The 130,416-nt window shown below is 46.6% G+C and overlaps 2 protein-coding genes and 1 long non-coding RNA gene across 4 annotated transcripts in view; all 3 read right to left on the bottom strand.

Moving 5' to 3' along the window:
• Positions 1 to 14,475: 14,475 nt before the first annotated feature.
• LOC135529998 (uncharacterized) lies at positions 14,476 to 76,144 on the bottom strand. Its single transcript, XR_010453783.1, has 3 exons — positions 75,809 to 76,144; positions 20,175 to 20,250; positions 14,476 to 14,655 (listed from the first exon to the last, which is right to left on the bottom strand). It is a non-coding gene; the product is annotated as an uncharacterized LOC135529998 (long non-coding RNA).
• Positions 76,145 to 88,202: 12,058 nt separating this feature from the next.
• Positions 88,203 to 99,324, bottom strand: LOC135530000 (charged multivesicular body protein 6-like). 2 transcript variants are annotated; one of them, XM_064958391.1, is made up of 8 exons: positions 99,062 to 99,324; positions 98,508 to 98,617; positions 96,967 to 97,054; positions 95,788 to 95,874; positions 95,140 to 95,205; positions 94,910 to 94,990; positions 88,691 to 88,772; positions 88,203 to 88,292 (listed from the first exon to the last, which is right to left on the bottom strand). In XM_064958391.1, the coding sequence occupies exons 1-8, from the start codon at positions 99,125 to 99,127 to the stop codon at positions 88,243 to 88,245; spliced, it is 630 nt and encodes a 209-aa protein (XP_064814463.1). In that variant the 5' UTR covers positions 99,128 to 99,324; the 3' UTR covers positions 88,203 to 88,242. The 2 variants fall into 2 exon arrangements, with proteins under 2 accessions (XP_064814463.1, XP_064814464.1); XM_064958392.1 differs by having other exon boundaries at positions 88,206 to 88,292; positions 88,697 to 88,772.
• Positions 99,325 to 100,621: 1,297 nt separating this feature from the next.
• LOC135529999 (protein tweety homolog 2-like) overlaps positions 100,622 to 130,416 on the bottom strand; it is an 84,727-nt gene continuing 54,932 nt past the window's right edge. Inside the window, 11 exon segments of the mRNA XM_064958390.1 lie at positions 100,622 to 102,958; positions 109,060 to 109,138; positions 110,165 to 110,350; positions 111,866 to 112,008; positions 112,246 to 112,338; positions 113,188 to 113,280; positions 114,199 to 114,254; positions 115,224 to 115,293; positions 127,836 to 127,908; positions 130,097 to 130,133; positions 130,136 to 130,191. Coding sequence (XP_064814462.1) covers positions 102,875 to 102,958; positions 109,060 to 109,138; positions 110,165 to 110,350; positions 111,866 to 112,008; positions 112,246 to 112,338; positions 113,188 to 113,280; positions 114,199 to 114,254; positions 115,224 to 115,293; positions 127,836 to 127,908; positions 130,097 to 130,133; positions 130,136 to 130,191 — 970 coding nt within the window. The 3' untranslated portion in view covers positions 100,622 to 102,874.

The following is a 130,416-nucleotide window of genomic DNA, read 5'->3' as shown; positions in this document are numbered from 1 at the left end:
GCAGACTGGAGCTGGCCTAGTCCCCCGCAGACTGGAGCGGCCCAGTCCCCGCAGACTGGAGCTGGCCTAGTCCCCGCAGACTGGAGCTGGCCTGGTCCCCGCAGACTGGAGCTGGCCTGGTCCCCGCAGACTGGAGCTGGCCTAGTCCCCGCAGACTGGAGCTGGCCCTAGTCCCCCGCAGGACTGGGCTGGCTGGTCCCCCGCAGACTGGAGCTGGCCTAGTCCCCGCAGACTGGAGCTGGCCCTGGTCCCCACCAGACTGGAGCTGGCCTAGTCCCCCGCAGACTGGAGCTGGCCTAGTCCCCGCAGACTGGAGCTGGCCTGAGTCCCGCGACTAGAGCTGGCCTGGTCCCCGCAGACTGGATGGCCTAGTCCCCCGCAGACTGGAGCTGGCCTAGTCCCCGCTGAGACCTGCGCAGACTGGCCTGGTCCCCGCAGACTGGAGCTGGCCTGGTCCCCCGCAGACTGGAGCTGGCCTGGTCCCCGCGCAGGACCGGAGCTGGCCCTGGTCCCCCGCGGACGCTGAGCTGGCCTGGTCCCCGCAGACTGGAGCTGGCCTAGTCCCCCGCGCAGACTGTGAGCCTGGCCCTGGTCCCCGCGAGACTGGAGCTGGCCTGGTCCCCGCAGACTGGAGCTGGCCCTGGTCCCCGCGGACTGGAGCTGGCCTGGTCCCCGCGGGCCGTGGCTGGCCTGGTCCCCGCCAGACTGTAGCTGGCCTAGTCCCCCGCGGACTGTAGCTGGCCTAGTCCCCCGCAGACTGTAGCTGGCCTAGTCCCCCCGCAGACTGTAGCTGGCCTAGTCCCCGCAGACTGTAGCTGGCCTAGTCCCCCGCCAGACTGTAGCTGGTCTGGTCCCCGCCCTGTAGCTGGCCTGGTCCCCCGCAGACTGTAGCTGGTCTAGTCCCCCGCAGACTGTAGCTGGTCTAGTCCCCCGCAGACTGTAGCTGGTCTAGTCCCCGCAGACTATAGCTGGCCTAGTCCCCCGCAGACTGTAGCTGGCCTAGTCCCCCGCAGACTGTAGCTGGCCTAGTCCCCCGCAGACTGTAGCTGGCTAGTCCCCCGCAGACTGTAGCTGGCCTAGTCCCCCGCAGACTGTAGCTGGCCTAGTCCCCCGCAGACTGTAGCTGGCCTAGTCCCCCGCAGACTGTAGCTGGCTGTCCCCCACAGACTGTAGCTGGCCTAGTCCCCCACAGACTGTAGCTGGCCTAGTCTCGTGAGATCAGAATTGGTCTAGCCCCCAGACTGTAGCTGGCCTAGTCCCCCGCACTGTAGCTGGCCTAGTCCCCCGCAGACTGTAGCTGGCCTAGTCCCCGCCCAGACTGTAGCTGGCCTAGTCCCCCGCGGCTGTTGGCCTAGTCCCCCGCAGACTGTAGCTGGCCTAGTCCCCACAGACTGTAGCTGGCCTAGTCCCCCGCAGACTGTAGCTGGCCTAGTCCCCGCAGACTGTAGCTGGCCTAGTCCCCCAGACTGAGCTGGCCCTGGTCCCCCCGCAACTGTAGCTGGCCCTGTCCCCGCAGACTGTAGCTGGCCTAGTCCCCCCGCAGACTGTAGCTGGCCTAGTCCCCGCAGACTGTAGCTGGCTAGTCCCCACGCAGACTGTAGCTGGCCTAGTCCCCCGCAGACTGTAGCTGGCCTAGTCCCCCGCAGACTGTAGCTGGCCTAGTCCCCCGCAGACTGTAGCTGGCCTAGTCCCCGCAGACTGTAGCTGGCCTAGTCCCCCGCAGACTGTAGCTGGCCTAGTCCCCCGCAGACTGTAGCTGGCCTAGTCCCCCGCAGACTGTAGCTGGCCCTAGTCCCCCGCAGACTGTAGCTGGCCTAGTCCCCCGCAGACTGTAGCTGGTCTAGTCCCCCACTGTAGCTGGCCCAGTCCCCCGCAGACTGTGGCTGGCCTAGTCCCCGCAGACTGTAGCTGGCCTAGTCCCCCGCAGACTGTAGCTGGCCTAGTCCCCCGCAGACTGTAGCTGGCCTAGTCCCCCGCAGACTGTAGCTGGCCTAGTCCCCGCAGACTGTAGCTGGCCTAGTCCCCCGCAGACTGTAGATGGCCTAGTCCCCCTGCAGACTGTAGCTGGCCTAGTCCCCCGCAGACTGTAGCTGGCCTAGTCTGCGGGCTAGTCCCCCGCAGACTGTAGCTGGCCTAGTCCCCGCAGACTGTAGCTGGCCTAATCCCCCCTGCAGACTGTAGCTGGCCTAGTCCCCCGCAGACTGTAGCTGGCCTAGTCCCCCGCAGACTGTAGCTGGTCTAGTCCCCCGCAGACTGTAGCTGGCCTAGTCCCCCGCAGACTGTAGCTGGCCTAGTCCCCCGCAGACTGTAGCTGGCCTAGTCCCCGCAGACTGTAGCTGGCCCTAGTCCCCCTGCAGACTGTAGCTGGTCTAGTCCCCCGCAGACTGTAGCTGGCCTAGTCCCCCGCAGACTGTAGCTGGCCTAGTCCCCCGCAGACCCCGCAGACTGTAGCTGGCCTAGTCCCCCGCAGACTGTAGCTGGCTAGTCCCCGCAGACTGTAGCTGGCCTAGTCCCCGCAGACTGGCTGGCCTGGTCCCCGCAGACTCCCTGGTCCCCGCAGACTGTAGCTGGCCTAGTCCCCCGCAGACTGTAGTCCCCGCAGACTGGCCTAGTCCCCCGCAGACTGTAGCTGGTCTAGTCCCCCGCAGACTGTAGATGGCCTAGTCCCCCTGCAGACTGTGGCTGGCCTAGTCCCCCTGCAGACTGTAGCTGGCCTAGTCCCCCGCAGACTGTAGCTGGCCTAGTCCCCGCAGACTGTAGCTGGCCTAGTCCCCCGCAGACTGTAGCTGGCCCCTCCCCCGCAGACTGTAGCTGGCCTAGTGGCCCCGCAGGACTGTACTGGTCTAGTCCCCCGCAGACTGTAAAGGACCTAGTCCCCCGCAGACTGTAGCTGACCCAGTCCCCCGCAGACTGTAGCTGGCCTAGTCCCCCCCGCAGACTGTAGCTATCCCTCTAGCGGTGTGTGTGTAGCGTCTTTCAAATCCTTCATTAAACCTAACTTTATTAAAAGACCAGTGCAGTTCATTTATTTGAGTTTTCCTGTGCTTTATATATATTTCCACACAGGTTGGAAAATACTGTGAAATTGTTAAAATAATTATAATGCTCTTTTAGCACAAGAGCCTTTTGAAAAGATCACCTGAAAAATCAGCCTGTTTGGTGGGAGGGAGTTTTGGCCTTCCATGGTGACATCACTATGGGGTAAATGAGTTAATAGACCAATAAGAAAAGACAGTTCAAAACCTCAGCCAATAACAGTTAGTTTTCCCACCCACAACTCAAAACACTCCCACACAGCCCGAGCAAAATTCTTGCTTGTGAAATTGCTCTTTGCTAAGAAGCTATTAAATACTTAATTGTTACCCAGAAATGATTAGACATCGAGATTAAAACATCTGCATTGGATCTTCAAACCAAATGGATGAGATCAAACTTCCATTGTCGGCATTTAAAAGGGCTCAATGTAGGGGGTGAACCCCATAGAAATAGCATTATTAGAACAGGTACCCTCAACTGAGCGGCTAATTACCCAATCTAGTAATTATATTTGTATGGTTAATCCTGTGTGTCTCATAGCTTCAGAATGTAGTGAAACCGAGGCTAACCATGTAGGGCAGCTGGCAGGGCCGAGAGACGAGCCCAGAGCAGAGAAGAGCTTTGAACTCTTCACCTGAGCATGGGGGATATACTGTAGAAATGGAGCTCAGCATTTCACTGAGCATCATAAATTACACACATTGTGTCCCAAATGACACCCTATACCCTATATAGTACACTACTTTCAACCTGAGCCCTCTGGCACCCTATGGGCCCTGGTTAAAAGTAGGGCACTGTATAGGGAATAGGGTGTTATCTGAGACATAACCACAGGCTCTGTGCTGGCTTCTAAAGTCTAATAAATAAAACTAAAACATGGAGTGTCACTTTAGTTGATAATGAATAACAGCAGACCTCGTCAAAGAGCACCTTGAATAATCCCACGGCATTTTTCATGAACTTGACTGTTTCCCCTCCTCTTACTAGCTCTGACTCGGCTGAAAGCTACTTTACTGAGGAACAGTGTATTTACTATGACTGAGATATGTGGATGGAAATGCCACCATTGTAATAAGTGTCTGTGGAAGCATATTCTTATCCTTCTACAGAGGAGGGAGTTGGGGGGAGGAGGAGGAGAGGAAGACATGGATGGAAGAGGGATGGAAGGGGTTGGGGAGGAGAGGAAGACATGGATGGAAGGGGATTGGGGAGGAGAGGAAGACATGGATGGAAGGGGTTGGGGAGGGAGAGGAAGACATGGATGGAAGAGGGATGGAAGGGGTGGGGGAGGAGAGGGAAGACATGGATGGAAGAGGGATGGAAGGGGTGGGGAGGAGAGGAAGACATGGATGGAAGAGGATGGAAGGGTTGGGGAGGAGAGGAAGACATGGATGGAAGAGGGATGGAAGGGGTGGGGAGGAGGGGAAGACATGGATGGAAGGGGTTGGGGAGGAGGGAAGACATGGATGGAAGAGGGATGGAAGGGGTTGGGGAGGAGAGAGGAAGACATGGATGGAAGGGGTTGGGGGAGGAGAGGAAGACATGGATGGAAGAGGGATGGAAGGAGTTGGGGAGGAGAGGAAGACATGGATGGAAGAGGGATGGAAGGGGTGGGGGAGGAGAGGAAGACATGGATGGAAGAGGGATGGAAGGGGTGGGGAGGAGAGGAAGACATGGATGGAAGAGGGATGGAAGGGGTTGGGGAGGAGAGGAAGACATGGATGGAAGAGGGATGGAAGGGTGGGGAGGAAGACATGGATGGAAGAGGGATGGAAGGAGGAGAAAAAATGGGAGAGAAGGGGGTGTGGGACAGAGAGAACTTGGAGAGGGAAATGAGAAGAGGGATGGAAGTGAGGAAGAAGAGGGAGAAGAGAGAGAGAAGAGAGGGAGAGAAGAGGGAGAGAAGATGAGGGAGAAGAGGGAGAAGAGGAGAAGAGGAGAAGGGAGAGAAGACAGAGGAAGAGGGATGAAGAGAGAGAAGAGAGAAGAGAGAAGAGGAGAGAAGACATGGATGGAGAACCTGGGGAGGAGGAGAAGAGAGAGGAGGGAGAGAAGAATGGGAAGAGAAGAGGGAGAACCTGGGTATGAGGAGAAGAGAGGAGGGATGGAAGGGGTGGGGAGAAGGGAGAGAAGAGGGAGAACCTGGGGATATGAGGAGAAGAGAGGAGGAGGAAGAGGGAGAGAAGAGGGAGGAACCTGGGTATGAGGAAGAAGATGAGGGAGGGAGAGAAGAGGGAGAGAAGAGGGAGAACCTGGGTATGAGGAGAAGAGAGGAGGGAGGGAGAGAAGAGGAGAGGAGAACCTGAGGAGGAGGGGTGGGGGAGAAGAAGCCAGGGGAGGGAGAGAGAAGAAGAAAGAAGATATGTGGGGGAGCGAGCGCAGGAGAGAGTTGGGAGGAGGGAAAGAAAGAAGAGAGAAAGAGATGGAGTGTGAGGCGTGTGTGAGTGGGAGGGAAGGGATGGAGAGTGACGGGATGATTAGACCAAGCCGAGGAGGGGAATGAGTGTGTGGGGGTGGAGGAACCACAGTCTCCTTTGGCACAGGGAATACACACACGAACGTCTCACACACTATATAGTCACACACACACACACACACACCAGTCAAAGTCACATTATTCTATGATTTATCATATATTTATTTTTTAGCTGAGGACTATAGTTTATATGATGATATAATGTTAATGTAATGAAACCTGTACGGAATCAACCTGTGGAATATCTGATGTTCTGATAAAATGGCATGACAGAACATCATCTCAAAGACAAATACACGCTTTAAGCATAATGACAGAACATTATCTCAAAGACAAATACACGCTTTAAGCATAATGACAGAACATTATCTCTGAAAGCAGTTTAAGTACACCATTCAAGCATAATGAGAGACAGAGAGAGAGACAGAGAGAGAGAGACAGAGAGAGAGACAGAGAGAGAGAGAGACACAGAGAGACACACAGAGAGACGGAGACACGGAGACACAGAGACACAGAGACACAGAGACACAGAGACACAGAGACACAGAGACACAGAGACACAGAGACACAGAGACAGAGAGACAGAGAGACAGAGAGACAGAGACACAGAGAGACAGAGACACAGAGACGGAACACAGAGACACAGAGACACAGAGACACAGAGACACAGAGACAGAGAGACAGAGAGACAGAGAGACAGAGAGAGACAGAGAGACAGAGAGACACAGAGACACAGAGACACAGAGACAGAGAGACAGAGAGACAGAGAGACAGAGAGACACAGAGACACAGAGAGACAGAGAGACAGAGACACAGAGACGGAGACACAGAGACGGAGACACAGAGACACAGAGACAGAGAGACACAGAGACACAGAGACAGAGAGACAGAGAGACAGAGAGACAGAGAGACAGAGAGAGAGAAAAGAAAGGATGACAGTAAAAGCTGCCTCGTCTCAGATGTGTAGGTGGAACCATTTACAGTCAGTCTCATAATGAACCCAACGGCTTTAACAGACTAACAGCCACTAAACACACACTGAAAAATACAGATCACCCCCAGGCAGTCGACGTACCACAGCGTAACACACATACACACCTGGACACACACCAGACACTGACACTCCAGAGAGAGTGAAGAACAAACATGCTGTTACAGGCCTTGTTGATGCTCCCCTGTAGCAGTGGAACAGGAAACACCTAGCATGAGGAGCCTCACCTCTGACTGTGGGCGTCTCCCTAGAGAGAAAGAGCTCCAACAACAGGGGAAAGTGGGTGTGGTCTACCTAGAGAGATAGCTCCAACGACAGGAGAAAGTGGGTGTGGTCTACCTAGAGAGAGAGCTCCAACGACAGGAGAAAGTGGGTGTGGTCTACCTGGAGAGGGAGGGAGAGACACAGCTACAGGGGAAAGTGGGTGTGGTCTACCTAGAGAGAGGGAGGTGAGGGAGAGCTACAGCTACAGGGGAAAGTGGGTGTGGTCTACCTAGAGAGAGCTACAACTACAGGAGAAAGTGGGTGTGGTCTACCTAAAGAGAGCTACAACTACAGGAGAACGTGGGTGTGGTCTATCTAGAGAGGGAGGGAGAAATACAACTACAAGAGAAAGTGGGTGTGGTCTACCTAGAGAGAGCTACAACTACAGAAGAAAATATGGTCTACCTCGAGAGGGAGAAATTCAACTACAGGAGAAAGTGGGTATGGTGTACCTAGAGAGGGAGAACTACAGGGGAAAGCTAGTGGGTGCGGTCTACCTGGAGGGGAGAGCTACAACTACAGGAGAAAGTGGGTGTGGTCTACCTAGAGAGGGAGAACTACAGGGGAAAGTGGGTGTGGTCTACCTAGAGAGAGCTACATCTACAGGGGAAAGTGGGTGTGGTCTACCTAGAGAGAGAGCTAGAACTACAAGAGAAAGTGGGTGTGGTCTACCTAAAGAGAGCTTCAACTACAGGGGGAAGTGGGTGTGGTCTACCTAAAGAGAGCTACAACTACAGGAGAACGTGGGTGTGGTCTATCTAGAGGAGGGACGGCAGGGTAGCCTAGTGGTTAGAGCGTTGGACTAGTAACCGGAAGGTTGCAAGTTCAAACCCCCGAGGTACAAATCTGTCGTTCTGCCCTGAACATGTAGTTAACCCACTGTTCCCAGGCCGTCATTGAAAATAAGAATTTGTTCTTAACTGACTTGCCTGGTTAAATAGAGATAAAAAAATAAGGGAGGGAGAGAGAGCTACAACTACAGAAGAAAATTTGGTCTACCTCGAGAGGGAGAGATTCAACTACAGGGAGAAAGTGGGTATGGTGTACCTAGAGAGGGAGAACTACAACTACAGGAGAAAGTGGGTATGGTGTACCTAGAGAGGGGAGAACTACAACTACAGGAGAAAGTGGGTGTGGTCTACCTAGAGAGAGGGAGAGATTAAACAACAAGAGAAAGTGGGTGTGGTCTACCTAAAGAGAGAGAATAACAACGACAGGAGAAAGTGGGTGTGGTCTACCTAAAGAGAGAGAATAACAACGACAGGAGAAAGTGGGTGTGGTGTACCTAAAGAGAGAGAATAACAACTACAGGGGGAAGTGGGTGTGGTCTACCTAAAGAGAGAGAATAACAACGACAGGGGAAAATGGGTGTGGTCTACCTAAAGAGAGAGAATAACAACGACAGGGGAAAGTGGGTGTGGTCTACCTAAAGAGAGAGAATAACAACTACAGGGGAAAGTGGGTGTGGTCTACCTAAAGAGAGAGAGAATAACAACGACAGGGGAAAATGGGTGTGGTCTACCTAAAGAGAGAGAATAACAACGACAGGGGAAAGTGGGTGTGGTCTACCTAAAGAGAGAGAATAACAACGACAGGGGAAAGTGGGTGTGGTCTACCTAAAGAGAGAGAATAACAACGACAGGGGAAAGTGGGTGTGTCTACCTAAAGAGAGAGAATAACAACGACAGGGGAAAGTGGGTGGTCTACCTAAAGAGAGAGAATAACAACGACAGGGGAAAGTGGGTGTGGTCTACCTAAAGAGAGAGAATAACAACGACAGGGGGAAAGTGGGTGTGGTCTACCTAAAGAGAGAGAATAACAACTACAGGGGAAAGTGGGTGTGGTCTACCTAAAGAGAGAGAATAACAACTGACAGGGGAAAGTGGGTGTGGTCTACACGTAGTATGGAAGAGTAGAAATTGGAACAACAGTTACGTAGTGTTATTATCAAAAACATGTTGATGTGTTGGAATTGTTCACACTGATTTCGCACGCACACACACGCACGCACGTACGCACAGGAATGAATAATTTCAAATATATAGTTTAATCTGTTGAGAAAACCTATGGAGAAGAGGGGGATGGGTTTGACACACATAGCTATCCTGGAGACAGACACACACTCTATGGGACAGACACACCTCTATGGGACAGACACACCTCTATGGGACAGACACACCTCTATGGGACATGTGTTCCTGTAGAGGGTCTGAGCTGGGTAAATGGTATGAGATATGGTCTGATTCCCACACATGTTAACACCTTGAAATCAATGGGAAACCTCTCAGGGCTCAGGGCTGTGTGTGTGTGGTGTGAAAATCCCACAGCACCCCCCCCTCCCTCCTTACCCTCCCCCACAAAAACATACCTTTCATGAACTAACACTCCCACTTTCCCCCACTAGAGCTGACTGTACTGATAGCTACTGAGGGAGATGTACTTACTATGACAGATATGTGGTTGTCTCACCTCGCCCTCTCCAGAAGATGAACTAACTGTACGTCTCTCTGGATAAGAGCGTCTGCTAAATGACTAACGTGTAAATGTAAAATGAAAAGCGCTTTTTACTGAATAAAACATCCACACATCACTTTCATGTCTTCCCCTCTGGCTGACTGATTAGCTCAGGGAAGCCCCAACTACGCTGCACTACACCTTACAGAACACCCCCCCCAGCTGTCCTACTACAGAACACCCCCCCAGCTGTCCTACTACAGAACACCCCCCAGCTGTCCTACTATAGAACCCCCCCAGCTGTCCTACTACAGAACACCACCCGCCCCCAGCTGTCCTACTACAGAACACCCCCCAGCTGTCCTACTACAGAACCCCCCCAGCTGTCCAACTACAGAACACCCCCCCCCCGCAGCTGTCCTACTACAGAACACCCCCCCCAGCTGTCCTACTACAGAACACCCCCAGCTGTCCTACTACAGAACACCCCCCAGCTGTCCTACTACAGAACACCCCCCAGCTGTCCTACTGCCCACCCCCCAGCTGTCCTACTACAGAACATCCCCCCCCAGCTGTCCTACTACAGAACCCCCACAGCTGTCCTACTACAGAACACCCCCCACAGCTGTCCTACTACAGAACACCCCCACAGCTGTCCTACTACAGAACACCCCCACAGCTGTCCTACTACAGAACACCCCCACAGCTGTCCTACTACAGAACACCCCCACAGCTGTCCTACTACAGAACACCCCCCACAGCTGTCCTACTACACCCCGAGAGCAGAGCCATGAAAACCTGTCAGAATAAACAGCTTGTTGTTCATGGATCAAGGAGAGGAGAATCCTATCACAGAGACTGATGTCTTCACAGACACTGATGTCCCCAGAGTGGAGATAAACATCAGGACCGCCAGCTGTTGCCACGGCAACTATTGTATCTGAGCAGCTCCTGTCAACTTGTGGATTTGTAGACCTTTATAAATGGACCAGGACACAAGGAAGGACACACACACACACACACACACACACCTATACATCCCCTCTGAGCTGAAACCAATCCACTTTTAAGTGGAACTGAATCAAATCCACCAAGCTGCTGTCTGTCACAAAATGAAATGACTTTTTGAAATCTAATTTGCAGAAGACGTCGCCTCGTTCTGTCTCTCTCTCCTTTCTCTGCATCTCTTCTATATCCTCATCATACATCGCTCTCCTCCACGTTGACAAGGTGCGAGTTGAAAATGGCACCTCATTACCCATAGGGCCCTGGTCAACAGTGACATCCTATGTCCAGTTAAGGGTTTCTGCTTGTATTAGAGGTCGGCTGATTCATCTGAATGGACGATTAATTAGGGTCGATTTCAAGTTCATAACAATCAGTAATCTGAATTTTGGACGCCGATTACATTGCCCTCCACGAGGAGACTGCGTGGCAGGCTGACCACCTGTTACATGAGTGCAGCCCTCCACGAGGAGACAGCATGGCAGGCTGACTACCTGTTACATGAGTGCAGCCCTCCACGAGGAGACAGCATGGCAGGCTGACTACCTGTTACATGAGTGCAGCCCTCCACGAGGAGACTGCGTGGCAGGCTGACTACCTGTTACATGAGTGCAGCCCTCCACGAGGAGACTGCGTGGCAGGCTGACTACCTGTTACATGAGTGCAGCCCTCCACGAGGAGACTGCGTGGCAGGCTGACTACCTGTTACATGAGTGCAGCCCTCCACGAGGAGACTGCGTGGCAGGCTGACTACCTGTTACATGAGTGCAGCCCTCCACGAGGAGACTGCGTGGCAGGGCTGACCACCTGTTACATGAGTGTAGCAGTCCACGAGGCAGACTGCGTGGCAGGCTGAGGAGACTACCTGTTACATGAGTGTAGCAAGGAGACAAGGTCAGGTGCTACGAGCTGCATGGCAGGCTGACTAAATGTATCTTATAAAAAAAACTCTTATTAACATAATCACTAGTTAACTACACATGGTTGATGATATTACTAGTTTATCTAGCTTGTCCTGCGTTGCATATAATCGATGCAGTGCCTGGTAATTTATCATCGAATCACAGCCTACTTCGCCAAACGGGTGATGATTTAATAAGCGCATTCTCGAAAAAAGAACGGTCATTAAACCAATGTACCTAACCATTAACATCAATGACTTTCTTAAAATCAACACAAGTATATATTTTAAACCTGCATATTTAGTTACAAGAAATGCATGTTAGCAGGCAATATTAAACTAGGGAAATTGTGTCACTTCTCTTGCGTTCAGTGCAAGGAGAGTCAGGGTATATGCAACAGTTTGGGCCGCCTGGCTCGTTGCGTTCAGTGCAAGGAGAGTCAGGGTATATGCAACAGTTTGGGCAGCCTGGCTCGTTGCGTTCAGTGCAAGGAGAGTCAGGGTATATGCAACAGTTTGTGCCACCTGGCTCGTTGCGTTCAGTGCAAGGAGAGTCAGGGTATATGCAACAGTTTGGGCAGCCTGGCTCGTTGCTTCAGTGCAAGGAGAGTCAGGGTATATGCAACAGTTTGGGCAGCCTGGCTCGTTGCGAACTGTGTTTCTTCCTAACTAAGAGCGTCATTAATTTGCCAGAATTGTACATAATTATGACATAATTGAAGTTTGTGTAATGTAACAGCAATATTTAGACTTATCGATGCCACCCGTTAGATAAAATACGGAACGGTTCTGTATTTCACTGAAAAAATAAACATTTGTTTTCGAAATGATAGCTTCCGGATTTGACCATATTAATGACCAAAAGCTAAATCTGTGCGTTTATTATAATTACGTCTATGATTTGATAGAGCAGTCTGACTGAGTGGTGGTAGGCAGCAGCAGGCTCGTAAGCATTCACTCAAACAGTACTTTACTGCGTTTGCCAGCAGCTCTTCGCTGTGCTTCAAGCATTAAGCTGTTTATGACTTCAAGCCTATCAACTCCCGAGATTAGGCTGGCAATACTATAGTGCCTATAAGAACATCCAATAGTCAAAGGTATATAAAATACAAATGGTATAGAGAGAAATAGTCCTATAAATACTAAATTAACTACAACCTAAAACTTCTTACCTGGGAATATTGATGTTAAAAGGAACCACCAGCTTCTATATGTTTTCATGTTCTGAGCAAGGAACTGAAATGTAAGCTATTTTTACATGGCACATATTGCACTTTTACTTTCTTCTCCAACACATTGTTTTTGCATTATTTAAAACAAATTGAACATGTTTCATTATTTATTTGAGCCTAAATTGATTTTATCTATTATATTAAGTTAAAATAAAAGTGTTAATTCAGTATTGTTGTTATTGTCATTATTACAAATATATATATATATATATATTAATAATAAATAAAACGCCTGATTCACCGGTATTGGCATTTTTTTGGTCCTCCAATAATCAGTATCTGCTTTGAAAAATCACAAATCGGTCGACCTCCAGCTCTGATCTATATTGATATTATTTTATGATGATATCATCTATCATTCCATATTTGTCAAATGACTGCGTCGGTTTCTCCCTGGTCGGCACTTTCTCCCTGCGTCGGTCGGGCACTTTCTCCCTGCGTCGGTCGGGCACTTTCTCCCTGCTTCGGTCGGGCACTTTCTCCCTGCGTCGGTCGGGCACTTTCTCCCTGCGTCGGTCGGGCACTTTCTCCCTGCGTTGGTCGGGCACTTTCTCCCTGCGTTGGTCGGGCACTTTCTCCCTGTGTTGGTCACTTTCTCCCTTTTTAAAATTCTTTATAATCAGAATATGGACTAAATTCAATGGATGTTAATCAACAAAGAAATAAGAAGATGTTGAAGGCTGTAGGTGCAGATGACTGAACGGCCCATGTGTCTGTAGGAGTACTGACGAGAAGGCACACAAAGGTATGTACAATTGGTATTGGTTTGTCACAATGTAATGCAGATCACATGTAGGTTATCATTACATTTGTATGAATGGTTTCTCTAAAACCTTCTAGCAGCAGTCCTCTTCCTCCTCTCTGACCTCTTCAACGAAGATCCCAGAGGTTTCTACGTTACGGACAAGATGTGTGTATGAAAACCAGTCAAAAGTGAACAATGTTTTCATTCACATTTACCACAAATAACAAGGTTTGAATACTGTCATGTGGCAGGGTAGCCAAGTGGTCAGAGCGTTGGACTAGTAGCGAAAGGTTGCAAGTTCAAATCCCCGAGCTGACAAGTTACACATCCGTCGTTCTGCCCCTGAACAGGCAGTTAACCCGCTGTTCCTAGGCTGTCATTGAAAATAAGAATTTGTTCTTAACTGACTTGCCTAGTAAAATAAAGGTTAAAAAAAAATGTGCACGTTTTGTTACTGTATAATTCATATTTTTGTTTTCACAGACTGAACCCTCCCTACACCGCTGATGAATAGACATGGAAACCTGTTCCATCATCATGCACTGAAAAATCATTCTGGCTGTGGAGACAAAGGACATCAGAGGACACCAGAGGATAAACTGAATGAACTTGGAGCTCTGCTGGGAGTTTACCTCATATTTAAAACATTTAATTCTGCTTTTACACTAAAATCATAAAACACTAAAATATTCTGTTATTGCTATTATGCATATTAATAATAATAGTGGTGGGTAAAGAAAAAATTAAGGGGGGTTCAACATTAAGGGGGTTCTTTGAGGAACCATTAAGGGGGGTTCTTTGAGGAACCATTAAGGGGGTTCTTTGAGGAACCATTAAGGGGGTTCTTTGAGGAACCATTAAGGGGGGGTTCTTTGAGGAACCATTAAGGGGCTTCTATGAGGAACCATTAAGGGGGTTCTTTGAGGAACCATTAAGGGGTTCTTTGAGGAACCATTAAGGGGTTCTTTGAGGAACCATTAAGGGGGTTCTATGAGGAACCATTAAGGGGGTTCTTTGAGGAACCATTAAGGGGTTCTTCTTTGAGGAACCATTAAGGGGGTTCTTTGAGGAACCATTAAGGGGGTTCTTTGAAGAACTGAGAGGTTCCCCACAGTTCAATTTGAAGAACCCCTAAAATATCTTCCAGGAAGCTTTTCTTTTTAGAGTGTAGGAGTGACACCACAACGCTGCCTGGGGCTTCTTTGTGGAAAACAAAGACTGGGTCATCTCTCTACAGACCTGACATTACTGTGACACAAACACAGGAAGTGACTGTGTGTGTGTTGGCCAGCAGGAGAGCCCAGTTAACCTCCCCTTTAGGTCCAGAGAGAGGGAAAGAGATATGTAGCAGCTGATAGACACGGACACACGGACTTACAGTACAAACACTAAGACAAGCATTGGCCAGCACTGAATACCCCTTTAGGTACACAACATCCTGACAGCTGATTGGCTACTACTCACCCATGTCCTTGGATCCCTGGCTCTCACTGGCTAGCTCTCCCATCCTCACCAGGGCATCAAAGTAGCCCTTAGCAGCAAACGTCACATCTGGGGACAGAGGAAGAACAGCATGAGATCAGGGTCAGAGGTAGAGAGGTCGAGGCAACTCCGTGGCCTATAAAGACGCACACACAGAAGTGTTAGCACACATCCTCACGTCGAGAGAGAAGACGATGCTACAGTAGTAATGGTGTGTCTCATGGAGAGAGAGGTGTGTTTCATGGGAGACGATGCTATAGAGAGTAATGGTGTGTTTCATGTGGAGAGAGAGAGAGAGGACGATGCTATAGAGAGTAATGGTGTGTTTCCTGTGGAGAGAGAGAGAGAGAGAGAGAGTAATGGTGTGTTTCGATACTACAGTAACACGTTGTTCAGGATCTAGCTAGCTACTGTAACGCTACAGAACAATGTGTTATTATGGGCTGTGTAGTGCAGCTAGCTGGATCCTGAACAACATGTTATTATGGGCTGTGTAGTGCAGCTAGCTGGATCCTGAACAAGGTGTTATTATGGGCTGTCTAGTGCAGCTAGCTGGATCCTGAACAATGTGTTATTATGGGCTGTCTAGTGCAGCTAGCTGGATCCTGAACAAGGTGTTATTATGGGCTGTGTAGTGCAGCTAGCTGGATCCTGAACAATGTGTTATTATGGGCTGTCTAGTGCAGCTAGCTGGATCCTGAACAACGTGTTATTATGGGCTGTGTAGTGCAGCTAGCTGGATCCTGAACAAGGTGTTATTATGGGCTGTCTAGTGCAGCTAGCTGGATCCTGAACAAGGTGTTATTATGGGCTGTGTAGTGCAGCTAGCTGGATCCTGAACAAGGTGTTATTATGGGCTGTGTAGTGCAGCTAGCTGGATCCTGAACAAGGTGTTATTATGGGCTGTGTAGTGCAGCTAGCTGGATCCTGAACAAGGTGTTATTATGGGCTGTGTAGTGCAGCTAGCTGGATCCTGAACAAGGTGTTATTATGGGCTGTGTAGTGCAGCTAGCTGGATCCAACCTAGACCAGACCTCTGCTGTGGCTGTCAACACACACAGGGGACTGACAGGCTGTGAGAAGTGAGAACCAGACTGGGCCCAAGTCAGACCTCCACTGTTGCCTGGCAACCTGCTGCTCCCCAAACAGGCTGACAGAAGCAGTGGCCAACTCTGGCCCGAGTCTGACTGAACATGAACCAGCCCACTATCCATCATCACTGAGAGTGGACAAGTAGACTGACTGAACATGAACAAACCAGCCCACTATCCATCATCACTGACAGTGGACAAGTAGACTGACTGTACATGAACCAACCAGCCCACTATCCATCATCACTGACAGTGGACAAGTAGACTGACTGTACATGAACCAACCAGCCCTCTATCCATCATCTGTATTGATTGACAGTTACAAGTTACAGCCTGCCTTGTGGAAGGGCTGGAGCACTGGTTGGTATTAGCTGTACTAAATGTCAATATATATTTGACAGACAGGACCAACGTAATGTAGAGGGACAGACAGGACCACCGTAATGTAGAGGTACAGACAGGACCAACGTAATGTAGAGGTACAGACAGGACCAACGTAATGTAGAGGGACAGACAGGACCAACGTAATGTAGACGGACAGACAGGACCCACGTAATGTAGAGGGACAGACAGGACCCACGTAATGTAGAGGGACAGACAGGACCAACGTAATGTAGAGGGACAGACAGGACCAACGTAATGTAGAGGGACAGACAGGACCAACGTAATGTAGAGGTACAGACAGGACCAACGTAATGTAGAGGGACAGACAGGACCAACGTAATGTAGACGGACAGACAGGACCCACATAATGTAGAGGGACAGACAGGACCCACGTAATGTAGAGGGACAGACAGGACCAACGTAATGTAGAGGGACAGACAGAACCCACGTAATGTAGAGGGACAGACAGGACCCACGTAATGTAGAGGGACAGACAGGACCAACGTAATGTAGAGGGACAGACAGGACCAACGTAATGTAGAGGGACAGACAGGACCAACGTAATGTAGAGGGACAGACAGGACCAACATAATGTAGAGGGACAGACAGGACCAACGTAATGTAGAGGGACAGACAGGACCAACGTAATGAAGAGGGACAGAGCAGAGGATTAGGGTCTATAACTGGGCCGCAGACAGTGGGTGGGGAGAGAAGGGCCCCAGCCCCAGTCCCAGTCCCCAGCCCCAGCCCCCAGTCCCCAGCCCCAGTCCCAGTCCCCAGCCCCAGCCCCCAGTCCCCAGCCCCAGCCCCAGTCCCCAGCCCCAGTCCCCATCCCCCAGTCCCCAGCCCCAGTCCCCATCCCCCAGTCCCAAGTCCCAGCCCCAAGTCCCCCAGTCCCCAGTCCCAGCCAACAGAAGAGTCCTGTCCAGGGGGTGAACTTGTACATCAAGCTGCCTCACATTACAAAAAAAAGACAGGCTCCTGCCCTATGGACCGTTGAGGCTCAGACTAAAGCTTAGTTACTTACTAACACGACCATATGGATTTACAGCATATGTCCACCCACGCCCCCTCCTCTTCACTCGCCTCTTAATGGCCTAATTGGCCTGGGCCAATCCTCCAGGTCTCCCCATTAGACCTGCCCAGCCTACCAGGAACAGATAAACTGGCCTGGGCCAATCCTCCAGGTCTCCCCATTAGACCTGCCCAGCCTACCAGGAACAGATAAACTGGCCTGGGCCAATCCTCCAGGTCTCCCCATTAGACCTGCCCAGCCTACCAGGAACAGATAAACTGGCCTGGGCCAATCCTCCAGGTCTCCCCATTAGACCTGCCCAGCCTACCAGGAACAGATAAACTGGCCTGGGCCAATCCTCCAGGTCTCCCCATTAGACCTGCCCAGCCTACCAGGAACAGATAAACTGGCCTGGGCCAATCCTCCAGGTCTCCCCATTAGACCTGCCCAGCCTACCAGGAACAGATAAACTGGCCTGGGCCAATCCTCCAGGTCTCCCCATTAGACCTGCCCAGCCTACCAGGAACAGATAAACTGGCCTGGGCCAATCCTCCAGGTCTCCCCATTAGACCTGCCCAGCCTACCAGGAACAGATAAACTGGCCTGGGCCAATCCTCCAGGTCTCCCCATTAGACCTGCCCAGCCTACCAGGAACAGATAAACTGGCCTGGGCCAATCCTCCAGGTCTCCCCATTAGACCTGCCCAGCCTACCAGGAACAGATAAACTGGCCTGGGCCAATCCTCCAGGTCTCCCCATTAGACCTGCCCAGCCTACCAGGAACAGATAAACTGGCCTGGGCCAATCCTCCAGGTCTCCCCATTAGACCTGCCCAGCCTACCAGGAACAGATAAACTGGCCTGGGCCAATCCTCCAGGTCTCCCCATTAGACCTGCCCAGCCTACCAGGAACAGATAAACTGGCATGGGGTGAAGGGGGGGGTCAGAGTGGTTAGAGCGTTGGACTAGTAACCGAAAGGTTGCAAGTTCGAATCCCGAGCTGACAAGGTACAAATCTGTTGTTCTGCCCCTGAACAAGGCAGTTAACCCACTGTTCCCAGGCCGTCATTGAAAATAAGAATTTGTTCTTAACTGACTTGTTTAGTTAAATAAAGGTAAAACAAACAACAAGAGACCAGCCAGTCAGAGGAGGAGCTCCTTCCCCCTGACCCACTGCAGAGGGCAGACTCCTTCATGGGTCATTATCCCACTGCAGAGGGCAGACTCCTTCATGGGTCATTATCCCACTGCAGAGGGCAGACTCCTTCATGGGTCATTATCCCACTGCAGAGGGAAGACTCCTTCATGGGTCATTATCCCACTGCAGAGGGAAGACTCCTTCATGGGTCATTATCCCACTGCAGAGGGCAGACTCCTTCATGGGTCATTATCCCACTGCAGAGGGCAGACTCATGGGTCATTATCCCACTCATGGGTCATTATCCCACTGCAGAGGGCAGACTCCTTCATGGGTCATTATCCCACTGCAGAGGGCAGACTCCTTCATGGGTCATTATCCCACTGCAGAGGGCAGACTCCTTCATGGGTCATTATCCCACTGCAGAGGGCAGACTCCTTCATGGGTCATTATCCCACTGCAGAGGGCAGACTCCTTCATGGGTTTTTATTATCCCACTGCAGAGGGCAGACTCCTTCATGGGTCATTATCCCACTGCAGAGGGCAGACTCCTTCATGGGTCATTATCCCACTGCAGAGGGCAGACTCCTTCATGGGTCATTATCCCACTGCAGAGGGCAGACTCCTTCATGGGTCATTATCCCACTGCAGAGGGCAGACTCCTTCATGGGTCATTATCCCACCAAGTTATCTGGATATATTCAGTGTTGAGGAGACAGTGATAGACTCTTCTGTCAGCTAATGTGTTCTTGTGTCAGTGGTGTGTATTGGGGTGTTGACTGGCGACCTGACCTACGGTACAAAGTGAGAGATATCTGAGCCAGTTAGGTTCAACTACACTCTGTCCTCTGTGTGATAAGTCCATCTGTACTCGTCTGCTCTCCTAAACCTCTTTAGTAAAACCAAAGAGTGAGCAAACACACACACACACACACTTCCATTGTCTATCAGATATTTTATAGTGAACTGTCTATCACTCCACCAGAGGTACACAGTGCTCCATCTCTGCTCTGATTAGGACCCAGCTGTCGATTGTACTGCTGCTCTGCAACACACCTCTCTGTCTGAGTCCCAAACAACACCCTATTCCCTCTGGTCTAAAGTAGTGCACTATGTAGGGAACAGGATAGCATTTGGGAAACATCCTCACTCCCGAGGGTGTGCTAGTGGGGTTGCAGACAAGATGATAAGACTGGCTGTGTGACTACTATGGTGTCAGGATGAGAAATATCATCTCTTTCTTTAAATGAGACGGCACAAAGGAGACTGGGAGCAGGAGGCTGGTGACTGGCTGCCTAGACCTGGAGAGGAGAGGGAGAGGAGTGGGAGGAGAGGAGAGAGTGAGAGCAGGAGGCTGGTGACTGGCTGCCTAGACCTGGAGAGGAGAGGGAGAGGAGGGGAGGAGAGGAGAGAGTGAGAGCAGGAGGCTGGTGACTGGCTGCCTAGACCTGGAGAGGAGAGGGAGAGGAGTGGGAGGAGAGGAGAGAGTGAGAGCAGGAGGCTGGTGACTGGCTGCCTAGACCTGGAGAGGAGAGGGAGAGGAGTGGGAGGAGAGGAGAGAGGAGAGGAGGAGACTGGTGACTGGCTGCCTAGACCTGGAGAGGAGAGGGAGAGGAGTGGGAGGAGAGGAGAGAGTGAGAGCAGGAGGCTGGTGACTGGCTGCCTAGACCTGGAGAGGAGAGGGAGAGGAGTGGGAGGAGAGGAGAGAGTGAGGAGGAGGAGACTGGTGACTGGCTGCCTAGACCTGGAGAGGAGAGGGAGAGGAGTGGGAGGAGAGGAGAGAGTGAGAGAAGGAGGCTGGTGACTGGCTGCCTAGACCTGGAGAGGAGAGGGAGAGGAGTGGGAGGAGAGGAGAGAGTGAGAGCAGGAGAAAGAGAGAGCGAGGTGAGGAACAGACAGCAAACAGGAGAGAAGAACAGGCCATAGAACCCGATTAGAGGAGAGGAAGAATAGAACACTCACTGGATAGGGCCTTCTCATAGCTCTTCCCCATGGCAACGAAGTTCCGCAAGCAGGGGTTGAACTGTTCCATGATGGACTGAAAGAGAGAGAAGGGAGGGGAGTTTGTTAGAGGAGAAACAGACAATGACAGTAGAACAAGCTGGCATACTACTAGAGTGGCCATACACACACACACACACACACACACACACACACACACACACACACACACACACACACTTGCCCACTTGCTTGCCTACACACACACACACACACACTTGCCCACTTGTGTACACACACACACACACTTGCCCACACACATAATAAACAATCGTAGGGACACAGCACTTCTCAATTCCTAGAATAACCCTGTTGAATCAATAGTCCACCTATAGCTTTTCAACATGTTCTGTTATCAATGACTGTAGCAGGGGAGGAGAGGAATATGGAGGAGAGGGAGGACCATTGATTATGTAGGTGGAATGAGAGAGAGAGAGAGACTGAAATAATGCCGTGGTCTTTCTGCATAGTATTACATGGAAAGCACAGTGGAGGCTGCTAAGAGGAGGACAGCTGGAACGGAGTAAATGGGTTGGCATCAAACAAACGGAATACCATCCCCTCATTCATCTCCAGCCTTTACAACGAGCCCCTCCTCCCCAAGGAATAACAATGTCCACTATGTATACACAGAATAACATAACCAGTCTTCTCTCTACAATGACAATGCAACCATTACTACAAACATGGAACAGGCTTGACATCTCCCATCCACATCCACACCTCCCTCTCTCCCCCTCCCCTCCCCCTCTCCCTCCTCCCTCCCCTCCCCTCTCCCTCCCTCTCCCTCCCCTCCCTCCCTCTCCCTCTCCCCCCTCCCTCCCTCCCTCCTCCCTCCCCTCTCTCCCTCCCTCCCTCCCTCCCTCCCTCTCCCTCCCTCCCTCCCTCCCTCCAGGGTTTCTTCCAATTAGTCCAGTCCCAGTCTGACAGGTGTGTAAAGGCAGCTACTCCAAGCAGTCCCCCTGCTTCCTCAGTCCCTGTCCATACTGCTGGCAGGTCCATTGTACTTTACCTTACTCTGCTGTACTTCTCCAATTATAATACCCTGCAATGGTACCAATGTGTTCCAGGGTGGAAAATCCTTCAGTATCTGCACACCATAATGTGTAAACCACTACAGTTTGGCAAGTCATTCGTGATTCCCTACATCCCTGTGTGGCCTGTTAAACCAAGGTCGGTGCAGTCGCTCTTCAGGTCCACTAACTCCCTCCCTGGACACTGATTGGCTGACACCAGTTTCCTGGACACTGATTGGCTGACACCAGAGGTCACCTTCCTGGTTCTGCCAAACTTTCTGAACGTTCAGTAAAACTGGGTCTGGGGGAACAGACTGGAGGAGAAACTTATCGGGACGGAGCAAAACAGTGCACAGGGCCAGGAGTGGTGGCTCAGCGTTATCAGCATCTGCAGCAGACAGACACTCACGCATGCAGACAGGTGCACACACACTCACACACACACACACACACACACACACACACACACACACACACACACACACAGGTGCGCACACACACACTAGAGGTCGACCGATTAATCAGAATGGCCGATTAATTAGGGCCGATTTCAAGTTTTCATAACAATCGGAAATCGGGATTTTGGGCGCAATTTTTTTTACCCATTTATTTAACGAGGCAAGTCAAAGAACACATTCTTATTTTCAATGACGGCCTAGGAACAGTGGGCTAACTGCCTTGGTCAGGGGCAGAACGACAGATTTTCACCTTGTCAGCTCAGGGGATCCATTCTTGCAACCTTACAGTTAACTCGTCCAACGCAATAACGACCTTCCTCTCTCATTGCACTCCACAAGGAGACTGACTGCCTGTTACGCGAATGCAGTAAGCCAAGGTAAGTTACTAGCTAGTATTAAACTTCTCTTATAAAAACAATCAATCATAATCACAAGCTAACTACACATGGTTGATGATATTACTAGATATTATCTAGCGTGTCCTGTGTTGCATATAATCTGACTGAGCATACAAGTATCTAAGTATCTGACTGAGCGGTGGTAGGCAGAAGCAGGCGTGTAAACATTCATTCAAACAGCACTTTTGTGCGTTTTGCCAGCAGCTCTTCGTTGTGTGTCAAGCATTGCCCTGTTGATGACTTCAAGCATATCAACTCCCGAGATGAGGCTGGTGTAACCGAAGTGAAATGGCTAGCTAGTTAGCGCGAGCTAAAGTGTTTCAAACGTCACTCGCTCAGGGCCTTCTAGTAGTTGTTCCACTTGCTCTGCATGGGTAACGCTGCTTCGATGGTGGCTGTTGTTGTGTTGCTGGTTCGAGCCCAGGGAAGAGCGAGGAGAGGGACGGAAGCTATACTGTTACACTGGCAATACTATAGTGCCTATAAGAACATCCAATAGTCAAAGGTTAATGAAACACAAATTGTATAGAGGGAAATAGTCCTACAATTCCTATAATAACTACAACCTAAAACTTCTTACCTGGTAATATTGAAGACTCATGTTTAAAGGAACCACCAGCTTTCATATGTTCTCATGTTCTGAGCTTAAAGGAACTTAAACGTTAGCTTTCTTACACGATAAGAGCGTCTGCTAAATGACTTAAATGTAAATGTAATGGCACATATTGCACTTTTACTTTCTAACCCTAACATTTTGTTTTTGCATTATTTAAACCAAATTGAACATGTTTCATTCATTACTTCAGGCTAAATAGATTTTATTGATGTATTATATTAAGTTAAAATAAGTGTTAATTCAGTATTGTTATAATTGTCATTATTACAAATTAAAAAAATACAAAAATTGGCCGATTAAATCGGTATCGGCTTTTTTTGGTCCTCCAATAATTGGTATCGGTGTTGAAAAATCATAATCGGTCGACCTCTAACACACACACACGCACACACACAGGCGCACACACACAGGCGCACACACATGCACACAGACAGAGAGCGTCAGAGTGAGTATCAATCTAATTGATTTTATAATGCCCTTTTTCACAAAGTGCTTATAACAGAACACATGAAGTAGAATAGATAGAAAGATAACGACTGCTGCTGCTGAAACACAGCCCTGCCTGAGAGCACTAGATCTAACAGTACGGCAAACAGACATCTTCACAGGCAGATGAAGGTTGATGTATTCAATGAAAAGGAGAGCCAGAGGCAGGCTTAGATGGGTTCCATGCAGAAAACAGATGCTCAGGAAAGAGAGTGGGGACCATCTTACAGGGAATGATCATCGTCTCAGGTAGACCGAGACATCGAGATGTTACAGTAAGGTGAAGGATCCTCCTCACAGGGAGATCAAGGTTGATAGTATATATTATTATTCCATGCAAGCAGGAATAATGGGCGGCAGGGTAGCCTAGTGGTTAGAGCGTTGGACTAGTAACCGAAAGGTTGCAAGTTCGAATCCCGAGCAGACAAGGTACAAATCTGTCATTCTGCCCCTGAACAGGCAGTTAACCCACTGTTCCCAGGCGGTCATTGAAAATAAGAATTTGTTCTTAACTGACTTGCCTAGTAAAATAAAGGTAAAATAAAAAAATAAAAATCTTGCAGGTAGAACACAGATGGAATTATAATCCTACAGGTAGAACACAGATGGAATTATAATCCTGCAGGTAGAACACAGATGGAATTATAACGCTGCAGGTAGAACACAGATGGAATTATAACGCTGCAGGTAGAACACACAGATGGAATTATAACGCTGCAGGTAGAACACAGATGGAATTATAATCCTACAGGTAGAACACAGATGGAATTATAATACTGCAGGCAGAACACAGATGGAATTATAATGCTGCAGGTAGAACACAGATGGAATTATAACACTGCAGGTAGAACACAGATGTATGTCTGTTTTATGTCAGAGACACACCATTATACTAATTGGTTTAGAGTCTTACTCAAAGTCCCCGGGGAGCAGCGGTCTACAGAGGTAACCAGCCATAATTCCATCTCTGTGTGTGTAAATGAGACATCTTTACTGTTCAACTATACAGTTGTCGACAATAAGGGGCACACACAGATGTAATGACATGAAACACAGAGACTAAACTCAGCAAAAAACGAAAAGTCCCTTTTTCAGGACCCTGTCTTTCAAAGTTAATTTGTAAAAATCAAATAACTTCACAGATCTTCATTGTAAAGGGTTTAAACACTGTTTCTCATGCTTGTTCAATGAAACGTAAACAATTAATGAACATGCACCTGTGGAACGGTCGTTAAGACACTAACAGCTTACAGATGGTAGGCAATTAAGGTCACAGTTATGAAAACTTAGGACACTAAAGAGGTCTTTCTACTGACTCTGAAAGACACCAAAAGAAAGATGCCCAGGGTCCCTGCTCACCTGCGTGAACGTGCCTTAGGCATGCTGCAAGGAGGCATGAGGACTGCAGATGTGGCCAGGGGAAAGAAATTGCAATGTCTGTACTATGAGTCATCTAAGACAGCGCTACAGGGAGACAGCTGATCGTCCTCGCAGTGGCAGACCACGTGTAACCACACCTGCACAAGATCGGTAGATCCGAACATCACACCTGCGGGACAGGTACAGGATGGCAACAACAACAGCCCGAGTTACACCAGGAACGTACAATCCCTCCATCAGTGCTCAGACTGTCCGTAATAGGCTGAGAGAGGCTGGACTGAGTGCTTGTAGGCCTGTTGTAAGGCAGGTCCTCACCAGACATCACCGGCAACAACGTCACGTATGGGCACAAACCCACTGTCACTGGACCAGACAGGACTGGCAAAAAGTGCTCTTCACTGACGAGTCGCGGTTGTGTCTCACCAGGGGTTATGGTCAGATTCGTGTTTATCGTCAAAGGAATGAGCGTTACACAGAGGCCTGGAGCGGGATCGATATGGAGGTGGAGGGTCCGTCATGGTCTGGGGCGGTGTGTCACAGTATCATCGGACTGAGCTTGTTGTCATTGCAGGCAATCTCAACGCTGTGTGTTACAGGGAAGACATCCTCCTCCCTCATGTGGTACCCTTCCTGCAGGCTCATCCTGACATGACCCTCCAGCATGACAATGCCACCAGCCATACTGCTCATTCTGTGTGTGATTTCCTGCAAGACAAGAATGTCAGTGTTCTGCCATGGCCAGTGAAGAGCCCAGATCTCAATCCCATTGAGCACGTCTGGGACCTGTTGGATCAGAGGGTGAGGGCTAAGGCCATTTCCCCCAGAAATGTCCGGGAACTTGCAGGTGCCTTGGTGGAGGAGTGAGGTAACATCTAACGGCAAGAACTGGCAAATCTGGTGCAGTCCATGAAGAGGAGATGCACTGCAGTACTTAATGCAGCTGGTGGCCACACCAGATACTGACGGTTACTTTTGATTTTGACCCCCCCTTTGTTCAGGAACACATTATTCCATTTCTGTTAGTCACATGTCTGTGGACCTTGTTTAGTTTATGTCTCAGTTGTTGAATCTTGTTCATACAAATATTTACACATGTTAAGTTTGCTGAAAATAAACGCAGTTGACAGTGAGAGAACATGTCTTTTTTTGCTGAGTTTATAATGACATGAAAATAAGTGATTCCAGTACATTGCAACCAGCTGATGAGAAATCACCTCACAGTCACAACAACATACTACAGTCCCTCAAAAATACGTGACACACAGTTCCCCTCTGAGAAAGATGAACCACAACACTCCCCACGGGGGACCTGCTAAATGTTTATCCGTCTCTGTCCGTCTCTGTCCGTCTCTGTCCGTCTCTGTCCGTCTCTGTCCTTATGTAAGGCATTGAGAGGAAACCTGACACACACACAGCTTTGTAAACAGTGGTAGAGTGTTGTTGACTGGTAGGATGATTACATAAAGCAGAGTCCACTACAGTCCAGCAGCATGCTGGCTCCCAGAGAGACACACGCACGCTCCCAGAGAGAAACACGCACGCTCCCAGAGAGAAACACGCACGCTCCCAGAGAGACACACGCACGCTCCCAGAGAGACACACACACGCTCCCAGAGAGACGGCACATCTGTGGGACACAAAGTGGTGGAGGTGACCCACCCTCCTAGAGAGAAGGCATGGTCTCCCCTACCACCCCGCCTCCCCTACCACCCCACCTCCCCCCCTACCACCCGGCTCCCCCTACCACCCGGGCTCCCCTACCCACACAGTCTCCCCTACCACCCCGCCTCCACCCGTCTCCCCCTACCACCCCGTCTCCCCTACCACCCGGCCTCCCCTACCACCCCGTCTCCCCGACCACCCCGGCCTCCCCTACCACCCCGGCCTCCCCTACCACCCCGGCCTCCCCTACCACCCCGGCCTCCCCTACCACCCCGGCCTCCCCTACCACCCCGGCCTCCCCTACCACCCCCGGCCTCCCCTACCACCCGGCCTCCCCTACCACCATTTCCTGCTGTACTGTGTAAAATAATAAAGACAGGCTTCAGATCTCCTTAAAGAACATCCACTAAAGCGTCCTGACGTGATTGACAGAGACACCGGTGGTGCACCAACTCCATAAGTACATAGTAAGTGGGTTGAGAATCTCAACATGGCTGTGTGACAGCTGGGGGCTTTGAGAGTGTCTGGGGGTCCAGTCCAACTAGACTCTCTCACAGTTCAGAACAACAACAGTGTTAGTTTACACTATGTATCAGCCTACACTAGATCTGTTGATGTAGCACAACATACCGCGCATATTACGTCCATGTAAGAAACACTTTGAAAAGTCTCCCTCTCTCTCACTCCATTCTCTCTCTCCTTGTTGTGTGAGCTAATTGGAAAATGGGGCACTGAGAAGAAAGTGTGTATGTCAGGGTTATTCCTTAGTCTACAGGAGCAGGTCATACTGCTCTGTGCTACATCAACATCTCCAATTAAGTCACATACAGGAAGCAAGAGAAACACACCCCCTACAGTAAAGACAGAACACACCCCCTACAGTAAAGACAGAACACACACCCCTACAGTAAAGACAGAACACACCCCCCCCCCCACAGTAAAGACAGAACACACACCCCCCCACACAAAAGACAGAACACACACCCCCTACAGTAAAGACAGAACACACTCCCCTACTGTAAAGACAGAACACCCCCCCTACAGTAAAGACAGAACACACTCCCCTACAGTAAAGACAGATCACACCCCCCTTACAGTAAAGACAGATCACACCCCCCCCCTTACAGTAAAGACAGGACACACCCCCCCCCTACAATAAAGACAGAACACACACCCCCGACAGTAAAGACAGAACACACACACCCCCCCTATAGTAAAGACAGAACACACCCCCCTACAGTAAAGACAGAACACACCCCCCCAGTAAAGACGACAGTAAAGACAGAACACACCCCCCCTACAGTAAAGACAGAACACACACACCCCCCCCTACAGTAAAGACAGAACACACCCCCTACAGTAAAGACAGAACACACCCCCTACAGTAAAGACAGAGAGGAGGAAGAACACCAGAATAGTGTAAATGAAATCAGGCTACAGTAGGTGATCTCCTTCAAACAAAGACGTCTTGGTACCTCTGTCTCTCCTCCCTCTCCTGGCTGATGTGTTTAACAGACCAGCGTACGGTTCCCATTACCTCCATGTCCTCTTCGGTCCCCATACATTCCTCTGTGATGACGTAACACTTCTGCTGTAGTCACAGTATGTCTGCTCATTACATACAAAATAAAGGGCTTCTTGTGAACCAGATCAACTACTGTGTGTTTGTGTGCACACTGCTGTGTGAGTCAGTCACTTGTACGGGGTGGGGTGGGGGAGGTACATTGTCCTACATGTCAGTTGTGATTGTGAGGTGATTTCCCCAGGTCCTCATCAGCTGGTTGCAATGTACTGGAATCACTTATTTTCATGACATTATAAACTCTTTGGGGATGCTGTGATGGTGAATAGAGGAGTGTGTGTGTGTGTGTGTGTGTGTGTGTGTGTGTGTGTGTGTGTGTGTGTGCGTGCATCTGCGTGTGTCTGTGCACCTTGACTGTGGGCTAATGTGTGTGAGAAGATAGGCGTGCAGAGTGGGTGGATACAGGAGGATGGAGTCATTAACTACTGATCACAGAGTGGGTGGATACAGGAGGATGGAGTCATTAACTACTGATCACAGAGTGGGTGGATACAGGAGGATGGAGTCATTAACTACTGATCACAGAGTGGATACAGGAGGATGGAGTCATTAACTACTGATCACAGAGTGGATACAGGAGGATGGAGTCATTAACTACTGATCACAGAGTGGGTGGATACAGGAGGATGGAGTCATTAACTACTGATCACAGAGTGGGTGGATACAGGAGGATGGAGTCATTAACTACTGATCACAGAGTGGATACAGGAGGATGGAGTCATTAACTACTGATCACAGAGTGGGTGGATACAGGAGGATGGAGTCATTAACTACTGATCACAGAGTGGGTGGATACAGGAGGATGGAGTCATTAACTACTGATCACAGAGTGGGTGGATACAGGAGGATGGAGTCATTAACTACTGATCACAGAGTGGGTGGATACAGGAGGATGGAGTCATTAACTACTGATCACAGAGTGGGTGGATACAGGAGGATGGAGTCATTAACTACTGATCACAGAGTGGGTGGATACAGGAGGATGGAGTCATTAACTACTGATCAAAGAGTGGGTACAGGGGGATGGAGTCATTAACTACTGATCAAAGAGTGGGTACAGGAGGATGGAGTCATTAACTACTGATCACAGAGTGGGTGGATACAGGAGGATGGAGTCATTAACTACTGATCACAGAGTGGATACAGGAGGATGGAGTCATTAACTACTGATCACAGAGTGGGTGGATACAGGAGGATGGAGTCATTAACTACTGATCACAGAGTGGATACAGGAGGATGGAGTCATTAACTACTGATCACAGAGTGGGTACAGGGGATGGAGTCATTAACTACTGATCACAGAGTGGATACGGGAGGATGGAGTCATTAACTACTGATCACAGAGTGGATACAGGAGGATGGAGTCATTTACTACTGATCACAGAGTGGGTGGATACAGGAGGATGGAGTCATTAACTACTGATCACAGAGTGGATACAGGAGGATGGAGTCATTAACTACTGATCAAAGAGTGGGTACAGGGGGATGGAGTCATTAACTACTGATCACAGAGTGGGTACAGGAGGATGGAGTCATTAACTACTGATCACAGAGTGGATACAGGAGGATGGAGTCATTAACTACTGATCACAGAGTGGATACAGGAGGATGGAGTCATTAACTACTGATCACAGAGTGGGTGGATACAGGAGGATGGAGTCATTAACTACTGATCACAGAGTGGGTACAGGGGATGGAGTCATTAACTACTGATCACAGAGTGGGTGGATACAGGAGGATGGAGTCATTAACTACTGATCACAGAGTGGGTACAGGAGGATGGAGTCATTAACTACTGATCACAGAGTGGGTACAGGAGGATGGAGTCATTTACTACTGATCACAGAGTGGGTGGATACAGGAGGATGGAGTCATTAACTACTGATCACAGAGTGGGTGGATACAGGAGGATGGAGTCATTAACTACTGATCACAGAGTGGGTGGATACAGGAGGATGGAGTCATTAACTACTGATCACAGAGTGGGTGGATACAGGAGGATGGAGTCATTAACTACTGATCACAGAGTGGGTACAGGAGGATGGAGTCATTAACTACTGATCACAGAGTGGGTGGATACAGGAGGATGGAGTCATTAACTACTGATCACAGAGTGGATACAGGAGGATGGAGTCATTAACTACTGATCACAGAGTGGGTGGATACAGGAGGATGGAGTCATTAACTACTGATCACAGAGTGGGTGGATACAGGAGGATGGAGTCATTAACTACTGATCACAGAGTGGGTGGATACAGGAGGATGGAGTCATTAACTACTGATCACAGAGTGGGTGGATACAGGAGGATGGAGTCATTAACTAATGATCACAGAGTGGGTGGATACAGGAGGATGGAGTCATTAACTACTGATCACAGAGTGGGTGGATACAGGAGGATGGAGTCATTAACTACTGATCACAGAGTGGGTGGATACAGGAGGATGGAGTCATTAACTACTGATCACAGAGTGGGTGGATACAGGAGGATGGAGTCATTAACTACTGATCACAGAGTGGGTGGATACAGGAGGATGGAGTCATTAACTAATGATCACAGAGTGGGTGGATACAGGAGGATGGAGTCATTTACTACTGATCACAGTTAGATGAACGTCCCACAGGTACAAAGAGTCATTTATCTTTAAGAGCCTGACCTCATTTTGTCATTTATCCTTCTTTATTCTACAAAGAAAACAAAAAAATACCTCTGCTTCGCCCTCCAGCATCATTCCCTACAGCACTTAAAACGTGTGGTGCGCGGAGGATGGAGTCGTGCGTGTGTTTGTGTGTGTCATAGTCTTTCTTTATTGTTCTCTGAAAAGACAAGGTCTCCTCCCTGGTTCTCCTTCCAGCCTCTCTTTCTTACTGAAACATTTGATCTGGCCTGTTCCATTTCTCTTAATACTGATCCTCTGATTGGCTCCTTTAATTTGAGCCCTCCGAGCTGCTATAATGAATTCAACACTCCCAGGGGCTGATGTACAGACACACTGATGGGTGACCTCAGAGAGAGGGAGCGCAAAGGACTATAGAAACCAGCAGCCTGCAGACCTCGATTCAAATCACTGCAATCCTTCAGCTACTTTTAACGAGAGTCTGCTCTAGTCTGCCAGGTAGAATAGTCCCAAAACCGCAAATCCTTTCTATTTGTCCATTAAGGATCAGCATCCAGGCAAGCGATAGAGTCAAGTTCTTCATGTTGTTGGCACAAAGAAAACTCATTCTGGCCCAAAAAAAGTCCTAGATTATGAGGAATGTTCCTCTGATATCATAGTAGGCTATCTGCATTGTGTCCCGCCACCCACCAACCCCTCTTTTACGCTACTCTCTGTTCATCATCAACATCATCATCAACATCATAGCATCATAGCAGATGTTCTGAAAGAGCTGCAAAACCTGGACCCGTACAAATCAGCTGGGCTTGACAATCTGGACCCTCTATTTCTGAAACTATCCGCCGATTGTCGCAACCCCTGTTACCAGCCTGTTCAACCTCTCTCTCATATCGTCTGAGATCCCCAAGGATTGGAAAGCTGGAGTCATCCCCTACTTCAAAGGGGGTGACACCCTGGACCCAAACTGTTACAAACCTATATCCATCCTGCCCTGCCTATCTAAGGTCTTCGAAAGCCAAGTCAACAAACAGGTCACTGACCATCTCGAATCCCACCGTACCTTCTCCGCTGTGAATCTGGTTTTCGAGCCGATCACGGAGTGCACCTCAGCCACACTCAAGGTACTAAACGATATCATAACCGCCATCGATAAAAGACAGTACTGTGCAGCCGTCTACGACCTTGCCAAGGCTTAACTACTGTCAATCACCATATTCTTATCGGCAGACTCAGTAGCCTCGGTTTTTCGGATGACTGCCTTGCCTGGTTCACCAATTACTTTGCAGACAGAGTTCAGTGTGTCAAATCGGAGGGCATGCTGACCGGTCCTCTGGCAGTCTCTATGGGGGTGCCACAGGGTTCAGGATTCTCGGGGTCATTTCTCTGTATATATCAATGATGTTGCTCTTGCTGGAGTCATTCCTACTGATCCACCTCTACGCAGACGACACCATTCTATATACTTCCGGAGGATGGACACTGTGCTATCTAACCTCCAAACGAGCTTCAATGCCATACAACACTCCTTCCGTGGCCTCCAACTGCTCTTAAACGCTAGTAAAACCAAATGCATGCTTTTCAACCGATCACAGAGTGGGTGCACCCGCATGCCCGATGAGCATCACCACCCTGGACGGTTCCGACCTTGAATATGTGGACACCTATAAGTACCTAGGTGTCTGGCTAGACTGTAAACTCTCCTTCCAGACTCATATCAAACATCTCCAATCGAAAATCAAATCAAGAGTTGGCTTTCTATTCCACAACAAAGCCTCCTTCACTGATCCGCACCCTAGTAAAACTGACTATCCTACCGATCCTCGACTTTGGCGATGTCATCTACAAAATTGCCTCCAACACTCTACTCAGCAAACTGGATGCAGTTTATCACAGTGCCATCCGTTTTGTCACTAAAGCACCTTATCCACCCACCACTGCGACTTGATATGCTCTAGTCGGCTGGCCCTCGTCATATTCTACTGCCAGACCCACTGGTTCCAGGTCATCTACAAGTTCATGCTAGGTAAAGCTCCGCCTTATCTCAGTTCACTGGTCACGATGGCAACACCCATCCGTAGCACGCGCTCCAGCAGGTGTATCTCACTGATCATCCCTAAAGCCAACTCCTCATTTTGTCATTTATCGTTCCAGTACTCTGCTGCCTGTGACTGGAACGAACAAAAAATCCCTGAAGTTGGAGACTTTTATCTCCCCCTCACCAACTTCAAACATGTGCTATCTGAGCAGCTAACCGATCGCTGCAGCTGTACATAGTCTATTGGTAAATAACCCACCCATTTTCACCTACCTCATCCCCACACTGTTTTTATTTATGTACTTTTCTGCTCTTTTGCACACCAGTATCTCTACCTGTACATGACCATCTGATCATTTATCACTCCAGTGCTAATCTGCAAGGTTGTAATTATTCGCCTACCTCCTCATGCCTTTTGCACACAATGTATATAGACTCGCCCGTACTGTGTTATTGACTTGTTAATTGTTTACTCCATGTGTAACTCTGTGTTGTCTGCTCACACTGCTAAGCTTTATCTTGGCCATGTCGCAGTTGCAAATGAGAACTTGTTCTCAACTAGCCTACCTGGTTAAATAAAGGTGAAATAAAAAAATAAAAAAATCATATATGCATAGTCACTTTAACCATATCTACATGTACATACTACCTCAAATCAGCCTGACTAACCCGTGTCTGTATGCACTAACCCGTGTCTGTATGCACTAACCCGTGTCTGTATGCACTAACGGGTGTCTGTATGCACTAACTGTCTGTATGCACTAACGGGTGTCTGTATGCACTAACGGGTGTCTGTTATGCACTAACCCGTGTCTGTATGCACTAACGGGTGTCTGTATGCACTAACCCGTGTCTGTATGCACTAACCCGTGTCTGTATGCACAACCCGTGTCTGTATGCACTAACCCGTGTCTGTATGCACTAACGGGTGTCTGTATGCACTAACGGGTGTCTGTATGCACTAACGGGTGTCTGTATGCACTAACGGGTGTCTGTATGCACTAACGGGTGTCTGTATGCACTAACGGGTGTCTGTATGCACTAACCAGTGTCTGTATGCACTAACGGGTGTCTGTATGCACTAACGGGTGTCTGTATGCACTAACCCGTGTCTGTATGCACTAACCCGTGTCTGTATGCACTAACCCGTGTCTGTATGCACTAACCCGTGTCTGTATGCACTAACCCGTGTCTGTATGCACTAACCCGTGTCTGTATGCACTAACCCGTGTCTGTATGCACTAACCCGTGTCTGTATGCACTAACCCATGTCTGTATGCACTAACCCGTGTCTGTATGCACTAACCCGTGTCTGTATGCACTAACCCGTGTCTGTATGCACTAACCCGTGTCTGTATGCACTAACCCGTGTCTGTATGCACTAACCCGTGTCTGATTTTTTTTTAAAGTAGCCTCGCTACTGTATATAGCCTGTCTTTTTACTGTTGTTTTATTTCTCTACTTACCCATTGTTCACCTAACACCTTTTTTGCACAATTGGTTAGAGCCGTTAGGTAAGCATTTCACGATAACGTTTTATTCGACACACGTGATAAATAAACTTTGATTTGATGTCTATTGGTCATTACTAAAGGATGGCACAGGGGAGGACAGCGAGGTCATTCATTGACCATGTTCCGGCTCTAAGTGGTTGACTAAAGCCTTTAGGGGACTCTTGGAAAGATTTTGTTGCGGGGCCCACCACTTCACATGAAAACGTTTTGACAGCGGAAACGTTCTGTTATTCGTTCTGTTATTCCTCCTCCTGTGACATGGTCCTGTATTAGTAACTGTTCTGTTATTCCTCCTCCTGCCTGTGACATGGTATAGGTCCTGTATTAGTAACTGTTCTGTTATTCCTCCTCCTGCCTGTGACATGGTATAGGTCCTGTATTAGTAACTGTTCTGTTATTCCTCCTGCCTGTGACATGGTATAGGTCCTGTATTAGTAACTGTTCTGTTATTCCTCCTGCCTGTGACATGGTATAGGTCCTGTATTAGTAACTGTTCTGTTATTCCTCCTGCCTGTGACATGGTCCTGTATTAGTAACTGTTCTGTTATTCCTCCTACCTGTGACATGGTATAGGTCCTGTATTAGTAACTGTTCTGTTATTCCTCCTGCCTGTGACATGGTCCTGTATTAGTAACGGTTCTGTTATTCCTCCTCCTGCCTGTGACATGGTATAGGTCCTGTATTAGTAACTGTTCTGTTATTCCTCCTACCTGTGACATGGTATAGGTCCTGTATTAGTAACTGTTCTGTTATTCCTCCTGCCTGTGACATGGTATAGGTCCTGTATTAGTAACTGTTCTGTTATTCCTCCTGCCTGTGACATGGTCCTGTATTAGTAACTGTTCTGTTATTCCTCCTCCTGCCTGTGACATGGTCCTGTATTAGTAACTGTTCTGTTATTCCTCCTGCCTGTGACATGGTATAGGTCCTGTATTAGTAACTGTTCTGTTATTCCTCCTCCTGCCTGTGACATGGTATAGGTCCTGTATTAGTAACTGTTCTGTTATTCCTCCTCCTGCCTGTGACATGGTCCTGTATTAGTAACTGTTCTGTTATTCCTCCTGCCTGTGACATGGTCCTGTATTAGTAACTGTTCTGTTATTCCTCCTACCTGTGACATGGTATAGGTCCTGTATTAGTAACTGTTCTGTTATTCCGCCTGCCTGTGACATGGTCCTGTATTAGTAACTGTTCTGTTATTCCTCCTACCTGTGACATGGTATAGGTCCTGTATTAGTAACTGTTCTGTTATTCCTCCTGCCTGTGACATGGTCCTGTATTAGTAACTGTTCTGTTATTCCTCCTGCCTGTGACATGGAATAGGTCCTGTATTAGTAACTGTTCTGTTATTCCTCCTGCCTGTGACATGGTCCTGTATTAGTAACGGTTCTGTTATTCCTCCTGCCTGTGACATGGTATAGGTCCTGTATTAGTAACTGTTCTGTTATTCCTCCTGCCTGTGACATGGTCCTGTATTAGTAACTGTTCTGTTATTCCTCCTCCTGCCTGTGACATGGTATAGGTCCTGTATTGGTAATGGTTCTGTTATTCCTCCTGCCTGTGACATGGTCCTGTATTAGTAACTGTTCTGTTATTTCTCCTGCCTGTGACATGGTCCTGTATTAGTAACTGTTCTGTTATTCCTCCTCCTGCCTGTGACATGGTATAGGTCCTGTATTGGTAACGGTTCTGTTATTCCTCCTGCCTGTGACATGGTATAGGTCCTGTATTAGTAACTGTTCTGTTATTCCTCCTGCCTGTGACGTGGTCCTGTATTAGTAACTGTTCTGTTATTCCTCCTGCCTGTGACATGGTCCTGTATTAGTAACTGTTCTGTTATTCCTCCTGCCTGTGACATGGTCCTGTATTAGTAACTGTTCTGTTATTCCTCCTGCCTGTGACATGGTATAGGTCCTGTATTAGTAACTGTTCTGTTATTCCTCCTGCCTGTGACATGGTCCTGTATTAGTAACTGTTCTGTTATTCCTCCTCCTGCCTGTGACATGGTCCTGTATTAGTAACTGTTCTGTTATTCCTCCTCCTGCCTGTGACATGGTCCTGTATTAGTAACTGTTCTGTTATTCCTCCTGTATGTGACATGGTCCTGTATTAGTAACTGTTCTGTTATTCCTCCTGCCTGTGACATGGTATAGGTCCTGTATTAGTAACTGTTCTGTTATTCCTCCTGCCTGTGACATGGTCCTGTATTAGTAACTGTTCTGTTATTCCTCCTCCTGCCTGTGACATGGTCCTGTATTAGTAACTGTTCTGTTATTCCTCCTCCTGCCTGTGACATGGTATAGGTCCTGTATTGGTAACGGTTCTGTTATTCCTCCTGCCTGTGACATGGTATAGGTCCTGTATTAGTAACTGTTCTGTTATTCCTCCTGCCTGTGACATGGTATAGGTCCTGTATTAGTAACTGTTCTGTTATTCCTCCTGCCTGTGACATGGTCCTGTATTAGTAACTGTTCTGTTATTCCTCCTCCTGTGACATGGTATAGGTCCTGTATTAGTAACTGTTCTGTTATTCCTCCTGCCTGTGACATGGTCCTGTATTAGTAACTGTTCTGTTATTCCTCCTACCTGTGACATGGTATAGGTCCTTTATTAGTAACTGTTCTGTTATTCTTCCTGCCTGTGACATGGTCCTGTATTAGTAACTGTTCTGTTATTCCTCCTACCTGTGACATGGTATAGGTCCTGTATTAGTAACTGTTCTGTTATTCCGCCTGCCTGTGACATGGTCCTGTATTAGTAACTGTTCTGTTATTCCTCCTACCTGTGACATGGTATAGGTCCTGTATTAGTAACTGTTCTGTTATTCCTCCTGCCTGTGACATGGTATAGGTCCTGTATTAGTAACTGTTCTGTTATTCCTCCTGCCTGTGACATGGTATAGGTCCTGTATTAGTAACTGTTCTGTTATTCCTCCTGCCTGTGACATGGTATAGGTCCTGTATTAGTAACTGTTCTGTTATTCCTCCTGCCTGTGACATGGTCCTGTATTAGTAACTGTTCTGTTATTCCTCCTACCTGTGACATGGTATAGGTCCTGTATTAGTAACTGTTCTGTTATTCCTCCTCCTGCCTGTGACATGGTATAGGTCCTGTATTAGTAACTGTTCTGTTATTCCTCCTGCCTGTGACATGGTCCTGTATTAGTAACTGTTCTGTTATTCCTCCTACCTGTGACATGGTATAGGTCCTGTATTAGTAACTGTTCTGTTATTCCTCCTGCCTGTGACATGGTCCTGTATTAGTGACTGTTCTGTTATTCCTCCTACCTGTGACATGGTATAGGTCCTGTATTAGTAACTGTTCTGTTATTCCTCCTCCTGCCTGTGACATGGTCCTGTATTAGTAACTGTTCTGTTATTCCTCCTGCCTGTGACATGGTATAGGTCCTGTATTAGTAACTGTTCTGTTATTCCTCCTGCCTGTGACATGGTCCTGTATTAGTAACTGTTCTGTTATTCCTCCTCCTGCCTGTGACATGGTATAGGTCCTGTATTGGTAATGGTTCTGTTATTCCTCCTGCCTGTGACATGGTCCTGTATTAGTAACTGTTCTGTTATTTCTCCTGCCTGTGACATGGTCCTGTATTAGTAACTGTTCTGTTATTCCTCCTCCTGCCTGTGACATGGTATAGGTCCTGTATTGGTAACTGTTCTGTTATTCCTCCTGCCTGTGACATGGTATAGGTCCTGTATTAGTAACTGTTCTGTTATTCCTCCTGCCTGTGACATGGTCCTGTATTAGTAACTGTTCTGTTATTCCTCCTGCCTGTGACATGGTATAGGTCCTGTATTAGTAACTGTTCTGTTATTCCTCCTGCCTGTGACATGGTCCTGTATTAGTAACTGTTCTGTTATTCCTCCTCCTGCCTGTGACATGGTCCTGTATTAGTAACTGTTCTGTTATTCCTCCTCCTGCCTGTGACATGGTCCTGTATTAGTAACTGTTCTGTTATTCCTCCTGCCTGTGACATGGTCCTGTATTTGTAACTGTTCTGTTATTCCTCCTGCCTGTGACATGGTATAGGTCCTGTATTAGTAACTGTTCTGTTATTCCTCCTGCCTGTGACATGGTCCTGTATTAGTAACTGTTCTGTTATTCCTCCTGCCTGTGACATGGTCCTGTATTAGTAACTGTTCTGTTATTCCTCCTCCTGCCTGTGACATGGTATAGGTCCTGTATTAGTAACTGTTCTGTTATTCCTCCTGCCTGTGACATGGTATAGGTCCTGTATTAGTAACTGTTCTGTTATTCCTCCTGCCTGTGACATGGTCCTGTATTAGTAACTGTTCTGTTATTCCTCCTGCCTGTGACATGGTATAGGTCCTGTATTAGTAACTGTTCTGTTATTCCTCCTGCCTGTGACATGGTCCTGTATTAGTAACTGTTCTGTTATTCCTCCTCCTGCCTGTGACATGGTCCTGTATTAGTAACTGTTCTGTTATTCCTCCTGCCTGTGACATGGTCCTGTATTTGTAACTGTTCTGTTATTCCTCCTGCCTGTGACATGGTCCTGTATTAGTAACTGTTCTGTTATTCCTCCTGCCTGTGACATGGTATAGGTCCTGTATTAGTAACTGTTCTGTTATCCCTCCTGCCTTTGACATGGTCCTGTATTAGTAACTGTTCTGTTATTCCTCCTCCTGCCTGTGACATGGTCCTGTATTAGTAACTGTTCTGTTATTCCTCCTGCCTGTGACATGGTATAGGTCCTGTATTAGTAACTGTTCTGTTATTCCTCCTCCTGTGACATGGTATAGGTCCTGTATTAGTAACTGTTCTGTTATTCCTCCTGCCTTTGACATGGTATAGGTCCTGTATTAGTAACTGTTCTGTTATTCCTCCTGCCTGTGACATGGTATAGGTCCTGTATTAGTAACTGTTCTGTTATTCCTCCTGCCTGTGACATGGTCCTGTATTAGTAACTGTTCTGTTATTCCTCCTGCCTGTGACATGGTCCTGTATTAGTAACTGTTCTGTTATTCCTCCTCCTGCCTGTGACATGGTATAGGTCCTGTATTAGTAACTGTTCTGTTATTCCTCCTGCCTGTGACATGGTCCTGTATTAGTAACTGTTCTGTTATTCCTCCTCCTGCCTGTGACATGGTCCTGTATTAGTAACTGTTCTGTTATTCCTCCTGCCTGTGACATGGTCCTGTATTAGTAACTGTTCTGTTATTCCTCCTCCTGCCTGTGACATGGTATAGGTCCTGTATTAGTAACTGTTCTGTTATTCCTCCTCCTGCCTGTGACATGGTCCTGTATTAGTAACTGTTCTGTTATTCCTCCTGCCTGTGACATGGTATAGGTCCTGTATTAGTAACTGTTCTGTTATTCCTCCTGCCTGTGACATGGTCCTGTATTAGTAACTGTTCTGTTATTCCTCCTCCTGCCTGTGACATGGTATAGGTCCTGTATTAGTAATGTTCTGTTATTCCTCCTGCCTGTGACATGGTCCTGTATTAGTAACTGTTCTGTTATTCCTCCTCCTGCCTGTGACGTGGTCCTGTATTAGTAACTGTTCTGTTATTCCTCCTGCCTGTGACATGGTCCTGTATTAGTAACTGTTCTGTTATTCCTCCTGCCTGTGACATGGTCCTGTATTAGTAACTGTTCTGTTATTCCTCCTCCTGTGACATGGTATAGGTCTGTGACATGGTATGGTAGGTCCTGTATTAGTAACTGTTCTGTTATTCCTCCTGCCTGTGACATGGTATAGGTCCTGTATTAGTAACTGTTCTGTTATTCCTCCTCCTGCCTGTGACATGGTATAGGTCCTCCTGCCTGTGACATGATCCTGTAGTAACTGTTCTGTTATTCCTCCTGCCTGTGACATGGTATAGGTCCTGTATTAGTAACTGTTCTGTTATTCCTCCTGCCTGTGACATGGTATAGGTCCTGTATTAGTAACTGTTCTGTTATTCCTCCTGCCTGTGACATGGTCCTGTATTAGTAACTGTTCTGTTATTCTCCTGCCTGTGACATGATATTAGTAACTGTTCTGTTATTCCTCCTGCCTGTGACATGGTTATTCCTCCTCCTGTGACATGTCCTGTATTAGTAACTGTTCTGTTATTCCTCCTGCCTGTGACATGGTATAGGTCCTGTGAACTGTTCTGTTATTCCTCCTCCTGTGACGTGGTCCTGTATTAGTAACTGTTCTGTTATTCCTTCTGCCTGTGACATGGTCCTGTATTAGTAACTGTTCTGTTATTCCTCCTGCCTGTGACATGGTCCTGTATTAGTAACTGTTCTGTTATTCCTCCTGCCTGTGACATGATCCTGTATTAGTAACTGTTCTGTTATTCCTCCTCCTACCTGTGACATGGTATAGGTCCTGTATTAGTAACTGTTCTGTTATTCCTCCTGCCTGTGACATGGTATAGGTCCTGTATTAGTAACTGTTCTGTTATTCCTCCTGCCTGTGACATGGTCCTGTATTAGTAACTGTTCTGTTATTCCTCCTGCCTGTGACATGGTATAGGTCCTGTATTAGTAACTGTTCTGTTATTCCTCCTGCCTGTGACATGGTCCTGTATTAGTAACTGTTCTGTTATTCCTCCTACCTGTGACATGGTATAGGTCCTGTATTAGTAACTGTTCTGTTATTCCTCCTGCCTGTGACATGGTCCTGTATTTGTAACTGTTCTGTTATTCCTTCTCCTGCCTGTGCCACATTATTCAGTCAGATACTGCTGTTCCATGTCCTATATGTTTGGGGTGGACAGGCTTGGTGAGCAGGGAGGCAGATGTAGAGGAGTAGAGCGAGAGAGAGACAGAGAGAGAGACAGAGAGAGAGACAGAGAGAGAGAGAGAGAGACAGAGAGAGAGAGAGAGAGAGACAGCAACTAAATGCTTGCAGATTCATATCATCTCCATCACCAACATCTGCGCATTTCTATGTTTTGTAGTAAGAAAGATAAAGGAAGACGAGTGTTTCCAATGACATGATCAACCAATTAGTAGACAGTTAGTAGACAATGCCTCTTCATAATTGGTTAAAATTCCGATGCACACCGATGATGTCATTGGAAACACGCATCCTCCTCACTATATAGAAACACACAATGTTGGAGTGGTGCTGAAGAATATGAAGTAGAAACATTTAGAAATGGGCAGAGAGAGAGAGATGGCAGAGAGAGAGAGAGAGAGAACACTGTATTTAACCATTAGTACAGAGATGTCTCATGCAGCCATCTGGCTAGACTCCGGTTGTACAGGTAGTCTGAGATAGAGCTCTCTCTCTCTGTTGGTCCCATAGTAATCTATTAGCTAGAGGCTCAGGTAGTGAGAAGGAAGCCTCTCTCCTGCCATAAACAGCCCTCCTCAACATCCTCCCTCTACCAGGCTGCAGTACCAACACTCACTACCAGATGATCGTTGGCTGGAGGGGGACGGCTGTATGATCTCCTGTTTGTTTATGAAGTACTACAAACCCTTCACACACACACACCTCCTGGAACAACCACAGTGCTCAGTTAGAAAGCAACAACAATGCGCTGGTTGGTTTCTATGGCAACAGTGATCTGGACAGTAAGGGCTGCTGCTTAATGGGCTCCAGTTGGTCCCTAATTCACTCTCTCTGAGCTGCTAACTGTTACCAACTGAAGACATTCATAAATTAGTTATTTCTCTTCAAAACATACCTCTCTGGAGAACACAGAATGCGTCCCACATTGCACCCTATTCCCTATGTATGATTCTGGTCAAAAGTAGTGTACTAGTGTGCCCTTTGGGACGCAAACCTAGTGTGTTCAGAATGTTTTGCAGTTCTTCTGTGCTGTGTTGACGTATAGAGAATCACACAGAAAGATGTTTCTCTGCTGTGTTGACATAGAGAATCACACAGAAAGAGGTTTCTGTGCTGTGTTGAGAATCACACAGAAAGAGGTTTCTCTGCTGTGTTGACATATCACACAGAAAGAGGTTTCTCTGCTGTGTTGACAGAAATCACACAGAAAGATGTTTCTCTGCTGTGTTGAGCTGTGAATGTCAAAGCAGGTCCATAAAGGATGTAACGTCGGTGACCTTTGACCCAACACTGATACAGATTACCCAGTAGCTGTTGCAGTCATCAAATCAACACGTGTACACAATCAACAGTTCTGGCAACCTCAGTTAGCCGATTTCATGAGGTTTGAAAAGAGGAATAGGAGCTTTAGGGGTAGAGACAGTAAACACACACATGACTGAACTCATTTATGCGAGTCAGATTATGACTCAGCACACAGAAATGCCCAAGGTGCAGCAAAGCTATGATTGACGTGTCTGTGTGTGAAGTGAGAACACAGAACAAAAGGTATAAGTGTTGAACACTTCTTTTTTGGTCTCTGTTTTCCCCCTCCTATATCAGTTGTTAGATCAGCCGGTAGAAATGAGTTGTACAGTACTGTAGGAGTGAGAGGTGTGTGTGTGTGTTGTACAGTACTGTAGGAGTGAGAGGTGTGTGTGTGTGTTGTACAGTACTGTATGAGTGAGAGGTGTGTGTGTGTTGTACAGTACTGTAGGAGTGAGAGGTGTGTGTGTGTTGTACAGTACTGTAGGAGTGAGAGGTGTGTGTGTGTGTTGTACAGTACTGTTTGAGTGAGAGGTGTGTGTGTGTTGTACAGTACTGTATGAGTGAGAGGTGTGTGTGTGTGTGTGTTGTACAGTACTGTAGGAGTGAGAGGTGTGTGTTGTACAGTACTGTATGAGTGAGAGGTGTGTGTGTGTGTGTACAGTACTGTATGAGTGAGAGGTGTGTGTTGTACAGTACTGTATGAGTGAGAGGTGTGTGTTGTACAGTACTGTATGAATGAGAGGTGTGTGTTGTACAGTACTGTATGAGTGAGAGGTGTGTGTTGTACAGTACTGTATGAGTGAGAGGTGTGTGTTGTACAGTACTGTTTGAATGAGAGGTGTGTGTGTTGTGTGTGTGTGTGTGTTGTACAGTACTGTATGAGTGGTGTGTGTGTGTGTTGTACAGTTCTGTATGAGTGAGAGGTGTGTGTGTGTGTGTACAGTACTGTATGAGTGAGAGGTGTGTGTGTGTGTGTGTGTTGTACAGTACCGTAGAGTGAGAGGTGTGTGTGTGTTGTACAGTACTGTATGAGTGAGAGGTGTGTGTTGTACAGTACTGTATGAGTGAGAGGTGTGTGTGTGTTGTACAGTACTGTATGAGTGAGAGGTGTGTGTGTGTTGTACAGTACTGTATGAGTGAGAGGTGTGTGTGTGTTGTACAGTACTGTATAAGTGAGAGGTGTGTGTGTGTTGTGTTGTACAGTACTGTATAAGTGAGAGGTGTGTGTGTGTTGTACAGTACTGTATCAGTGAGAGGTGTGTGTGTGTGTGTGTTGTACAGTACTGTTTGAATGAGTGGTGTGTGTGTGTGTGTTGTACAGTACTGTATGAGTGAGAGGTGTGTGTGTGTTGTACAGTTCTGTATGAGTGAGAGGTGTGTGTGTGTTGTACAGTACTGTATGAGTGAGAGGTGTGTGTGTGTTGTACAGTACTGTATGAGTGAGAGGTGTGTGTGTGTGTTGTTGTACAGTACTGTATGAGTGAGAGGTGTGTGTGTGTTGTACAGTTCTGTATGAGTGAGAGGTGTGTGTGTGTTGTACAGTACTGTATGAGTGAGAGGTGTGTGTGTGTGTGTTGTACAGTACTGTATGAGTGAGAGGTGTGTGTGTGTGTGTACAGTACTGTATGAGTGAGAGAGGTGTGTGTGTGTGTGTTGTACAGTACTGTATGAGTGAGAGGTGTGTGTGTGTGTGTTGTACAGTACTGTTTGAGTGAGAGGTGTGTGTGTGTGTGTGTTGTACAGTACTGTATGAGTGAGAGGTGTGTGTGTGTGTTGTACAGTACTGTTTGAGTGAGAGGTGTGTGTGTGTGTGTTGTACTGTATGAGTGAGAGGTGTGTGTGTGTGTTGTACAGTACTGTATGAATGAGAGGTGTGTGTGTGTGTGTGTTGTACTGTATGAGTGAGAGGTGTGTGTGTGTGTTTGTACAGTACTGTATGAGTGAGAGGTGTGTGTGTGTGTGTGTTGTACAGTACTGTATGAGTGAGAGGTGTGTGTGTGTTGTACAGTACTGTATGAGTGAGAGGTGTGTGTGTGTTGTACAGTACTGTATGAGTGAAAGGTGTGTGTTGTACAGTACTGTTTGAGTGAGAGGTGTGTGTTGTACAGTACTGTATGAGTGAGAGGTGTGTGTTGTACAGTACTGTATGAGTGAGAGGTGTGTGTGTGTGTGTGTGTGTGTGTTGTACAGTACTGTATGAGTGAGAGGTGTGTGTGTGTGTGTACAGTACTGTATGAGTGAGAGGTGTGTGTGTGTGTGTGTGTGTGTTGTACAGTACTGTATGAGTGAGAGGTGTGTGTGTGTGTGTGTGTGTGTGTGTACAGTACTGTATGAGTGAGAGGTGTGTGTTGTACAGTACTGTATGAGTGAGAGGTGTGTGTGTGTGTGTGTGTGTTGTACAGTACTGTATGAGTGAGAGGTGTGTGTGTGTGTGTGTGTGTGTTGTACAGTACTGTATGAGTGAGAGGTGTGTGTGTGTGTTGTACAGTACTGTATGAGTGAGAGGTGTGTGTGTGTGTGTTGTACAGTACTGTTGAGTGAGAGGTGTGTGTTGTACAGTACTGTATGAGTGAGAGGTGTGTGTGTGTGTGTGTGTGTTTGTACAGTACTGTATGAGTGAGAGGTGGTGTGTGTGTGTTGTACAGTACTGTATGAGTGAGAGGTGTGTGTGTGTGTGTGTGTTGTACAGTACTGTATGAGTGAGAGGTGTGTGTGTGTGTGTGTGTGTACAGTACTGTATGAGTGAGAGTGTGTGTGTGTTGTACAGTACTGTATGAGTGAGAGGTGTGTGTGTGTGTGTGTGTTGTACAGTACTGTATGAGTGAGAGGTGTGTGTGTGTGTGTTGTACAGTACTGTATGAGTGAGAGGTGTGTGTGTGTGTGTGTGTTGTACAGTACTGTATGAGTGAGAGGTGTGTGTGTGTGTTGTACAGTACTGTATGAGTGAGAGGTGTGTGTGTGTGTGTGTGTGTTGTACAGTACTGTATGAGTGAGAGGTGTGTGTGTGTGTTGTACAGTACTGTATGAGTGAGAGGTGTGTGTGTGTGTGTGTGTTGTACAGTACTGTATGAGTGAGAGGTGTGTGTGTGTGTGTGTTGTACAGTACTGTTTGAATGAGAGTGTGTGTGTGTGTGTGTGTTGTACAGTACTGTTTGAATGAGAGGTGTGTGTGTGTTGTACAGTACTGTATGAGTGAGAGGTGTGTGTGTGTGTGTTGTACAGTACTGTATGAGTGAGAGGTGTGTGTGTGTGTTGTACAGTACTGTATGAGTGAGAGGTGTGTGTGTGTGTTGTTGTACAGTACTGTATGAGTGAGAGGTGTGTGTGTGTGTGTGTGTACAGTACTGTATGAGTGAGAGGTGTGTGTGTGTGTGTACAGTACCGTATGAGTGAGAGGTGTGTGTGTGTGTGTGTGTGTTGTACAGTACCGTATGAGTGAGAGGTGTGTGTGTGTGTGTGTGTGTGTGTTGTACAGTACCGTATGAGTGAGAGGTGTGTGTGTGTGTGTACAGTACTGTATGTGTGAGAGTGTGTGTGTGTGTGTACAGTACTGTGTGTGTGTGTGTGTGTTTGTACAGTACTGTTTGAATGAGAGGTGTGTGTGTGTTGTACAGTACTGTATGAGTGAGAGGTGTGTGTGTGTGTGTGTGTGTGTGTGTGTGTTGTACAGTACTGTATGAGTGAGAGGTGTGTGTGTGTGTGTGTTGTACAGTACTGTTTGAATGAGAGGTGTGTGTGTGTTGTACAGTACTGTATGAGTGAGAGGTGTGTGTTGTACAGTACTGTATGAGTGAGAGGTGTGTGTGTGTGTGTGTGTGTACTGTGAGTGTGTGTTGTACAGTACTGTGTGAGTGAGTGTGTGTGTGTGTGTGTGTGTGTGTGTGTGTGTGTATGTACTGTATGAGTGAGTGTGTGTGTGTGTGTGTTGTACAGTACTGTATGAGTGAGAGGTGTGTACAGTACTGTGTGTGTGTGTGTGTTGTACAGTACTGTATGAGTGAGAGGTGTGTGTGTGTGTGTGTTGTACAGTACTGTATGTGTGTGTGTGTGTTGTACAGTACTGTATGAGTGAGAGGTGTGTGTGTGTTGTACAGTACTGTATGAGTGAGAGGTGTGTGTGTGTTGTACAGTACTGTCTGAATGGACAATGACCAGTACTGTATGTCTGAGACCAGTAGCACTCCACTGACTGTCACTCAACCATTGGCTCAGGGCTGATGGAGGCACAGAACTGTTGTGAAATACACTACGGGTCAAAGGTTTCACAACACCTACTCATTCAAGGGTTTTTCTTCATTCTTACTGTTTTCTACATTGTAGAATAACAGAAGGACAAGGTGGTATACAGAAGATAGCCCTGTTTGGTAAAATACCAAGTCCATATTAGGACAAGAACAGCTCAAATAAGCGCAGAGAAACAACAGTACATCATTACTTTAAGACATGGTCAGTCAATATGGAATATTTCAAGAACTTTGAATGTTTCTTCAAGTTCAGTCTCAAAAACCATCAAGCGCTGTGATAAAACTGGCTCTCATGAGGACTGCCACAGGAAAGGAAGACCCAGAGTTACCTCTGCTGCAGAGGATAAGTTCATTAGAGTTACCAGCCTCAGAAATTACAGCCCAAATAAATGCTTCACAGAGTTCAAGTAACAGACATCTCAACATCAACTGTTCAGAGGAGACTGCATGAATCAGGCCTTCATGGTTGAATTGCTGCAAAGAAAACACTACTAAAAGGACAGCAATAAGAAGAGACTTGCTTGGGCCACTGTGAAGCATGGAGGAGGAGGTGTTATGGTGTGGGGGTGCTTTGCTGGTGACACTTATTTATTTATTTAGAATTCAAGGCCCACTTAACCAGCATGGCTACCACCACATTCTGCAGTGAGACGCCATCCCATCTGGTTTGGGCTTAGTGGGACTATCATTTGTTTTTCAACAGGACAATGACCCAACAAACCTCCAGGCTGTGTAAGGGCTATTTGACCAAGAAGGAGAGTGATGGAGTGCTGCATCAGATGACCTGGCCTCCACAATCACCTGACCTCAACCTAATTGAGATGGTTTGGGACACCAACATAAACACAGACAAAACATATTTTGGTATTATTATTATTATTATTGTAGTTTAAATGTGTGACTGTCCTTGTATATCAGTGTATCAATGTTTCGTTACTGGTCATGTTGTGTGTTGTGTGTGGACCCCAGGAAGCTGCTTCTGCAAAAGCTAATGGGGATCCTAATAAACAAACTGTTAGTCCAATCAAGACCAAATAGTATGTCACATGCACTTGTATTTATTTGACTGACTTTACTTACGAGCCCTTCCCCAACAATGTAGTATTATAAAAATACCACAAGAATGAAGCTATATACATGGATTATCAGTACCAGAACAGCAGCTGACCGGAGCGAGCAACAGCCAGACCTGTTATAGCAGGTGAAAGCTAGCCTCTGCAGAGTCTCCAACAGCCAGACCTGTTATAGCAGGTGAAAGCTAGCCTCTACAGAGTCTCCAACAGCCAGACCTGTTATAGCAGGTGAAAGCTAGCCTCTACAGAGTCTCCAACAGCCAGACATGTTAAAGCAGGTGAAAGCTAGCCTCTACAGAGTCTCCAACAGCCAGACATGTTATAGCAGGTGAAAGCTAGCCTCTGCAGAGTCTCCAACAGCCAGACCTGTTATAGCAGGTGAAAGCTAGCCTCTACAGAGTCTCCAACAGCCAGACATGTTAAAGCAGGTGAAAGCTAGCCTCTGCAGAGTCTCCAACAGCCAGACATGTTAAAGCAGGTGAAAGCTAGCCTCTACAGAGTCTCCAACAGCCAGACATGTTATAGCAGGTGAAAGCTAGCCTCTGCAGAGTCTCCAACAGCCAGACCTGTTATAGCAGGTGAAAGCTAGCCTCTACAGAGTCTCCAACAGCCAGACATGTTAAAGCAGGTGAAAGCTAGCCTCTGCAGAGTCTCCAACAGCCAGACATGTTAAAGCAGGTGAAAGCTAGCCTCTACAGAGTCTCCAACAGCCAGACCTGTTATAGCAGGTGAAAGCTAGCCTCTGCAGTGTCTCCAACAGCCAGACCTGTTAAAGCAGGTGAAAGCTAGCCTCTACAGAGTCTCCAACAGCCAGACATGTTATAAAAGCTAGCCTCTGCAGAGTCTCCAACAGCCAGACCTGTTATAGCAGGTGAAAGCTAGCCTCTACAGCACATATGTCAGAGTCAAGGCCCCAACCACATCCAGACCTGAAGGTTTTTTAAAGGATGATCTTGATTTATTATTGAAAGACCGCAGCAAGCCGGCAGCCCGCAGTCTCTTACACCACCAATACTACATTTCCCACAAAGCAGGTGACGCACCGAGCAGTAGGCTGCTCATTTCAATATTTATTGGCACAGCAGTCGTCAGCATCACAGTAAAATTAACTTTCAGATACCCATCAAAAATGGCAAAGCGGAAGGTGGACACTGAGAACCGGGGTTTCAAACAAGGTGGGAGTCGGAGTATATGTTCACGGAGGTAGCTGGAAAACCTGTGTGCTTCTGTGTGGAGAAAGTGTGGCGGTACTGAAAGAGTATAATCTGAGACGACATTATGAAACGAAACACGCGGACAAAAACAAGAATATGGACATGGAACAAAGGCTACAAAAGGCAGAGGAATTAAAACGAGGCCTCAAATCTCGACAGGCTCTGTTCAAAAAAGCCAAATCACAAGGCCAGGCTCTGTCAAGGCCAATTTTGGCAGAAGAGATCCAAATCAGCCTGTGCATGAGGGCAAAATATGCGGCAGTGGGTGCTGCGGAGTTCGCCCGTTTCCTCCCCGACACAATGCCCCAGCTGCGCATCCAGGCTGCTCAAACGTTTGGCAGCACATACCTGTGTGAACAACTTTTTCTTTGATGAACCTGAACAAAACATCACGCAGAAGTCGACTTACTGCTGAACACCTCCACTCAATTCTGAGGATTTCCTCAGCTCAGAGCCTTACCGCCATGAACTTGTGGAAAAGATGGGACACCACCAAGTATCACCCTCAACCTCAAACAAGGTGCAATCACATATTTAGAGTTTTTACTCAGTTCAAGTTTAAAAGTTAAAGTTTAATATTTGTTTTCACTGCATGTTACTTCTCCTTAAACAAAGTGTTGTTTTTGATTAATAGATTTTTGCCATTTTATTGTATTTCAATCCAATTATATTTTAAAAAATATTTCAGTTGAGTGGATGATAGAAAATTGCTATTATTGTTTTTTTCTTTGAAGTAAATTTAGCCCACTTTTGCTAAAATAGAAAATATAGGCTACTGATGGTGCCTTGAATACCGGTTTCTTTCATTTAATGTTCATGTTATGGGGATTTTTATATAAAGGAAATTTGTCTTTTGTGTCTGTTGAAAATTAAAGATTACTGACAGAGCCATAAGAAAATATTGCTTTATTTATCTGATCATATTGGAATATATTTGTTAGGTTTTCAGTAGGTTCAATTAGGTTCACTAGACTATATGCCAGACCATTTAAAATTTTTTCAATGAACATTCGAACAGTCCAGCCCTCGGCTTGTAGCTAAATTTTTTATTTGGCCCTCCGTCCATTTGACTTTGACACCCCTGCTCTACAGAGTCTCCAACAGCCAGACATGTTAAAGCAGGTGAAAGCTAGCCTCTGCAGAGTCTCCAACAGCAGATGTTCCAGTTGAGAGGAAACGGAAGGAGAGCCTGTAAGTTCTGCATTTGTCCATTAACAAGGTAAAACTACACCTCCACATTTACTGGATTGGTTGAAGAGTGCAGAAGATAACCTCCCCAGATGTTTTTATTCTCTCAAAACCAGTATGTAGGTTTATTTCACGCCTGCTACTGTACGTTAGCCTTGCAGTCACCTGGAAGCTTCTGCTTGGTTGTACTGGGTAGGTGTGACTGTAACCACAGCTTCCTAGTCACAAAAAAACACAGAAAAGCCCATTAAAAGCCTTGCAGTGAACTGGAAGAGAACTGCTGGGTTGCCTGGGTAGGTGGGTGTGACCAGAGAGACCACAGCTAGCTAGCAACAGCCACAGACCAGGCCAGCCTAAAGATGAGCTGCTGCTCGATTGGCTGGGTGGGTGGGGTGTGACCACAGAGATCACAGCTAGCAACAACAGCCACAGACCAGGCCAGCCTAAAGATGAGCTGCTGCTAGGTTGGCTGGGTGGGTGTGACCAGAGAGACCACAGCTAGCTAGCAACAGCCACAGACCAGGCCAGCCTAAAGGTGAGCTGCTGCTAGGTTGGCTGGGTAGGTGGGTGGGTGCGACCACAGCTAGCTAGCAACAGCCACAGACCAGGCCAGCCTAAAGGTGAGCTGCTGCTGGGTTGGCTGGGTGGGTGGGTGGGTGGGTGTGACCAGAGAGACCACAGCTAGCTAGCAACAGCCACAGACCAGGCCAGCCTAAAGGTGAGCTGCTGCTGGGTTGGCTGGGTAGGTAGGTGCGTGTGACCACAGCTAGCTAGCAACAGCCACAGACCAGGCCAGCATAAAGGTGAGCTGCTGCTAGGCTGGCTGGGTAGGTGGGTGTGACCAGAGACAGACCACAGCTAGCTAGCAACAGCCACAAACCAGGCCAGCCTAAAGGTGAGCTGCTGCTAGGTTGGCTGGGTGGGTGGGTGGGTGGGTGTGACCAGAGGCAACAGCCACAGACCAGGCCATCCTAAAGGTGAGCTGCTGCTAGGGAGGCAGGGTAGGTGAACCAGAGAGACCATTCCCACAACAGCCTACCAGGCCAGACTAAAGGTGAAGCTGCTGTTGGGTTGGCTGGGTAGGTGGGTGGGTGCGACCACAGCTAGCTAGCAACAGCCACAGACCAGGCCAGCCTAAAGGTGAGCTGCTCTGGGTAGGTGGGTGTGACCAGAGAGACCACAGCTAGCTAGCAACAGCCACAGACCAGGCCAGCCTAAAGGTGAAGCTGCTGCTGGGTTGGCTGGGTAGGTGGGTGTGACCAGAGACAGACCACAGCTAGCTAGCAACAGCCACAGACCAGGCCAGCCTAAAGGTGAGCTGCTGCTAGGTTGGCTGATGGTCATATCTGACCAGAGAGACCACAGCTAGCTAGCAACAGCCACAGACCAGGCCAGCCTTACACTGAAGCTGCTGCTGGGTTGGCTGGGATTGGTGGGTGTGACCAGAGACAGACCACAGCTAGACAAAGCCAGACCAGGCCAGCCTAAAGGTGAAGCTGCCTGGGTTGGCTGGGTAGGTGGGTGGGTGAGACCACAGCTATTCTAGCACCAGCCACAGACCAGGCCAGCCTAAAGATGAACTGCTGCTCGGTTGGCTGGGTAGGTGGGTGGGTGTGACCACAGCTAGCTAGCAACAGCCACAGACCAGGCCAGCCTAAAGGTGAGCTGCTGCTGGGTTGGCTGGGTAGGTGTGGGTGTGACCACAGCTAGCTAGCAACAGCCACAGACCAGGCCAGCCTAAAGTGAGCTGCTGCTAGGTTGGCTGGGTAGGTGGGTGTGACCAGAGAGACCACAGCTAGCTAGCAACAGCCACAGACCAGGCCAGCCTAAAGGTGAGCTGCTGCTGGGTTGGCTGGGTAGGTGGGTGTGACCAGAGAGACCACAGCTAGCTAGCAACAGCCACAGACCAGGCCAGCCTAAGATGAGCTGCTGCTAGGTTGGCAGGTGGGTGGGTGTGACCACAGCTGGCCACAGATGTGGCATGTCAGGAACAGGTAAACAAACCATTCCCACTGACCCACGATGACAGAGAGAGAGAGAGAGAGGCCTCACACCACTTCCCCGATCCTCTCTGCTCTCCTTCCCCCCACATGGGTGGTCTCTGGGTAATTACTGACCAGATCTCTTACCAGTAATAAGGGACTAGTACAGGACAACAGGGTGTCCCCCTCTAGTACAGCCAGGTCTTCCACCCCCTCATTGCAGTAGAGACGAGCCCAGCCATGCTCTTTCCATTCTCCCTCTTCTCTTTAGCAGGAACCTCTGGCTGCTCTATCAAACGTGTATCATACAACCCTCCCAACACACTAGACTGTTGTCTCAGCTCTGATGGTCATATCTCCCTTTACACTGTTCTCTCTGCCTCTATCACCACACACAACTCAGATTTACACTGACTAATATTCCTTCAGTGCTTCATTGTGGATTGGCTGATTAGTCATAGGCCCTTTGACAAAGCAGTGCAGCCTTGGGTTTCTGCCTCTGCAGAGAAAGATGCGACAGAGAGTGCTATTCTAGCATTTCTTTAGAGAAAAAAGGGAAAGAGATGGGAGATGGAGTGAAAGAGAGAGGGAGATGGAGAGAAAGAGATGGGAGATGGAGTGAAAGAGAGAGGGAGATGGTAGTGAAAGAGAGATGGGTGATGGAGTGAAAGAGAGAGAGAGATGGAGTGAAAGAGATGGGAGACAGAGAGAGATACGAACAGAGAGAAAGAGTGGAAGAGAGAGGAGATGGAGTGAAAGAGATGGGAGATGGAGTGAAACTGGCAAGAGAAGGGAGACAGAGAGAGACACGAACAGAGAGAAAGAGTGGAAGAGATGGAGATGGAGTGAAAGAGATGGGAGATGGAGTGAAAGAGAGAGGGAGATGGAGTGAAAGAGATGGGACAGAGAGAGACACGAAAAGAGAGAAAGTGGAAGAGAGAGGGAGATGGAGTGAAAGAGATGGGAGATGGAGTGAAAGAGATGGGAGACAGACAGAGACACGTTGTCAACCCACTGAGCCCAAAGAGAAGAGACAAATGTCTAAGCCATCCGCCCCAAGGAGAGAAGGTGGGTGTGTGGGATCCACTAGTCCTCACAGCTTCTCTCACAAAGAACACACAGTTACACAGGCACACTGACACATACACACACACACACTTATGATATCTCTGACAGATGCAATATTCCAGGCCTAAGGCGGTGTAATGGGGCTGAAATGCTGCTTCATTTCACAAAGACATTCTGGGGACTAGTACAAGTCATTTCCGACTCTATTAGATGTTCTGCAGAGCGAGGATGACATGGGTGGTGAATTGCTATAGGTTGACAGTACAGGAGGAGATGGGTGATGAATTACTATAGGTTGACAGTACAGGACAACATGGGTGATGAATTACTATAGGTTGACAGTACAGGAGGAGATGGGTGATGAATTACTATAGGTTGACAGTACAGGACAACATGGGTGATGAATTACTATAGGTTGACAGTACAGGAGGAGATGGGTGATGAATTACTATAGGTTGACAGTAGAGGACAACATGGGTGATGAATTATAGGTTATAGGTTGACTGTACTATAGGACAGTGGCCCACAGGGTGATGAATTATATAGTTGACAGTACAGGAGGAGATGGGTTTAAAACCCACTGGGTGATGAATTACATATAGTTGTCAACCCACTGGCCCACAGAGACATATAGTTGTCAATCCACTGGACCACAGAGACATATAGTTGTCAACCCACTGGCCCACAGAGACATATAGTTGTCAACCCACTGGCATCTTTACAGAGACATAGTTGTCAACCCACTGGACCACCAAGACATATAGTTGTCAACCCACTGGCCCACCGAGACATATAGTTGTCAACCCACTGGACCACCGAGACATATAGTTGTCAACCACTGGCCCACAGAGACATATAGTTGTCAACCCACTGGCCCACAGAGACATATAGTTGTCAACCCACTGGCCCACAGAGACATATAGTTGTCAACCCACTGGCCACCGACAGAGACATATATAGTTGTCAACCCACTGGCCCACAGAGACATATAGTTGTCAACCCACTGGCCCACAGAGACATATAGTTGTCAACCCACTGGCCCACAGAGACATATAGTTGTCAACCCACTGGCCCACAGAGACATATAGTTGTCAACCCACTGGCCCACAGAGACATATAGTTGTCAACCCACTGGCCCACAGAGACATATAGTTGTCAACCCACTGGCCCACAGAGACATATAGTTGTCAACCCACTGGCCCACAGAGACATATAGTTGTCAACCCACTGGCCCACAGAGACATATAGTTGTCAACCCACTGGCCCACAGAGACATATAGTTGTCAACCCACTGGCCCACAGAGACATATAGTTGTCAACCCACTGGACCACAGAGACATATAGTTGTCAACCCACTGGCCCACAGAGACATATAGTTGTCAACCCACTGGACCACCGAGACATATAGTTGTCAACCCACTGGCCCACAGAGACATATAGTTGTCAACCCACTGGCCACAGAGACATATAGTTGTCAACCCACTGGCCCACAGAGACATATAGTTGTCAACCCACTGGCCCACAGAGACATATAGTTGTCAACCCACTGGCCCACAGAGACATATAGTTGTCAACCCACTGGCCCACAGAGACATATAGTTGTCAACCCACTGGCCCACAGAGACATATAGTTGTCAGGGCCCAGGTAGTATAATCCCACTGGCCCACAGAGACATATATATTCCCAGACATGTGCAACCCAGGGCCCAGGTAGTATACCCATGTAGTTGGGCCCAGGTAGTATATTCCCAATGTAGTGCACTACTTTACCAGAGGTAGTATATTCCCAGTGTAGTGCACTACTTTAACCAGGGCCCAGGTAGTATATTCCCATGTAGTGCACTCTTTAACCAGGGCCCAGGTAGTATATTCCCAATGTAGTGCACTACACAGAGGTAGTATATTCCCTATGTAGTGCACTGCTTTACCCCCAGGTAGTATATTCCCTATGTAGTGCCCACCAGGGCCCAGACATATTCCCTATGTCTTTAACCCACTGGACCTACAGGGTAGTATATTCCCAATGTAGTGCACTACTTTAACCAGGGCCCAGGTAGTATATTCCCAATGTAGTGCACTACTTTAACCAGGGCCCAGGTAGTATATTCCCAATGTAGTGCACTACTTTAACCAGGGCCCAGGTAGTATATTCCCTATGTAGTGCACTGCTTTTGACCAGAGCCCAGGTAGTATATTCCCTATGTAGTGCACTGCTTTTGACCAGAGCCCAGGTAGTATATTCCCAATGGGTGCCTAAACCAGGGGTAGTATATTCCCTATGTAGTGCACTACTTTAACCAGGGCCCAGGTAGTATATTCCCTATGTAGTGCACTACTTTAACCAGGGCCTCAGGTAGTATATTCCCTATGTAGTGCACTGCTTTTGACCAGAGCCCAGGAAGTATATTCTCTATGTAGTGCACTGCTTTTGACCAGAGCCCAGGTAGTATATTCCCTATGTAGGTTTCCCTATGGGGACCAGGGGTTGCCATTTGGGATGGAGAGTTTCAATAAATCCTTTACTGTCCCTATGGGCCCTGGTCAACAGCAGTGCACTACATAGGGAATATACTACCTGGGCCCTGGTCAACAGCAGGGCACTACATAGGGAATATACTACCTGGGCCCTGGTCAAAAGCAGTGCACTACATAGGGAATATACTACCTGGGCCCTGGTCAACAGCAGTGCACTACATAGGGAATATACTACCTGGGCCCTGGTCAAAAGCAGTGCACTACATAGGAATATACTACCTGGGCCCTGGTCAACAGCAGTGCACTACATAGGGAATATACTACCTGGGCCCTGGTCAAAAGCAGTGGGAATATACACCTGGGCCCGAGTTAAAGCAGTGCACTACATAGGGAATATAATGCTGTTTGGGACATATATATTGTGCCAGTTTATATGCTCTTTGTCAATAAAGGCTTTTAGAGAGAGATGAAACTGCTTTTCATTAGTCTCTTCAGGGTCTTAACACTCCACACACACGCATGTAAGCACACACACAAATACATACAAAGCACGAGGATGCTGACAAACACTCTCTCTAAACCTCCATAGACACGGTATCTTCTCTCTTCTCAGCTGAATGACAGAAACACATAACATCATGTTGTTGCTAAGAAACCACCTGTTCTCCTCTCCCACATGAGAGCTCTGTGGAACCGAGCGCAGAGGGAGGGAAGTCCTCTTATCACTGGCTCTAAACTAATCATTTCGCTCTCTGTGTGCCTGTCTGCAGCAATTGCTGAGGGAAATGTCACAAATGTTTCCATGGGAGAAAAATAAAATGTATCGCTAAAGAGAGATCTAATGTCGGAGATCGAAACGAGACAACAGATAATGAGAGTTAGTATAAGACCACTGATACAGAGACAGACATCTCTATCCTGGTATGTCAAAGTAGTAATTGATGAAAAACAGAGAAGATATAATAGACAGATAATATATAGAGCTGTCAGTAAGGGAAACTGAAGCACAGATAATGGATTGGGCGGATGGACAGCAGTACTGATACCAGACAGACTGTCAGGCACATTGGACATTTCCATGTAAAAGGACCCATGAGCACCAACATGTGACGTTTATAGCAGCATGTCAAATTAAAGGAGTCTATATTTGAGAAATTAAGGCATATATTTATTTCCCAACAATTTTTCCATTCAACAACAAAACAATGTATAAGCAAAGGCTTTGATTTCTTGCCAAACAGATGTAAAAGGAGTTTTAGGAAAATATCAACCAGAAAAAGTCTTAAGGTATAAAAAAAGACATCAAAACACAATGTTGAAGTGAAAATGAATCCCAACTGATAAACACATATTTAGTTTAGGATAATTTGTTCCTAATTCTGTAAGTTTAAGAAACATTGCCTTGTGCCTTGGAATTCCGTTACCAAAACAAACAACTTCAAGATATTTTCTACTACTCTCCCTCATGAGGGACGATAATGAAAGTTCACAGCAGTAACAAGTTAGATATAACATTTTTACTGATATCAAATTTGTTTTTGAATTAAGTTATTCAATCTCAAAATTCTGTTACCGAGTAACAGAATTTCAGAAAAATCTAATGGAATTTCTGCTATTGAATTGTCTACAATTAGAAATCAAAGTAGTCACAACCCTCAGTTGTGTCATCTGCTACTGTCCTGACTCCCACTGTTATGTTCAGCTGATAACGGTGGTCATTCTCTCCTGGAGGTCAAAGCTACAGGTGTTTTACAGGGTAACAGGTTATTTCACAGGATGTACTATATCACTGTTTCCATCCCAGCCAATGGTCCTCATCTGCTTGCATGTGCCTCCCTTATAGGAAGGTGTTTGGTTCTTCAATATGAAGACACAACCACCAATAGGAATAGCTGAAAGGCAGCAGAGAAAGAACAGTGAAGAAAGGAGACACATCCTCCCTAACTAGTCTATCACAATCCTCCCTAGACTAGTCTACGATCCTCCCTACACAATGATCCTCCCTAGACTAGTCTACGACACAATGATCCTCCCTAGACTAGTCTACACACAATGATCCTCCCTAGACTAGTCTACGACACAATGATCCTCCCTAGACTAGTCTACAACACAATGATCCTCCTAGACTAGTCTACGACACAATGACCTCCCTAGACTGCGACACAATGATCCTCCCTAGACTAGTCTACATCACAATGATCCTCCCTAGACTAGCCTACAACACAATGATCCTCCCTAGACTAGCCTACAACACAATGATCCTCCCTAGACTAGCCTACAACACAATGATCCTCCCTAGACTAGTCTACAACACAATGATCCTCCCTAGACTAGTCTACAACACAATGATCCTCCCTAGACTAGTCTACGACACAATGATCCTCCCTAGACTAGTCTACGACACAATGATCCTCCCTAGACTAGTCTACAACACAATGATCCTCCCTAGACTAGTCTACAATCCTCCCTAGACTAGTCTACGACACAATGATCCTCCTAGACTAGTCTATAACTACACAATGATCCTCCTAGACTAGTCTACATCACAATGATCCTCCCTAGCCTAGACTAGACTAGCCTACAACACAATGACCCTCCCTAGACTAGCCTACAACACAATTATCCTCCCTAGACTAGTCTACAACACAATGATCCTCCCTAGACTAGTCTACAACACAATGATCCTCCCTAGACTCTACTACACAATGATCCTCCCTAGACTAGTCCTACAACAATGATCCTCCCTATCTACAACACAATGATCCTCTAGACTAGCCTACAACAGTTGATCCTACCTAGACTAGCCTACAACACAATGATCCTACCTAGACTAGCCTACAACAATGATCCTACCTAGACTAGCCTACAAGTTATCCTACCTAGACTAGCCTACAACAGTTATCCTACCTAGACTATTATATGGGTAATGTAATGAATGATTGCCTTGTTGTTTTCCAGTGAGAACAACACAGTTATCCTACCTAGCCTACAACAGTTATCCTAGACTATTCTATGGGTAATGTAATGAATGCTTGCCTCTGTTTTCCAGTGAGAACAACATTCTAGTCTCCTCCAGGCTGCAATGAACATGTCTTTTGATGAACGCCATGTTATTTGTATATTTCATTTGATTTGCATCAGTTGTGGTTTGACTCTGGACGTTTGATAAAGTGTAGAAAGGACCAATAGCAGGCCAGTCTGGCTGTATTGTTACTTCTGTCTGTTGCAGATCATCATTCTCCCAAGTCGTCCTATAATAATGGGGCCACGTATGATCCCAGCAGGCCCAGTTATTCAGGACAGCTTAGCATGTGCTCTGCCCCACCCCCCCCAAACACACACACACTTCCATTCTTCCCTTGGTCAACTCATATTTAACCGGTCACTATACCCTACCATTAAGTGAGTCGGTATAATTGTGTCTGAGTTTTCCTTGGCACTGGCAGTGTGGTAGTGTTGACAGTTTGGGAGGGGTGCTGGGAAGGGAATGGAAGGAGGGAACACCTGAGGGCAGGTAACGATGGGACACACCCTTCTCTCCTCTCTCCTGGCCAGGCTGGCAGGGTGCGGTCGGTTGGTTAGGAACACAACTACAACATCAACACTGCTGTTACACAATCCCTGTAAACCACACAGAGACATATAGAGATGTTTACGTGGCTCAGATAGAAACTGTCCTAGTTGACACATTCTGGAGCCAGAGAATGGCAGACAGGGGGTTTCAACCTCTCTTCCCACCTCTCCTAGACTACTCCCCTTCTATTCTCTCTCCTAGACCCCTCCCCTTCTATTCTCTTCCCACCTCTTCTAGACTCCTCCCCTTCTATTCTCTTCCCACCTCTCCTAGACTCCTCCCCTTCTATTCTCTTCCCACCTCTCCTAGACTCCTTCTATTCTCTTCCCACCTCTCCTAGACTCCTCCCCTCCTTCTATTCTCTTCCCACCTCCTAGACTCCTCCCCTTCTATTCTCTTCCCACCTCTCCTAGACTCCTCCCCTTCTATTCTCTTCCCACCTCTCCTAGACTACTCCCATTCTATTCTCTTCCCACCTCTCTAGGCTCCTCCCCTTCTCTATTCTCTTCCCATTCTCCTAGACTCCTCCCCATTCTATTCTCCACCTCTCCTAGGCTCCTCCCCTTCTATTCTCTTCCCACCTCTCTCCTAGTCCTATTCTACTACTCCCTTCTATTCTCTTACCGCATCTCTCCTAGACTACTCCCCTTCTATTCTCTTCCCACCTCTCCCAACACCTCCTCACCTTGTCTCCTGTTTCCTTATCACCTCCTCCCTTATTCTCCTTCCCTCACCATCTGCCCCCTCCTTCCCTCACCATCTGCCCCCCCCCCCTCTTATTTGGCAGCCAAGATCAGTCCAGATGTGACATCCCCCTAACTGTTAAAATGAGGATTAGTGGATGTTAATCAGACAGTCTGTGGTTAAGGAGCAGCTCCTACCTCGGGCCTATGAGGTCAGCCCTCTGTCCACCCCTCCCCCTCCAGACCCAAGCCACAAGCTTGCAACAGATCTAGGAACATGCCCCCACCCCGCCCATGTGTTGTTCTTCATTGTCTTCTAAAAGGCTAAACTGATCCTAAATCAGCAGTCCTACTCAGACACTGATACATATGGCCTGTGAACTCTGAATTGGGCCTGAGGGTTTGAGGCCAGCCCTTCTTCTCCCCTTCCTCTCCCATCCCCCTGCCACAGTGTTGTGTCGTGTTGACTTTCCCCATTGTCTGCCCTCCTTGGTCCTAACAACCAAGTTGCCTAGTAATATCACACACACACATCCCCGCCCCCAGCCCCGCCCCACGAGATTACAAGCTGGCCTGGTGGAGATCAGACGTATGCAAACATGCACACACACTCACCAAACCTAGGCTATATGCACACACACACTCACCAAACCTAGGCTATATGCACACACTCACCTAGGCTATATGCACACACAAAAACCTAGGCTATATGCACACACACACACACTCAAAAACCTAGGCTATATGCACACACACACACACTCACCAAACCTAGGCTATATGCACACACACACACTCACCAAACCTAGGCTATATGCACACACACACACTCACCAAACCTAGGCACACACACACACTCAAAACCTAGGCTATATGCACACACACACCTCACCAAACCTAGGCTATATGCACACAAACCTAGGCTATATGCACACACACTCACCAAACCTAGGCTATATGCACACACACAAACCTATGAGTGTCTTTCACCAAACCTTACTAAGCTAGTGATGTCAGGATGACACACTCCATGTTTAGAGCTGTTCACCAAACCTAGGCTATATAAGGCAAACAAAGTAGAGGGAGGGTGAGTCACCATACTGAGTCACTGTAGGGTTCAGAGGCCTCACCAAACCTTCAGGCTATATGGTCACTGATGGGAGTGGGGGCACACTCACCAAACCTAGGCTATGGGTCACACTCACATCCATACACACAAGTCAGAGCCAGGGGACCGGCTATATGCCCCCAACACGCACCCCTTGACAAAAAGACTATGTTTTAGTGTCAGTCAGAGAGAAGATGGTTTTTATAATGCTACTCCCCTGATCTCAGTTTTTTAAATGCCTTACTAAGCCAGTGAGTGTCAGGATAATGCTATTCTACACATTTTGCCCTGGGGGCTGGTTTTATAATGCTCCATGTTTGGGGCAGAGAGAAGATGTTTAAGCTATTCTACACATTTTGCCCTGGGGGCAGAGAGATGTTTAGTTTCTAATGCTATTCTACACATTTTGCCCTGGGGCAGAGAGAAGATGTTTAGTTTTATAATGCTATTCTGTCTTTTGCCCTGGGGCAGATAAGGTTTAAAATGCTAAAGCCCTGGGGGCAGAGGGAAGATGTTTAGTTTTATAATGCTATTCTACCATTTTGCCCTGGGGCACTGTTTAGGGTTTCTACACATTTTTGCCCTGCCTGTCTCTCCTTCAGGGGCAGAGAGGATGTTTAGTTTTATAATGCTATTCTACATTTTGGGAGTGGGGCCTATTCACAAATGCTCTGAACTTTGCCCTTGTGGGTCTGAGTACAGAGAGAAGATGTTTAGTTTTATAAATGGTCCCCCGCTATTCTAACATTTTTCCCTGCCCTGGGCAGAGAGAAGATGTTTAGTTTTATAATGCTATTCTACACATTTGCCCTGGGGGCAGAGAGAAGATGTTTAGTTTTATAATGCTATTCTACACATTTTGCCCTGGGGGCAGAGAGATGTTTGGTTTTATAATGCTATTCTACACATTTTGCCCTGGGGCAGAGAGAGATGTTTAGTTTTATAATGCTATTCTACACATTTTGCCCTGGGGGCAGAGAGAAGATGTTTAGTTTTATAATGCTATTCTACACATTTTGCCCTTTTGCCCTGGGGGCAGAGAGAAGATGTTTAGTTTTATAATGCTATTCTACACATTTTGCCCTGGGGCAGAGAAAGATGTTTAGTTTTATAATGCTATTCTACATTTTGCCCTGGGGGCAGAGATGTTTGGTTTTATAATGCTATTCTACACATTTTGCCCTGGGGCAGAGAGAAGATGTTTAGTTTTATAATGCTATTCTACACATTTTGCCCTGGGGGCAGAGAGATGTTTGGTTTTATAATGCTATTCTACACATTTTGCCCTGGGGCAGAGAGAAGATGTTTAGTTTTATAATGCTATTCTACACATTTTGCCCTGGGGGCAGAGAGATGTTTAGTTTTATAATGCTATTCTACACATTTTGCCCTGGGGCAGAGAGAAGATGTTTAGTTTTATAATGCTATTCTACACATTTTGCCCTGGGGGCAGAGAGATGTTTGGTTTTATAATGCTATTCTACACATTTTGCCCTGGGGGCAGAGAGATGTTTAGTTTTATAATGCTATTCTACACATTTTGCCCTGGGGGCAGAGAGAAGATGTTTAGTTTTATAATGCTATTCTACACATTTTGCCTGGGGGCAGAGAGATGTTTGTTTTTATAATGCTATTCTACACATTTTGCCCTGGGGGCATATTTTTATTATGATATCTGAGTGAGAGTAACTAACAAAATTATGGGCGCTCCCCGGTCGATAATTCATCATAATTACTACAATTTTAGAAAGCTGGCTATACTAACTTACCAATCCAAAACATGTTACCTGACATGGCTCATTGAGTGACTGTTCGTGACATAAGCATTTTATTTTGACCTCAACAGTAAGTTTAGAAACCGACTGAGTAAATACAAATAAAAGTTTGTTTTACAGTGGGGCAAAAAAGTATTTAGTCAGCCACCAATTGTGCAAGTTCTCCCACTTAAAAAGAGGAGAGAGGCCTGTAATTTTCATCATAGGTACACTTCAACTATGACAGACAAAATGAGAAGAAAATCCAGAAAATCACATTGTAGGATTTTTTATGAATTTATTTGCAAATTATGGTGGAAAATAAGCATTTGGTGACCTACAAACAAGCAAGATTTCTGGCTCTCACAGACCTGTAACTTCTTCTTTAAGAGGCTCCTCTGTCCTCCACTCGTTACCTGTATTAATGGCACCCGTTTGAACTTGTTATCAGTATAAAAAGACACCTGTCCGCAACCTCAAACAGTCACACTCCAAACTCCACTATGGCCAAGACCAACGAGCTGTCAAAGGACACCAGAAACAAAATTGTAGACATGCACCAGGCTGAGAAGACTGAATCTGCAGTAGGTAAGCAGCTTGGTTTGAAGAAATCAACTGTGGGAGCAATTATTAGGAAGTGGAAGACATACAAGACCACTGATAATCTCCCTCGATCTGGGGCTCCCGCAAGATCTCACCCCGTGGGGTCAAAATGATAACAAGAACGGTGAGCAAAAATCCCAGAACCACACGGGGGACCAGTCCGGTGACACCGCCACGGCCAGTCGGTGTAAAGGAAAGAATGGGGCCATGTATTGTGAGATTTTGAGTGAAAACCTCCTTCCATCCGCAAGGGCATTGAAGATGAAACGTGGCTGGGTCTTTCAGCATGACAATGATCCCAAACACACCGCCTGGGCAATGAAGGAGTGGCTTCGTAAGAAGCATTTCAAGGTCCTGGAGTGGCCTAGCCAGTCTCCAGATCTCAAGCCCATACAAAATCTTTGGAGGGAGTTGAAAGTCCGTGTTGCCCAGCAACAGCCCCAAAACATCACTGCTCTAGAGGAGATCTGCATGGAGGAATGGGCCAAAATACCAGCAACAGTGTGTGAAAACCTTGTGAAGACTTACAGAAAACGTTTGACCTTTGTCATTGCCAACAAAGGGTATATAACAAAGTATTGAGATAAACTTTTGTTATTGACCAAATACTTATTTTCCACCATAATTTGCAAATAAATTCATTAAAAATCCTAAAATGTGATTTTCTGCTTCTCATTTTGTCTGTCATAGTTGAAGTGTACCTATGATGAAAATTACAGGCCTCTCATCTTTTTAAGTGGGAGAACTTGCACAATTGGTGGCTGACTAAATACTTTTTTCCCCCACTGTATTATGTTTTGGGAGATCTATCCACTATAAAAGGGGGTCCGTGGGCCACATCCCTGAGGAAGAGCGTGAGATTCCACCACCCCTCACAGCTGTGCTTTACAAACCCTGCCCTGTACTCATGTAGGGACTCAAACCAAGGAGTGCCCCTTTACTGAACAAACAGTGCCACAATGAGATTCAACCCACACACACACACTGCTGTGCTTACAAACCCTGCCCTGTACTCTGACACACACAGTGGTGTCATGTGAGTCACAGCAGCGTGTTGGCATCTCCTCCACCCGGTGCAGCCGCCGGCTGTTTAGGCACGCGTGCACAAACCGCACTAATGCATTCTGTAGTGAAATGACCCAGCAGGATTCAAATGTCTCCTAAACCATATCACAATCAATCCCCAGTCCTGCTAACAACCAATGAGGCTTGGGGAAACCCCAGACTAGTAGGAGACAGGAAACTGGCCACGGCCAGTCATCAAGTCAGATGACAGGGCCAGTCGGTGACACGAACACGGCCAGTCCGGTGACACCGCCACAGTCACCCATAGCAGAGCCCACCAAATCAAACTTTGTCACATGCGCCGAATACAAGTGTAGACTTTACCGTGAATTCCTTACTTACAAGCCCTTAACCAACAGTGCAGTTCAAGAAGAAGAAAATATTTACCAAGTCGGCTAGAATAAAAAGTAATAATAAAAACTAACACAGTAAGAATACAAATAACAAGGCTATATACAGGGGCACCGGTACTGAGTCAGTGTGCAGGGGTACAGGCTTGTTGAGGTCATATGTAAATGTAGGTGGGGGCGAAGTGGCGCTGCATAGGTAACAAACAAACAGCGAGTAGCAGCAGTGTACAAAAGGGAAGGGGGGCGTCAATTTAAATTGTCCAGTGGCGATTTTTATGAACTGTCCAGCAGTCTAATGGCTGGGGGTAAGCAGCTGTTGAGGATCCTTTTAGTCCTAGACTTGGCACTCTGGTACCGCTTGCCGTGCGGTAGCAGAGAAAACAGTCTAGAGCAGGCAGGGTGACTGGAGACTGACATTTTTATGGGCTTTCCTCTGACACTGCCTATTATACAGGTCCTGGATGGCAGGAAGCTTGGCCCCAGTGATGTACTGGGCCGTTCATACTACCCTCTGTAGCGCCTTACGGTCAGATGCCGAGCAGTTGCCATACCAGGCGGTGATGCAACGAGTCAGGATGCTCTCGATGGTGCAGCTGAAGAACCTTTTGAGGATTTGGGGACCCATGCCAAAACTTTTCAGTCTCCTGAGGGGGAATAGGTTTTGTCGTGCCCTCTTCACAACTGTCTTGGTATGTTTGGACCATAATAGTTTGTTTGTGATGTGGACACCAAGGAACTTGAAACTCTCGACCCGCTCCAATACAGCCCTGTCAATGGGGGCCTGTTTGGCCCACCTTTTCCTCTAGTCCACAATCAGCTCCGTTGTCTTGCTCACATTGAGGGAGAGGTTGTTGTCCTGGCATCACACTGCCAGGTCTCTGACCTCCTCCCTATAGGCTGTCTCATTGTCGGTGATAAGGTCACTGTTGTGTCTTCAGCAAACTTAATGATGGTGTTGGAGTCGTGTTCTGCCACGCAGTCGTGGGTGAACAGGGAATACAGGAGGGGACTAAGTACACACCCCTGAGGGGCCCCAGTGTTAAGGATCAGCGTGGCAGAAGTGTTGTTGCCTACTCTTACCACCTGGGGGCAGCCCGTCAGGAAGTCCAGGATTCAGTTGCAGAGGGAGGTGTTTAGTCCCAGAGTCTTTAGCTTAGTGATGAGCTTTGAGGGCACTATGGTGTTGAAAGCTGAGCTGTAGTCAATGAACAGCATTCTCACATAGGTGTTCCTTTTGTCCATGTGAGAAAGGGCCGTGTGGAGTGCGATTGAGATTGCGTCATCTGTGGATCTGTTGGGGTGGTATGCGGGTAGGAGTGGGTCTAGGGTATCCAGGAGGATGCTGATCATGGCTCAAATCAACAGCCTTTCAAAGCACTTCATTGCTACCGATGTGAGTGCAACGGGGCGGTAATAATTTAGACAGGTTACCTTTTATTCCTTGGGCACAGGGACTATGGTGGTCTGCTTGAAACATGTAGGTATTACAGACTCGGTCAGGGTGAGGTTGAAAATGTCAGTGAAGACACTCGACAGTTGGTCCGCGCATCTGTCTGGGCCCGCGGCTTTGTGAATTTTGACCTGTTTAAAGGTTTTGTTCACATCACATCGGCTAACGAGAGCATTATCACACAGTCATTCAAAACAGCTGGTGCTCTCGTGCATGATTCAGTGTTGCTTGCCTCGAAGCGAGCATAAAAGGCATTTAGCTCGTCTGGTAGGCTCACTTCACTGGGCAGCTCGCGTCTGGGTTTCCCTTTGTAGTCCGTAATAGTTTTCAAGCCCTGCCACATCCGACGAGCATCAGAGCCGGTGTAGTAGGATTCAAACTGATAATTTGCTTGTTTGACGGTTTGTCTGAGGGCGTAGCAGGATTTCTTATAAGCGTCCGGATTAGTCTCCCACTCCTTGAAAGCAGTAGCTTTAGCCTTTAGATTGATGCAGAGGTTTCCTGTAATCAAGGGTTTGTGGTTGGGATATGTATGTACAGTCACTGTGGGGACAACGTCATCAATGCACTTATTGATGAAGCCAATGACTGAGGAGGTGTATTCCTCAATGACATTGGATGAATCCCGGAACATATTCCAGTCTGTGCTAGCAAAACAGTCCTGTAGTGAAGCATCCGCGTCATCTGATCACTTCAATATTGAGCGAGTCACTGGTACTTTAGTTTTTGCTTGTAAGCAGGAATCAGGAGGATAGAATGATGGTCAGATTTGCCAAATGGAGGGCAAGGGAGAGCTTTGTATGCATCTTTGTACTACACAGGGCCAGTACTACTACTACTACTACTACTACTACTACTACACAGGGCCAGTACTACTACTACTACTACTACTACTACTACTACTACTACACAGGGCCAGTACTACTACTACTACTACTACTACTACACAGGGCCACTACTACTACTACTACTACACTGGGCCAGTACTACTACACAGGGCCAGTACTACTACTACTACTACTAGGGCCAGTACTACTACACAGAGCCAGTACTACTACACAGGGCCACTACTACTACTACTACTACTACTACTACTACTACACTGGGCCAGTACTACTACACAGGGCCAGTACTACTACTACTACTACTACTACACAGGGCCAGCACTACTACACAGGGCCAGCACTACTACAAAGGGCCAGTACTACTACTACTACTACACACAGGGCCAGTACTACTACTACTACTACTACTACTACTACTACTACACAGGGCCACTACTACTACTACTACTACTACTACTACTACACAGGGCCACTACTACTACTACTACTACTACTACTACTACTACTACTACACAGGGCCAGTACTACTACAACTACTACTACACAGGGCCAGTACTACTACACAAGGCCAGGGCCAGTACTACTACACAAGGCCAGTACTACTACCACTACACAGGGCCACTACAACTACTACACAGGGCCAGTACTACTACAACTACTACTACACACTGGGCCAGTACTACTACTACACAGGGCCAGTACTACTACTACTACACAGGGCCAGTACTACTACACAAGGCCAGTACTACTACAACTACACAGGGCCAGTACTACTACAACTACTACTACACAGGGCCAGTACTACTACACAAGGCCAGTACTACTACACACACAGGGCCAGTACTACTACAACTACACAGGGCCAGAACTACTACAACTACACAGGGCCAGAACTACTACAACTACACAGGGCCAGAACTACTACAACTACACAGGGCCAGAACTACTAATTCTACACAGGGCCAGAACTACTACAACTACTACTACACAGGGCCAGAACTACTACAACTACTACTACACAGGGCCAGTACTACTACAACTACACAGGGCCAGTACTACTACAACTACACAGGGCCAGAACTACTACAACTACACAGGGCCAGTACTACTACTACACAGGGCTAGTACTACTACTACTACTACTACACAGGGCCAGTACTACTACTACACAGGGCCAGTACTACTACTACTACTACCAGTACTACTACTACTACTACAACTACACAGGGCCAGTACTACTACACAGGGCCAGTACTACTACTACTACTACTACTACTACTACACAGGGCCAGTACTACTACAACTACTACTACACAGGGCCAGTACTACTACTACTACAACACAGGGCCAGTACTACTACTACTACTACTACTAGGGCCAGTACTACTACTACTACACAGGGCCAGTACTACTACTACTACTACACAGGGCCAGTACTACTACTACACAGGGCCAGTACTACTACTACACAGGGCCAGTACTACTACTACAGGGCCACTACTACTACTACTACTACTACACAGGGCCAGTACTACTACCAGTACTACTACTACACACAGGGCCAGTACTACTACACAGGGCCACTACTACTACTACTACTACTACACTACTACTACTACTACTACTACAGGGCCAGTACTACTACTACTACACAGGGCCAGAACTACTACAACACAGGGCCAGTACTACTACTACCACTACTACTACTACACAGGGCCAGTACTACTACTACTACACAGGGCCAGTACTACTACTACTACTACACAGGGCCAGTACTACTACTACTACTACTACACAGGGCCAGAACTACTACTACTACACTACTACACAGGGCCAGTACTACTACTACTACACCACTACACACAGGGCCACTACTACTACTACACAGGGCCAGTACTACTACTACTACACAGGGCCAGTACTACTACTACACAGGGCCACTACTACTACACACCAGTACTACTACTACAGGGCCAGTACTACTACTACTACTACACAGGGCCAGTACTACTACTACTACTACTACTACTACTACACAGGGCCAGTACTACTACTACAGGGCCAGTACTACTACTACTACTACTACTACACAGGGCCAGTACTACTACTACACAGGGCCAGTACTACTACTACTACACAGGGCCTACTACTACTACTACTACACTCAGGGCCAGTACTACTACTACTACACAGGGCCAGTACTACTACACAGGGCTACTACTACACAGGGCCAGTACTACTACTACTACTACTACTACTACACTGGGCCAGTACTACTACCACACAGGGCCAGTACTACTACACTACTACACTGGCCAGTACTACTACTACTACACTGTGCCACTACTACTACACTACTAGTGCCAGTACTACTACTACTACAGGGCCAGTACTACTACTACTACTACAACACAGGGCCACTACTACTACACAGGGCCACTACTACTACTACACAGGGCCAGTACTACTACTACACTAGTACTACTACTACTACTACACAGGGCCAGTACTACTACTACTACTACTACTACAGGGCACTACTACTACTACTACACAGGGCCACTACTACTACTACTACTACTACTACACAGGGCCTACACTACTACTACTACTACACAGTGCCAGTACTACTACTACACAGGGCTACACTACTACTACTACACAGGGCCACTACTACTACTACTACACAGGGCCAGTACTACTACTACTACTACTACTACTACAGGGCCAGTACTACTACTACACAGGGCCAGTACTACTACACAGGGCCAGTACTACTACTACAGGGCCAGTACTACTACACAGGGCCAGTACTACTACTACTACTACTACTACACAGGGCCAGTACTACTACTACTACTACTACTACTACTACACAGGGCCACTACAACTACTACTACTACACACTACCAGTACTACTACTACTACACACAGGGCCACTACTACTACTACTACTACTACTACTACTACACAGGGCCAGTACTACTACACAGGGCCAGTACTACTACTACTACTACTACACAGGGCCAGTACTACTACTACTACTACTACTACACAGGGCCACACTACTACACAGGGCCACTACACTACTACACAGGGCCAGTACTACTACTACTACTACACAGGGCCACTACTACTACTACTACACAGGCCAGTACTACTACTACTACTACTACTACTACTACACAGGGCCACTACTACTACACTAGTACTACTACACAGGGCCAGTACTACTACTACTACCACTACTACACTGACCAGTACTACTACTACTACTACACAGTACTACACTACTACTACTACTACTACACTACACTGTGCCAGTACTACTACTACTACTACTACACTGGCCACTACTACTACTACTACTACTACACTGTGCCACTACTACTACTACTACACAGGGCCACTACAACTACTACACAGGGCCACTACTACTACTACTACACAGGGTACTACTACTACTACTACACAGGGCCACTACTACTACTACTACACTACCAGTACTACTACACAGGGCCACTACTACCACTACTACACAGGGCCAGTACTACTACACACAACCAGTACTACTACTACTACTACACAGGGCCACTACTACTACTACTACTACTACTACTACTTACTACCACTACTACTACACAGGGCCACTACTACTACTACACAGGGCCACTACTACTACTACTACTACTACTACTACTACACAGGGCCAGTACTACTACTACTACTACTACACAGGTCCAGTACTACTACTACTACTACTACTACAACACAGGGCCACTACTACTACACAGGGCCACTACTACTACTACACAACACACTACCACCACCACCACTACTACTACTACTACTACTACACTGGGCCACTACTACTACTACACAGGGCCACTACTACTACTACACACTGTGCCACTACTACTACTACACAGGGCCACTACTACTACTACTACTACAACAACACAGGGCCACTACTAACTACTACACAGGGCCACTACTAACTACTACACAGGGCCACTACTACTACTACTACTACTACTACTACTACTACCACTACTACACAGGGCCACTACACAGGGCCACTACTACTACTACTACTACTACTACCACAAGGGCCACTACTACTACTACTACTACTACACAGGGCCACTACTACTACTACTACTACTACACAGGGCCACTACTACTACTACTACTACTACACAGGGCCACTACTACTACTACACAGGGCCACTACTACTACTACTACACAGGGCCACTACTACTACTACACAGGGCCACTACTACTACTACACAGGTCCAGTACTACTACTACTACTACTACTACAACACAGGGCCACTACTACTACACAGGGCCACAACTACTACTACTACAACACAGGGCCACTACTACTACTACTACTACTACACAGGGCCACTACTACTACTACTACTACTACTACTACTACTACTACACAGGGCCACTACTACTACTACTACTACTACTACTACTACTACTACTACACAGGGCCACTACTACTACTACTACTACAACACAGGGCCACTACTACTACTACTACACAGGGCCACTACTACTACTACACTACTACTACTACACACACAGGGCCACTACTACTACTACTACTACTACTACTACACAGGGCCACTACTACTACTACTACTACTACACAGGGCCACTACTACTACTACTACTACACAGGGCCACTACTACTACACAGGGCCACTACTACTACACAGGGCCACTACTACTACTACTCCTACTACTACTACAACACAGGGCCACTACTACTACACAGGGCCACTACTACTACTACTACAACACAGGGCCACTACTACTACAACTACTACTACTACTACAACAACACAGGGCCACTACTACTACTACACAGGGCAACTACTACTACTACTACAACAACAACACAGGGCCACTACTACTACACAGGGCCACTACTACTACACAGGGCCACTACTACTACTACTACTACACAGGGCCACTACTACTACACACAGGGCCACTACTACTACTACAGGGCCACTACTACTACTACTACTACACAGGGCCACTACTACTACTACTACTACACAGGGCCACTACTACTACAGGGCCACTACTACTACTACTACACAGGGCCAGTACTACTACTACTACACAGGGCCACTACTACTACTACTACTACACAGGGCCACTACTACTACTACTACTACACAGGGCCACTACTACTACTACTACACAGGGCCACTACTACTACTACTACTACTACACAGGGCCACTACTACTACTACTACTACTACTACTACACAGGGCCACTACTACTACTACTACTACACAGGGCCACTACTACTACTACTACTACAGGGCCACTACTACTACACAGGGCCACTACTACTACACAGGGCCACTACTACTACTACTACAACACAGGGCCACTACTACTACACAGGGCCACTACTACTACAACACAGGGCCACTACTACTACAACTACTACTACTACAACTACAACAACACAGGGCCACTACTACTACTACACAGGGCCACTACTACTACTACTACTACAACAACAACAACAACACAGGGCCACTACTACTACACAGGGCCTCTACTACTACTACTTCACAGGGCCAGTACTACTACTACTACTACACAGGGCCACTACTACTACTACTACACAGGGACACTACTACTACTACTACTACACAGGGCCAATACTACTACACAGGGCCACTACTACTACTACTACACAGGGCCACTACTACTACTACTACTACTACTACACAGGGCCACTACTACTACTACACAGGGCCACTACTACTACACAGGGCCACTACTACTACTACTACACAGGGCCATCACTACTACTACTACTACAACAACAACACAGGGCCAGTATCACTACTACTACTACTACACAGGGCCAGTACTACTACTACTACTACTACTACAACAACACAGGGCCACTACTACTACTACTACACAGGGCCACTACTACTACTACTACTACTACACAGGGCCACTACTACTACTACACAGGGCCACTACTACTACTACTACTACTACTACTACTACTAATACACAGGGCCACTACTACTACACAGGGCCACCACTACTACTACACAGGGCCACCACTACTACTACTACACAGGGCCACTACTACTACACAGGGCCACTACTACTACTACTACACAGGGCCACTACTACTACTACTACTACTACTACTACTACTACACAGGGCCACTACTACTACTACTACTACTACTACACAGGGCCACTACTACTACACAGGGCCACTACTACTACACAGGGCCACCACTACTACACAGGGCCACCACTACTACTACACAGGGCCACCACTACTACTACTACACAGGGCCACTACTACTACACAGGGCCACTACTACTACTACTACTACTACTACACAGGGCCACTACTACTACTACTACACAGGGCCACTACTACTACTACTACACAGGGCCACTACTACTACACAGGGCCACCACTACTACACAGGGCCAGGAGGCATCGTTATCAACACTGGAGGACTAATGATTCATCAAAGTGCATTTAGAGACTCAAACAGTATCAGGTGTGTATCCATCCAGAGAACAAACACTTCCCCGCCTCCCTCCCTCCCTCCCTCCTTCAGGGTCTCTAAAAGAAGCATCTCCCCTCCCAGCCTCCCTCCCTCCCTCCTTCAGGGTCTCTAAAAGAAGCATCTCCCTCCCAGCCTCCCTCCCTCCCTCCTTCAGGGTCTCTAAAAGAAGCATCTCCCTCCCAGCCTCCCTCCCTCCCTCCTTCAGGGTCTCTAAAAGAAGCATCTCCCTCCCAGCCTCTCGTCATCTGGCCTCCTTTCTGACGTCTGACAGATTCCCAAAAGAAGAGCAACAGAGACCTCAGCTCCCCTCAGCCCTATTCTGGGATCCGACATGTCCTTCTTTCAGAGTAGAACTGTGCGTGGTGAAGGCTGAGAGAAGGGGGGGGGTGTGGAAGTCGGTGCACTGCAGTGAACAGGGCAAATGGGTAGTTGGTTGGATGTTGGGGCTTGGGTGGTGTTCAGTAGGGAGAAAACGGTTTGAAGGATTTTGAAACAGATGGTAGAAACTGAACAATAACCAAAAAGAACAAAGATTTTGTTTCTTTTGCCAAACCTTTTCATATGGTGGGCCCTACTAACATTGCCATGGTCTCTCCACCTTGAAAAGCTGAGAGGTGAACATGGAGGCTGTGTGTGTATAATCATAGTGATGTGATTCCATGTGTAACAGGAAGTTGTTAGTATCCTCATAACCAGAGAGTTTTGTTAGCATTCCACAACAACTATGCACCAGGTGTTTCCCATAGCGTTTCATTAAAAAGGTTCAAGCCCTGTTGCCAAGCGCAAGGAAGTCAACTTGAGCCCTATGGCCAGCCAACATGTGGTAGTTGAGAACCTTAGCATACTTTAAAACGGTTACAACTGAACTGAGTGTTTTAGTCCAGGTATTTCTGTAGGGTTATATGTGCAGACCCCCCACTACAACAAAATACCTTGTTTCAGGTCCAAACCCCAAGGCCCTTCCATATTCTGTAAGCCACTTCGTTTCCTATAGGCCTCGGGCTCTAGGCTATGCAGTGTAAAAGGAAGGTTCTGTCCCACCTGAAATCTCAGCCGTCAGGTGTCAACTAGTTCAGGGTTTCCTAAAGGTGGTCCTGACCCCAGTGAACATTTTGTTCCCCCCCCCAGCACTACACAGCTGATTCAAATATTCAAAGCTTGATGAAGAGTTGGTTATTTGAATCAGCTGTGTAGTGCTGGGGGGAAAAATAAACATGCACCCAGGGGGGCCCAGGACACCCGCCTTCTCTGAAACAACCCCCCCCCTTCTCTCTTTCTTAAACTAGTTACATTATTCGTTTGAATTTCTGACTGATTTCAAATCAAAATGTATTTATAAAGCCATTTTGACACCAGCAGATGCCACAACATGCGCATACAGAAACCCAGCTTACACCCCCACACAGCAAGTACTGCAGATGTAGAAGCACGGTGACTAGAATTTAATATAGTTCTATAAATAACAGATAAATAGATACAAATCCCCAGGACCGACTGAGAAAGCCTGAACTAGCTAGTAGTAATACACAGTCTATCTGTCCTAGTGGATCAGTTAGGAGGCTGTTGTCTTAGGTCGTCAATGGAATATGAACATCTGGAAAGAAGCTCGTCCCAATATGAAACTAACACAGAGGCTCCAGCCCAGGCTTATTTTTACTGAACAGGTTTTGTGATGTTGAAATCCCCAGGGCAAATGTTTGAAGTACCTGTTACAACACAGCCTGCTAGCTGCCCTACCTCCTCCTCCTCCTCCTTCCTGCCCTGTCAACCAAACACAAATGTGTAGGAATGTCTCCCTCTTTCTCTCTCACACACACACCCTGTTCTAGTGGACACAGTCGGGTGCCAACATGAAACACATTGAAATAAGTTAATGTGTAATGAATCTATTGATTAAATGTGACTGTGCCAGGTGTGTGTCATATGTAGCCTGTCCATTACATGTTCACTATCTCTCACATCAACATAATACTGAGCCTGAACCTATTACAAACATGATCTAGTTATTATGGTAGAGGCATAGCGCAGTATGACATGTCTGAACAGTGGCGTGTAGCCTACATTGTGCGGCTGCGCCGAGGAGCGCTGATTTTACTGTAGAAATGTAGTCCTACCTGATGCACCACGGACGGCAACAAAATGAAAGCTACGCGTCGCTATTGACTGTAAAATACGTATGATAACTCACAGAATGTCATTAGGGAAGTAGGTCGTAATTTTAAAAAGTACATTTATTCAGAAAAGTAGGCCAATATAATTGAACAGGGAAGACCTTCAATAAAGAGCATCGAACGCTCCCTCGGGAATTCTCTTCGAATGAAGAGATTCTAATCGCAGTTCAAGATGCGCAACGAATGGGGGAGGGCAAAAATGCCATTAAATCACTAATAAAAACACATTCCAAAATATTGACATAACTTATATTATGAGTTGGCCTATATCGTCTGTCAACCTGCGGCATCAAACTTTTTAGAGTTGTAGAAGCTTTACCTTGTAGACATTCTCCGTTATGCGGTGAACCTCGTCGGTGCGAGACATCTTGAAATCTTCGGTCAAAACCATAAACAATATTTTCCTTTAGAGAGAAGTTATCCGAGTGAAATACGCCGAATGGGCAGAGAGAGTAGCCTAAACGAAGATAAGATGTGGTGCGATTTACCGCGAAGGTACGTGTGCCTGAAAGACAGTAACCGGAAGATTCTCTTGGTCGGTTGCACCCACTCAAATCCCTCTCACGCAATCAATCTCTGCGGTGTTCGCCAAAGCGTCTTGTCACATCGCGGAGCTTTTCCAATTACAAGAGCGCCACCCGCCTTCTCTGAAACACCGCCTCTCCCCTTCTCTCTCTGCCCAAATATGTTAAACTAGTTGCATTATTCATTTCAATTTCTGACATTGATTTCAAATCAAATTTATTTATAAAGTGCTTACACAGAAACCCAGCCTAAAACCCCAAACAGCAAGCGTTGCAGAAGCACGGTGGCAAGGATTTATTATAGTTCTATAAAGCTTAATATTTTATAAATATATACAGTGCCTATAGAAAATCCAAACATGGCAAAGACACCTTTTGGCCTGAATGCAAAGCCTTATGTTTGAGGAAAATCCAACAACACATCACTGAGTAACTGCCTCCTTATTGTCAAGCACGGTAGTGGCTGCATCATGTTATGGGTATGCTTGACATCGGCAAATACTGGTCAATTTTTCAGGATGAAAAGAAATGGGATGGAGCTAAGTGTAGGCAAAATCCTAGAGGAAAACCTGTTTCAGTCTGCTTTACACCAGACACTGGGAGAGGAATTCACCTTTCAGCAGGACAATAACCTACAACACAAGGTCACATATACACTGGAGTTGGTTACCAAGAAGACAGTGAATGTTCCTGATTGGCCAAGTTACAATCTGCCTGAAAATCTATGGAATGACTTGACAACACATTGAAAAAAAGAATGTGCAAATGCTGCACAGTTCAGGTGTGGAGAGCTTTGATGAGACTTACCCAGAAAGACTCACAGCTGTAATCGCTGCCAATGGTGCTTCTACAAAGCAGTGTGAATACTTACGTAAATGAGATATTTCTGTATTTCATTTTCAATACATTTAGTAAATGTTCTACAAACATGTTTTCACTTTAATGTTGTATTGTGTGTAGTTGGCATTTCATTATTTCATCAAGATGTTTTATTTTTCATTCATCTTTAACATTGTGTGTGTTTTGTGTAACTTGCTGACATAAAACAAAAAAGTATAGTTTTTAATCCCACTTTGTAACACATTAAAATGTGAATAAATCCAAGAGGGCTGTAGACTTTCTACAGGGACTGTTTGACTGCATCTACACTTCAGCTGACATGACTGCATCTAAACTGCATCTATTTTACTAGGAATCTACACTTCAGCTGACTGCATCTATGACTTTTATCTACACTTCATGGAAATACTGCATCTATAAACTTCAGCTGACTGCATACAAACCTACAAGTCATAAGTCATGCAACACACTTCAGACTGACTGCATCTACACAAAGACCAGGTGACTGCCCTTTCTACCGGGGAAGACTGCATCTACACTTCAGCTGACTGCATCTATGACTGCATCTACACTTCAGCTGACTGCATCTTTCAGCTGACTGCATCTACACTTCAGGTGATGCATCATACACTTCAGCTGACTGCATCTATGACTGCATCTACACTTCAGCTGACTGCATCTATGACTGCATCTATGACTGCATCTACACTTCACACTCTGACTGCATCTATGGATCTACAAGGTGACATAGTGAAATTAAACATCAGATGATTTATACAAGGAATGACGTGGTATTTTTTTAAATCACTATCATGGAAATATTTGTTCTAAACAAAATTAATAGCCTCTACATTTCACAAACATGTACACCATAAGTCATGTAACTGTTCCTGTTCAGCTGTACGAAACTGAAGCAAAGACCTGGTGAAGGACACTGCCCTTCTGGCACCCAGACTTCCTGATCAGCTAGTCACCAGCATTGGAGGTCTGTAGTTCTGGTCAGTTCTGATCAGCTAGTCACTGGAAAATGGCTTCAACACCAGACTGGAATGTTTTCAGATGTCAAGTAGTCTGTAGTTCTGGCTTCAGGAAACCAGACTCTGGATTCTCATAATGTTCACCAGCAGCTGTAGTCACTCCTGTTCAGCTCGTAGGAGGTCTGTAGTTCAATGGTTTTTAGGAAACAGACTTCCTGTTCAGCTCGTCACCAGAGATGATCCATTATGAGGGAAGGTGTCCACACAAGGAGGTCTGTAGTTCTGGCTTCAGGAAACCAGACTTCCTGTTCAGCTAGTCACCAGCAGTAGGAGGTCTGTAGTTCTGGCTTCAGGAAACCAGACTTCCTGTTCAGCTCGTCACCAGCAGTAGGAGGTCTGTAGTTCTGGCTTCAGGAAACCAGACTTGTTCAGAAACCAGACTTCCTGTTCAGCTCGTCACCAGCAGTAGGAGGTCTGTAGTTCTGGCTTCAGGAAACCAGACTTCCTGTTCAGCTAGTCACCAGCAGTAGGAGGTCTGTAGTTCTGGCTTCAGGAAACCAGACTTCCTGTTCAGCTAGGAGGTCTGTAGTTCTGGCTTCAGGAAACCAGACAGCCACCAGCAGTAGGAGGTCTGTAGTTCTGGCTTCAGGAAACCAGACTTCCTGTTCAGCTAGTCACCAGCAGTAGGAGGTCTGTAGCTGGCTTCAGGAAACCAGACTTCAGCCACCAGCAGTAGGAGGTCTGTAGTTCTGGCTTCAGGAAACCAGACTTCCTGTTCAGCTAGTCACCAGCAGTAGGAGGTCTGTAGTTCTGGCTTCAGGGCAGCAGTGGTGTGGGCCGAAGCCTTGTGGGTGGAATCCAGTCCACATCTGACTTGGGCTCCAGCCAGCCAGGCAGAGAGCTGTGGTATACTGCTCAGAGAGGGAGACAGGTAGACAGAGAGCTGTGGTATACTGCTCAGAGAGGGAGACAGGTAGTCAGAGAGCTGTGGTATACTGCCCAGAGAGGGAGACAGGTAGGCAGAGAGCTGTGGTATACTGCTCAGAGAGGGAGACAGGTAGACAGAGAGCTGTGGTATACTGCTCAGAGAGGGAGACAGGTAGACAGAGAGCTGTGGTATACTGCTCAGAGAGAGAGACAGGTAGACAGAGAGCTGTGGTATACTGCTCAGAGAGGGAGACAGGTAGACAGAGAGCTGTGGTATACTGCTCAGAGAGGGAGACAGGTAGACAGAGAGCTGTGGTATACTGCTCAGAGAGGGAGACAGGTAGACAGAGCTGTGGTATACTGCTCAGAGAGGGAGACAGGTAGACAGAGAGCTGTGGTATACTGCTCAGAGAGGGAGACAGGTAGACAGAGAGCTGTGGTATACTGCCCAGAGAGAGAGACAGAGAGCTGTGGTATACTGCTCAGAGAGGGAGACAGGTAGACAGAGAGCTGTGGTATACTGCTCAGAGAGGGAGACAGGTAGACAGAGAGCTGTGGTATACAGCTCAGAGAGGGAGACAGGTAGACAGAGCTGTGGTATACTGCTCAGAGAGGGAGACAGGTAGCTCAGAGAGAGAGAGACAGAGAGCTGTGGTATACTGCTCAGAGAGGGAGACAGGTAGACAGAGAGCTGTGGTATACTGCTCAGAGAGGGAGACAGGTAGACAGAGAGCTGTGGTATACTGCCCAGAGAGGGAGACAGGTGTGGTACAGGCAGAGAGCTGTGGTATACTGCCCAGAGAGGGAGACAGGTAGACAGAGAGCTGTGGTATACTGCTCAGAGAGGGAGACAGGTAGACAGAGAGCTGTGGTATACTGCCCAGAGAGGGAGACAGGTAGACAGAGAGCTGTGGTATACTGCTCAGAGAGGGAGACAGGTAGACAGAGAGCTGTGGTATACTGCTCAGAGAGAGAGACAGGGAGACAGAGAGCTGTGGTATACTGCTGTGGTATACAGAGAGGGAGACAGGTAGACAGAGAGCTGTGGTATACTGCTCAGAGAGGGAGACAGGTAGACAGAGAGCTGTGGTATACTGCTCAGAGAGGGAGACAGGTAGACAGAGCTGTGGTATACTGCTCAGAGAGGGAGACAGGTAGACAGAGAGCTGTGGTATACTGCTCAGAGAGGGAGACAGGTAGACAGAGAGCTGTGGTATACTGCTCAGAGAGGAGACAGGTAGACAGAGCTGTGGCATACTGCTCAGAGAGGGAGACAGACAGGCAGAGAGCTGTGGTATACTGCTCAGAGAGAGACAGGTAGACAGAGCTGTGGTATACTGCTCAGAGAGGGAGACAGACAGGCAGAGAGCTGTGGTATACTGCTCAGAGGGGGAGACAGGTAGACAGAGAGCTGTGGTATACTGCTCAGAGAGAGACAGGTAGACAGAGCTGTGGTATACTGCTCAGAGAGAGAGACAGGTAGACAGAGCTGTGGTATACTGCTCAGAGAGGGAGACAGGTAGACAGAGCTGTGGTATACTGCTCAGAGAGGGAGACAGGTAGACAGAGCTGTGGTATACTGCTCAGAGAGAGAGACAGGAGACAGAGCTGTGGTATACTGCTCAGAGAGGGAGACAGGTAGACAGAGAGCTGTGGTATACTACTCAGAGAGGAGACAGAGCTGTGGTATACTGCTCAGAGAGAGAGACAGGAGACAGAGCTGTGGTATACTGCTCAGAGAGGGAGACAGGTAGTCAGTCAGAGTGGGAGAGATGCCAGTGCAAATACTCCTGTCCTCACCTTGACTAGGCCAGTAAGTGGACTGTTGTGGGAACAGTTCTACTAACCCACACAATGACGTCATAGCTTCGTGTTCCAATGTTTGACTGTCAGACAGGTCCAACATATTGTATCCTCTTTAAATCCAGCAACAATACCTTATCCTCTGGTCATATAAACATGCTCTACAATAACGATATGCAACCATCTGCATAAACATATTTCGATAGGAAACGTTGTACCCTACACCAGAGGTCCAGAGACAGCTGGTTTTCTGTTCCACCTGATAATTAAATTGTACCCACTTGGTGTCCCGGGTCTAAGTCAGTCCCTGATTAGAGGGGAACACTGTAAATAATGTAGTGGAACTGGCTTCTTCAAGGTCCTGAGTTAAGTTTGAGTGCTGTATACAATAGCATTATGTAAGGTAGGAAACCCATGGGGGCAAACTAATTGTTTTCCAAAGCACCGTCTGTGGGTGATATTGTTCAGTGGGTAATTGGTGTTAGCTCATTGTTCATTCCAAGTATTCTATTTAGTGTAGTCCTGGCTGTAAACAATGCAGTGGCTCTCTCACCTGGATAAAACATCTCACACACATCACAGCCCAATCCCACGTTGACCCCCTAGAGTGGAGCAATATGGTAATAACTACAACTTGCCCTCTGATAGGCTAGCTCAGGGGTAGGCAACCCTGTTCCTGGAGGGCCACAGGATTGTGCTTTAAACCAACCTGGAAGACCAGGTGCAGCCCTGTTCCTGGAGGGCCACAGGATTGTGCTTTAAACCAACCTGGAAGACCAGGTGTGTTGAATTTAGTCAATCACTGAACTGACCAATTGAGCTAATTGATCAGTTCAGCAAATTACTAAATTCAACACACCTGGTCTTCCAGGTTGGTTTAAAGCACAATCCTGTGGCCCTCCAGGAACAGGGCTGCCTACCCCTGAGCTAGCCTATCAGAGGGCACATTGGTCCAGGAACAGGGCTGCCTACCCCTGAGCTAGCCTATCAGAGGGCACATTGGTCCAGGAACAGGGCTGCCTACCCCTGAGCTAGCCTATCAGAGGGCACATTGGTCCAGGAACAGGGCTGCCTACCCCTGAGCTAGCCTATCAGAGGGCAGGAACAGGGCTGCCTACCCCTGAGCTAGCCTATCAGAGGGCACATTGGTCCAGGAACAGGGCTGCCTACCCCTGAGCTAGCCTATCAGAGGGCACATTGGTCCAGGAACAGGGCTGCCTACCCCTGAGCTAGCCTATCAGAGGGCACATTGGTCCAGGAACAGGGCTGCCTACCCCTGACCTAGGGGAAAGTTTCACCATACTGCTTATACCAATCAACTCCTCTCTGAATAGGTTCTAGGGGTTGATTTGGGATTGGGCCTCTCTTTTCTTTGCCAAGAACACTTACGTCTCCAAACTGGTTCTGAGAACTCTCTCACTGGTGTCTAGTGCCACCTTGTGGTGAGATTATATACTACACACTGAATATGGTCTTCAGTGAGCATCTATGAAAAGGGATCATCATGTTGCCAAAAACCAACAATCAAATGTGACTTTAAAATAGTGTTTCTGATGCATGAATAGTAAAATGTGGACATATAGTGTAATTAGTTGTGCTGTGTTTGCGTGTTATCGACCTAGCAGAGTACAATAGGAGATGAGGTGAAAAGAGCGAGACAGAGTTGTCTGTAAACCACAGCTCTGCCTTTTAATTATGGAAAACAACGGTTTTAAAATGACATTATCTTCGGTTATGTCTAACTTAATTTTTCAGTCGTGTGAATTATAAAGGCATTTGCACAGTGACAATATGCTACCAAACAATCCAAACCATATACTGAGAGACGGCAATCATTTTCCCTTTAGTGTTTAATTCATCATTAAAAACAGTGTGTCCCGAGGAGACTTCAGCACAGATGTTCTCCTAGGCCTCGGGGACCAGAGGAGACTTCAGCACAGATGTTCTCCTAGGCCTCGGGGACCAGAGGAGACTTCAGCACAGATGTTCTCCTAGGTCTCGGGAACCAGAGGAGACTTCAGCACAGATGTTCTCCTAGGCCTCGGGGACCAGAGGAGTCTGCTCAGCACAATGTTGTGTACACATTTGTTCCTGTTTTTGCTACAAATCAAATTGTTCAGCCTCGTTGGGACCAGAGGAATGTGTACTTCTGTACCTGATGTATTCTATGAGACAGAGGGATCAGGGACTGGACAGACCAGCAGATGAGTCTAGATGGATGGATTCTGCTCCTCCATGCAGTGAGAGACCAGCATGATGACTAGCTCCATCCATAGCTACTGTTGGTTTGTTATTGAGTCAGTTGTTCCATCCATAGCTGGTGTTGCTACTGTTGTTATTGAGTCAGTTGGACTAGCTCCATCCATAGCTACTTTGGTGTTGTTATTGAGTCAGGGACTGGACCATCCATAGCTACTGTTGGTGTTGTTATTGAGTCAGTTGGACTGCTCCATCCATAGCTACTGTTGGTGTTGTTATTGAGTCAGTTGGACTAGCTCCATCCATAGCTACTGTTGGTGTTGTTATTGAGTCAGTTGGACTAGCTCCATCCATAGCTACAGTTGGTGTTGTTATTAAGTCAGTTGGACTAGCTCCATCCATAGCTACTGTTGGTGTTGTTATTGAGTCAGTTGGACTAGCTCCATCCATAGCTACTGTTGGTGTTGTTATTGAGTCAGTTGGACTAGCTCCATCCATAGCTACTGTTGGTGTTGTTATTGAGTCAGTTGGACTAGCTCCATCCATAGCTACTGTTGGTGTTGTTATTGAGTCAGTTGGACTAGCTCCATCCATAGCTACTGTTGGTGTTGTTATTGAGTCAGTTGGACTAGCTCCATCCATAGCTACTGTTGGTGTTGTTATTGAGTCAGTTGGACTAGCTCCATCCATAGCTACTGTTGCTACTGTTGTTGTTATTGAGTCAGTTGGACTAGCTCCATCCATAGCTACTGTTGATGTTGTTGATTGAGTCAGTTGGACTAGCTCCATCCATAGCTACTGTTGCTACTGTTGTTCTTGTAATTGAGTCAGTTGGACTAGCTCCATCCATAAATACTGTTGATACTGTTGTTATTGAGTCAGTTGGACTAGCTCCATCCATAGCTACTGTTGCTACTGTTGTTGTTGTTGAGTCAGTTGGACTAGCTCCATCCATAACTACTGTTGATACTGTTGTTGTTATTGAGTGAGTTGGACTAGCTCCATCCATAACTACTGTTGCTACTGTTGTTATTGAGTCAGTTGGACTAGCTCCATCCATAACTACTGTTGCTACTGTTGTTTTTGTAATTGAGTCAGTTGGACTAGCTCCATCCATAACTACTGTTGCTACTGTTGTTGTTATTGAGTCAGTTGGACTAGCTCCATCCATAACTACTGTTGACTGTTGTTGAGTCAGTTGGACTAGCTCCATCCATAGCTACTGTTGCTACTGTTGTTTTTGTAATTGAGTCAGTTGGACTAGCTCCATCCATAACTACTGTTGATACTGTTGTTGTTATTGAGTCAGTTGGACTAGCTCCATCCATAACTACTGTTGCTACTGTTGTTGTTGTTGAGTCAGTTGGACTAGCTCCATCCATAGCTACTGTTGCTACTGTTGTTGTTATTGAGTCAGTTGGACTAGCTCCATCCATAACTACTGTTGCTACTGTTGTTGTGATTGAGTCAGTTGGACTAGCTCCATCCATAGCTACTGTTGCTACTGTTGTTGTCATTGAGTCAGTTGGACTAGCTCCATCCATGACTACTGTTGCTACTGTTGTTGTTGTTGAGTCAGTTGGACTAACTCCATCCACAGCTACTGTTGTTGTTATTGAGTCAGTTGGACTAGCTTCATCCATAGCTACTGTTGCTACTGTTGTTGTTATTGAGTCAGTTGGACTAGCTCCATCCATAACTACTGTTGCTACTGTTGTTGTTATTGAGTCAGTTGGACTAGCTCCATCCATAGCTACTGTTGCTACTGTTGTTGTCATTGAGTCAGTTGGACTAGCTCCATCCATAACTACTGTTGCTACTGTTGTTGTTGTTGAGTCAGTTGGACTAACTCCATCCACAGCTACTGTTGTTGTTATTGAGTCAGTTGGACTAACTCCATCCACAGCTACTGTTGTTGAGTCAGTTGGACTAGCTCCATCCACAGCTACTGTTGTTGTTATTGAGTCAGTTGGACTAGCTACATCCACAGCTACTGTTATTGAGTCAGTTGGACTAGCTCCATCCACAGCTGCTACTGTTATTGAGTCAGTTGGACTAGCTCCATCCACAGCTACTGTTGGTATTGTTGTTGAGTCAGTTGGACTAGCTACATCCACAGCTACTGTTATTGAGTCAGTTGGACTAGCTCCATCCACAGCTACTGTTGGTATTGTTGTTGAGTCAGTTGGACTAGATCCATCCACAGCTGCTACTGATATCCACAGCTACTGTTGATATTGTTGTTGAGTCAGTTGGACTAACTCCATCCACAGCTACTGTTGTTGTTATTGAGTCAGTTGGACTAGATCCATCCACAGCTGCTACTGTTATTGAGTCAGTTGGACTAACTCCATCCACAGCTGCTACTGTAATTGAGTCAGTTGGACTAACTCCATCCACAGCTGCTACTGTAATTGAGTCAGTTGGACTAACTCCATCCACAGCTGCTACTGTAATTGAGTCAGTTGGACTAACTCCATCCACAGCTGCTACTGTAATTGAGTCAGTTGGACTAACTCCATCCACAGCTACTATTGTTGTTGTTGAGTCAGTTGGACTAGCTCCATCCACAGCTACTGTTGTTGTTATTGAGTCAGTTGGACGAGATCCATCCACAGCTGCTACTGTTATTGAGTCAGTTGGACTAGCTCCATCCACAGCTACTGTTGTTGTTAAGTCAGTTGGACTAACTAAATCCACAGCTACTGTTATTGAGTCAGTTGGACTAGATCCATCCACAGCTGCTACTGATATCCACAGCTACTGTTGATATTGTTGTTGAGTCAGTTGGACTAGCTCCATCCACAGCTACTGTTGTTGTTAAGTCAGTTGGACTAACTCCATCCACAGCTACTGTTATTGAGTCAGTTGGACTCGCTCCATCCACAGCTGTTACTGTAATTGAGTCAGTTGGACTAACTCCATCCACAGCTGCTACTGTAATTGAGTCAGTTGGACTAACTCCACCCACAGCTGCTACTGTAATTGAGTCAGTTGGACTAACTCCATCCACAGCTGCTACTGTTATTGAGTCAGTTGGACTAACTCCATCCACAGCTGCTACTGTAATTGAGTCAGTTGGACTAACTCCATCCACAGCTACTATTTTTGTTGAGTCAGTTGGACTAGCTCCATCCACAGCTACTGTTGTTGTTATTGAGTCAGTTGGACTAGATCCATCCACAGCTGCTACTGTTATTGAGTCAGTTGGACTAGCTCCATCCACAGCTACTGTTGTTGTTAAGTCAGTTGGACTAACTAAATCCACAGCTACTGTTATTGAGTCAGTTGGACTAGATCCATCCACAGCTGCTACTGATATCCACAGCTACTGTTGATATTGTTGTTGAGTCAGTTGGACTAACTCCATCCACAGGTACTGTTGTTGTTATTGAGTCAGTTGGACTAGATCCATCCACAGCTGCTACTGTAATTGAGTCAGTTGGACTAACTCCATCCACAGCTGCTACTGTAATTGAGTCAGTTGGACGAGATCCATCCACAGCTGCTACTGTTATTGAGTCAGTTGGACTAGATCCATCCACAGCTGCTACTGTTATTGAGTCAGTTGGACTAGCTCCATCCACAGCTACTGTTGGTATTGTTGTTGTTGAGTCAGTTGGACTAGCTCCATCCACAGCTACTGTTGGTATTGTTGTTGTTGAGTCAGTTGGACTAACTCCATCCACAGCTACTGTTGTTGTTGTTGAGTCAGTTGGACTAACTCCATCCACAGCTACTATTGTTGTTGTTGAGTCAGTTGGACTAGCTCCATCCACAGCTACTGTTGTTGTTATTGAGTCAGTTGGACTAGATCCATCCACAGCTGCTACTGTTATTGAGTCAGTTGGACTAGCTCCATCCACAGCTACTGTTGGTATTGTTGTTGTTGAGTCAGTTGGACTAACTCCATCCACAGCTACTGTTGTTGTTGTTGAGTCAGTTGGACTAGCTCCATCCACAGCTGCTACTGTTATTGAGTCAGTTGGACTAGCTCCATCCACAGCTGCTACTGTTATTGACTCAGTTGGACTAACTCCATCCACAGCTGCTACTGTTATTGAGTCAGTTGGACTAACTCCATCCACAGCTGCTACTGTTATTGAGTCAGTTGGACTAGCTCCATCCACAGCTACTGTTGGTATTGTTGTTGTTGAGTCAGTTGGACTAACTCCATCCACAGCTACTGTTGTTGTTGTTGAGTCAGTTGGACTAGCTCCATCCACAGCTACTGTTGTTGTTAAGTCAGTTGGACTAACTCCATCCACAGCTGCTACTGTTGATATTGTTGATGTTGAGTCAGTTGGACTAACTCCATCCACAGCTACTGTTATTGATGTTGGGTCAGTTGGACTAACTCCATCCACAGCTGCTACTGTTGTTGTTGTTGAGTCAGTTGGACTAACTCCATCCACAGCTGCTACTGTTGTTGAGTCAGTTGGACTAACTCCCTCCACAGCTGCTACTGTTGTTGTTGTTGAGTCAGTTGGACTAACTCCATCCACAGCTGCTACTGTTGTTGTTGTTGAGTCAGTTGGACTAACTCCATCCACAGCTGCTACTGTTGTTGTTGTTGAGTCAGTTGGACTAGCTCCATCCACAGCTGCTACTGTTGTTGAGTCAGTTGGACTAACTCCATCCACAGCTGCTACTGTTATTGAGTCAGTTGGACTAACTCCATCCACAGATGCTACTGTTATTGAGTCAGTTGGACTAACTCCATCCACAGCTGCTACTGTAATTGAGTCAGTTGGACTAACTCCATCCACAGATGCTACTGTTATTGAGTCAGTTGGACTAACTCCATCCACAGCTACTGTTGTTATTGAGTCAGTTGGACTAACTCCATCCACAGATGCTACTGTTATTGAGTCAGTTGGACTAACTCCATCCACAGATACTACTGTTATTGAGTCAGTTGGACTAACTCCATCCACAGATGCTACTGTTATTGAGTCAGTTGGACTAACTCCATCCACAGCTACTGTTGTTATTGAGTCAGTTGGACTAACTCCATCCACAGCTGCTACTGTTGTTGAGTCAGTTGGACTAACTCCATCCACAGCTGCTACTGTTGTTGTTGTTGAGTCAGTTGGACTAACTCCCTCCACAGCTGCTACTGTTGATGAGTCAGTTGGACTAACTCCATCCACAGCTGCTACTGTTGTTGTTGTTGAGTCAGTTGGACTAGCTCCATCCACAGCTGCTACTGTTGTTGAGTCAGTTGGACTAACTCCATCCACAGATGCTACTGTTATTGAGTCAGTTGGACGAGATCCATCCACAGCTGCTACTGTTATTGAGTCAGTTGGACGAGATCCATCCACAGCTGCTACTGTTATTGAGTCAGTTGGACTAACTCCATCCACAGCTGCTACTGTTATTGAGTCAGTTGGACTAGCTCCATCCACAGCTACTGTTGTTATTGAGTCAGTTGGACTAGCTCCATCCACAGCTACTGTTGTTATTGTTGAGTCTTGTCTCTACGCTGCCAGCATCTCTCTGTTCTCCTTGTTCCTTGCTGGTCTTCTCTCTTGAGAACAAAGAAACCATGGTCAGGGACTGTATCTACAATGTGTCTCAGAGTAAGAGTGCTGATCTAGGATCAGGTCCCCCTGTCCATATAATCCTATTAATAAATTACCTAAAAAGCCCAAACTGTTCCTAGATCAGCTTTTACTGTGAGACTGTCAATACTTACCACCACAATGATTGAGGTAATGTAACAGGGTAGACAGTACTACTACCATCATAATGATTGAGGTAATGTAACAGGGTAGACAGTACTACTACCATCATAATGATTGAGGTAATGTAACAGGGTAGACAGTACTACTACTACCATCATAATGATTGAGGTAATGTAACAGGGTAGACAGTACTACTACTACCACCATAATGATTGAGGTAATGTAACAGGGTAGACAGTACCGTTACCTGGCTCTGTCTCAGCTGGTTCTGGGACCTCTGGTAGAGGCTCAGTGGGGACCTCTGGAAGTTCTACATCTTCTCCCTGCAGCAGTAGAGGGAGACAACGGTTACACAGGTTAAACAGGACTTGATCAGGTCAACCAGTTAAGTGCAATTAACTACCAGGTGGAAAAGAAAACCAGAAGTGTTTTGGTCCTCCATGGCAGGTGTTGTTTCACCACTTTCTTCCTCCTGGTATTATACCCAGAGGAGACTGATGTAGCTTAGTATGATACACACCTGAGTGATAGCCTCCAGCTCAGATAACAGCCAGAGGAGACTGATGTAGCTCAGTATGATACACACCTGAGTGATAGCCTCCAGCTCAGATAACAGCCAGAGGAGACTGATGTAGATCAGTATGATACACACCTGAGTGATCGCCTCCAGCTCAGATAACAGCCAGAGGAGACTGATGTAGATCAGTATGATACACACCTGAGTGATAGCCTCCAGCTCAGATAACAGCCAGAGGAGACTGATGTAGCTCAGTATGATACACACCTGAGTGATAGCCTCCAGCTCAGATAACAGCCAGAGGAGACTGATGTAGCTCAGTATGATACACACCTGAGTGATAGCCTCCAGCTCAGATAACAGCCAGAGGAGACTGATGTAGATCAGTATGATACACACCTGAGTGATAGCCTCCAGCTCAGATAACAGCCAGAGGAGACTGATGTAGCTCAGTATGATACACACCTGAGTGATAGCCTCCAGCTCAGATAACAGCCAGAGGAGACTGATGTAGATCAGTATGATACACACCTGAGTGATAGCCTCCAGCTCAGATAACAGCCAGAGGAGACTGATGTAGATCAGTATGATACACACCTGAGTGATAGCCTCCAGCTCAGATAACAGCCAGAGGAGACTGATGTAGATCAGTATGATACACACCTGAGTGATAGCCTCCAGCTCAGATAGCAGCCAGAGGAGACTGATGTAGCTCAGTATGATACACACCTGAGTGATAGCCTCCAGCTCAGATAGCAGCCAGAGGAGACTGATGTAGATCAGTATGATACACACCTGAGTGATAGCCTCCAGCTCAGATAACAGCCAGAGGAGACTGATGTAGCTCAGTATGATACACACCTGAGTGATAGCCTCCAGCTCAGATAACAGCCAGAGGAGACTGATGTAGCTCAGTATGATACACACCTGAGTGATAGCCTCCAGCTCAGATAACAGCCAGAGGAGACTGATGTAGATCAGTATGATACACACCTGAGTGATAGCCTCCAGCTCAGATAACAGCCAGAGGAGACTGATGTAGCTCAGTATGATACACACCTGAGTGATAGCCTCCAGCTCAGATAACAGCCAGAGGAGACTGATGTAGCTCAGTATGATACACACCTGAGTGATAGCCTCCAGCTCAGATAACAGCCAGAGGAGACTGATGTAGATCAGTATGATACACACCTGAGTGATAGCCTCCAGCTCAGATAACAGCCAGAGGAGACTGATGTAGATCAGTATGATACACACCTGAGTGATAGCCTCCAGCTCAGATAACAGCCAGAGGAGACTGATGTAGATCAGTATGATACACACCTGAGTGATAGCCTCCAGCTCAGATAACAGCCAGAGGAGACTGATGTAGCTCAGTATGATACACACCTGAGTGATAGCCTCCAGCTCAGATAACAGCCAGAGGAGACTGATGTAGATCAGTATGATACACACCTGAGTGATAGCCTCCAGCTCAGATAACAGCCAGAGGAGACTGATGTAGCTCAGTATGATACACACCTGAGTGATAGCCTCCAGCTCAGATAACAGCCAGAGGAGACTGATGTAGATCAGTATGATACACACCTGAGTGATAGCCTCCAGCTCAGATAGCAGCCAGAGGAGACTGATGTAGATCAGTATGATACACACCTGAGTGATAGCCTCCAGCTCAGATAACAGCCAGAGGAGACTGATGTAGATCAGTATGATACACACCTGAGTGATAGCCTCCAGCTCAGATAACAGCCAGAGGAGACTGATGTAGATCAGTATGATACACACCTGAGTGATAGCCTCCAGCTCAGATAACAGCCAGAGGAGACTGATGTAGATCAGTATGATACACACCTGAGTGATAGCCTCCAGCTCAGATAACAGCCAGAGGAGACTGATGTAGATCAGTATGATACACACCTGAGTGATAGCCTCCAGCTCAGATAACAGCCAGAGGAGACTGATGTAGATCAGTATGATACACACCTGAGTGATAGCCTCCAGCTCAGATAACAGCCAGAGGAGACTGATGTAGCTCAGTATGATACACACCTGAGTGATAGCCTCCAGCTCAGATAACAGCCAGAGGAGACTGATGTAGATCAGTATGATACACACCTGAGTGATAGCCTCCAGCTCAGATAACAGCCAGAGGAGACTGATGTAGCTCAGTATGATACACACCTGAGTGATAGCCTCCAGCTCAGATAACAGCCAGAGGAGACTGATGTAGATCAGTATGATACACACCTGAGTGATAGCCTCCAGCTCAGATAGCAGCCAGAGGAGACTGATGTAGCTCAGTATGATACACACCTGAGTGATAGCCTCCAGCTCAGATAACAGCCAGAGGAGACTGATGTAGCTCAGTATGATACACACCTGAGTGATAGCCTCCAGCTCAGATAACAGCCAGAGGAGACTGATGTAGATCAGTATGATACACACCTGAGTGATAGCCTCCAGCTCAGATAACAGCCAGAGGAGACTGATGTAGCTCAGTATGATACACACCTGAGTGATAGCCTCCAGCTCAGATAACAGCCAGAGGAGACTGATGTAGATCAGTATGATACACACCTGAGTGATAGCCTCCAGCTCAGATAACAGCCAGAGGAGACTGATGTAGATCAGTATGATACACACCTGAGTGATAGCCTCCAGCTCAGATAACAGCCAGAGGAGACTGATGTAGATCAGTATGATACACACCTGAGTGATAGCCTCCAGCTCAGATAACAGCCAGAGGAGACTGATGTAGCTCAGTATGATACACACCTGAGTGATAGCCTCCAGCTCAGATAACAGCCAGAGGAGACTGATGTAGATCAGTATGATACACACCTGAGTGATAGCCTCCAGCTCAGATAACAGCCAGAGGAGACTGATGTAGCTCAGTATGATACACACCTGAGTGATAGCCTCCAGCTCAGATAACAGCCAGAGGAGACTGATGTAGATCAGTATGATACACACCTGAGTGATAGCCTCCAGCTCAGATAACAGCCAGAGGAGACTGATGTAGATCAGTATGATACACACCTGAGTGATAGCCTCCAGCTCAGATAACAGCCAGAGGAGACTGATGTAGCTCAGTATGATACACACCTGAGTGATAGCCTCCAGCTCAGATAACAGCCAGAGGAGACTGATGTAGATCAGTATGATACACACCTGAGTGATAGCCTCCAGCTCAGATAACAGCCAGAGGAGACTGATGTAGATCAGTATGATACACACCTGAGTGATAGCCTCCAGCTCAGATAACAGCCAGAGGAGACTGATGTAGCTCAGTATGATACACACCTGAGTGATAGCCTCCAGCTCAGATAACAGCCAGAGGAGACTGATGTAGATCAGTATGATACACACCTGAGTGATAGCCTCCAGCTCAGATAACAGCCAGAGGAGACTGATGTAGCTCAGTATGATACACACCTGAGTGATAGCCTCCAGCTCAGATAACAGCCAGAGGAGACTGATGTAGATCAGTATGATACACACCTGAGTGATAGCCTCCAGCTCAGATAACAGCCAGAGGAGACTGATGTAGCTCAGTATGATACACACCTGAGTGATAGCCTCCAGCTCAGATAGCAGCCAGAGGAGACTGATGTAGATCAGTATGATACACACCTGAGTGATAGCCTCCAGCTCAGATAGCAGCCAGAGGAGACTGATGTAGATCAGTATGATACACACCTGAGTGATAGCCTCCAGCTCAGATAACAGCCAGAGGAGACTGATGTAGATCAGTATGATACACACCTGAGTGATAGCCTCCAGCTCAGATAACAGCCAGAGGAGACTGATGTAGATCAGTATGATACACACCTGAGTGATAGCCTCCAGCTCAGATAGCAGCCAGAGGAGACTGATGTAGCTCAGTATGATACACACCTGAGTGATAGCCTCCAGCTCAGATAACAGCCAGAGGAGACTGATGTAGATCAGTATGATACACACCTGAGTGATAGCCTCCAGCTCAGATAACAGCCAGAGGAGACTGATGTAGCTCAGTATGATACACACCTGAGTGATAGCCTCCAGCTCAGATAACAGCCAGAGGAGACTGATGTAGATCAGTATGATACACACCTGAGTGATAGCCTCCAGCTCAGATAACAGCCAGAGGAGACTGATGTAGCTCAGTATGATACACACCTGAGTGATAGCCTCCAGCTCAGATAACAGCCAGAGGAGACTGATGTAGATCAGTATGATACACACCTGAGTGATAGCCTCCAGCTCAGATAACAGCCAGAGGAGACTGATGTAGCTCAGTATGATACACACCTGAGTGATAGCCTCCAGCTCAGATAACAGCCAGAGGAGACTGATGTAGATCAGTATGATACACACCTGAGTGATCGCCTCCAGCTCAGATAGCAGCCAGAGGAGACTGATGTAGATCAGTATGATACACACCTGAGTGATAGCCTCCAGCTCAGATAACAGCCAGAGGAGACTGATGTAGATCAGTATGATACACACCTGAGTGATAGCCTCCAGCTCAGATAACAGCCAGAGGAGACTGATGTAGATCAGTATGATACACACCTGAGTGATAGCCTCCAGCTCAGATAACAGCCAGAGGAGACTGATGTAGCTCAGTATGATACACACCTGAGTGATAGCCTCCAGCTCAGATAACAGCCAGAGGAGACTGATGTAGATCAGTATGATACACACCTGAGTGATAGCCTCCAGCTCAGATAACAGCCAGAGGAGACTGATGTAGCTCAGTATGATACACACCTGAGTGATCGCCTCCAGCTCAGATAACAGCCAGAGGAGACTGATGTAGATCAGTATGATACACACCTGAGTGATAGCCTCCAGCTCAGATAACAGCCAGAGGAGACTGATGTAGATCAGTATGATACACACCTGAGTGATAGCCTCCAGCTCAGATAACAGCCAGAGGAGACTGATGTAGATCAGTATGATACACACCTGAGTGATAGCCTCCAGCTCAGATAACAGCCAGAGGAGACTGATGTAGATCAGTATGATACACACCTGAGTGATAGCCTCCAGCTCAGATAACAGCCAGAGGAGACTGATGTAGCTCAGTATGATACACACCTGAGTGATAGCCTCCAGCTCAGATAACAGCCAGAGGAGACTGATGTAGATCAGTATGATACACACCTGAGTGATAGCCTCCAGCTCAGATAACAGCCAGAGGAGACTGATGTAGATCAGTATGATACACACCTGAGTGATAGCCTCCAGCTCAGATAACAGCCAGAGGAGACTGATGTAGCTCAGTATGATACACACCTGAGTGATAGCCTCCAGCTCAGATAGCAGCCAGAGGAGACTGATGTAGATCAGTATGATACACACCTGAGTGATAGCCTCCAGCTCAGATAACAGCCAGAGGAGACTGATGTAGATCAGTATGATACACACCTGAGTGATAGCCTCCAGCTCAGATAACAGCCAGAGGAGACTGATGTAGCTCAGTATGATACACACCTGAGTGATAGCCTCCAGCTCAGATAACAGCCAGAGGAGACTGATGTAGCTCAGTATGATACACACCTGAGTGATAGCCTCCAGCTCAGATAACAGCCAGAGGAGACTGATGTAGATCAGTATGATACACACCTGAGTGATAGCCTCCAGCTCAGATAACAGCCAGAGGAGACTGATGTAGCTCAGTATGATACACACCTGAGTGATAGCCTCCAGCTCAGATAACAGCCAGAGGAGACTGATGTAGATCAGTATGATACACACCTGAGTGATAGCCTCCAGCTCAGATAACAGCCAGAGGAGACTGATGTAGATCAGTATGATACACACCTGAGTGATAGCCTCCAGCTCAGATAGCAGCCAGAGGAGACTGATGTAGATCAGTATGATACACACCTGAGTGATAGCCTCCAGCTCAGATAACAGCCAGAGGAGACTGATGTAGATCAGTATGATACACACCTGAGTGATAGCCTCCAGCTCAGATAGCACAGCATCCTCATCCTCCTGAGTCAGGGAGCCTGACAGCAGCTCATCTATTTGCTGTAGGATCAACCAGAGCAGAGCATGTCAGCTGGGCAGCAACACACACTACACTGAAGACTGAAGTACTTGGGATGGATGAAGAGTTAGGACTGTAAAAAGGGGTATATCAAATTGATTGATGACACCATGGGAACAGAGAAACTCACCCTTTGGTATTCTATAGCATCCTGGGTCTCATCCATGATCCTCTCCACGTCCTCTAGTGACATGGCCTGAGAGGACGAGACAGGGACAATGTCAAGTTAGGAGAAAGTCTTTTAGTTTACTTATTCTCTGTGTCTCTGTGTGTGTGTGTGTGTGTGTGTGTGTGTGTGTGTGTGTGTGTGTGTGTGTGTGTGTGTGTGTGAGAGAGAGAGATTAAACATTTTCTCTCTTAAAGAGAATAATTCACTGAGCAGGTTGTGGCCAGACAGACAGCCAGACAGACAGCCAGCCAGCGTAACCCAGGATACGGAGCAGCAGTCACACCACTAGGCTCGCTGTAGTCAGGGATTTGGAACCTAATCCTTTAATCTTCAAACAATGTGCACAGTGACGCTAGCTAACACACCGTCTGTTTTTCTGGGGTGCAGATCACATAAAAGGTTACATGCCAGTGGAAGGTTTATTTATTAACACGTAGGACACTGAGCTGAATGTCTTACACCTGTGTGAGTGTGTGTGCATGCCTAACCACACGTGAGTGTGAGACTGTGAATGTGTGCTTAGTCTGTCATGTGACTCTCTTGTATTCTGAGGAAGAGCAGATTCCCCCCCATAGAAAACCCTGGACTAAGAAGCGAACCATAACCTACCTCATGCATACTCTTCAGACAGTCATTTCCAACCTTCAGCCCCTCAATGACTTTCATCTCGATCTGGACAAACTCAATGTCTTGAACCTGTGAAAACATTTACACTACATGTTAAGATAGGAGAACCCAGCACGGAACCTGCAAAAACACATCAGTATGTTAAGATAGGAGAACCCAGCACTGAACCTGTAAAAACACATCAGTATGTTAAGATAGGAGAACCCAGTACTGAACCTGTAAAAACACATCAGTATGTTAAGATAGGAGAACCCAGCACTGAACCTGTAAAAACACATCAGTATGTTAAGATAGGAGAACCCAGCACTGAACCTGTAAAAACACATCAGTACGTTAAGATAGGAGAACCCAGCACTGAACCCGTAAAAACACATCAGTACGTTAAGATAGGAGAACCCAGCACTGAACCCGTAAAAACACATCAGTACGTTAAGATAGGAGAACCCAGCACTGAACCTGTAAAAACACATCAGTACATTAAGATAGGAGAACCCAGCACTGAACCTGTAAAAACACATCAGTACGTTAAGATAGGAGAACCCAGCACTGAACCTGTAAAAACACATCAGTACGTTAAGATAGGAGAACCCAGCACTGAACCCGTAAAAACACATCAGTACATTAAGATAGGAGAACCCAGCACTGAACCCGTAAAAACACATCAGTATGCTAAGATAGGAGAACCCAGCACTGAACCTGTAAAAACACATCAGTACATTAAGATAGGAGAACCCAGCACTGAACCTGTAAAAACACATCAGTACGTTAAGATAGGAGAACCCAGCACTGAACCCGTAAAAACACATCAGTACGTTAAGATAGGAGAACCCAGCACTGAACCTGTAAAAACACATCAGTATGTTAAGATAGGAGAACCCAGCACTGAACCCGTAAAAACACATCAGTACGTTAAGATAGGAGAACCCAGCACTGAACCTGTAAAAACACATCAGTACGTTAAGATAGGAGAACCCAGCACTGAACCCGTAAAAACACATCAGTAGGTGAAGTAAGATAGCGTTCACCATACAGAACATCCAAGATATACCCAGCCAGGAAACCTTTTAGAAGAGAGGTTGGCTGTGCAAACATGACATCAATGTAGTTCCATTCTATAAAAGTCAATGAAACCATGGGACCCAAGAAGAGCCTCAGACTCACCATGCGTTCCAGGTTTGATATCTGGTTCTCCGTCTTGTCTAGCAGTTGATCCTGATAACGCTTCTTCTTGAGAAGAACCAGTGCCTTGCTACGGAGTGGAAGAACAACACACGGCACAATGAACCAAGTACTAACATAACAAGTGTTTATTTTGCTTATCATCAAGCAGCTCGTCATGCATTGATCAGATTCAGTCAGTCCACAATTCAAGAGATAGATTCTGGTGATATGCATGCATTAGTGATTTGACTAGACTTGATATATCTTAGTCGTCCCAGCTGTTTTCTAGTGTAATGGGACATCTAAGATGAATAACGTTCATATGCAGTTAAGTGGTTAACACAATGTATTCCACTTTGTAATACACAGGATTGTATTGCAAGGTTGAATGTTATGGCCAGTTCTATGTGCTGATAGTGTGGGAGCCAGTTCTACGTGCTGATAGTGTGGGAGACAGTTCTACGTGCTGATAGTGTGGGAGCCAGTTCTACATGCTGATAGTGTGGGAGCCAGTTCTACGTGCTGGTAGTGTGGGAGCCAGTTCTACGTGCCAGGTAGTGTGGGAGCCAGTTCTACGTGCTGGTAGTGTGGGAGCCAGTTCTACTTGCTGAAAGTGTGGGAGCCAGTTCTACGTGCTGATAGTGTGGGAGCCAGTTCTATGTGCTGATAGTGTGGGAGCCAGTTCTACGTGCTGATAGTGTGGGAGACAGTTCTACGTGCTGATAGTGTGGGAGCCAGTTCTACATGCTGATAGTGTGGGAGCCAGTCTAAAGGTGCCAGTTCTACGTGCTGATAGTGTGGGAGCCAGTTCTACGTGCTGATAGTGTGGGAGCCAGTCTAAAGGTGCCAGTTCTACGTGCTGATAGTGTGGAGCCAGTTCTTCGTGCTGATAGTGTGGGAGCCAGTTCTACGTGCTGATAGTGTGGGAGCCAGTTCTACGTGCTGATAGTGTGGGAGCCAGTCTAAAGGTGCCAGTTCTACGTGCTGATAGTGTGGGAGCCAGTTCTACGTGCTGATAGTGTGGGAGCCAGTCTAAAGGTGCCAGTTCTACGTGCTGATAGTGTGGGAGCCAGTTCTACGTGCTGAAAGTGTTGGAGCCAGTCTAAAGGTGCCAGTTCTTCGTGCTGATAGTGTGGGAGACAGTTCTACGTGCTGGTAGTGTGGGAGACAGTCTAAAGGTTCCAGTTCTTCGTGCTGATAGTGTTGGAGCCAGTTCTACGTGCTGATAGTGTGGGAGCCAGTTCTACGTGCTGGTAGTGTGGGAGACCGTCTGCTGACTGTGAGTCACTGACTTGTCTTTGGTCATGTGTTTAGAGAACATATGTGATTAGAAATGGATGCAAGGGCTCAGAAACGGCTCGTTATGTTGCTCTGCTTCTGTGCTGGAGGCCCTGTTGCAACGTGTACTAATCCACTGACTTCATCAACAACCGTGCCGGTCATCATTAAACCTGGAAACATTACAACAAGACAGAACAAACACATCTGGGACCTGGCTATAGCCTAGATGATGCCTGAACAAGTGAAGTATCCAGTCTCACTCTTTCTTTCCATCCTTCAGCAGCTGCTTGGCCAGACTCCTCTCCTTCTCCAGCTGCAGGGTGACACTCTTCTGGTAGTGCTTCAGTTTATCTCTCTGCTGTTTCAGTTGCTGGAGAGTTGAACATACACAACGGGATAATCAGACACAATACGTCTCAATACACTCTTTTCTGAACATTGTTTACCATGTAGATAGCTAGTTACCTACAATATAATTCTGCCATGAAAATAGTTAGCTGGCTACAGTCCCTAGCTAGTTAGCTATAAATACCTGTCACACCCTGTCATTTGCAGGCTCAGACACTGCTGATGCGATCACAACTGGCTAATCTAATTTAGTTAGCTACTGTTGATCACTTTGAGACGTCACGTCATCGTTTTAACAACTGTGACTGTCCCATGATCGCGCCTGGGTGTTGATAACTAGCTAACGTTAGCTAGCAGACATTGTTACCAAGTTAGTGTGTAGATCAGACAGCTAGCTAACGTTAATCCAGGCCAGCAAACTAACTAGCATCTCTACTATTGAAACAGGCTAGCAACAACAACTGACCAGAATCGCTCGGTCTTGTTCTGTAACTCGAGAAGGGCGACTCTTTCTCCCGAAAACGTTTCCCATAACGTAGCCACATCCCCGCCACGATCCTCTACTTTGATAAAAAAGCTATTTTTTCTTGGGGGAATATGTTTTTTGTCATTATGCTTACAAGTCGTTGTTCTTAGCTAACACATACTGGTAACATAATTCAAAGCCACATCCTGTCCGGGTTTAGTACGGCATCCGGGACGGGTCCGTTCATTCCAATGACGTCTGTAAACCCTGGATTGCGCATGCTATGTATCAGCCAATGAGAGCCTTTGAAACCAGCTGTCGGCTATATTGGCACTTCCCAGTGGTGCAACCGATCAACAACCAATACAGTATTTCAATTCAATATTTCAAGGACAAAATTACATGTATTTAAGTATTTGTTTGTTGTAGTGGGGACACTTTCTAACTCTTATGTGTGTGAGTGCCTTGAAATATAGAATGCAGAGTGCCTTAACATCTATAATGCTGTGTGATTTACAATCTAGAATGCTGTGAACCTTACAATCTATAATGCTGTGATCCTTACAATCTATAATGCTGTGTACCTTACAATCTATAATGCTGTGATCCTTACAATCTATAATGCTGTGTGATTTACAATCTAGAATGCTGTGTACCTTACAATCTATAATGCTGTGAACCTTACAATCTATAATGCTGTGTACCTTACAATCTATAATGCTGTGTACCTTACAATCTATAATGCTGTGATCCTTACAATCTATAATGCTGTGTACCTTACAATCTATAATGCTGTGATCCTTACAATCTATAATGCTGTGTACCTTAAAATCTAGTATGATGTGTGCCTTAACTATAACTGTGGTTCCTGCAAAAGCTTGTATCGGCTTCTAGTGGTTCCTGCTTTTCTATAAATAACAAGTAAAAAGCCTCCCCGAGCCGGCTCGGCTACCCCAAGAACATCAACCTGGTGGTGAGCCGGCTCGGCTACCCCAAGAACATCAACCTGGTGGTGGGCCGGCTACCCCAAGAACATCAACCTGGTGGTGGGCCGGCTACCCCAAGAACATCAACCTGGTGGTGGGCCGGCTACCCCAAGAACATCAACCTGGTGGTGGGCCGGCTACCCCAAGAACATCAACCTGGTAGTGGGTGTACCAATAACATCAACCTGTCCACTAGGTGTCAGACTACACCACTTTTGAATCGGGCATTGTGCTTCATGCCAGTTCGCCTCTGTTTTACCACTTGGCGAGATACATGAACTACGCAGTGCTTGAATTGGCCTGGAATAGGTTTGGGTTCACCTGCACTTGTCTTTTCTTACTATCAGTGACTGTGCTAATATCTGCTTTATTGGGTGAAAGTTGTACTTACTATGTCTGTAATATAGGGTTGTATCACCTACCTTAAGATGAATGTACTAACTATACGTCACTCTGGATAAGAGTGTCTGGTAAATGACTCATATGTAATATTTGTGTAGTATACTATTGTGTAATCTATAAATGACTGTATGTCTAAATGACTGTATATGTGCAAAATAGACAAACACAGAAAGCTTTTTAAAATATTTGTTTTAATGTAATTGATACACCTGGTCCAATACTTCAACAAACGCAGAAAATAAACAGTAGTTGAGAGGTTTCAAACAAAGAAGAAAAGCATGACCACAACAAAGAATTCACACTGTACAATGATGGGTTATCTGACTGTTAAGGGCCCCTGCAGTACTGTGATTGTGTCCAACTCCTAGTAAACAAACAAACATCCAATAAACATCACATCAGTGATAATACTTACCAGTAATTCACCATCAACACCATTTCAGTTGTTGATGGTTTCCTCTCATCCTATCCAGGAAATGTTTAACATGCTAATGTACAGGCAGTAGGCCGATAGTCTAGAATCCAAATGAAATATCACTGTAATTCAGACGGTGCAACCCAATGCTCTCTCCATCCTCCTGTGTGAACTCATTCACTACTCCCTACAAGTTCAAACGCATTGGATTGGTGTGGACTCGGGTTAAAGGAACAGTCATTTCCTTTCCATGCAGGGAAGTGAACAAGTAAGAGATTATTGGAACACAGCCACAGATTCAAGTGACACAATAGTGAACCAGAGCAATATTCAGTGTAGATGCCAAGCTACGGTAAAGCCCTCGGTGTCATCCTGAAATGAACTGGCATGGAACCTAAACTGAATATCGCTGTTTTATTCCTTTTGATGATTCACTGACACAATAATGAAACGGACTGATATTCAGTCGGGGATCCAGGCTAGAATTGAGCAGGACACAGCATGCAGGATGACACAGCATAGGAGAACAGAGAGAAACAGGTTACAGGAAATAAAGGCGTTAGAAACATCATCATGCATCCTTTCTCCTCAGTCCCCCTTACACATACATATAGAGTACACTCTTAGAAAACAGGGTTCTAAAAGGGTTCTTCGGCAGTCCCCATAGGAGAATCCCTTTCGGTTCCAGCTAGAACCCTTTTTGGTTCCAGGTAGAACCCTTTCCGGTTCCAGATAGAACACTTGAGTTCCATCCTTTTCGGGTTCTACATGGAACCCCTAAAGGTTCTACCTGGAACCAGAAGGGTTCTACTTGGAACCATAAAGGGTTCTTCAAAGGGCTCTCCTATGTGGACAGCCAAAGAACCCTTTTAGGTTCTAGACAGCACCTTTTTCTCTAAGAGTGTAGACATCATCACAATTTCAATGAATGATCTGTTTTCCAGTCACATTTAAAAATAAGTCCATTATATTCGCCATTCCTTGATATCAATGAATAACCTGATAGATAAGTGACAATAAATACGTGGTCCGTTTTCATCAACTTTGACTCATCACTCTGACGGAAGACATCATGAAGACTTTGGGTTGTGTCAAATGTGTAAGAGCTGTGTCGTCAAGTGTAAGAGCTGTGTCGTCAAGTGTAAGAGCTGTGTCGTCAAGTGTAAGAGCTGTGTCGTCAAGTGTAAGAGCTGTGTCGTCAAGTGTAAGAGCTGTGTCGTCAAGTGTAAGAGCTGTGTCGTCAAGTGTAAGAGGAGCTGAATGCTAGACTGGTTAGATGACAGTTTGTAATAGTGATGACCGGTTTGGGGAAGACTGAAGACATGTTCATGTAATAACCATTTAACAGTCTATGGCTGTGAAGAAAATCAATCTGGTTATTTGCTGTCCCCTGAAATCCATCAAAGGTGACGTCACTCACAGGAAAATATATAAATGTTCAACTTGGTTCATAATAATCATGTCTTCTGATCTGGCTCGAGACGAACACTCACATTTGAAGAAAACATAACTGAATTGTTGGTTTGTTTGGGGAGAGATGAAAGTGCACTTTTCAGGGTTCTATGTAGTCTCCTGGTTTCTACAGTACAGGACTTTGAGAGCGTCAGTGTGTTCCTGGGCCGTTGTTGACCCCATACCACCTGCATTTAAGTAACAGATGGCCAGGAGAGCAGGGTGAGACATCCACGGACAGGGTGATCTGTAAACTCTGCTTCCTCAGTACAGTGGTAGTCCCAGACAGACCCTTCCTCAGTACAGTGGTAGTCCCAGACAGACCCTTCCTCAGTACAGTGGTAGTCCCAGACAGACCCTTCCTCAGTACAGTGGTAGTCCCAGACAGACCCTTCCTCAGTACAGTGGTAGTCCCAGACAGACCCTTCCTCAGTACAGTGGTAGTCCCAGACAGACCCTTCCTCAGTACAGTGGTAGTCCCAGACAGACCCTTCCTCAGTACAGTGGTAGTCCCAGACAGACCATTCCTGAGGGGGACCAGTAGGCCATAGTTGGGGGCTATACCTGCTGGAAGTCTGTCCCAAAGTGTCTGATCTGTGCGTCAGTCATAGACAGGTAGGTGGTTCTCATTCTTGGAGAATACTGCAGGAGGAAGGAACAAAAGACATGTTAGATTCCATAACTGTGTGAAATATTTTTTTCAATCAAATCAATCAATCAAACTTTGAAAAAATTGCAGACATTTTCAGACATATGTTTTGATTAGGAGGTGCTAGGTGGTGGGTAAGTTAGAGAGTCGTGTGACTCAGTGCTCTGAACTACAAGGTAGTTCGGCAGGACACAGGTCACGGGTGAACGGCAGGCAGAGGTCAAAGGTGAAGGGCGTGTGGCAGAGATTTGGGTTAGTGGCGGGAGGGCACATCACATGAAAAGTTCCACTCACAGGTTAACACACTGAGGACACAACATGTGGGTTAATAACGGGCTAATAATGGTCAGTCTCATTCCGGAGGTGTAGGGATACAAAAGCAATAATTAGAACTAAGAACTAGAACTAGAACTAGAACTAAGAACTAGAACTAAGAACTAGAACTAAGAATTACAAGTAAGACTTAGAACCTCTTATTAGACGGGCGGAAGGAGAATGAGAGCGGTACAACCAAGGAAACTATCCTCCTTAACAAAGGACAGGGAGTGTAGAGGTACAGTAAGGTTGTGTGTAGTGTATCCTCCCAAAGGACAGGGAGTGTAGAGGTACAGTAAGGTTGTGTGTAGTGTATCCTCCTTAACAAAGGACAGGGAGTGTAGAGGTACAGTAAGGTTGTGTGTAGTGTATCCTCCTTAACAAAGGACAGGGAGTGTACAGGTACAGTAAGGTTGTGTGTAGTGTATCCTCCTTAACAAAGGACAGGGAGTGTACAGGTACAGTAAGGTTGTGTGTAGTGTATCCTCCTTAACAAAGGACAGGGAGTGTACAGGTACAGTAAGGTTGTGTGTAGTGTATCCTCCTTAACAAAGGACAGGGAGTGTACAGGTACAGTAAGGTTGTGTGTAGTGTATCCTCCCAAAGGACAGGGAGTGTAGAGGTACAGTAAGGTTGTGTGTAGTGTATCCTCCTTAACAAAGGACAGGGAGTGTAGAGGTACAGTAAGGTTGTGTGTAGTGTATCCTCCTTAACAAAGGACAGGGAGTGTAGAGGTACAGTAAGGTTGTGTGTAGTGTATCCTCCTTAACAAAGGACAGGGAGTGTAGAGGTACAGTAAGGTTGTGTGTAGTGTATCCTCCCAAAGGACAGGGAGTGTAGAGGTACAGTAAGGTTGTGTGTAGTGTATCCTCCTTAACAAAGGACAGGGAGTGTATAGGTACAGTAAGGTTGTGTGTAGTGTATCCTCCTTAACAAAGGACAGGGAGTGTATAGGTACAGTAAGGTTGTGTGTAGTGTATCGTCCTTAACAAAGGACAGGGAGTGTACAGGTACAGTAAGGTTGTGTGTAGTGTATCCTCCTTAACAAAGGACAGGGAGTGTATAGGTACAGTAAGGTTGTGTGTAGTGTATCCTCCTTAACAAAGGACAGGGAGTGTATAGGTACAGTAAGGTTGTGTGTAGTGTATCGTCCTTAACAAAGGACAGGGAGTGTACAGGTACAGTAAGGTTGTGTGTAGTGTATCCTCCTTAACAAAGGACAGGGAGTGTACAGGTACAGTAAGGTTGTGTGTAGTGTATCCTCCTTAACAAAGGACAGGGAGTGTACAGGTACAGTAAGGTTGTGTGTAGTGTATCCTCCCAAAGGACAGGGAGTGTAGAGGTACAGTAAGGTTGTGTGTAGTGTATCCTCCTTAACAAAGGACAGGGAGTGTACAGGTACAGTAAGGTTGTGTGTAGTGTATCCTCCTTAACAAAGGACAGGGAGTGTAGAGGTACAGTAAGGTTGTGTGTAGTGTATCCTCCTTAACAAAGGACAGGGAGTGTACAGGTACAGTAAGGTTGTGTGTAGTGTATCCTCCTTAACAAAGGACAGGGAGTGTACAGGTACAGTAAGGTTGTGTGTAGTGTATCCTCCTTAACAAAGGACAGGGAGTGTACAGGTACAGTAAGGTTGTGTGTAGTGTATCCTCCTTAACAAAGGACAGGGAGTGTACAGGTACAGTAAGGTTGTGTGTAGTGTATCCTCCTTAACAAAGGACAGGGAGTGTACAGGTACAGTAAGGTTGTGTGTAGTGTATCCTCCCAAAGGACAGTAAGGTTGTGTGTAGTGTAGAGGACAGGGAGTGTAAGGTACAGTAAGGTTGTGTGTAGTGTATCCTCCCAAAGGACAGGGAGTGTACAGGTACAGTAAGGTTGTGTGTAGTGTATCCTCCCAAAGGACAGGGAGTGTAGAGGTACAGTAAGGTTGTGTGTAGTGTATCCTCCCAAAGGACAGGGAGTGTAGAGGTACAGTAAGGTTGTGTGTAGTGTATCCTCCCAAAGGACAGGGAGTGTAGAGGTACAGTAAGGTTGTGTGTAGTGTATCCTCCCAAAGGACAGGGAGTGTAGAGGTACAGTAAGGTTGTGTGTAGTGTATCCTCCCAAAGGACAGGGAGTGTAGAGGTACAGTAAGGTTGTGTGTAGTGTATCCTCCCAAAGGACAGGGAGTGTAGAGGTACAGTAAGGTTGTGTGTAGTGTATCCTCCCAAAGGACAGGGAGTGTAGAGGTACAGTAAGGTTGTGTGTAGTGTATCCTCCCAAAGGACAGGGAGTGTACAGGTACAGTAAGGTTGTGTGTAGTGTATCCTCCCAAAGGACAGGGAGTGTAGAGGTACAGTAAGGTTGTGTGTAGTGTATCCTCCCAAAGGACAGGGAGTGTAGAGGTACAGTAAGGTTGTGTGTAGTGTATCCTCCTTAACAAAGGACAGGGAGTGTAGGTGTAAGGTTGTGTGTAGTGTATCTCCCAATCCTCCCAAAGACAGGGAGTGTAGAGGTACAGTAAGGTTGTGTGTAGTGTATCCTCCCAAAGGACAGGGAGTGTAGAGGTACAGTAAGGTTCCTCCTTAACAAAGGACAGGGAGTGTAGAGGTACAGTAGTGTATCCTCCTTAACAAAGGACAGGGAGTGTACAGGTACAGTAAGGTTGTGTGTAGTGTATCCTCCTTAACAAAGGACAGGGAGTGTACAGGTACAGTAAGGTTGTGTGTAGTGTATCCTCCAAAGGACAGGGAGTGTACAGGTACAGTAAGGTTGTGTGTAGTGTATCCTCCTTAACAAAGGACAGGGAGTGTACAGGTACAGTAAGGTTGTGTGTAGTGTATCCTCCCAAAGGACAGGGAGTGTAGAGGTACAGTAAGGTTGTGTGTAGTGTATCCTCCTTTACAAAGGACAGGGAGTGTAACGGTACAGTAAAGTTGTGTGTAGTGTATCCTCCTTAACAAAGGACAGGGAGTGTAGAGGTACAGTAAGGTTGTGTGTAGTGTATCCTCCCAAAGGACAGGGAGTGTACAGGTACAGTAAGGTTGTGTGTAGTGTATCCTCCAAAGGACAGGGAGTGTACAGGTACAGTAAGGTTGTGTGTAGTGTATCCTCCTTAACAAAGGACAGGGAGTGTAGAGACTAGAGACTGACCCTGTGTGTTAGTGGTATCATCTAGTCCCACTTGTTTCCTGATGCCAGAGACTGACCCTGTGTGTTAGCGCTATCGTCTAGTCCCACTTGTTTCCTGATGCCAGAGACTGACTCCGTGTGTTAGCGCTATCATCTAGTCCCACTTGTTTCCTGATGCCAGAGACTGACTCCGTGTGTTAGCGCTATCATCTAGTCCCACTTGTTTCCTGATGCCAGAGACTGACCCTGTGTTTAGCGCTATCATCTAGTCCCACTTGTTTCCTGATGCCAGAGACTGACTCCGTGTGTTAGCGGTATCATCTAGTCCCACTTGTTTCCTGATGCCAGAGACTGACTCCGTGTGTTAGCGGTATCATTTATTAAACAGCAGCTGACATTGTAGCTGTTCAGTTCTAATAACACCACCACTCGGCCTCTCCTCTCATGGCAGGGCATGCAGCACACCCTGCGTTCTGTAGAACAAGAAGTACTCTAGTCTTGACTTCTGTGCAGACTTAAGTGCTCTGCAGTCTCCCTTGCACGCGTGTGTCTGTGTGTAAGAAGAGACTAAGTGTTCTGACTCTGAAGAGTTTGATTCTCTCCCTGTACACAGCAGCACTAGAACAATGGTTCTGATTCACAGCAACATCCTGTAACATTACCAGTCAGGTCATCATACTGTAACATACCAGTCAGGTCATACTGTAACATTACCAGTCAGGTCATACTGTAACATTACCAGTCAGGTCATACTGTAACATTACCAGTCAGATCATACTGTAACATACCAGTCAGGTCATACTGTAACATTACCAGTCAGGTCATACTGTAACATTACCAGTCAGGTCATACTGTAACATTACCAGTCAGATCATACTGTAACATTACCAGTCAGGCCATACTGTAACATTACCAGTCAGGTCATACTGTAACATACCAGTCAGGTCATACTGTAACATACCAGTCAGATCATCCTGTAACATTACCAGTCAGGCCATACTGTAACATTACCAGTCAGGCCATACTGTAACATTACCAGTCAGATCATACTGTAACATTACCAGTCAGGCCATACTGTAACATTACCAGTCAGGCCATACTGTAACATTACCAGTCAGGTCATACTGTAACATTACAGTAGCATCTCTCTAGGGTCATTAGCAGGCTAGCCTCTCTCTACGGTCAATAGCAGGCTAGCATCTCTCTACGGTCATTAGCAGGCTAGCCTCTCTCTATGGTCATTAGCAGGCTAGCATCTCTCTACAGTCATTAGCAGGCTAGCCTCTCTCTACAGTCATTAGCAGGCTAGCCTCTCTCTACGGTCATTAGCAGGCTATCATCGCTCTACGGTCATTAGCAGGCTAGCCTCTCTCTACAGTCATTAGCTGGCTAGCATCACTCTACGGTCATTAGCAGGCTATCCTCTCTCTATGGTCAGTAGCAGGTTAGCCTCTCCCTAGGGTCATTAGCAGGCTAGCATCTCTCTACGGTCATTAGAAGGCTAACCCCTCTCTAGGGTCATTAGTAGGCTAGCCTCTCTCTACTGTCATTAGCAGGCTAGCCTCTCTCTAGGGTCATTAGCAGGCTAACCTCTCTCTAGGGTCATTAGCAGGCTAGCCTCTCTCTACAGTCATTAGCAGGCTATCATCGCTCTACGGTCATTAGCAGGCTAGCCTCTCTCTACAGTCATTAGCTGGCTAGCATCACTCTACGGTCATTAGCAGGCTAGCCTCTCTCTACGGTCATTAGCAGGCTAGCCTCTCTCTACAGTCATTAGCTGGCTAGCATCACTCTACGGTCATTAGCAGGCTATCCTCTCTACGGTCAGTAGCAGGTTAGCCTCTCCCTAGGGTCATAAGCAGGCTAGCATCTCTCTATGGTCATTAGAAGGCTAACCTCTCTCTAGGGTCATTAGCAGGCTAGCCTCTCTCTAGGGTCATTAGCAGGCTAGCCTCTCTCTAGGGTCATTAGCAGGCTAGCCTCTCTCTAGGGTCATTAGCAGTCCTGCATCAGGCCAATTAATGGCACAAGGGAGAAGAGCGTGTACTGTTTTGTCGGTATTTCAGTCCATGACCAGCAGAGAGCAGTCTTTCACCATAATGTGCAGTGGAAGGGCCAATCCCAAATCAATCCCAAATCTGAGAGTATTTGATTGGTATAAGCAATATGACGCAACGTCCAGATAGCCTATCAGATAGCAAGGTGGATCACAAGTGCATAGGGCGCAGGTTTTAGGAGACGATTTAGGACTGGACCAATTGCTCTTATCCAAAGATTTACAGGAGCAATTAGGGTTAAGTGCCTTTCTCAAGGGCACATCAAATAGTCAGCTCAGAGATTTGAACCAGTGACCTTACGGTTCCTGGCCCAACACTCTTAGCCGCTAGGCTACCTGCCTCCCACAGGAGTTTTCTGTCAGGTTGTGGATACTGTACGGTAGACACAGTGAAGGCAGCAGGTTGTCTTGGAGAATGTCTGTGGTCCTTCAGTACAATATGTGTTAGTGTTGATGCCATTATTTAACAAGGGACTTGTCTGGCGTCTGGCTCTACACACAGTAACTCTATACATGAGTGTGTCTGTGGTCCTTCAGTAGAACGGAGCACTGTTAATGTTAATGACGTCATCACACGAGGGACCTGGCCTCTAATGTTAGTGGCCAACGCACCGAGGGTGGCGGGGATCCCCTCCCGATCAGGGGAACGTTCTCATAACGAGGGTTCCCTCCAAACAGCATGGACTGATTCCTATAGGAGAGAGAGATGGGGGGAGAGATGGAGAGTGTGTATGGGGAAGGGGGGGAGACAGAGAGAGAGAGAGGGTGAGAGATTTCGAGAGCGAGAGAAACAGACAGAGAGAGTGAGAGAGAGAGAGAGAGAGAGAGTCAACTTATCTGATAAAACAAACACAGTGCTGCTTATTCCAGACACAGACACATGGACACAGATACGGACAGGGACACACAGACACATGGACACAGATACGGACAGGGACACACAGACACATGGACACAGATACAGACAGGGACACACAGACACATGGACATAGATACGGACAGGGACACACAGACATGGACACAGATACAGACACAGATACGGACAGGGACACACAGACACATGGACACAGATACGGACAGGGACACACAGACACATGGACACAGAGACACATGGACACAGATACAGACACGGACACACAGACACATGGACACAGACATGGACACAGACATGGACAGGGACACACAGACACATGGACACAGACATGGACACAGACATGGACAGAGACACACAGACACATGGACACAGATACGGACAGAGACACACAGACACATGGACACAGATACGGACAGAGACACACAGACACATGGACACAGATATGGACAGAGACACACAGACACATGGACACAGATACGGACAGGGACACACAGACACATGGAGACAGATACGGACAGGGACACACAGACACATGGACACAGACACATGGACACAGATACGGACAGGGACACACAGACACATGGACACAGACACATGGACACAGATACGGACAGGGACACACAGACACATGGACACAGATACGGACAGGGACACACAGACACATGGACACAGATACAGACAGGGACACACAGACACATGGACACAGATACAGACAGGGACACACAGACACATGGAGACACACACAGACACAGACAGGGACACACAGACACATGGAGACACACACAGACGCAGATACAGACAGGGACACACAGACACCCTACCGCACCTCCTCTCTCTACTTACATGTACTCTGAGGTGGGGAGGATGGCGGCAGTCTGTGGTGGAGGGTGTGGACTGGCCTGGCTGTCCAGACTGCTGCTGTAGCTACAGAAGCTGTGTACATGGCTGGCTCTACTGGGGTTGAAGGTCATATGACGTGCCTGGGGGTTAAACGGATCCTCCTCATCGATGTCGTCATAGGCCCTGTCCCTGAGATCACCACAGAGGAGAGCACAGTCAGTCAGAGCCAGGCTTTCTGTTAGTTTCATTTCAAGGAAGGGCACAATGGTGCCCAAAGCAACATCCAGGCCCTCTAGCATCAACATCAAGACCCTCTAGCATCAACATCCAGGCCCTCTAGCATCAACATCCAGGCCCTCTAGCATCAACATCCAGACCCTCTAGCATCAACATCCAGACCCTCTAGCATCAACATCCAGACCCTCTAGCATCAACATCCAGACCCTCTAGCATCAACATCCAGACCCTCTAGCATCAACATCCAGACCCTCTAGCATCAACATCCAGACCCTCTAGCATCAACATCCAGACCCTCTAGCATCAACATCCAGACCCTCTAGCATCAACATCCAGACCCTCTAGCATCAACATCCAGACCCTCTAGCATCAACATCCAGACCCTCTAGCATCAACATCCAGACCCTCTAGCATCAACATCCAGACCCTCTAGCATCAACATCCAGACCCTCTAGCATCAACATCCAGACCCTCTAGCATCAACATCCAGACCCTCTAGCATCAACATCCAGGCCCTCTAGCATCAACATCCAGGCCCTCTAGCATCAACATCCAGACCCTCTAGCATCAACATCCAGACCCTCTAGCATCAACATCCAGACCCTCTAGCATCAACATCCAGGCCCTCTAGCATCAACATCCAGACCCTCTAGCATCAACATCCAGACCCTCTAGCATCAACATCCAGGCCCTCTAGCATCAACATCCACACATCCAGCCCTCTAGCATCAACATCCAGACCCTCTAGCATCAACATCCAGGCCCTCTAGCATCAACATCCAGACCCTCTAGCATCAACATCCAGGCCCTCTAGCATCAACATCCAGGCCCTCTAGCATCAACATCCAGACCCTCTAGCATCAACATCCAGGCCCTCTAGCATCAACGTCCAGGCCCTCTAGCATCAACATCCAGGCCCTCTAGCATCAACATCCAGACCAACATCTCTAGCATCAACATCCAGGCCCTCTAGCATCAACGTCCAGGCCCTCTAGCATCAACATCCAGGCCCTCTAGCATCAACGTCCTGACTCTCTAGCATCAACATCCAGGCCCTCTAGCACACAGGATGTTGGTGACACCTTAATTGGGGAGGACAGGCTCATGGTATTGGCTGGAGTTGGAGTCGGTGGAATGGTATGAAGTACATCAAACACATTGTTTCCATGGTTTCCATTGTTTCCATGGTTTCCATGGTTTCCATGTGTTTGATGCCATTCCATTTGCTCCGTTCCAGACATTATTATGAGCCGTCCTCCCCTCTGCAGCCTCCACTGGTCTAACATCAACATTGTTCATTGAAACCTATAAACACAAAAGTAGCACTAGAGCAAACATCTTTTAGGCCGTGAAGCTCCCAGTCCTTATTTGGTTAGGCTTAGGCGTAAAGGTCAAGGGTGGGGTTGGGGATGTGGTTACAGGTAGGTTGAACACACGTAGACCAGATACAGTGTTGCCAGTGCCTACCTGCTGGTGATGAGGGTCCATGCCTGGGGGATGGCACACAGCATGGCACAGAAGGCACTGACCGACAGCAGAGAGAAGAGGCAGAGGTAGAGGAGACCCTCCACCCCGTCGTAACACACACCCATCAGACCATCCAGGTAGTTCTACAACACAACGTACCTCACTGTTACCCTCCCTGTTAAGGTTAGAACTCCTTTTCTATTTCTGGTATAGTCACAAAGTGGAGTGTTGTGAGATAATAGTTTTGGGGGGGGGGGGGTTCAAAGAACCTAAGAGCACCTTTTGTCTTTTCATTCAAGTGTCTCTGGGTTTGTTCTCATTCTACAGAAGCATTCTAACTGTAACCATGACGTCCTCTCGTGTCAGGGTAATCATCTCACCTTATGGAGCCCCCTGCAGTCTAGCAGGGCTGTCAACTGGTTCAGGTTGAACTCTGTAGAGTTCAGCAGGCGCTGGATGCCCAGAAGATCTCTCTGTAGACAAGGTATAAAGACAGTGTGAGGAAAAACACTCCTGTAACACTATGTGTCCTCCTGTAGCACTATGGGTCCTCCAGTAACACTATGTGTCCTCCTGTAACACTATGTGTCCTCTTGTAACACTATGTGTCCTCCTGTAGCACTATGTATCCTCCTGTAACTCTATGTGTCCTCTTGTAGCACTATGGGTCCTCCTGTAGCACTATGTATCCTCCTGTAGCACTATGTGTCCTCCTGTAGTACTATGTGTCCTCCTGTAGCACTATGGGTCCTCCTGTAACACTATGTGTCCTCCTGTAGCACTATGTGTCCTCCTGTAACACTATGTGTCCTCCTGTAACACTATGTGTCCTCCTGTAGCACTATGTGTCCTCCTGTAACTCTATGTGTCCTCCTGTAGCACTATGTGTCCTCCTGTAGCACTATGTGTCCTCCTGTAACTATATGTGTCCTCCCGTAGCACTATGTGTCCTCCTGTAACTCTATGTGTCCTCCTGTAGCACTATGTGTCCTCCTGTAACACTATGGTGTCCTCCTGTAGCACTATGTGTCCTCCTGTAGCACTATGTGTCCTCCTAGCTCCACTAGTCTAAGGATAACATGTCATTCTACTATACACAGTGGCACAGAGCACTAATTAACCCTAACATGTTAAACAGACATGCAGGATTTGAGAATTCATCTCCATGAGGGCTTTAACAGCGTTTTTACACTCTGCCCTTACACGTTGAGAAGAGAACATTGTCACCATGAGCACCAGATGTTGAGCTCCATAGAGATCTATGTACTGAATATAATAAATATAATGCTATTTCTATGTTGACGGCTGCTCCATCCCCCCACCTCAGCAGTAGGGAAGACAGGTACAGAGAACTGCAGTAGTCCTTGTATCTGGATCTGCATGGTGGTCAGAGACCTCTGGAAGATAGTCAGAGACTGACACGCACACACACACACACACACGCACACACCACATACACACACGCACGCACGCACGCACGCACGCACGCACACACACACACACACACACACACACACACACACACACACACACACACACACACACACACACACACACACACACACACACACACACACACAAATTGTAGAGTCAAAGTTGTGTGGAAACATGAGTGAAAATAAATCATAAAGTGTGTCATTATGGACACTTAATGGAGGACACGTTCATTTCAGATGGAGGCCCCGGATTACCCCCCCCCCCCTCCTCCCCCTCTCTGATCCCCAGAACAAACAACAGACAATATTTCCATTGGCTCAGCCATAAGAGGGCACATTATCCGTGTCTACTTAACAAGGCATAACACAAAGCTTTGAATGGATACTGCTGTGTGTGTGTGTGCGTGTGTGTGTGTGTGTGTGTGTGTGTGTGTGTGTGTTACCTCAATACACGGACCATTAATGCTGCCCTTTAAGTACGTTATATCCCCGTCATGGTAAATAACTACAAGGGATTTGGGGATGGAGGGGGTGTTGGTCTCTCTCTCTCTGTGTGTGTGTGTGTGTGTGTGTGTGTGTGTGTGTGTGTGTGTGTGTGTGTGTGTGTGTGTGTGTGTGTGTGTGTGTGTGTGTGTGTGTGTGTGTAGTCCTTGAGGCAGACTATACACACTGTCTATGTCTACACCCCACGAATTATCTCCAAATCCCACAGATAAAATGGACTTGGATCAAAGTGTATTTTTGTTATGGGCTTGAAGTCATTCATTTAGTAGCGCTGCTTGTTTTTTTTCATTTTTCATTAACATCTGCTTCTGAACTAATCAAACTAATGAGGGAAAACTACTTTTAAAACTAAAATATCATTAATGTGTGTGTGTTAGAACGTGATTTCAGTACCTGTTGGAAAGGGTTGGGTAGACTCTGACTGCAATACAGGTAGTAGTGTGTCACTTCTGTTAAGAGAGAGAGAGGAGAGAGAGAGGGGGGGTGAGAGAGAGAGTGTGAGAGAATGAGAGAGGGACAGGGAAAAAGAGGGTAGGGAGATTGGAGAGCATGAGAGAGAGCGGGAGAAGAGAGAGAGAGAGAGAGAGCGGGAGAAGAGAGAGAAGAGAGAGAGAGAGAGAGAGAGAGAGAGAGAGAGTCAAACAACCAAAGCTCATCCCAATGAAGATGAACCCAAACACACACTGTACTAATTATGTTCATTCATTTTAGAAAGAAAAGACAACATAAACACATCTTAACATGTAGGATTTGTTCTGAAACAGCGATTCTATCTGGCCAGTGGTTCTATCTGACCAGTGGTTCTATCTGACCAGTGGTTCTATCTGAACAGTGGTTATATCTGGCCAATGGTTCTATCTGGCCAGTGGTTCTATCTGACCAGTGATTCTGTCTGACCAGTGGTTCTATCTGGCCAGTGGTTCTATCGACCAGTGGTTATATCTGGCCAGTGGTTCTATCTGACCAGTGGTTCTATCTGGCCAGTGGTTCTATCTGACCAGTGATTCTATCTGACCAGTGGTTCTATCTGACCAGTGATTCTATCTGACCAGTGGTTCTATCTGGCCAGTGGTTCTATCTGACCAGTGATTCAGTCTGACCAGTGGTTCTATCTGACCAGTGGTTCTATCTGACCAGTGGTTCTATCTGACCAGTGATTCTATCTGACCAGTGGTTCTGTCTGACCAGTGATTCTGTCTGACCAGTGATTCTGTCTGACCAGTGATTCTGTCTGACCAGTGATTCTGTCTGACCAGTGATTCTGTCTGACCAGTGATTCTGTCTGACCAGTGATTCTGTCTGACCAGTGGTTCTGTCTGACCAGTGTGAGCCAGTGTGGACTGTGAAGATAACTCGTATAAATCCCTGTGTTAGTCTGTTATTAGTCAAACTTAAACTTGAACTTGAAGGTACTTCACCTGCACTGAGGAACTCCTTGGTCCTGTTTGCTATGAACTTGTCTGGAGACACACAGAAGTCACTGGTGCCCTGAAGAGGAAACAAGATAATATACTGTCAGAAGTCTCTGGTGCCCTGAAGGGGAAACAAGATAATATACTGTCAGAAGTCACTGGTGCCCTGAAGGGGAAACAAGATAATATACTGTCAGAAGTCACTGATGCCCTGAAGGGGAAACAAGATAATATACTGTCAGAAGTCTCTGGTGCCCTGAAGGGGAAACATGATAATATACTGTCAGAAGTCTCTGGTGCCCTGAAGGGGAAACATGATAATATACTGTCAGAAGTTACTGGTGCCCTGAAGGGGAAACAAGATAATATACTGTCAGAAGTCACTGGTGCCCTGAAGGGGAAACAAGATAATATACTGTCAGAAGTCACTGGTGCCCTGAAGGGGAAACAAGATAATATACTGTCAGAAGTCACTGATGCCCTGAAGGGGAAACAAGATAATATACTGTCAGAAGTCACTGGTGCCCTGAAGGGGAAACAAGATAATATACTGTCAGAAGTCACTGGTGCCCTGAAGGGGAAACAAGATAATATACTGTCAGAAGTCACTGGTGCCCTGAAGGGGAAACATGATAATATACTGTCAGAAGTCACTGGTGCCCTGAAGGGGAAACAAGATAATATACTGTCAGAAGTCTCTGGTGACCTGAAGGGGAAACAAGATAATATACTGTCAGAAGTCTCTGGTGCCCTGAAGGGGAAACAAGATAATATACTGTCAGAAGTCTCTGGTGCCCTGAAGGAAAACAAGATAATATACTGTCAGAAGTCTCCGGTGCCCTGAAGGGAAAACAAGATAATATACTGTCAGAAGTCACTGGTGCCCTGAAGGGGAAACAAGATAATATACTGTCAGAAGTCACTGGTGCCCTGAAGGGGAAACAAGATAATATACTGTCAGAAGTCACTGGTGCCCTGAAGGGGAAACAAGATAATATACTGTCAGAAGTTACTGGTGCCCTGAAGGGGAAACAAGATAATATACTGTCAGAAGTCACTGATGCCCTGAAGGGGAAACAAGATAATATACTGTCAGAAGTCTCTGGTGCCCTGAAGGGGAAACAAGATAATATACTGTCAGAAGTCACTGGTGCCCTGAAGGGGAAACAAGATAATATACTGTCAGAAGTCACTGGTGCCCTGAAGGGAAACAAGATAATATACTGTCAGAAGTCACTGGTGCCCTGAAGGGGAAACAAGATAATATACTGTCAGACGTCTCTGGTGCCCTGAAGGGGAAACATGATAATATACTGTCAGAAGTCACTGGTGCCCTGAAGGGGAAACAAGATAATATACTGTCAGAAGTCACTGGTGCCCTGAAGGGGAAACAAGATAATATACTGTCAGAAGTCATTTGTGCCCTGAAGGGAAACAAGATAATATACTGTCAGAAGTCTCTGGTGCCCTGAAGGGGAAACATGATAATATACTGTCAGAGGTCACTGGTGCCCTGAAGGGGAAACAAGATAATATACTGTCAGAAGTCTCTGGTGCCCTGAAGGGAAAACAAGATAATATACTGTCAGAAGTCTCTGGTGCCCTGAAGGGGAAACAAGATAATATACTGTCAGAAGTCTCTGGTGCCCTGAAGGGGAAACAAGATAATATACTGTCAGAAGTCACTGGTGCCCTGAAGGGGAAACAAGATACTATACTGTCAGAAGTCACTGGTGCCCTGAAGGGGAAACAAGATAATATACTGTCAGAAGTCTCTGGTGCCCTGAAGGGGAAACAAGATAATATACTGTCAGAAGTCACTGGTGCCCTGAAGGGGAAACAAGATAATATACTGTCAGAAGTCACTGATGCCCTGAAGGGGAAACAAGATAATATACTGTCAGAAGTCACTGGTGCCCTGAAGGGGAAACAAGATAATATACTGTCAGAAGTCTCTGGTGCCCTGAAGGGGAAACATGATAATATACTGTCAGAAGTTACTGGTGCCCTGAAGGGGAAACAAGATAATATACTGTCAGAAGTCACTGGTGCCCTGAAGGGGAAACAAGATAATATACTGTCAGAAGTCACTGGTGCCCTGAAGGGGAAACAAGATAATATACTGTCAGAAGTCACTGATGCCCTGAAGGGGAAACAAGATAATATACTGTCAGAAGTCACTGGTGCCCTGAAGGGGAAACAAGATAATATACTGTCAGAAGTCACTGGTGCCCTGAAGGGGAAACAAGATAATATACTGTCAGAAGTCACTGGTGCCCTGAAGGGGAAACAAGATAATATACTGTCAGAAGTCACTGGTGCCCTGAAGGGAAACAAGATAATATACTGTCAGAAGTCACTGGTGCCCTGAAGGGAAACAAGATAATATACTGTCAGAAGTCTCTGGTGCCCTGAAGGGGAAACAAGATAATATACTGTCAGAAGTCACTGGTGCCCTGAAGGGGAAACAAGATAATATACTGTCAGAAGTCACTGATGCCCTGAAGGGGAAACAAGATAATATACTGTCAGAAGTCACTGGTGCCCTGAAGGGGAAACAAGATAATATACTGTCAGAAGTCTCTGGTGCCCTGAAGGGGAAACATGATACTATACTGTCAGAAGTCACTGGTGCCCTGAAGGGGAAACAAGATAATATACTGTCAGAAGTCTCTGGTGCCCTGAAGGGGAAACAAGATAATATACTGTCAGAAGTCACTGGTGCCCTGAAGGGGAAACAAGATAATATACTGTCAGAAGTCACTGATGCCCTGAAGGGGAAACAAGATAATATACTGTCAGAAGTCACTGGTGCCCTGAAGGGGAAACAAGATAATATACTGTCAGAAGTCTCTGGTGCCCTGAAGGGGAAACATGATAATATACTGTCAGAAGTTACTGGTGCCCTGAAGGGGAAACAAGATAATATACTGTCAGAAGTCACTGGTGCCCTGAAGGGGAAACAAGATAATATACTGTCAGAAGTCACTGGTGCCCTGAAGGGGAAACAAGATAATATACTGTCAGAAGTCACTGATGCCCTGAAGGGGAAACAAGATAATATAATGTCAGAAGTCACTGGTGCCCTGAAGGGGAAACAAGATAATATACTGTCAGAAGTCACTGGTGCCCTGAAGGGGAAACAAGATAATATACTGTCAGAAGTCTCTGGTGCCCTGAAGGGAAAACAAGATAATATACTGTCAGAAGTCACTGGTGCCCTGAAGGGGAAACATGATAATATACTGTCAGAAGTTACTGGTGCCCTGAAGGGGAAACAAGATAATATACTGTCAGAAGTCACTGGTGCCCTGAAGGGGAAACAAGATAATATACTGTCAGAAGTCTCTGGTGCCCTGAAGGGGAAACAAGATAATATACTGTCAGAAGTCTCTGGTGCCCTGAAGGGGAAACAAGATAATATACTGTCAGAAGTCACTGGTGCCCTGAAGGGGAAACAAGATAATATACTGTCAGAAGTCACTGATGCCCTGAAGGGGAAACAAGATAATATACTGTCAGAAGTCACTGGTGCCCTGAAGGGGAAACAAGATAATATACTGTCAGAAGTCTCTGGTGCCCTGAAGGGGAAACATGATACTATACTGTCAGAAGTCACTGGTGCCCTGAAGGGGAAACAAGATAATATACTGTCAGAAGTCTCTGGTGCCCTGAAGGGGAAACAAGATAATATACTGTCAGAAGTCACTGGTGCCCTGAAGGGGAAACAAGATAATATACTGTCAGAAGTCACTGATGCCCTGAAGGGGAAACAAGATAATATACTGTCAGAAGTCACTGGTGCCCTGAAGGGGAAACAAGATAATATACTGTCAGAAGTCTCTGGTGCCCTGAAGGGAAACATGATAATATACTGTCAGAAGTTACTGGTGCCCTGAAGGGGAAACAAGATAATATACTGTCAGAAGTCACTGGTGCCCTGAAGGGGAAACAAGATAATATACTGTCAGAAGTCACTGGTGCCCTGAAGGGGAAACAAGATAATATACTGTCAGAAGTCACTGATGCCCTGAAGGGGAAACAAGATAATATACTGTCAGAAGTCACTGGTGCCCTGAAGGGAAACAAGATAATATACTGTCAGAAGTCACTGGTGCCCTGAAGGGGAAACAAGATAATATACTGTCAGAAGTCACTGGTGCCCTGAAGGGGAAACATGATAATATACTGTCAGAAGTCACTGGTGCCCTGAAGGGGAAACAAGATAATATACTGTCAGAAGTCACTGATGCCCTGAAGGGGAAACAAGATAATATACTGTCAGAAGTCACTGGTGCCCTGAAGGGGAAACAAGATAATATACTGTCAGAAGTCACTGGTGCCCTGAAGGGAAACAAGATAATATACTGTCAGAAGTCACTGGTGCCCTGAAGGGGAAACATGATAATATACTGTCAGAAGTCACTGGTGCCCTGAAGGGGAAACAAGATAATATACTGTCAGAAGTCTCTGGTGACCTGAAGGGGAAACAAGATAATATACTGTCAGAAGTCTCTGGTGCCCTGAAGGGGAAACAAGATAATATACTGTCAGAAGTCTCTGGTGCCCTGAAGGGAAAACAAGATAATATACTGTCAGAAGTCTCTGGTGCCCTGAAGGGGAAACAAGATAATATACTGTCAGAAGTCACTGGTGCCCTGAAGGGGAAACAAGATAATATACTGTCAGAAGTCACTGGTGCCCTGAAGGGGAAACAAGATAATATACTGTCAGAAGTTACTGGTGCCCTGAAGGGGAAACAAGATAACATACTGTCAGAAGTCACTGATGCCCTGAAGGGGAAACAAGATAATATACTGTCAGAAGTCTCTGGTGCCCTGAAGGGAAACAAGATAATATACTGTCAGAAGTCACTGGTGCCCTGAAGGGGAAACAAGATAATATACTGTCAGAAGTCACTGGTGCCCTGAAGGGGAAACAAGATAATATACTGTCAGAAGTCACTGGTGCCCTGAAGGGGAAACAAGATAATATACTGTCAGAAGTCTCTGGTGCCCTGAAGGGGAAACATGATAATATACTGTCAGAAGTCACTGGTGCCCTGAAGGGGAAACAAGATAATATACTGTCAGAAGTCACTGGTGCCCTGAAGGGGAAACAAGATAATATACTGTCAGAAGTCATTTGTGCCCTGAAGGGGAAACAAGATAATATACTGTCAGAAGTCTCTGGTGCCCTGAAGGGGAAACATGATAATATACTGTCAGAGGTCACTGGTGCCCTGAAGGGGAAACAAGATAATATACTGTCAGAAGTCTCTGGTGCCCTGAAGGGAAAACAAGATAATATACTGTCAGAAGTCTCTGGTGCCCTGAAGGGAAACAAGATAATATACTGTCAGAAGTCTCTGGTGCCCTGAAGGGGAAACAAGATAATATACTGTCAGAAGTCACTGGTGCCCTGAAGGGGAAACAAGATACTATACTGTCAGAAGTCACTGGTGCCCTGAAGGGGAAACAAGATAATATACTGTCAGAAGTCTCTGGTGCCCTGAAGGAAACAAGATAATATACTGTCAGAAGTCACTGGTGCCCTGAAGGGGAAACAAGATAATATACTGTCAGAAGTCACTGGTGCCCTGAAGGGAAACATGATAATATACTGTCAGAAGTCTCTGGTGCCCTGAAGGGGAAACAAGATAATATACTGTCAGAAGTCTCTGGTGCCCTGAAGGGGAAACAAGATAATATACTGTCAGAAGTCACTGGTGCCCTGAAGGGGAAACAAGATAATATACTGTCAGAAGTCACTGGTGCCCTGAAGGGGAAACATGATAATATACTGTCAGAAGTCTCTGGTGCCCTGAAGGGGAAACAAGATAATATACTGTCAGAAGTCACTGGTGCCCTGAAGGGGAAACAAGATAATATACTGTCAGAAGTCACTGATGCCCTGAAGGGGAAACAAGATAATATACTGTCAGAAGTCACTGGTGCCCTGAAGGGGAAACAAGATAATATACTGTCAGAAGTCACTGGTGCCCTGAAGGGGAAACAAGATAATATACTGTCAGAAGTCACTGGTGCCCTGAAGGGGAAACATGATAATATACTGTCAGAAGTCACTGGTGCCCTGAAGGGAAACAAGATAATATACTGTCAGAAGTCACTGATGCCCTGAAGGGGAAACAAGATAATATACTGTCAGAAGTCACTGGTGCCCTGAAGGGGAAACAAGATAATATACTGTCAGAAGTCACTGGTGCCCTGAAGGGGAAACAAGATAATATACTGTCAGAAGTCACTGGTGCCCTGAAGGGGAAACATGATAATATACTGTCAGAAGTCACTGGTGCCCTGAAGGGAAACAAGATAATATACTGTCAGAAGTCTCTGGTGACCTGAAGGGAAACAAGATAATATACTGTCAGAAGTCTCTGGTGCCCTGAAGGGGAAACAAGATAATATACTGTCAGAAGTCTCTGGTGCCCTGAAGGAAAACAAGATAATATACTGTCAGAAGTCTCTGGTGCCCTGAAGGGGAAACAAGATAATATACTGTCAGAAGTCACTGGTGCCCTGAAGGGGAAACAAGATAATATACTGTCAGAAGTCACTGGTGCCCTGAAGGGGAAACAAGATAATATACTGTCAGAAGTTACTGGTGCCCTGAAGGGGAAACAAGATAACATACTGTCAGAAGTCACTGATGCCCTGAAGGGGAAACAAGATAATATACTGTCAGAAGTCTCTGGTGCCCTGAAGGGGAAACAAGATAATATACTGTCAGAAGTCACTGGTGCCCTGAAGGGGAAACAAGATAATATACTGTCAGAAGTCACTGGTGCCCTGAAGGGAAACAAGATAATATACTGTCAGAAGTCACTGGTGCCCTGAAGGGGAAACAAGATAATATACTGTCAGAAGTCTCTGGTGCCCTGAAGGGGAAACATGATAATATACTGTCAGAAGTCACTGGTGCCCTGAAGGGGAAACAAGATAATATACTGTCAGAAGTCACTGGTGCCCTGAAGGGAAACAAGATAATATACTGTCAGAAGTCATTTGTGCCCTGAAGGGGAAACAAGATAATATACTGTCAGAAGTCTCTGGTGCCCTGAAGGGGAAACATGATAATATACTGTCAGAGGTCACTGGTGCCCTGAAGGGGAAACAAGATAATATACTGTCAGAAGTCTCTGGTGCCCTGAAGGGAAAACAAGATAATATACTGTCAGAAGTCTCTGGTGCCCTGAAGGGGAAACAAGATAATATACTGTCAGAAGTCTCTGGTGCCCTGAAGGGGAAACAAGATAATATACTGTCAGAAGTCACTGGTGCCCTGAAGGGGAAACAAGATACTATACTGTCAGAAGTCACTGGTGCCCTGAAGGGGAAACAAGATAATATACTGTCAGAAGTCTCTGGTGCCCTGAAGGGAAACAAGATAATATACTGTCAGAAGTCACTGGTGCCCTGAAGGGGAAACAAGATAATATACTGTCAGAAGTCACTGGTGCCCTGAAGGGGAAACATGATAATATACTGTCAGAAGTCTCTGGTGCCCTGAAGGGGAAACAAGATAATATACTGTCAGAAGTCTCTGGTGCCCTGAAGGGGAAACATGATAATATACTGTCAGAAGTCACTGGTGCCCTGAAGGGGAAACAAGATAATATACTGTCAGAAGTCTCTGGTGCCCTGAAGGGGAAACAAGATAATATACTGTCAGAAGTTACTGGTGCCCTGAAGGGGAAACAAGATACTATACTGTCAGAAGTCACCGGTGCCCTGAAGGGGAAACAAGATAATATACTGTCAGAAGTTACTGGTGCCCTGAAGGGGAAACAAGATAATATACTGTCAGAAGTCACTGGTGCCCTGAAGGGAAACAAGATAATATACTGTCAGAAGTCACTGGTGCCCTGAAGGGGAAACAAGATAATATACTGTCAGAAGTCACTGGTGCCCTGAAGGGGAAACATGATAATATACTGTCAGAAGTTACTGGTGCCCTGAAGGGGAAACAAGATAATATACTGTCAGAAGTCACTGGTGCCCTGAAGGGAAACATGATAATATACTGTCAGAAGTCACTGGTGCCCTGAAGGGGAAACATGATAATATACTGTCAGAAGTCACTGGTGCCCTGAAGAGGAAACAAGATAATATACTGTCAGAAGTCTCTGGTGCCCTGAAGGGGAAACAAGATAATATACTGTCAGAAGTCTCTGGTGCCCTGAAGGGGAAACATGATAATATACTGTCAGAAGTCACTGGTGCCCTGAAGGGAAACAAGATAATATACTGTCAGAAGTCTCTGGTGCCCTGAAGGGGAAACAAGATAATATACTGTCAGAAGTCACTGGTGCCCTGAAGGGGAAACAAGATAATATACTGTCAGAAGTTACTGGTGCCCTGAAGGGGAAACAAGATAATATACTGTCAGAAGTCACCCGGTGCCCTGAATGGGAAACAAGATAATATACTGTCAGAAGTCTCTGGTGCCCTGAAGGGGAAACAAGATAATATACTGTCAGAAGTCACTGATGCCCTGAAGGGGAAACAAGATAATATACTGTCAGAAGTTACTGGTGCCCTGAAGGGGAAACAAGATAATATACTGTCAGAAGTCTCTGGTGCCCTGAAGGGAAAACAAGATAATATACTGTCAGAAGTCTCTGGCGCCCTGAAGGGGAAACAAGATAATATACTGTCAGAAGTCACTGGTGCCCTGAAGGGGAAACAAGATAATATACTGTCAGAAGTCACTGTCAGAAGTCACTGCCCTGAAGGGGAAACAAGATAATATACTGTCAGAAGTCACTGGTGCCCTGAAGGGGAAACAAGATAATATACTGTCAGAAGTCTCTGGTGCCCTGAAGGGAAACAAGATAATACCCTACTGTGCAGTGTTCTGTCTGACCAGTGTAGCCAGTCGAAATGGACTGTGATAACTTACAGAACAAGATAGTCTGTTACCCGTCATAACTTAAACTTGAACTCAAATCCCCTTCCACAGAATCTCCTTGGTCCTGTTCTGTGAACTTGTTGGAGACACACAGATGTCACTGGTGCCCTGAAGAGAAACATAATAATATACTGTCAAAGTAACATCAACTGAAGGGGACACAAGAGGGTTATACTGTCAGAAGTCACTGGTGCCCTGAAGGGGAAACTGTGATAATATAGCAGAAGTCCTGGTGCCCTGAAGGGGATAACAAGATAATATGACTGTCAGAAGTCACTGGTGCCCTGAATGTCAACAAGATAATATACTGTCAGAAGTCACTGGTGCCCTGAAGTTGGGAAACAAGATTATACTGTCAGAAGTCCTGGTGCCCTGAAGGGGAAACAATGATAATATTGTCAGAAGTCACAGTGGTGCCCTGAAGGGGAAACAAGATAATATACTGTCAGAAGTCACTGATGCCCTGAAGGGGTGACCTCAAGATAATATATGTCCCCAAGGAACAATAATCTGGGCCCTGAAGGGGAAACATGATAATATACTGTCAGAAGTTTGGTGCCCTGAAGGGGAAACAAGATAATATACTGTCAGATAGTCAATTACTGCCCTGAAGGGGAAAAAGATAATATACTGTCAGGAAGTCACTGATGCCCTGAAGGAGGAAACAAGATAATATACTGTTTGAGGAGGAGGGGAGGATACATGGTGCCCTGAAGGAAACAAGATACATTTCTGGTGCCAGGAATAACAATGATCTGGGTTGACAAGATAATATACTGTCAGGAGTCAGGAGGAGGGAAACAAGATCTGGGTTGAGAGGAGTCACTGGTGCCCTGAAGGGGAAACAAGATAATATACTGTCAGAAGTGATCTGGTTTGAAGGGAGGAGGAAGATAATATACTGGGTTGAGAGGAGTCACTGGCCCTGAAGGAAACAAGAACAATGATCTGGTGCCCTGAAGGGAGGAGGAGGATAATGATCTGTCAGAAGTTGGAGCCCTGAAGGAGGAAACAATAATCTGGGTTGAGGAGAAGTCTCTGAGCCCTGAAGGAGGAAACAATAATCTACTGTCAGAAGTCAGGTGCCCTGAGGGGAAACAAGATAATATACTGTCAGAAGTCACTGGTTGGAAGGAGGAGGAACAAGATAATCTGTTGAGGACTGGTGGAAGGGGAAACAATAATCTGGGTTGTGCAGGAGGAGTCAACTCCATTCGAAATGGACAGTGATCTGGGAGGAGAACAAAGAAAATTGAGGATCTGTTTAAACACTTCAGACTCAAATCCCTTCCCAGAATCTCAATGACTGTTCTGTTTTATTAGACAGTCGATGGAGGCTGAACAGAAAATAACATATTGTCAAAGTAAATCAACTACAGATCACACAAGAGGGTTGTTAGTAACAAGGAGTCTACACGATCTTTAACCTGTGCTGAAAGTAGAGGAACCAACCATGGCATCCAGTCTGTGTGTGTGTGTGTGTGTGAGTGTGTGTGTGTGTCTGTGTGTGTGTGTGATGTGTGTGTGTGTGTTCTGACTGTTGTGTGTACTGTGTGGTGGGTTAGTGCTATCCTCATGACCCTAACATCCCAACCCTAACCCTAACCTTAACCCTTACCTCAACCATTTCACATTTCAACTTTCTGGGGTGACCTCAGAGTTAGATGTCCCAGGAACCCAGATAGCAAGGGCCGTGCATGCGTGGCGTGTTTGTGATGGAGAGGGGAGAGAACCTGTTGATGTGCATGCATAAGCAATTACTGGCAAGCCCAAAAGACTCCCCATACACATAGAAATACAATGACATGTCTAGAAGTTTAGAGGAACAATAGTCATGATCTATTGACATTATATTTCTATGACCAAATATTTCTCTCCCTCACTTATTGTTGGGAGAGGAGGAGTTGAGGAGGAGCAATGATCTGGGTTGAGGAGGAGGAGGAACAATGATCTGGGTTGAGGAGGAAGGCCTGCCAGGAGGAACAATGATCTGGTTTGAGGAGGAGGAGGAGGAGGAACAATGATCTGGTTTGAGGAGGAAGAGGAGGAACAATGATCTGGGTTGAGGAGGAGGAGGAGAGGACAATGATCTGGTTTGAGGAGGAGGAGAGGAGGAACAATGATCTGGTTTGAGGAGGAAAGGGAGGAACAGTGATCTGGTTTGAGGAGGAGGAGGAACAATGATCTGGTTTGAGGAGGAGGAGGAGGAGGAGGAGGAGGAGGAACAATGATCTGGGTTGAGGAGGAGGAACAATGATCTGGGTTGAGGAGGAGGAACAATGATCTGGTTTGAGGAGGAGGAGGAACAATGATCTGGTTTGAGGAGGAGGAGGAACAATGATCTGGTTTGAGGAGGAGGAGGAACAATGATCTGGTTCGAGGAGGAGGAGGAACAATGATCTGGGTTGAGGAGGAGGAGGAGGAGGAACAATGATCTGGGTTGAGGAGGAGGAGGAGGAACAATGATCTGGTTTGAGGAGGAGGAGGAGGAACAGTGATCTGGGTTGAGGAGGAGGAGGAACAATGATCTGGTTGATAAACTGGTCAGTGATGTCAACACGGTATGCATTACTGTAATTCTGACTGTTGTTGTGATACTGTTGCAGGGTATTTTCTGGTCAAATAAATGTAGACTCATGATTTCCTCGGTATGCATCCTGTAATTCTGACTGTTGTTGTGATACTCCCTCCCTCCCTCCCTCAAATAAATGTAGACTCCCTCCCTCCCTCCCCCTCCCTCCCCTCCCTCCCTCCCTCCCTCCCTCCCTCCCTCCTCCCTCCTGCGTTAGAAGCACAGCTGCCCAGCCTCTGGATAATCCTAGTCCCATCATGCTGGCTCCTCTCTGGGATGGAGGGAGGGGGAGAGGGATCCTGAATGGCCCTGTTATTAACAAAGTCTGCCCCATTAAACATCTCATTCCAAAATCATGGCCATTAATATGGAGTTGGTCCCCTCAGCTTCCACTCTTCTGGGAAGACTTTCCACTAGATGTTGAAACATTGCTGTGGGGACTACACTTCAGCCACAAGAGCAATAGTGAGGTCGGGCAATGATGTTGGGTGATTGGGCCTGGCTCACAGTCTGTGTTCCAATTCATCCCAAAGGTGTTCTATGGAGTTGAGGTCAGGCTCGATGCAAGCCAGTCATGTTCTTCCAGCTTGTTTGGCCTAACACTTTGTGGCTGAGCCGTTGTTGCTCCTAGACGTTTCCACTTCACAATAACAGCACTTACAGTTGACCAGGGCAGTGCTAGCAGGGCAGACATTTAATCAACTGACTTGGAGGAAAGGTATCATCCTATGACGGTGTCACATTGACAGTCACTGAGCTCTTCATTAAATCCATTCTACTGCCAATGTTTGTATATGGTGTATGGATGTGTGCTCGACTTGATATACCTGTCAGCAATGGGTGTGGCAGAACTACCTGAATACACTCATTTGAAAGGGTGTCCACATACTTTTGCATAGATAGTGTATGTGTAGGACAGGTCATAGCTTGGTTGTTATCTGGCCAGATAATCAGATTATAACCAGTGGAAGACGTAAAAAAAACTATAATTTTGCAATCAGAACACAACCTGACCATGACATCACAAAAGACATAAAGACGTAAGAATGAGATCACTTGAATCAGTTTTTTAATTTGAGCATGTTTGGCGATGACGGGACAGAACAGACACTCACCACGGCAGTAGCAGTGCCTGCTCCTAGTGATGCCCAGCTCAGGACCAGAGATATCACCCCAAACACCATGATCCTGAAACAGAGAGAGAGAGAGAGAGAGAGAGAGAGAGAGAGAGAGAGAGAGAGAGAGAGAGAGAGAAAGAGAGAGAGAAACAGGGAGAGGTAGAGAGAGAGAGAGAGAAACAGGGAGAGGTAGAGAGAGAGAGAGAGAAACAGGGAGAGGTAGAGAGAGAGAGAGGGAGAGGTAGAGAGAGAGAGGTAGAGAGAGAGAGGGGAAGAGAGAAAGAGGTAAAGAGAGAAAGAGAGAAACAGGGAGAGGTATAGAGAGAGAGAGAGAAAGAGAAAGAGAGAACAGGGAGAGGTAGAGAGAGAGAAAGAGAAACAGGGAGAGGTAGAGAGAGAGAAAGAGAGAAACAGGGAGAGGTAGAGAGAAACAGGGAGAGGAAGAGAGAGAGAGAAAGAGGAGAGAGGTAGAGAGAGAGGAAAGAAACAGAGAGGTAAAGAGAGGGAGAGGTAAAGAGAGACAGAAAGAGAGAAAGAGGGAAGGTAGGGAGAGTAGAGAGAGAGAAGAGAGAAACAGGGAGAGGTAGAGAGAGAAAAGAGAGAAACAGGGAGAGGTAGAGAGAGACAGAAAGAGAGAAACAGGGAGAGGTAGAGAGAGACAGAAAGAGAGAAACAGGGAGAGGTAGAGAGAGAGAAAGAGAGAAACAGGGAGAGGTAGGGAGAGAGAGAAAGAGAAACAGGGAGAGGTAGAGAGAGAGACAGAAAGAGAGAAACAGGGAGAGGTAGAGAGAGAGAAAGAGAGAAACAGGGAGAGGTAGAGAGAGAGAAAGAAAGTGAAACAGGGAGAGGTAGAGAGAGTGAGAAACAGAAAGAAAAACAGGGAGAGGTAGAGAGAGAGAAAAGAGAAAACAGGGAGAGGTAGAGAGAAAGAGAAAACAGGGAGAGGTAGAGAGAGAAAAGAGAGAAACAGGGAGAGGTAGAGAGAGATAGAAAGAGATAGGGAGAGGTAGAGAGAGAAACAGGGAGAGGTAGAGAGAGAGAAAGAGAGAAACAGGGAGAGGTAGAGAGAAACAGGGAGAGGTAGAGATAGAGAGAGAAAGAGAGAAACAGGGAGAGGTAGAGAGAGAGAGAAAGAGAGAGAAACAGGGAGAGGTAGAGAGATAGAGAGAGAAACAGAGAGAAACAGGGAGAGGTAGAAAACAGGGAGAGGTAGAGAGAGAAAGAGGGAAACAGGGAGAGGTAGAGAGAGAGAGAGAGAGAACAGGAGAGAGAGAGAGAGAGAGAAAGAGAGAGAAACAGGGAGAGGTAGAGAGAGAAAAGAGAAATAGGGAGAGGTAGAGAGAGAGAGATAGAAAGAGAGAAACAGGGAGAGGTAGAGAGAGAGAGATAGAAAGAGAAACAGGGAGAGGTAGAGAGAGAAAGAGAAACAGGGAGAGGTAGAGAGAGAAAGAGAGAAACAGGGAGAGGTAGAGAGAGAGAAAGAGAAAACAGGGAGAGGTAGAGAGAGATAGAAAGAGAAACAGGGAGAGGTAGAGAGAGAGAGAGAGAGAGAGTGAGAGAAAGAGAGAAACAGGGAGAGGTAGAGACAGAAGACAGCAGCAGAAAGATAAATAGAGTGAGTAAGAAAACAAAGGGCCCCCAGATGGTTGTTAAAAGGCTGGGGATGGTTTCAGCTCATATCTCTCCTCTGGTCGTCTTACAGCAGCAGCAGTAGAGTGGCTGAAAGCTCTTGATAATGAGTTAAGGGTATAGTAGTGCACATCCTGGAGAGCAGGCCGGTCGATAGACATTAGTGGACACCATCAGAGAGAAGACAAGAAGGCTTCAACATCACTGATACAGTCAGACACAGACATATTAAAGGGGGATGAGATATGAGGATAATTACTGGGATGTTGTTGACTTGTTTAAACTTCGCTGCTGGACACAGATATTGAATAGTGTTGTTTAAACTTCGCATATTTTTGTGTCCATTGTCCAGAGGGGGTAAGAAACCACCTCTACAGTAACTTACTGTATGTGGTTGGTAGTCACCTCAGAACTACAGTAACTTACTGTATGTGGTTGGTAGTCACCTCAGAACTACAGTAACTTACTGTATGTGGTTGGTAGTCACCTCAGAACTACAGTAACTTACTGTACGTGGTTGGTAGTCGTCTCAGGGGAGATGGGTGATGAGATAACATGTGTTAGTGTGTTTGTGTTTATCCTTTTATCCTGTCCATGTCTGCTGATCAGAGTGGGTACCAGTTACTTACATGGTGAGTAGCCACCGGGACTGCTTTGCCACCCCAGACAGGCCACCAGGCATATAACCAGGTCTAGGATCAGCAGTAGCAGGTATGTCAGCCACCTAGAGAACAGAGAGGGCACAGTGTTACAGGTCTAGGATCAGCAGTAGCAGGTATGTCAGCCACCTGGAGAACAGAGAGGGCACAGTGTTACAGGTCTAGGATCAGCAGTAGCAGGTATGTCAACCACCTAGAGAACAGAGAGGGCACAGTGTTACAGGTCTAGGATCAGCAGTAGCAGGTATGTCAGCCACCTAGAGAACAGAGAGGGCACAGTGTTACAGGTC

This window comes from Oncorhynchus masou, unplaced genomic scaffold, assembly GCF_036934945.1.
Source record: "Oncorhynchus masou masou isolate Uvic2021 unplaced genomic scaffold, UVic_Omas_1.1 unplaced_scaffold_1231, whole genome shotgun sequence".
In the NCBI taxonomy this organism is placed as follows: domain Eukaryota; kingdom Metazoa; phylum Chordata; class Actinopteri; order Salmoniformes; family Salmonidae; genus Oncorhynchus; species Oncorhynchus masou.
This window is presented reverse-complemented; position numbering and strand designations above follow the sequence as displayed.

Excerpts from the sequence above, each read along its gene's own strand:
- LOC135530000 (XM_064958391.1), bottom strand. The coding sequence starts at position 99,127 with ATGGGAAACGTTTTCGGGAGAAAGAGTCGCCCTTCTCGAGTTACAGAA. Across the intron at positions 95,206-95,787 it reads GTCTGAAGAGTATGCATGAG|GCCATGTCACTAGAGGACGT; the intron begins GTAGGTTATGGT and ends TCGTCCTCTCAG. Across the intron at positions 88,293-88,690 it reads TGAGACAGAGCCAGGTAACG|AGAGAAGACCAGCAAGGAAC; the intron begins GTACTGTCTACC and ends TTTGTTCTCAAG.